The sequence below is a fragment of the Sminthopsis crassicaudata genome, chromosome 4, assembly GCF_048593235.1.
Source record: "Sminthopsis crassicaudata isolate SCR6 chromosome 4, ASM4859323v1, whole genome shotgun sequence".
Lineage (NCBI taxonomy): Eukaryota > Metazoa > Chordata > Mammalia > Dasyuromorphia > Dasyuridae > Sminthopsis > Sminthopsis crassicaudata.
The window spans coordinates 346,063,843-346,208,021 of NC_133620.1; the positions used below are offsets into that span (position 1 = coordinate 346,063,843).

General features: G+C 39.6%; 2 protein-coding genes and 1 pseudogene across 3 annotated transcripts; all 3 read left to right on the top strand.

Annotated features, from left to right (window-relative positions):
- Window positions 1-18,663: 18,663 nt before the first annotated feature.
- On the top strand, window positions 18,664-19,455 carry LOC141540804 (14-3-3 protein zeta/delta pseudogene; annotated as a pseudogene).
- A 17,859-nt stretch (window positions 19,456-37,314) lies between these two features.
- Window positions 37,315-86,667, top strand: FAM117A (family with sequence similarity 117 member A). 2 transcript variants are annotated; one of them, XM_074261193.1, is made up of 8 exons: window positions 37,315-37,528; window positions 66,203-66,372; window positions 76,981-77,076; window positions 79,121-79,231; window positions 79,773-79,907; window positions 80,629-80,830; window positions 82,226-82,376; window positions 85,443-86,667. In XM_074261193.1, the coding sequence occupies exons 1-8, from the start codon at window positions 37,330-37,332 to the stop codon at window positions 85,750-85,752; spliced, it is 1,374 nt and encodes a 457-aa protein (XP_074117294.1). In that variant the 5' UTR covers window positions 37,315-37,329; the 3' UTR covers window positions 85,753-86,667. The 2 variants fall into 2 exon arrangements, with proteins under 2 accessions (XP_074117294.1, XP_074117295.1); XM_074261194.1 differs by lacking the exon at window positions 76,981-77,076.
- Window positions 86,668-88,755: 2,088 nt separating this feature from the next.
- SLC35B1 (solute carrier family 35 member B1) lies at window positions 88,756-95,759 on the top strand. The gene is made up of 9 exons (XM_074261195.1): window positions 88,756-89,672; window positions 90,601-90,704; window positions 91,224-91,354; window positions 91,586-91,616; window positions 92,314-92,471; window positions 93,283-93,409; window positions 94,104-94,210; window positions 94,370-94,523; window positions 95,164-95,759. The coding sequence occupies exons 1-9, from the start codon at window positions 89,452-89,454 to the stop codon at window positions 95,214-95,216; spliced, it is 1,086 nt and encodes a 361-aa protein (XP_074117296.1). The 5' UTR covers window positions 88,756-89,451; the 3' UTR covers window positions 95,217-95,759.
- The last annotated feature ends 48,420 nt before the right edge of the window (window positions 95,760-144,179 follow it).

A 144,179-nucleotide genomic window follows, 5' to 3' on the forward strand; every position in this document is an offset into this window, starting at 1 on the left:
TTCATATAATTTTCACATATCAAGAAATATTACTTTTCATTTTCTACCATTTAAAAATGTAAAACACATTCTTAGTTTCTTTCTCTCCTCCTTAGAATAGTATTCTCTCAGCAACAGCTAACATGGTGATGTACACATATGAGAATGAGTCCCTATGCTTGCTGAGGTGAGCCTGAGACTGGATCTCAAATATCTTTTTTTTTTTTAATTAATTTTATAATTATATTTTTTGACAGTACATATGCATGGGTAATTTTTTTTTTACAACATTATCCCTTGTATTCACTTTTCCACATTTCCCCCTCCCTCCCTTTACTCCCTCCCCTAGATGACAGGCAATCCCATACATGTTAAATGTGTTACAGTATTGGATCTCAAATACCTAGCTGTCTTCTGCTTTGCTTCTTTTCCTGAGCATAGGTGACAGAATAGTGAGTCTGAGATGGATGTTTCTAGTCATTGAAGCTAGAATATAATGGATGGATAACAGACAGCAAAATGTGGGGGTGGTCTGAGGGGAATGAGCTCTAGCAGTTAAGAAGAAAGCTAACTGTGAGGGAGATAAAAACAAACAACTCTTAAGAGGAAATTACTCTTCACCTCTTGGGGGAAAAAAAGGATTTCTCTCTACTCCTTTCCCCTTCTCTCATATCTGTCTTTCAGCAAACATAATCACCAGTAAAAAATAGCTTTTGCTTTCAGACTGTAGATTTTCTAGGGGTTCGAGAGTAGAATCAGAAGAGGCAACAGAGTGTAAGAAAAAACTGAGCCCCTTCTTTGGTGTTAAGCTTTCCCAATACTGAATCCAATCTTCATAAGTCCAAAGGAAGAGTCCTTTCTGGGAGAAGGACCCCCCTTCAGCCATGGATGATAATAGTAAATAACTTTAGACAGAAACTGACCCCTTTTGAGTCCCCTATAATTAGTCAAACCACTGATAGGACCCTTCTTCCTTGTTATTGCTTTGGTTGGGAGTATCTCTTATCTTTCTGTCCAGTTGTTAATTTTGTTCTTTCTCAAGACATCCCTCCACATGCTAGGAAGGCATTGGACAGATCCCAACAGGATCAGGCCACAGTTCTCCAGCCTCTGCAGCTGGGGTTATAAATAACTGCCAAAACTAAACAGCCAAATAGCTGCATTTTGAAAATTGTTTTTAAAAAATCACTGTGGAATCCTGATTCAGTAACACACACACACACACATACATACACACAATTTTCCCTATTTTCCTTTCCCCAACTCCCCTAACCTATTGACCCAAAGCTCCCTAGAGAAGACAACAGTAAACTTGAACACAAAGGACATCTTATGATGAAAGAGACATTCTCTTCCACATTTAACGGGGCCAAAGCAATCCAGAACTGTAGCTACATTACATCATACCATGTTGTTATGGCAGCAGAGACCTCTCTATGATAATTGAATTTGCTATAATAGACAATTCTTCCCTGGGATCTCAGAATCCAAAATTCACTTACCAGAAAGACCAGGGAATTGTTTTTATGATCTGGCCTTCGTATTTTTTTCTGTCAATGAAGCCAAATACCTTTATTGCCACTTTCCAGGGAGAAATGTTCTGAAAGAACAGAATTAGGCTGCGGTCTCAGGAGTGGCATTAATCTCTAGTTACTGTTACCCAGAGGACAGGGATTATGCCTTCTATTTCTTTGATATTTCCCCTTCCTTTCCCATCTTTCCCCTCCTGCTCCTTACCCCAGTTAGCCTCACTGGAAACTATGTACAGAGTAGAAATGTCAGAATATCCTTGTTATTGGAAGTAAAGAGAAAAAGGGACACAGTGGAGGAAATGTCAATGGCCGTTCTGATTATGAGAACAAGTTAAATAACACTAAGGCCATGTTAGAAGCTATAGCCCCTCTGCCTATTAAATGTATTGTCTCTACAGATTGACTGATTTTCTGCTAAGCAGTCAAGGTAGTTGAGAAATCCAGGGAGAAGGGGAAGCTCATGGGGAATCTGTCTCCTGTTTTTATAGCCCCAACAAAAGCAATAGCCTCCGCGATCCTGCATCAGTAAGATGTTGCATTGTTTTCCCAGAAGAAGAGAGTACCCTTTGTGACCCACAAGATGTATTTGTGTATCAGCAAGCCAGGGCTGGAGATGCATTCGCTGACCTTGGAGCGTTTTCTCTGTCCGTTACTAACTTGACCACACTATAATTCAACCTACTATCCTGGACTTGCTAGGACTATACTCTGAGTAGCTGAGCCTACAGGCCTAGATGGAATTATGGAGGATGAGAGTTATTCTTCTATCAGTTTAAGAGTTGTTCCTAAATGGGATCCTATCCAGGTTTCTCCAGAGCGGATTCTAAAGGGAGTTTTCAATACCAAGCCTCGTCACCTTGCCATTTCTCCAAGTATCTTGACAAAAGAGAGAACAAGAACTTTCAGACTCATCTCTGTTCTCTGACAGAAGTCACATTAGCACATATCTTCCTTTCCAGGAAATGCAGAAATAATATATTCGGGCATGTGCAAGCACTTGGTATAGACCTTGGCCATCATCTTTGGTACTGGCAGCCTCATAACTCTTATCCAAGGATATCCTCTCCAGATTGGGTGGAGAACACAGCTGTGCAGAGGGACCAGATCTCTTTAAATGGGGAATAAATGATAGGGCTATCTGGGGATGAGAGCCATAGTCCTGGGTCTATTCCAAAAACTACTTGTGAAGCTGATATCCCAGACAAGACACCCCACCCACCCTCCACCCCTTCCTTGCTGCCCTACCTCACCAGGATGCAAGGATGTAGGAAATAGCAAATGAATCATCTAGGGCTTACTCCCCAAATTCAGCCAGGCACAAACCTCAAAATTCCAGAATGATTTTCCTACAATTCAGGTCAGGTCACTCTACTCAATAAACTCCAGTGGTTCTTTATTCCTTTAGGATCAAATGGAAGTTCCTTTGTTTGGCTTTTAAAGCCTTTGACTCCAACCTACCATTGCTTCTTCTTTATACATTATTCCCCTTCCTACCTTCTTCCAGTCTAGCCAACAGCCCTTTTTGTAAAATAATCTATTTCCTTTCTCTCTTCACTTTTGTATTAATTATGCCTACAATACAGCTCTTCCTCCTTGTACCTCATACATAACTTGCTTCCTGCAAGACTCAACTACCTTCTAAACTTTTCCTGAACTCCCCAATTGCTAATGTGGAACTGTCTTCTATCTATTCTGCATAATATTCACATACTGTCTTCCCTGAACGAATATAATGCACTTGAGTAAAGAGACAATAATGATAATAATAATAGCCAGTATTTATATGGTACCTATTATATGCCAGATGCTGTGCTAGTGTTTTACATATATTAACTCATTTTATCATTACAACAACTCTGGAAAATGAGTATTATTATCATCCCCGTTTTATGGATGAGAAAGCTGAAATAAACAGGTTAAATTACATGTCCAAAGACACATAGCTAGGAAGTGTCTGAGGTTAAATTCCTCACTCCGGGCCCTACACTATCCCCCATACCACCCAGCTGTCTAACTGACGAGCTTCGTTTTTTGTCCTGACATATTTAAGAACCAGGCATATAGTAAAAGCTTAATAAATATTTGTTGAATGATAGAGTGCGTTGAAAGCACTGTGAAGTTGGAATGACATCATTTGGGAAAATATTATAAATCCTAATTAAACAATTATAAAATACACTGGACTATATTGGAGGGATCTGAAGACAAATAGAATTTAAAAATAAAAAACCTTGCCTTCAAAGAGCTTACATTCTATTGTTTTGTTTAGATTGTAATTAAAACAGAATACATAGTCCTAGAATTGCTCATAATCATGTCCTAACTGCGTCTGCATATAGCATGCAACTCTGGTTCCAGCATACCAGGAAAGGTTTAACAAGAGATAGAAAAAGTCCAAAAAAGAACAACTAAACTGATTGGCATAGGAAAAGAAAAGACTGTCTTATAGGCATAAGCTAAAAAGCCTAGGATTTTCCCATGTGGCAAGATGAAAGCTGAGAGATTATCCAAGTGTATGAAATCATGAAAGTTATGGCTAGAGCAAAAATAGGCTTGTTTATCAACTCTCACAATAGGACAACTAGGAGCATTCCTTAGAACTTGAAGAAGATTGTTTTCAGGCAGTTAGTAAATACATGGAATCATTACCCTGAGGAGTAGCAAAGGCATAAAATATGTTAAATATAAGTTGGAAAAAAAGTTTAGAAGATATAAGCAGAAGGAGGCAGAACCAAGAGAAGGATTTACACCATTAATTCTAGCCATACCTTTGCAATAATGTAAAGAAAATATCAAAAAAATTCCAGACTCTGATTAAGGCAGTGAGCTGAGAACCATGCCTTCCTCTTAGAAGAAGAAAAGTCATGGATCCTAAATGTGGAATGAGAGAACAGGCCAAGATGCTAATTTGTTTTACTTAACAGTATTTCTTGGTTACAAGGGAGGGTTCTTTGAGGGTAAAGGAGAAGGAGCTATTGGGAAGGGGGTATTGTGTAAAAATGAACAAGAATTAACCCCTTTTTTTTAAGAATAGGGCAAATATCTGAGAATTCTTAGCTTTAGGTCTATGAGCCTATGAAGTCAAACTTTCTAGGTTTCAGCTTCTTTCTTTGTAAAAATACAGGGCTTGGACTTGGTTTCTGTGTCTAAATCTATGATCCAAAGGCATTTGAGTTCTCTAAGTCTGCCTTTTGTCATCAAACCTAATTCAATAAACATTAAGCATAAAAAATAAGGCAATTAAGAGATTATGGCCTCAATATATTGAAGTTAGAGAACTATGAAGCTTGCTCCCTAGCCTTTTGAAATCATTTTAATGAAAGAAAATTAATGTGCTTTTCTATGAAATGTCCCTTGGTTTTACTTTAAGAGACAGACTACTACATTCAAAAGATCCTAGGTCTGAGCTAATATGACATTTCTCTTCTTCTCCAGGATCTTAAACATATAATCCAATTCTTTATGGATGCGATTTACCTAAAAAAAGAGATTAAATCTCAGAAGTGTTGCATGTGGTTTAGAAATAAATGTAGCTGTATATCAGAAGGCAACTGTGAAGTTAAGGGTTCCCTGGCTGGGAGATTTTTATTGCTGTTTCATAGACACCCTGGTACTTAAACAATATATCGCTGGTATGTATTCCCCTGGGTCAAGGGGTGGGAGCATTTAAAAATTGTTTTCAGTTATTTAGTATTAGTTTAAAACAAAAAAGTAGGTCAGTAGAAAAGACTAGATAAGCAAAAATAAATAGAAATAATAACAATTTTTAAAAAATAGCTCAGTGTTTGATACATCCAAGAATATAAATTAAAGGGGGCAAAAATTCTCTTTTAACAAGAAAATGGATTGGCAGAATTAGTTAAGACCAACAACTTATACAGTATACCACAATAATCTAAAAATGTATATAATCTGGCTAGAAATGATCACATCAGAAAATACAATTAGAAAAGAATGAGATTGTGTATAATGTTTCATAAGTATATCTAAAAGAAGAATTCTTTTTTTTTCTTTTGTGATGCAATTGAAGTTAAGTGACTTGCCAAGGTTAACACAGCTGGTAAATGTTATATGTCTGAGGCTGAACTCAAACTCAAGTTCTCTTGATTCCAGGCCCGGTAGTCTATCTACTATACTATCTAGCTGCCCCCAGATGGAAAATCCTTAACTAAATAAGGGATAGAAAAGATAATAAAAGAGTAAATAGACAATTTTTACTAAGTAAAATTTTTAAATTTTTTGCATGAATGGAATTTAAAAGAACAGAATTTTTTAAAATGATAAAATAGGGAAAATATTTGTACCAAATATTTCTAATAATAGTCCAATATCCAACACATAGAAGGGACTGACACGGTTTAATAATATCGAGTCATTCCCTTAGAGAAAGATAGATGATTAAAGGATATGAACAAATAGCTTTCAAAAGAAGATCTGTAGAGTATTAATAGATAAAGACTAAAAATATAATTTCATTGATATAAGAAATTCTCAGGTGAAACAACTCCCTCTACCAATGTAGGTCATCAACTTGTCTGCAACTTAAAATCTCAGGCAACCTTATTGAGAGGTTTAGACACATAGCCAGTCATACAGCTAATAATATTTGAAGGAAGTGGGATTTAAATCTTAAGTTTCCTGACTTCAAGATCAGTTCTCTTTCTCTAACATACAAATGATCACATGAAAATATGCCCTAATAAAGGAGAAATGAAAGTTAAAATAGTTCTGACTTGTAGGAAGGTAGGCACACTGATGAACTGTTGGTGTTGCTAGGAAGTGTTCCAATTACTCTGGATTTTAATTCAGAATTATGGTTTTTAAAGTGTATAAATTTTCTATAGCCTCCAATCTAGAAATGTCACTACTGGACATATACCCCAAAGAATTCAAAGTCAGAAACAAAGGTTCAATAAATACCAAAATAATCATATCAGCCTTTTTTGTAGTAATCCAAAAAAAAAAACCTGGAAAAAAAGTAAGCAGTCCCAGCCAGAGGAATGGCTAAAAGAATCATGATATTATTAGATTGTAAAAAATGATGAATATGAGAAATTAAGAAAAATATGGGATGATTTGTATGAACTGATGCAGTGAAATAAGGAGTACCAAAAAAATAATATATACATTTATTACAATAATGTAAACAACAAAAAAAAGTTGAACTTTGAATTGCTAAAGTGATAAAAGTCCTGCAGAAGAAATAATAAAACATATATTCTTTCTCACAGCAGAGAGACAAGTGATTACTAGTACTGAAAATGGTATACTTTGTGAGGCTTAGTCTTTATAAATGATATTCTTGCTTAATTGTTTTCCCTGTTAGGTAAGGACTCATTTTGGGCAGTGGCCAAAATAACTATAATATGAGACAAAATACATACAGATGGGCACATGAACATTCAAAGATTCTTTCTCTGCTGCTATCACTAAGCAACCTCTCCTCTGAATTCACTCTGTCTAAATTTATCACCCAATCCAGATCCTATGGCTATTATCTATTGGCCCCCTGGTCATTCTCCCTTATTTCTCTATGAGATCAGTGCCAGCTCAAAGTCTTCCTTTCCATCCTAAATCTGCCTGATCCTATACTATCAAAAGTAAAAACCCATTATTTAGTTTGCAAGCCCTTTATAACTTGCAAGGCTCCCTTCTTATTTTCTAGTCTTCTTATACCCCACCTAAGCATATTCTGCAACACAATGGCACTGGCCTCTTAGATATTCCCTGCTTAAGACATTCTATCTCCTGGGCATTTTTCATTGGCTATGCTCCATGCCTAGAATTCTCTCATTCCTCTCCTCCACGACATGGTTTCCCTGGCTTCCTTCAAATTTCAGCTAAAATCCCATCTTTGTAAGAAACCTTTCCTGTTTCCCTGTAATGCTAACATTTTCCCTCTGAGATTATCTCCAATTTATTTAACTTGTTTGTATATAATATAGATATTTGCATATTATCTCTTTCCATTAAATTCTAAGTTCCTTGGGAGGTGAAACTGTTTTTGCCTTTCTTCATATTCCAGATCTAAGTACCTGACACATAGGATATGGTTACTATTTGTTGACTTGACTTGACAACGCAATTAGGAGCTTTTGACAAATTCTAACCACCCAGTTCATCTTCTCAAGTATCCTGACCTACTCCTCCACTTCATTTCATCTACACTCAAGAATGGTCCTCCCCTTCACCTTGCCATCATCTGTTAAGTATTCAAATAACATTACAAGAATTCTGAAATTTCTTTATTGAATTAAAACTTCCATAATTACATCTCTCTATGCCCTCCTTCATATTCACTTTAGCATTTAATCTTTGAACCCTTCAGGACCTTCCCTGGCTATCATACCTGCTCAGATTATCAAATTTCAGTTTTTGTAATCTCTTCAGCTCTACAGTTAATCAGTTAAACCCTACAATATGCTCTGTTCCTTTGTCCCATTATTGCCAAACTCCATATCTAAATTTTTCTAATTATTTCTCTCTCTTGCCCCTATTTCAGTGAGACTAGATGGAGCTTGAAGTAGTTATGAAACCTGTTAACCAATTCTACTACAAACTTAAGCTATATGATCTCGATTTGGGCCTTCACTGTAGCAAAGCAATACTTTTACTCCTTTCTAATCAGTTTCCCTTCCAATTCAGCAAAGCAGTAGAGTCAAATCTTTTTTTCCTCAACCCTCCCATAGTATCCTGTCAGGTGAAAACTTTGCTTCATATTTTAATGATAAAATTGAGACCATTCAGCATGGGACATCTTCCTTTCCCTTTTTTCTCATACCACAAACTATTAATATTAGCCCCTTTTATCTCCTTTACTCTAGTTCCAAAGCCAAATCCTCTGCATGTAACCTTAATCCCATTTCTCTGCCATTTTTTCCAGCAGATTGCTATTCCCTTTCTCCTATTATTCTCTTTCTCCTTCTAACCTTCAATCTTTTTACTTATTGGCTTATTCCCTGCTACCTACAAAAGCAACCAATCCCTTCCCCATTCTTAAAACATAACACCCTCACTACACCCTGGAAGCTATTGGTCTTTTTATCTTTTGTTTCTTTCCCCAGCCAAACTCCTTGAAAAAGCTGTCCACACTTGTTCCTCCCCTTTTATTCTAAACCCTCTACACAACATAGATCCCTGCTTCATCACTCAACTGAAACTGTTCTCTCAAAGTTCTTTCTAAATTGTCAAATCTAATGGCATTACTCAATCTTCAACCTTCTTGAAAGCAGTTGACACCAGATCATTCTCTCCATCTAGATTGTCTCTCTTCCCTGGGTTTTCATGAAACTGCGTTTTCCTGGTTCTCCTCCTACCTGTCTGACCACTTCAAGATGACTGGAGACCAGTTATCAGCTATATCATGTCCCCTAACAATGTGAAGACTCTGTACTGAGTCTTCTCTTTTTTTCCTTTACATTCTCTGAATGTAACTTCATCAGTTCCCATAGATTTAATTATCATCTCTATGCAGGTGACTCCCATATCTATATATTTAACTCTAGATATTTCTCTAAAACCAGTTCCAAATCACCAACTGTTTATTAGGCATTCGTGATGGATGTCCAGTAGGCATCTTAAATGCAATATGTCCAAAGTAGAATTCAATCGCTTTTTTCCCAGAATCCATCGCTTTTCCAAATTTCCCTATTTCTATTCTCTCAGTTACCCAGATGTGCAATTTCAGCATCATTCTAGATTCTCACTCTCAATTCCACACATATACAAGCAGTTCCAAATCTGGTCCACAACATCTCTCACCTACATCCCCTTCCCTCCACTCAGACATCTACAACTCTGGTTCAGACCCCCATCACCTCTTGCCTTGGCTGTTATAATAGCTTCTGATAAGCCATTGAAACCCATTTTGCATTACAACTGCTAAAATGATATGTCTAAATTACAGGTCTGACCATGTCACATATGGCTCATGACAATCAATTTTTATGGCTTCCTATTCCTTCTAAGATCAAATATAAACTCTTCTCTTTGGCATTTCAAGCCCTCCATAGCCTGGTCCCATCCTACCTTTCAAGTTTTATTGCACATTTCTCTTCTCTGAGAATGCACTCTCTACATCCAGCATGACTGGCCTCCTTGCTTTTTCCTCACATGTGACATCCTGCTTCCTCTCTCCATGTGTTTTCACTGGCTATCCCCCATGCTTGGAATGTACTTGCCCTCCTTACCTCTGCTTCTTGGAATCTCCAGTTTCCTTCCAGACTTTGCTCAAGTTCTGGTTTCTTTATGAGAGCTTTCCTCTTCTCCCAGCCGCTGATGTCTTTTGCTCTGAGGTTACCTGTTATAACTGACTAGATGGGTAGATCCAGGACCCCAGGACTCCCTCTTGCTCTAAAGGGCTCCATCTCTGGACTCACACGCTTAGGTTCATTCCTAAGGTACGCTGAATTCTAGAGAAATCAGGTTCTTCCTCTTGTTATTTGGCTCTTTATGTCCCTACTCCATGGCCCCAGAAAAATTTACTTAAAGATTAGTTACAGTACACTCCAAAAGGAATCAAATAAATAATGTCTGACAGCTATATTTGTTTCCTCATTCATATAGTGCTATGCACATAGGAAGCATTTAGCAAATGCTTTTTCATTATTTCATTCAGTTGTGGGCAACAAAAGAACATAAGAGATGTGTAAGAGTGAATTGACAAAGCATAACACAGGACTCACTTTTGATGTGATTGTTGAACAGGCATTTTACCTTTGTACTGAATGAATAACTCCCACAAGGCCTATGTCTTGTGTGAACCTAGGCATGGTTCCAGCTCTTCCTCATATCTGTGGACATCTTCCTCAGGACAAAAACAACAGCGTTGTCAGTCAACACTGGACCAGGACTGTCAGGGAAGACTGGTGCCTCCGCTGTAAGAGCTGCTGTCCATCTCTGGGGTCCACCTGATTCAGCCAAGTTGGAACCTGTGGCTCCAAGAAGCTGTAGCATGCACACAGGCCACACCCCAGGAAACTTCAGCAGAACCAGGAGGATGTCTGCCCTGAGCACGGGAAGCCTTCTTGGGGCAATGGGCACATGCAGACAGTCTGTTCTAACAGCAATGAAAGCACCTGAAGCAGCTGCTGTGGAACACTCAGAGCACAGCTAGATGACAAAAAGGCCAGTTATCCGCTGCATCCTGGACTTTGATGACTCTGGAAGAGAGTGAAATCAGTGGTTTTGTGCAACTCTATCTTAAATCCAAGTTACGTGTGAATCAAAGGACATCACCAAAGCCATTTTTGCTTTTTTTACCTACTTCAGTGTCTTGTGGCGAAGCAGTAGGCGTGGATATGTTCACAATGCAGCACATGAGCAACCCAGGCCATGGAGTCATGTTTTCCCTAAACTGAAGCAGCATTTGGGTTTGGAAGCCCTCTGGGTATCTGAGCAGACTTTTTGAAAGACCACCCTACCCTGCTCACCTCCTGGCATCGGAAAGGAACTAAAAAAAAAGGTGCCTCAAAAATTGTCTGTTTTACATATATATTGGATTATTTGCTGTCCAAGGGAGGGGGAGAAGTAAGGGGGAAGGAAGAGAGAAAAACTTGGAACACAGGGTTTTGCAAAGGTGAATGTTAAAAACTATCTTTGCATGAAAATTAAAAGCTATTATTAAATTTTTTTTAAAAGAAAATAACCTTTAAAAAAATTGTAATGATCTGTTTTAGGCCAGTGTTTCTGATGAAGGCCTCCATCCTCAAATATATAAAGAACTGAGTCAAATTTATAAGAATACAAGTCATTCTCTAATTGATAGTTAAAGGACATGAACAGAAAATTTCAGATGAAGAAATTGAAGTCATATAGAGTAATGTGAAAAAAATGTTCTAAATCACTATTGATTAGAGAAAAGCAAATTAAAACAATTCTGAGGTACTACATCACTAAGATGACAGGAAAAGATAATAATAAATGCTGGAGGATATGGGAAAACTGAGACACTGATGCATTGTTGATGGAGTTGTGAACTGATCCACCCATTGTGGAGAACAATTTGGAGTTATGTCCAAAGGACTCTAAGACTGTGCATACTCTTGAATCCAGCAGTGTTGCTACTGGGTCTATATCCCCAAAGAGATCATAAAAGAAGAGAAAGAGCCCACATGTGCAAAAATGTTTATAGCAGCTCTTTTTGTGGTGGCAAGGAACTGGAAAATGAAGGGATGTCCATAAATTGTGGAATGGCTGAATAAGTTATAGTATATGAATAAGTATAGTATATAGTATATGACTATAGTAATAGAATAGTATTATTCTATAAGAAATGATGAGCAGTCTGATTTCAGAAAAGTCTGAAAAGACTCACATGAACTGATGCTGAGTGAAACGAGGAGAACCAGGAGAACATTGTACACAATTACAAGAAGATATGTGTAATGATCAACTATGATAGATTTGCCTCTTCTCAGCAATACATTGATCCAAGACAATTCCTATAGATAATGGGCATTCAGAGAAAGAACTATGAAGACTGAATACAGATTGAAGCATATTATTTTCACTTTTTTTGTTTGTTTGCTTCTTCTTTCTTGTGTTTTTTCCTTTTTGTTCTGATTTTTTTTCACAAATGGACTAATATGGAAATTATGTTTAAAATGATTGTAAATGTATGACCTATATCAGATTGCTTGTTGTCTTGTGGAGGGGGAGATAAGAAAGGAAAGGAAAAAAATTGAAACTTGAAATCTTACAAAAAATGAATATTGAAAATTGTCTTTACATGTAATTGGAAAAATATAAAATACTATTGAATTCAAAAAATGTGTGAAAAGAAACTAAAGTAAGTATACTCATACAAATATATTCATGCTAAATTATAAATTATAATTATAAAGCAAATGCAAATCGAGTTCCAGATCATAGGACTTACTTTATCTCTTAGCTATAACTGTGTACATCATTTATCAAAACAATTTTAACTTCATTGCCCATCCTATCACTTCTATTTCTTTTTCCTTTTAAAGTCAAAAATAAATACATTAAAGCTTGGGGGGAAAATCATGTGTTTTATCTAAATCTGGCCTACTTATTGGGGCTGGTGGGGATTCCCACCTTGTGGTTAAAACATACACACACACAAAACTTTTGCAAAGATGATTCTACTCAGCATTGGTACATGGAACATGCACACATTTGTGCTCAACATGATATTCAGTAGACCAGAAAGATGAATGGCTCTTGTTGCAAGAGAACTCAGTAGGTTCACATCCAAATAGCAGGATTGAAAACTGGTAAATTAAGTCCAGTTTACTGAAGTTAGAGTTGGATACAAGTTTTCTGGAGTAGTTACAATGAAGGAATCAAAATTATCAAAAATAATCTAGTCTACAAGCTTGTATACCTACCAAAAGGAGTGAAGAACAGACTCGTGACAATGTGATTGTGACTTGCAGGAAAGCACCACACTACCATCAGTACCATCAGTGTGTATGATTCCACTATGACAAACCCTAATGAAGTCAAAGAAAAATTTTATGAATACCTCTAGACCCTCATTCACTAAAAGAGGACGAGCTTATAATTCTGGGTGACTTTAATGCAAGGGTAGGCACAGACTACCAGACAGAGCAGGGAGTCCTTTGAATGAATGGAATGGGAAAAAGTAGTAGAAATAGTCATTTATTACTGAAGACTTGTGAGTCTCATGACATTCTCATCAGCAGAACTATCTTCCGTTTACCTAAACCAATAAAATTTCATGTATGCCCCATCACAGCAAACATTGACAATTTAATAGTTTAATAATTTCCTTTCATTGTAAAGAGAGAGGCAGAATATGAGTGTTGAAGGTGTTGTGTGCTGCAGAGTGCAGAACTGATCAAAGACTTATCCTCTTCAAGCTGAATAGTTGCATTCAACAAAAGCAGCTGATCCCAAGACAAGATAACTATCAGAAGACTTAATGTCCATAGATTAGAGTGCTTAGAATGGGATCAGTTTGTTATTAACTTGGAGGAAAAACTGAGTCAATGCACTGTTAGCAAGTGAAGCAAAAAAAAAAAAAAAAAAAAAAAAAAAAAAAAAAAAAAAAGAGTAGGGAGCTTTCAGAGATTTGGTGTACAGTACTGGGCCAGAACAATTGCAAATATAAACATTGGTTTGAGGAAAATGATGGGGAAGCTGCTAAATGAGAAACAAGAACTCCACAGGGTTTACCAGCAGGATAGTTTATCTGAATCCATTAAAAGCAAAATGCAAAGGAAGCTTAGACAGATAACAGGATTCTTAGCTCAGTAAGAAGGCAGATGAAATTCATTTTTATGCTGACAGTAACAATCCAAAGTACTTTTATGAAACTCTGAAAGCAAGACCTGTATTGCAGTTTAACTACTCAGTGCTGATGAAATTTGAATACTGATATGATCTTGGAGAAATGGGCTGAACACTTCCATAGTGTTCTCAAACCATCATCAATCAATGAATGCTGTTAGGCTCCTCTCACCTGGCAAAGCACCTGGTGTGGATTCCACTCCAGCAGAGATCTACAAGATAGGAGGTCCACTGCTCATTCAAAAACTGTCTGGCAAAATTTTCTGGCAAAATATGTGGCAAAGGAGGTTATCCCTCAGGTATTCAAGGATGCCTCCACTCTCTGTTATAGGTAAAGGAAATAGATTGTGATAATCATGGGGGAAAGAGCTGCTCTCTTAGTCATTGTTTTCAATTCTGGCCAGAATCTTTCTTAATATGAAATGAAATCCTTCATCAAGAAAATGATCATCTACCCAAGAGCCGGTATAGTTTCAGAAAGGGCCAAGGAATGGTTGAATGTTGTTTGCTGCCTGATAGCTCCAGAAGAAATGCCAAGAGCAAAACACAAAGTTCATCAATCTGACCAAGGTCTTTGTCAGTCATGAGGGCTTGTGGAAAACTACAAATCTGGATGTCCAGAGAAATTCATCAGTCTTGTACATCAGTTCCACAAGAGCATGCTTGCACAGGTTCTGGATAATGAACAATGGTCTTATGCTTTTCTAGTGACCAGTGGAGTGAAGTAGGATTGTGTGTTTGCTCTATTAAGGACCATGCCTAAGTGAAGGGGCAGGTCAATTCTCCAAGAGCCTCCTCAGCTGTGGATCACAACATCTGAAGGAGTTGCAAAGCAGCCTTCACTGACACAGGTGTTGCATGTGGATTAGAAATGAAACAAATTAGAGGCAGAGAGAAGAGGAGAGAGGTCAGAGAACACTACAGCCTCTCAGTCTCCTCAGTATCATCCTCATCCTCTTACAGGAGACATCCATTCTATAGGTCTGAGTTAGACCTCCAGCAGCCATTGGCAGGTGGCTCCCCTATCACAACATTGTTCCCATGCTTTTTAGCATGATGCATTTCAGCAATCTTGTCAGGCACCTTCAATGAGGATGAAAATAGCATCAAGGTCAACCACTGCACTGAAGGTAAATTATTTAATTTGAAAAACCAAAACTAAAGTGGAGGGAGAGTTGGAGCTCAACTTTTTGTTTACAGATGATTGTGAGAGGTTGAGATACAACAGAGTATGGATCAATTCTCTGCCACTTGTGCTAATTTTGGCCTAACAATTAACACCAAGAAAACACATACCATCCATACATACAACCATCAATTGTGCAAATAGAAATATATTGAATACTGTGGAGAAGTCACTTTGGCAGTATACTTTCCAGGGATGTCCACATAGATAAGGAAGTGGATACACATATTGTCAGAGGTACCTCAGTGTTTCAGACACTCCAAAAGAAAGTGTGGGAGGGAAGAGGTATCAGGCTGCAAACCAAACTCAAAGTCTGCAGAGCCGCTGTGCAGACTTCATTGTTGTACACCTGTGAAACCTGGACAATCTACCAACACCGTGCCAGCAAACGGAATCTCTTCTATTCCAGTTGTCTTAGGAAGATGCTCAAGGTTACCTGGAAAGATAAGGAAGCAGACATTTAAAAGATTTCCTCAAGCTAAACTGCCCCGCACTACAATTCTACTAAAGAGAGCACAATTCTGATGAGCAGACCATGTTCAACTGGACCTTTGCCTAAAGACTATTTTATAGAGAACTCACACAGAGCAAGCAAGTGTTCACATGGAGATCCAAAGAAGTGATACCAGGGAATTCTCGGGATCTCTCTGAAGAACTTTGGAAACAACTGCCCATCATGGGAGACAATGACAAAGGACCACCCAGCATGGCATGTCCACATCAAAGAAGGCATTGTGCTTGATGAACAAAACAGAATTGCAGGAGCTCAAAAGAAGCATGAGATGTGCAAATCTAGAGACATCTCTACCCCAGATGTTCACGCGAGAGCCATCTGAGCCTCTATTGCTCCAATCACTTAAAGTCACTTTTCCTTGACTCTAACATATCATCTTGACCCTCTGTGAGCACAAAGGACAACAACCAACTAATCAGTATTGATGAAGAACCTAAGAGCTTCCAATCTCATCAGCTCATGAGGCTGGACATAGAAACACCCATCTTAGGATTGCTGTTCAGTCCTTTGTACTCAGGGAAAGAAGTACAAAGCAGAAGAGGCAGCAAAAGGGTCAACTAGGCCAGCACATGGCATATGTGGGCAGCTGTTCCTGCTGCTAGCCAGCTCTGGGTCAAATCTGGGCCACAAAAAATCCAAAAGAGAGTCCCAAGCTGCACATTCAGAAGGGGGAATCTCTGCTTTTAAGGTCTACTAAGTAGGCAGCTCTGAGCTGTTCAGTGGCCAATACCTTAGAGAGCCACCAATTCTATCCCTGAGTTGGTGATGATGGTAAGGAGATGAGAAGATGGTACCTGGGGTCCAATCAGAAACCTCTGGCTGCACCTGTAACAGTGGGCCCACCAGAAAGGGCCAGGGTTTGGAAGGGGTTCCAGGGACACACACATGTCACCAGAAGGGGCCCAATTCCAGTCATGCTCCCTACAAGGGATAGCCACTGTTATACTGGTATTTGTGTGTGTGTGTGTGTATGTGTGTATAACTCACTCATTAAAATGTAAGCTCCTTGAGAGCAGTGATTGTTTTGCTTTTGTCTTATATCCCAAACTCTAGGACAATCCCTAATACACAGTCATTTATTAAATGTCTGTTATATGAAAGGCATCAGGTTTACAAAGGCAAGGCTGAGTAAAGGATAGAGTGCTGAGCTTAGAGTTAGGGAGACAAGAGTTCACTAAAAAAATTTTTTTTTCTCAAGATATTAGTTCAAATCTCATCTCAAATATCAACTAGTGACTGGCCAAGTTGCTTAATTAATCTATGCCTACCTTAGTTTCTTCCACTGTACGATAGGAATGACAATAGCCCTACCTCCCATGGTTATTGTGAGGATAAAATGAATTAATATTTGCAAAGTCTATTGTAAACTTTAAAGCTCTATATAGCTATTATTATTATTAAAAAGTAGTAGGACCTAGGAAATTTTCATAGAGGAAGAAATACTAAAGTTAAACCTTAAAGGAAGATAAGGATTCCGGGAATCAAAGAAGTGATGAAAGAAAATTTGCCTGGCTTAGGGAATAGTCTATGCAAATGCCAGAAAAGAAAGGGACAGGTTAGTATGCCTGGAGAATCCATGCTTGGACAGAATTGGAAGGGGCCTTCAATGCCAGTCAGAGCAGTCTATCATTTTGATAGGTAAAATTGGTAAGACTTCTTTTTTCCTTACTCCAAACATCTAACCGATTGACAAGTCTTATCAGTCCCAAATGGGGTCACCAGCAGTCAGAGATGACTGAACTACAACAACCACAATATCAATTTGAAAGTCATCATCTTAGAAATGATTACTGAATCTGTGGGACTTGAAGAGATCATCAACAGAGAAAATGAGGAAAAAGAAGAGAAGAGGACCCAGAAAAGAGCCATAATTAGAAGGCAGATGAAAGGAAGTAATGAATCAATGAGGAAGTAGCAAAAGAGACTGAAAAAGAGGAGTCAGAAAGTTAGCACGAAAACCAGGAATCACAGACACATCACAGAAGTTAGGGAAGGAGAGAGGATGCAGGGGACAGTAACTAAAGCTCACAAATGAAGGAAAATGAAAACTAAGAAAAGACTGTTATATTTGGCATTGAAGAGATGGCTGGTAATCTTTGGATGAAAGCTTTCTGTGGAAATTAACTGCTAGTTATTAGATTGTCTATAAGTATCTCATCATTCCAAATCCAAACTGGAAGCACTAAACCAGCCTGAATTAGGTGCAGACTATATAAGATAGTAGAGCTCAGATTGTAAAAGGTTGAAACATTTTTTTTCTGATACTTTGGCAGTGAAAAAGAAAAAGATACGTAGGTAAACTGGAGGGAATGAAGGATAAAATCAAGATTTTTTTTTTTAAGCAGGGGAAAGACCTGGTTATATTTGCTGACAACCCTGAAGGACCATGCATGCAGATAAGGAGAGATTACATTCAATTGAGTAAATATGTATGAATTGCATGCTATGTGCAAGGTAGGAGTCAAAAGGATATATAATCACAGATTGGGAGGAACATTGGAAGGCATTTAGTCCAACTCCCACCTTTTACATGTTTTAGATAAAGAAATTGAGACGGGGGAGTTTAAATGACTTGCCTAAGATCATGTATATAAAAGTGGTAAAGCTTATCCACTTCCAGAGAAAGGACTGATAGAATCTGATTGCAGATTAAAGCATGCTATTTTTTCAATTTTCTTTTTGGTCTGTGTCTTCCTTTACAACATGACTAATTTGAAAATATGTTTTGCATAATTATATATGTACAACCTATGTAAAGTTTCTTACTCTCTCAGGAAGTGGGGAGAAAAAAAGAATTTGGAATTTAAAAAAATTTAAATGAATATTTAAAAATGTTTTTACAAGTAATTGGGAGGAAATAAAATTTCCTTTTAAAAATATATTTTCTTATGGTATTTTCCCTTTTGGTTTGATTTTTCTTGCACAACATGACAAAAATGGAAATATGTTTTAAAAAATTGTATATGTCAACTTATATCAGATTGTTTGCCGTCTTGGGGAGGGAAGTGGCAATGGAAAGAGGGAGAAAACATTTAGAACACAAAGTCTTACAACAATGAATTTTGAAAAATAAAATTTTATTGAGAAAAATAAACAAAAGTGGCAAAGCTGAGATTTGAACTCAGGTACTGTACTTCCACTGCACTAGACTGCCTGCTCTTACAAAATACAAAATGGTTTTTGTCTTAAATCAGGTAATCTGGAGTCTCATCCCTGCCACTTGCCATTGTTACTATCTGGAGACTACTAAACCCCCCCACCTCCCTCAACTCCATTTGTCTCCGATGCCACTTTCTCTAGGCACAGAGAGTCGTGGATAAAATGAGCTGGCAGAAAAGGCTGAGAGATGAGATGACATGGCAGCTAGCATGAAGTCTGTAACCGAGCAAGGAGTTAAATTATCCAATGAGAAAAGTCATCTCTCTGTTGATTACAAAAATGTTGTGGGGACCCGAAGGTCATCTTGGACGAGTGTTTCTAATATTGAGCAAAAGCTGGAAGGTGCTGAAAATAAACAGCAGATGGCCATAGAATGTAGTGAGAAAATTGAGACTGAACTAAGAAATATCTATAATGATGTATTGTCTCTTTGGGAAAAGTTCTTGATTCCTAATGCTTCACAAATAGAAAGCAAAGATTTCTATTTGAAAATGAAGGGACAACTACTGTTATTTGGCTAAAGTTGCTGCTGTTGATGACAAAAAATGGTGCATTGGTCACAAACAACTTATGAAGAGGCATTTAAAATCAGCAAAAAGGTGGAACAACCAATGCATCCTATGAGATTGAGTCTGGCCTTGAACGTCTCGGCACTCTACTATGAGATCCTGAATTCTTCAGAGAAAGCCTGCTCCCTTACAAAGACAACTTTTGATGAAATCATGGCTGAATTTAATACATTAAATGAAAAAATATACAAAGGCAGCATATTAATAATGCAATTGCTGAGAGACAACTTGACATGAGATGAAGCTGAAGCAGGAGAAGGACAGGAGAATTAACCAACTTTACAACTTTTGTCTGCCTCATTCTAAAATGTGTACAATAAACCATTTTCATCCATGCTATCCCACAAGCAGTTTTTGTTTATGATTTATGTGATTGAACAAGCATATGTTACTTCTATTTGAATATCTATATTTCCTATATACTTTTTATGTTTAATATTAGATAAGTAGAGTTAACATTTGGAGAGTATCTGTTTTCATTTGAGGTAGCCAGGGGGAACAGGTAATTTTAATACACATTTTAAGTTTGTCATAGTATGCTGTAATTTCACAAGCCAATTTTAAAATAGCTTCCATGTCTAAGCAAGGAAAACTGCCTACATATTGACCTGTCATGAGATGGGGGGAGGGCAGGGAAAGGGATAATTGGTTCCAGTCATGGGTATAGCTTTTGTGGGTACTTTAGAGTTGGAACACTCATTGCTGTGGTAGAAAGAAATGTCTCTTAGATACTATATTACATATCATGCCATATGTATCTGTGGAATACAGTCTCAACCTTTATGATTAGGGCTGCAAAAATATTCCTTAAGACAAAGTTTTAGCCCAGTCAGTCTATTCTAGAGAAGGACAGAATGGTTTACATTCTATTATTTATAAAATTGCCTGTTGTTGCCTTCATTATTTTTGCTATACTCATTTTATTTGTATTTAAATGTTTAGGCAACCTGAGAACAAATGTATTATAAGTAAAGATGCAATAAAAATGATTTTCTTGATATTCATAAAGTCACTGCATATTAAACACAGTAATAAAATCCAAACTTTTTTAAGGTTTTTGCTCTTGTGATTTAATTTTTTTTTCCTTAACATGCATGTTTTGTAATAATAGTTAACAGGGAAATAGCTTTAGATGATGGCTAGTTTTTTTTTTTTTAATGTCTTATGAAATTTTCATGAACAACCCAAGCATAAATGTTAAAAACATGTGTATTAAGTTAATGGAAATGGGGGTGGGGTATCATAAATGGCCTTTCGAATGAAAATCAATCAAGTTGCTTTCTAATGGGGATCAGGGAGAGCACGTGTACAGAGATAAGTAAATACAAGATAATTTGAGGATGAAGAGAGCATTAATAACTAGAATTTCATGAAAAGCCTCATATGGGAGGTAGATAGATTCTGAGGTAGGCCTGTAAGAATGCTGGAATTTTAAGAGAAAGGGAGAGAAGGGTATATATTCCAGTCATGGTGAACAGTTTGTGTAAAGGTATGTAAATGGGAAATAGAATACCAAGTCTAATGGAATACAAAGGAAGTAATTAGAAGATCTGTTTTGTAGCCTAGGCCTGATTTAGACTGTCTATTGCTTCACATTTGGAATTAGAATGAAATATGAAATGAGACATTTTATAGAACTTCTATAAGTTAGCAAAAAGAGCTTTACTTAGCCATGACAAGGAAATGAGATTCAACAAGGACATTGATTCAGTTAGGCATAGTTTCTCTGCTTTTATATTCACTATGATGACCAAAACTGAAGAAGCTTCTGACTCTTTATATAATGACTTTTTTAACTTAGAAAAATCAGGAAGCTTAATTGAACTTTAATTCTCTGAGCCAATAAATTCTCAAGGATAATTTCCATAACTTTTAAGAAAAATTATCCTAGAGAATTGGAAAATGATTGGATGCCCATCAATTGGGGAATGGCTGAAGAAGTAATGGCATATGAATGTAATGGAATACTATTGGTCTACAAGAAATAATGAACAAGCTAATTTCAGAAAAACCTAGAAAGACTTACATAAACCGATGCTGAGTGAAGCAAGCAGAACCAAGAAAACATTGTACACAGCAACAAAATGAGATGATAACCTTAATTCAATGATGCAAGGAAATTCCAATAACCTTTGGGTGAAAAATGCCATCACATCTAGAGAGAATTTATGGAGACTGAATGCAAAACAAAGCATACTATTTTCACCTTTTTTTCTTTTTTTTTTCTTTCTTGTGCTTTTTTCTTTTGTTCTGATTTTTCTTTGCCAGCATGATTCATTTGGAAATATGTTAAAAGTGAATGTACATGTATGACCTATATCAAATTGTTTACTAACATGAGGAGAAGAAAGGTAAGGGAGGGAGGGAGAAAAAAATTTTTGGAATTCAAAATCTTACAAAAAAATCAATTTTGAAAACCATCTTTATATGTAATGGGAAAATAATATACTGTTAAAATAAAATTTTAAAAGAAAGAAAAAGTTAACATAGTTCATGGAGTAGAATTTTTGGATAGTTCTTGGATAGGATGTTCCTACCATACCCCACTCCTTAGTGACAATACCTTAAATTCCTCCTAAAAGACCTCCAAGTCAAATTGTTTTAGGGCCATTCTTGGATAACCATGTTCTGGGATACCAAATGCCTGATAGAGAGGAAACACTGGAAGAAGACAAGGAAAAAAAAAGATAGCCCAAAAGAAAGATTTTTAAAATATGTTAATGGGGGCAGCTAGATGGTGCAATGGATAGAGTGCCAACCTTGATCTCAGACACTTAACATTTCCTGGCTATGTGACCCTGGGTAAGTCACTTAATCCCAATTGCCTCAGCCAAAAATAAATAAATAAAAATAAAGAGATCTGTTTGGGACATGTTGAGTTTGAGATATCAATAGAATACCCAGCTGGGGATATCTAGCAGGAAGATGTGATTGCATTGTAGTTACTGAATATGAGAGAGATCTCAGCAATGATGGTGAAACATGTTCACAAAGGAGGAAGGAGGGAATGACAACAAGAACATACCTAGAGAGGTTCAGCCTCAGCAAAAGATAGGTCACCTCTTTCTCAGGAAGAAGCAAAAGGAAAAGTTACAGGAAATCTTAGTTCGATGGGTTTCAAGTTTAGGGGTAGGGGAAATAAGGGAGCTCACAAAAGGCAACCTTAATTATCTCAGCAAAGTAGGAAGTAAGGGGTCATGTGGTCAGAAGCAGAGGGCAGAAGTGGTTCAGAGTTTGATTTTACCTTAGCCCAGGGTTCTGTCCACAAGTGTGAGACATCATGGGATCTAGAACTGGTCAACCAGTCCAACTCTCTCATTTTTATAGATGAGAAAATGGAGGTCCAAAGCTGTGTGCCTTAGATCCCATGGCCTCCATCTCTAAGCTTCAGGAAATGAGGGTTAGATTGTGTCTACAAGCTGAGCCTGAGAGTTCAGCGGACATTTTGCCGGTTGCCAAGTGGGTGGAGGATCCATGGGAACATAGCCAAGGAGTTCCTTCTCCCTTCACTCCCTCCACCAGCCTTACAAAAGACTGCCCGTCAAATAATAGGAAGGCTAGCCCACAACAACAGTCTTGGAAGATGCTGCAGTGATTCTCTTCCTTTAACTCTGTCCTGAGGGTCTCTGCGGGGCAGCGGGCCCAAAGCTTACAGAAGAGAAGGGAGAGAGCAGGCGGCAGGCAGGAGTGCCCAACAATTAACCAACCAAACCCAGCAGTCAATCTTTCCAGTAGGGAGCTGGCAGAGCGGGCGTGTGATGGGGCCAGCATTTCTTGGCAGTAGAGAACACAGTCCAGCTAGTCAGCTCCCTACTCCTCCCCCCATCTCCCCTACCCTCAGTCCAAGCAGGGCACAATTTTCCCCTTATCCAGTTATTCCCACCCTCCTTAGCCAGCCCACCCCCAGTCTTATCCCTACCCAGGAGACAGGGAGGAAGGAGATCTTCAGATAAGGTGAAGAGAGGGATGGTTATTCACTATATTAAACAGAATGGGGCATTAGGTTTGGAATTAAAACATAATTTCCCTTCCACATAGATCCTCACCCACCCCCTTCCACCTAATTTCTGTGTCTTCTCCCTTAGCTACTTGTGACCCTGATACATTCCTTCCAGACAGCAGACAAAATGCTCTCTTACTCTACCTGGCACAGAATGGAGGCTGCTTAAGTGGTCCCTGGCTTCCTGACCCTGGCAGGATTTTTTAAAGAACAACACTCTATATTTTTACCAATTTTCCTTCTGTCCTAGGATTCTCCTCAAAGGTATAGCTTTCCAGGGGGTAAGAGCTAAGGATGTGTGACATTGAAGAAGTCTCTTTAGCTTTCTTATCTGTAAAATGAGGGAAGTGAGCTAGCTGGTCTCTAAAGTCCGTTCTGACTTCTGAAAATTCTAAGAGTTTCTGCTTAAGATTCTACTTAAAGCCAAAAGCCATAAAGAGGGTATAATCCGTCATAGTCTAAACAGACACCCTAGAGTCAAAGTGATTCTTACACTCAGGAGTATGTATGTCATACACAATTCCAAGAATCATTATGCCCTGAGACCAGGGAGCAGACAGAAAATGGGAAGGAAGTGTCATCCAATGGTATATTGTCTGAATTTAAAATCAGAAAACCTGAGTTTGAATCAAAGTCCCTTTATATTGTCTGAATTTAAAATCAGAAAACCTGAGTTTGAATCAAAGTCCCTTTACTTATCAATCAACACATATTTACTAAGTAATTATCATATACCAGATGCTGGAGATAAAATGCAAAAAAATGGAATGAGGTAATCCCATTCTTAATTTTTTTTATTTTTAAAGCTTTTTATTTTCAGAACATATACATAGATAGTTTTCAACATTCATCCCTTCAAAATCTTGTGTTCCAATTTTTTTTCCTTTCTTTCCTCCACCCCTTCCCCTAGACAGAAAGTAATCCAATATGTTAAACATGTGCAATTCTTCTATACATATTTCCACAATTATCATGCTTCACAAGAAAAATCAGATCAAAAAGGAAAAAATGAGAAAACAAAATGCAAGCAAACAATAAAAAAGGTGAAAATTTAAAAAAAAATTTTAAGGTGAAAATACTATGTTGTAAACCACACTCAGTTCCCACAATCCCCTCTCTGAGTGTAGATAGCTCTCTTCATCATAAAATCATTGGAACTGTAACCCTATTCTTAAAGAGGTTACATTCTGAGGGAAAGGAAGTCTAGAAGTACATACGGAATAAATATAAACAAAATAAATACAAACCAATACTATGTAGTTAAATACAATGTCATTTAGTAGGAAAGATATCAGTTAAGAGGACACCAGTAAAGGCTTCATATAAAAAATAATGCTTGAATTGTGTCTTTTTTTAAACTTTTAAAAAGTTTATTTAGTTTTATTTTTAGTTTATGGAATAAAAGAAGCATTTTCATAACAGAATATGATTTTTAAAAAGATAATTGCACAAAAACTACAAAAACTATTATGTATAACTTACTATTCCTTTTAAATTATAATAAAATTATTATGTAAATTTCTTTTTTGGCTACCATTAAACACAATTAGGCATAACATGCAAAATTATTCTATACTCACTTCTATTTATCAGTTCTTTCTCTGGATTATTTTGTAAGGCAACAATTATCAAAATAATCTGGTACTGGCTAAAAAATAAAAAGGTAGATCAATGATATAGAGGAGACATATAAGTTATAGAGCAAATAAATAATCTTGTATCTGAAAAATTTAAAGACTTAAAATTTTGATATAAGAATTCATTATTATTCCTCCAGGGAGTATGGTTGTGTGACATCCAACAAATCATCTAATCTCTTCAGACCAAAGTTTCCCTATTTATTAAGAGGATTGGACTAGATGACCTATAAAGACTTTGAATCTATTATTTATGACCCCATCTTCACAGACAAAAGATTTCAACAACCAAATACAATTCGGTCTTAGACTCCAAGAAGGCAAAGAACTCTCACTGTCTAAGCTTTGGATAGCTTCCTTAGTGTCTAGAAACAGGAGTCTGAACATAGTAGGGATTTAATAAATAGCTGGTGAATGAATGTATGTGTGAAAATAAATGTTCAGGGAAAATAAAACAACAGGACACAGGCACTACAGCAACAAAGGTACCAGGAGCCATGTGACAACAGGGCTAGAGCAATAAATGACTGTCCTTCAAATTGCAATGTGACTGCCTTCTGAATTTTGACCTTCAATATTCCAATAGAGAGAATTTTAGAATGGAAAGGGCTTAGTCTAAATACCTTTGATCTGCTTCTGTACCTTTTTTATGCTGTCCTAGTATAAGCATAAGGCAATAAATGTCTGCTCCACCAGTTCCATTGCCTCCCCTTTTTTTATAAATAAGGGAAAAGATATAAATGGTGATGAGGGTTAACAGGATGCTCTAAGAAGGAATCTAGCCCTACCACAAGTCTAAAGATGCAATCAGCTCAACCTTGCTCTTAGAGGTACATGGATTTCTGACCATATGCTCACTCATTTGCCAGGATTTCTATTTAATCCTGACCCAGCACACTAATCACCATTTCTGAGATCAGGGCACTGGTTGGAGCTCTTGTAAAGGTCCAGACCACGGCTATACCCATAGCCATAGCCAATAATTCTAGTACCCAGGACAGATACTACAAAATGTGGGGATAAAGTGAGGCTGAAAGAGAACATTTTGCCCGGGATGCTAGAAGGCTTTGAAAATTCTACCTCAGCTAGCAAATACACCATCTATTTTCCATTGGAATGTAAGTTCATTATAAAATTGGCCTTTCATTCTTTTTAAGGCCTCCCTGCTTGGATTCTCTTAACATTTCAGTCCACCCTCCACTTAGTTTTCAAAATGATTTTACAAATACCAGGACTAGGTCAATTCTCATTCAATAAATTCTAGTGACTCCCTACTGCCTTAAGAATAAAAGTAAAATCTTTTATTTTGATTTTAAAGCCATTTATAAAGTGGCTTTTTCCTACTTTTCCAGTTTTTAACTCAACAGAGATTCTGTCCCTTCTTGATCTTCCTAGAATGAGATATTTCATTTGCAAATTATTTGCATTTTCTCTAGCTGGACTTTATGACTGGACTTCTTTCCTTCCTCCTCTCTGTCTCTTGACTTTCTGCAAGTCTCAGCTAAAATCTTAGCTTCTGCAAGAAGCTTTTCCATCGTGATGCCATTTTGGTCCTCTTCAAAAACAAAGGCCAACAGCCCAATAATGCTAGTGACTTCCCTTTGCTGATTATCTCCTCTTGATCTTAAATTTGTTTGTACGTTTTGCCAATCAGTTACTAAATATTTATTAATTGCCTACAATGTGCTAGGCACTGTGTTAAGCATGAGGGATACCAAAAAAACAAACACAAAACCCCCAAAAAACCCAGTCCCTTCTCTTGAGAAGGCCACAATCTACGGGGGGAAATGGCATACAAATAACTATCTTAAAAAAAAAACCATAACCTAGCTGCCTTAACTATACCCAGGTTTTCTTCTGAATAAGACTATGTGTGGATTCAGATGCCCGTCTGCTAACATTCCAATGAACTTCCTATGGAAGTCCTATCTTTTCCATTGCATTACCTAGCTCAGAAATATATGGGGAAATAACAGAAGTGGGTTTATTAACTAGCTTCAGTCCCCATAACCTTAGAAACCATCTGCTATAGAAAGATCCAAGCTCTAAATACCATAAGGTTAACAGGAGAGGAAGAGGAAGAGAGCCAGTCCTGTCCTCAGGGAACTTTTCACAGAACAGATTTATTTGGCTGTTGTAGTCATCTTGTTGACTTGAAGCCATCTTGAATGAGAGGAAGCCAAAGAACAGAAACAATCCTCTGTCCATTTGGGTGAGGGGTTAAGGGTTGAAAGAGGATCATTTATTGGGTAAATAATTTTTCCTATTTTTTTAAAATTCTTACAACACCCAGTACAAATTTTGGCTTATGCTTCTAGAATAAGACAAAAAATGTCAGTTGGGAAAAAAAGTTAAGTTTAGATAAATCACATCTATTTAATAATTACTCTGTGCAGGATCATTCACTTGAGATTTCTGGGAAACATGAAAAAATGAGGGTAGTCATCATTCTTCCTACCCTCAAAGAGTTAGGTACATTATGGCTAGAGCTTTATTTATATTATCTCAATTAATCTTCACAACAATGAGGTGGGGTAAAATATAGTGTCTAGATCAAGAGACAGGAAGACTCATCTTTCTGAGTTCAAATCTGGATTCTTGACACTTACTAGCTGTGTGACCCTAGGCAAGTCCCTTAACCCTGTTTGCTTCATTTCCTCATCTGTCAAATGAGCTGGAGAAAAACATAGCAGTCAGACACAAACAAATTGAACAAATGAACAAAAGCATCATTATCATTCCCATTTTACATATAAGGATAATAGATGAGTGATTACTTAGGTCACTCAGCTAGTTTTTGCAGAGACTGGAACTCAGAACCCTTCTGACTCCCTTGTCCAGAACCCTATGTGACATAACTTGAAAATCCAACTGAGAACAATTATTGAGGCTAAAACTAGCTTTGGAGTAAGTGCTCCTCCGATGTTGCTTTGAACTTGTACAAATCGTTCTTTAACTTTTTGGGCCTCAGTTTTGTTAATTACAAAATGATGAGGGAGGAACATAGAGGGAAGTTGAACTACATGACATCTAAAGTCTCTTCTAGCTCTAAATCTGTGAGACATCTTGTTACAAAGTAGGTATGGTAGAGTCAAGGAAAAAAAATCAGAGTTAAGTAGAGTTCATTTAAAAAAAGCTTCCAGAAACAGGGACACTGATACATTGTTGGTAGAATTTTGAATACTTCCAGCCATTCTGGAGAACGATTTGGAAGTATGCTCAAAAAGTTATCAGACTGTGCATACCCTTTGATCCGGCAGTGCTACTACTGGGCTTATATCCCAAAGATATTTTAAAGGAGGGAAAGGGACCCAGATGTGCAAGAATGTTTGTGGCAACCCTCTTTGTAGCGGCCAGAACCTGGAAACTGAGCGGATGCCCATCAATTTGGAGATTGGCTGAATAAATTGTGGTGTATGAATATTATGGAATATTATTGTTCTGTATGAAATGACCAGCAGGAAGATTTCAGAGAGGCCTGGAGAGACTTAATGAACTGATGCTGAGTGAAATGAGCAGGACTAGGAGATCATTATATACTTCAACAATAATACTATATGATGATCAATTCTGATGGACGAGGCCTCTTCAACAATGAGATGAATCAAATCAGTTCCAATAGAGCAGTAATGAACTGAACCAGCTACACCCAGCGAAAGAACTCTGGAAGATGACTATGAACCACTACATAGAATTTGCAATCCCTCTATTTTTGTCCACCTGCATTTTGGATTTCTATACAGTGAGAATATATCTCTATTATACTTAGGTGAACAAGACTTGGATATCTCCATACGTGTGACAGAAAATCTTTCCTGATTTGTTGAAGGACTTGGTTCACATTTCCCCTCACCTACCCTATAGGAACCTCTTTGGTTCACATTTCCCTTCACCTACCCTATAGGAACCTCTTTGGTTCACATTTCCCTTCACCTACCCTATAGGAACCTCTCTGGTTCACATTTCCCTTCACTTACTCTATAGGAACCTCTTTAGCTTCAAAGGATCCACAGAATCTAGACTTTTCCCTTAAGTGATCCAGCAGAATCCCTAGAATTTTCTGCATAAACAACTAATGATAGAGTGAATGTGATAAGGAAATAAATTATAAGGAACAAATTATTGGCTCTACAAAGAGCCCAGCAGAAAAGGCTATATCATACCTAAATATCGTAAGGATTCCAGTAAATGAGTTACCACTTTGCTACATGTAGTCTTTAAGTTTGAGCTCACTTCCACCTGGACTTCATATATACTTGTGGAGAAGTATATCAAAGACTTTTGGGGAGATGTTTTATATCAACTATACCAAAATCATAAATGCCTCTTTCTAAAAGCTAATCAGTTGTCTAACTGATATCACTGATAACCATGGTCAGAAGGATACTGGTGGTGATTCATAAGCATCAGAGATACCTCCAATCTTTCATGGATAACTCTAGAGCCCTGAAATAAGGTAGCCATTCCCTGGGGTCTCAGCTGGAGTACAAATAGAAGTATGAATAGGAAAGTAATCCCAAAGAACATGCAAAGATTGAATTTTTTAAAATGGGTAGAAGATATTGCAGATAGGATATATAGCATGTATAAAGGCACAGAAGAAGTAATCACAGGAGAATATGTAATGATATGTATTGACTTTAGGTCTGGATATCTTAAAGTTCATTTCGTGGCCATAGGTCTCCCCAGAGGCTCTGGGTTCACAATGACCAGGTTCAATCTGAGGAATTCATCAGAAAAAGTCCGTTTCTTTTATTTGGCTTATAGCCTCTATCTTTCCTCTCCTAAGAGGCACTAATTCTAAAAGGTCTGTCGCTTAGCAAATAAATATGACTCATTGAGAGATGATGGAAAGGAGAGAAGGGGGGGGTTGGAAGATGGAAATGAACAGAGTCCAGTGAGAAGCTGACTGAAAAATATGTCAGTGGGGGTAGACAGATATCAAAAGGAACTGGAAGTCCAAATTCAGATCTGTCCCACCTAGTGTGCGTCATCTGGTTACCTTGGGAGTAAAAGGAAACAGCGCAGGGAGCCATAACCTACCAGTCCAGAGTTGTAAGAGATGCTGTTCCCTTAACCTCATTTGTTCCATGGGTCTCTCATTCCTGTTCATTGCTCAGTTCCTTCAGCTCTGACCCCATTTCCTCATGATTTCATTCCCTGAGGAACTGAGCCTGGCACTTAAGACAGAGACTAGGTAAAGGAGGCAAGCTGGAGAAAGCTAGGAGTAGAGAAAGTCTTTCACTCTCTCCTCCTATAAATTGTATAGGATTCAAGGGTAACTGCAGAAAGCCTCATCCACTTGCTAAGTTACCAAAGACTTAGACACTTAGGGATTCACTAGGAAATGCAGAGATTATCTCTGGAACAAAGAACTAACCAACTAACTAATTCTTTGCTGAATTTAGAATTTGGGTATTGGGTTAGATATAAGCCAGGATATAAATCTATGCTTGCTGATTCCAGGAGGGAGACTGCTGACAAAGAAAGACCTAGAAGGAATATAGAGCATACCTTCAAATCAAAAAGCTGCTCTTTATGGCACTGATCACAACTTTCTTAATTCTGGGGCTGAGAAGAAACATTTAGAAAATCTTACTGTGATAGCTCCATCTTGGCCACTTCTATACATTAAGTTCCACAAATCTTCATTGGGTGCCTACTATGTGCAAGACTCTGTACTGATTCCTGGGAATAGTAAGACAAAAAACACGTTAGTCCTTGCCTTCAAGGAACTTACATTTTAATAGAATCCTAAACCCCCATCATTGTAGAGAATTTCTTGTGCCATACTCACTCTCTTTGCTGGTTATTTCTGGGCTACTCTCTAGCCTTTCAGTCTGTGAGACCAGGCCTTTCAGGGACAGGCTAAGCTGCAGCTGCACCTAATTTTTTTTTTATTTTATTTTATTTTCCTGAGGCTAGGGTTAAGCGACTTGCCCAGGGTCACACAGCTAGGAAGTGTTAAGTGTCTGAGACCAGATTTGAACTTGGATCCTCCTGAATTCAAGGCTGGTGCTCTATCCACTGCGCCCCCTAGCTGTCCCCTTGCAGCTGCATCTATTGATTCAGATTTATATGATAAAGAATTTATAGGGCAATTTGTATATACATAGAAAACAAAGTACACATTTCATCTAATTTGAGCTTTGAAACTGCTCTGTTAGATGGGTACTGTGGATGCTGCAGATATATTGATATTTCTATTTTTCAGATGAGAAAAAGGAGGCTCTGAGCACTTAAGTTATTTTCCTGTGGTTCCATGGCTAGAAAATATTAGAGATGAAATTTGTTCCTATGTCTTCATGACTCCAAGTCTAATTCTCTATTGACTATGCCATGCTGCCTGTCATTTACATTTTCTGAATACAGAGAGGTTCTTAACAAGAAGAGTGGGGGTGCAGTCAATCAAACAATAAACATTTATTAAGAGCCTTCTATGTGCCCCCCCAAGCACAGGGAATATAAAAAGAAGTAAAAGACAATCTCTTCCCTCAAAGAGCTTCCTATGTAATGGTGGAGACAACATACAAAGCAAGTATTTAAAGGATAAATAGGAAATAATTAAAAGTGGGGAAGGATTGGAATTAAGAGTCTTGGGAAGATTTCCTATGGAATTTTCCTAAGTGGAATTTTAGTTGGGACTTAATAGAAGCCAGAGAGGTCGTTAGTTGGAGCAAAGGAAAGAGAGCATTCCAGGTATGGAGGACAATCAGAGAAAATGCTCATAAGGAAGAGATGAAGTTTTTTATTCATGGAACAGCCAGGAGGCTGGTGTTACTGGATTGAAAAGTATGGAAGTGTGTGGGAAAGGGGGTAGTGGTAAGGATGTGAAACTTGAAAGGTGAGAGAGGGCTAGGCTATGAAGGACTGAGTGCTAAATAGAAGATTTTGTTATTTGCTCCTGGAGACAATAGGAGTTTATTGGGTTGGGAGTGAGTGGAAGGGGAGGGGGGAGTGTATGTAATGATTAGCCCCGAGTTGTAGGAGAACCACTTCAGTGGCTGAATGGAGAGTGGACTGGACTGGGGAAAGCTTAAGGCAGGCCCTCTCTCTTCCCAAAAGCAAACTCCTGCAGTAATCAAGGCTTGAGGAAATGAGAACCTGAACTACAGTGGTGGAAGTATGAGAGGAGAGACAGGGGGAAATATTCCTGGGATTTGGACATTTTATTATTCAGATACACAAAGTGAATGGGATACAGATCAAAATGGTATATTAGCATGTTCAAGATTTATTATTCAGCTCATTGTATTGTCTTTCCATTTTCATTCTTGTTTCTATGTCTTTCTCAGTCTTAAAAACCTTAGTTTGCAGGAATTGGGTCCCTTTCATTCATTTTGGACATCACCCAGCTTCAGACTATATGCAAATAAAAGCCTTATGACTTGTTGAAATTGACAAGGTAGATGATTGCTGTGATGATGATGGGACCATGAAAATGGGGATAACAATAGTGATAAGTGATTTTTTTCCATCAGGATGATATATGATTTGTTCTTCCATCTCCAGTATTTACTCCACAAAAGAGTCCTTCTTTACAGAGAAAAAGAATGATGGTTGGTATTCACAAAACCTTGCCATCCTCTCATCAAATTCAAACCAGGGACAAGGACCATTGATAGAGGAGAGAATAAAGAGCAGCTGGCTAGTTTGATACCCAGGAGGGAGCGGCTTCTTCTCCCCTATCCATTATGCCTTCTTCCTTGCTCCTCCAACTGGGGCAGAGTTCTGTGTCCTTTGCCAACTCCTTGGTTTATCAAAAGAAACCATGTCAATCTGGACATGATCCAATTCTTCCATGGTATCAGTCGGTCAGCCAACAATCATTTATTAAGCATTTACTATGTGTCAGGCACTGTGCTAAGCATTAATGATACAAAGAAAAGGCAGAAATACCATTCCTATGCTCAAGGAACTCACATCTTAATAGAGAAAACAATATTGTTTTATAATAAATAACTAGGTACATACAATATAGATACAGAATATACGAAAGGTAATTTTAGAAGGGAAAGGGTAGCAAATGGGGAGACCACGGGAGAAGAGAAAGCATTTTAAGTATGGCAGTTGGGGGTAGGATATGGGGTATGAAGGACAATCATTGCAAAGACACAGAAGAGAAATGGAGTATAATGTATAAGACTGATAAGTCTATTTAGTTGGATGGTAAGAGTATGTAGAAGGGATTAAAAAGAAAGAAGATTGAAAAGTCAGGAAGGGACCAGGTTGTCAAGAGTTTTAAATGATGAAAAGAGGAATTTATATTTGATCCTGGAAGTAACAGGGAACTGCTGAAGTTGAGAGGTGAGGGTCTAGGCAGGGTATGTGTAAGCTCATACCTGGATTGCAGTGGAGGGAAACTTACAGCAGAGAAACCATTTAGGAGGCTATTACAATGGTTCAAGCAAAAGGTAAAGTCCCAAATTAGCACAGTATTTGTGTTAGAGGATCAAAGGGGATACATGTTGTGAAATTGGAAATGGCAAAATAATGCAGCATATTTGCTATGTGGGATAACTGAAAGGGAAGAATGGAAAGTGATAGATTTTGGACTTAGGTGATTGGGAAGTTGGTGATTAAGTAGTAAGATTGAAGTTTAGAAAAGAATTTCATTTTGGGGATGGATTCAATTTTGGACATGTTGACTTTGAGTTGCTTAGTGGTTATATAGGTCAAAATGCCCAAAAAGTAGTTAGTGATGAGTAGTGAGTTAATGATAAGTTCTGTCACTTACAAAAGGTATGACCTTGGCTATGTCCCCTAATTTCCCTTGCTTCAGTTTGTTCATTGTTGTTCTGGGGAAGGGAGAAGCATAAGGGTGAAACTGGAAAGCAATGTCAAATTCTACCCCCCAAAACACAACTAATGACAATTTGTGGCAAATCATTTGGTGAGATGCAAAAGTAATTAGAGATGGGTACATACATCCACAAGTCATCTGCAAGGAGATACAAATTGAACCCATGGAAGCTGACAACATTTCTAAATGAGATAATATAAAAGAGAAAATTGAAGAGTATTCAAGATAGATTGGTTGTTCATTCCACTTCATAGGCCCTGGATACCCTGCATCCTTTCAGAGATATAGAGATATGAAAAATCCCAGTTGTACACAGATCTAGTTGTAGAATATTCCCAACTCAACTTTCTTCTAGGGCAGAAGGCTGGACTTCTTTTATAAGATTATTTAATGTTGCTGTTGATTTTGTAGTGCCTTGTCTCTGTTGTTGTTGTTTTTAACAAACTCTTGGAGGAGATAAAACAGAGATGAGTCTGTCACACTGAGAAATTGAGGTCCCAGGATATGATATGATGCCCAAAGTCTTATAGTAAATAAGACTTATAGTAAATAGTCTGTAAAGTCACAAATCACACTCCTGTTTCCTAATTCTAGGCCAAGGCCTACTCATAAACAATCAATATTCTCTTTATCTAGTGATTCCACTAGAGAAGACAGTTTTGGTGGAGTAGAAAAGAACACTGCATATTGGGTCAGAGAACCTGGGTTCGAGTTTCAACTCTACTATTTACTATTTAAAGCAAGTCACCTAAACCCCTCTGGCTCTGGCTCAGCACTTCCTGGGAGCCCCAAATGTAATAGTGAAAGGGAAGTTGAATTATGCAACATGTGACATCTCATTCCGGTCTAGGCTGGGAATGTATAAACTTCAATTGACCTCTCTAGGCTTGTTTCCCCATTTTTAGAATGTCCCAGAGCTGTCACAAGGATAAATAAAAGAATAGCAATGAAAGTACAGAATACTGTTTGGAATAAAGGAGCTCGTTAAGAATAAGGTAAAGAAAAATAAGTTTACGTTTTAAAGAGCTTAAGGGGAAAGGCAAGAAGAGCTAGTTTATTACCTGATGCTTTTTGTGAGACTATTCCATCTTTCTTGGGGGAAAAAAGTCTACATTTTTTTTATCAATTTAAAAACATTCCAAATGACAAACTCTGAAAGAGTTGTTTCAGATCCATTAAAAACCCTTCACAGTATCTTCCATGGGAAATGTGGGAAACCTATCTTCATGTTGTCTTATATGATCTTCCTTTGGTATATGATAGATATATGATGCAGTGGAAAGGTCACTGGATTTGTCACTGGAGGACAAAACCAAGTTCTGTCACTCACAAAAGGTGTGACCTTGGCTATGTCCCCTAACTTCCTTTGCTTCAGTTTCCTCAGTATAAATCAATATTGTTCTGGGAGAGGGAGGAGCATAAGAGTAGAACCCGAAAGCAATGTCAAATCCTACCCCAGAAGCACAACCAATGACAATTTGTGGCAAAACCATTTGGTAAGATGCAAGAGGTTGCCTGGAAATTGGAGGTTTAGGTCACCTTTCCAGGCCACTTGGGCAAGTACTCGAAGTGGGCTATGTTCTTCTGCTATAAATTTCCATTAACTATTTCTAGTGGGGGGAGGGAAGGAGAGAAGGGGAAAAGCAGGTTTCTCCACCTTCTGAAAGTGGATTGGAAATCAGAAAGGGAAAACAGGAGCCAAACTACTCTCACAATAGACTTTTATATGCAGAGGTGACTTCTCAGAGTAGAATCTCTCCTTCTGAATCCAGGTCAGCCAGTCCTCTTGAGTCCCATTCCTGCTTCTTATGAGGAAGGCACCTGTGGGCATGCCCATATTCCACAAGGAGGTGCTTCTTGGATCTTTCCCCACAAATATACATATTTTAGTCTTATCCTTTGGACTGGAGAACTCAATAAATTGTACAATGACTTCCCTTTCACACAGAAATGTGGACTGGATAACAATAAAACTAAATGAATTTGGAACTAGATGAATGGCTTGACTCAAAAAGTAGTCTTTCCAATTGATCAATCAATGATGGACAGAATCAGCTACACCCAGAGAAGGAACACTGGGAAATGAGTGTAAACTGTTTGCACTTTTGTCATTCTACCCAGGTTACTTTTACCTTCTGAATCTAATTCTTCCTGTGCAACAACAACAACAACCAAAAAAAAAAATGGTTCTGCACACATATATTGTATCTAGGATATACTATAACATTTTTAATATGTATGGGAATGCCTGCCATCTAGAGGAGGAGGTGGAGGGAAGGAGGGGAAAATTCGGAACAGAAATGAGTGCAAGGGATAATGTTGTAAAAAATTACCCATGCATATGTACTGCCAAAAAAGTTATAATTATAAAATTAGTTTTTTAAAAAAGGAGTCTTTAATGGTACGATGTTAATTTGTCAGTAGTTCCTGGTTTGGGGTACTCAGGGATCGGCCTTGTGCTGTTTAACATTTTTATCAACGACTTGAATAAAGGCCATAGATGGTGTGCTTCTCAATTTTGTTGGTGATACAAAAAGGATTATGGGAATATTTATGGCTAATGCATTGCCAGGATCCAAAAACATCCTGACAGACTGAATGGACCAAACTGAATGAAATGAAATTCAAAAGACCAACCCATTTTAGAGAAATTGATAAGCTGGCGGGCCTGATCAGTGAGTGGACTTTGAGTGCGTGATATGTGAGGATCAGTTGAAGAAACTGGGTATGTTTGGCCTGAAAAAGAAGCTTCAGAGGCAATATGATAGTTGTGTTCAAGAAGGGTTAGATGGAAGACAGATTAAACTTGTTTTGTTTGAGCAAATAGACAGAATTAGGAGAAAGGTTGCAAGTGTGAACGGGGCAAATGTAGGTTTGACTCCAGGAAAACTTTCTAATAGTTAGAGCTGTCCAAAAGTGGAGCGGGCTGCTTCTGGAGAGATTTCCATAAGTTAGACCAAATAACCACTGAATTTTCTTCTGAGCTCTAGAATTCGGATTCTTTAGTGTTTAAATGTAGGCTGCGTTATCTCGCTTGGAATATAGGGGCTGAGGAAGATTTGGGGGAAAAGACTGGTGTTTGTGTACTGGGGAGCTGGGAGGAATTAGTTGTTACCTTCATGCAAATAATATGCAAACTATGTACTAGTTTAGCATACTTCTGAGGGAGACCCAGATTCAGATGATGTCATTAGATAAAACTGAAGAAGTTCTCAACTAAGACATTTAATGTTCTAGCCTTCACTGGGATATTAAGATTCACCTGAGAAAATGTCATGATATCACTAGAACCTGGCCACTCTGCCCTCCCCCGCTCCTTTCATTTCTTGATGTCACACAACTTATTTGCATACTACCTGAGGCTGGGCGTGACGCTCCCCCTTTCTGCGTCTTTTCATTGGCGGCGGCCAAAAACCAATCCCCTCCCAGGAGCGCCAATATGAAGGGGAGGTGGAGTCTTGGGTGAGGATAGACGGACGCCCTGCCCAATCACTTCTGTCCAGAGAATATGCAAGCCGCGATTGGGCTCAGAGTTCGGGGCCTGGTGGGCACAGGCCAATGAGAGGCCGGGGCTGGAGGGGGCCGGTCCCCGCCCCGCAGGGCTGATAAGCTGTGGCGGCGGGGGCGGGGGACCGTGTGGGGCTCGCTGCGGGGCCGAGTCGGGCGGGTTGATGGCGGGGGCCGCAGCGGGCGGCAGAGGCGGAGGGGCCTGGGGCCCGGGGCGCGGAGGGGCCGGGGGGCTCCGGCGGGGCTGTTCTCCTCCAGCCCCGGTTGGCTCCCCTCGGGCCGGGCTGCAGCCGCTTAGGGCCACCGTCCCCTTCCAGCTGCAGCCGCCGCCGCACCAGCGCCGGGACGGGGGCGGCCGCGCAGGTGAGCCCGGGCGGGGGGCCGGGACCGGGGCCAAGGTCGGGGGTCTGAGGGGAGCCGTTGGGGGAGAGGCGCGTGACGGGAGTGGGGGAGGGGGTTTGTGGGAGAGGGGAGAAGACGCGCGTGTGTGGGGGGGTGACATTGGGGGCTTGATAAAGTGGAGGAGCCTGCTTAGGAGTGACTCGTTGGGATGGGTAGAGGTGCTGGATGAGGGGGGTGCAGGATGGAAGTCATGGGACTGGGGGGTTTTGGAGAAGGGGCGAAAGATGGGGAGAGTCTGGCTGCTTGGTCGGGGATCTGATGCCCGCATGGGGGAAGGACGTGTAATTAAAACACTTTGGACCCGTGTGCGTGTGGGGGGCGGGGGAGGGGGTGGGGTTCACCAGTTGGGCCCAGACTTCACTACAGTTCCCCTACTCCCCTTCTGCGCTTCCTTTTATGCACTTCCTCCCCACTCCTCACTCGGGCAGCCCCGAGTTAATTCCGTCCAAGTGACTGGATTAGGCTAATGGGACTGCTTTTCACTCCCAAGTTTTCCCTCGGACCCCCTCCTGCCAGGGCTCTGGCCCGAAGCGCCAGGGCGGCCGCCTCCCACCGTGGGTGTGTTGTGGACCGGGGACGGCATCCTGACAGGAGGGTGCGGGTTTTGTCAGTGATACACTGTGGCAAACATTGGCCCGCTGCATTTTCCTCTGAGTGCAGCGCTCAGAGCGGCGTCCCATGGACAGCACGGGCTAGGGCATGGGGGGGATCGGAGGAGCGAGGCTGGGAGGGGTATGGAGGCGAGAGAGTAATCCCGTTCACCTTTTTTTCGTACCCACAAATGCAGTCTGCGGGAAGCCTGAGAGAAACGCGCTTTCCCAAGGTGATTGGCTGCAAGTTGGAAGTGATTTGCCTTGCCTTTGATTTATACCATATGGGACTGGAGATCCTCAAGGACTGAGCATCATTAAATACCTATGGCACATCCTGGGCTGCTCAGTCCTGTCCTGTGGCGGTAACCATTTCCTGCAGGTTTTCAGAACCTCTAACTTCATACCCCAACCCTCGGCAGTGGATTCACTGACCAGACTCTCCATTGGAACTAAGCGGTTCCCTGAAGTGTAGAGGTCCCAGAAATGCTGTTATTTTGGGTCGGGTTCAGCAGTGACCATCAATGGAGAAGAAAGTTATCACATCTGCTAACAAGATGGCGACCCAGTGGTTAAAAAAATGTCTAGAATCCAGTGGGGAAGAGAAAGGCAATGCCCAAATTAACTCATGCTCATTATTATTTGTAGAATAAACCACAGGGCTAGAAACCTGTTAGTTATGTTTTGGCTCTTCCAAACTCAGAGCCCAAGGAAATGAGTGGAATAGCAGGTATTAGAACCTTAGTCATTTTAATTGGAAACCAATAAACAGGCAGCCTGTATAGGAGTTGGAACCTGCTGGCAGACATACTTTGAGAACAACTGTTCATGTAACACCCTGTGCCATATCCTTTGGAGGGGTGATCAGTAACTGGGCTGATGGAATGAAGATGGTGGCTAATGTGGAGGAAGGGTGAGGAAGCAGACTTTTGTGCCTGGGTTCTTTGCTTGGTCTGCACCAGTTAAAATTCCTGATGCTTTGTGGTCCTAGAAAGAAAACAGAATAAGAGTTTTCATAATTTGACAGATGATTTAGAACAAGTTATATACTTACCATTTTGTAATTTCCTAACTTATTGGGCTGGTCATCTCTTGATCAGAGAAATTTATCAGATTTTTAATTTTTTTTTTTTTTAAACAAAATGAAGTCAGAAGTGGAAGAGACTTCCAAAATGGCAGGGTAGGATTTTCTCAAAGAGTTTGCATACTGGCATTGTAATAACCTCCATTTAATCTTGAGAAAGGAAAAGGGAGGAGAAAGCAAAGGCCCAGGCCTCCAAAACTTGGTAGCCAGGCATTCTGAGCATGCCTTGGGATGGGAGAACACATTTCTCCTTTTCTCTGGTAGTTCCTAAACATTGTGAATTCCAGTGCCTCTCTGCTCCAGTGTCTGCTCAAACTACCACTTTCACATTGAGAAGGTGCAAAGATGGCTTAATGAAAGGCTGTAGGATTTGTGTTATAGAAGGAAACCCCCTTCGTTTGGAAACTGCCTTCCCTATGCCCTCCCCCAGCCAAGCTGAGAGCACTGTTGGCCGGAGCCCCATTGCTTTTTCAGGCTTCAAAGAGCAAACTCAGGTTGGTAGGAAACCAGTACTGCAGGTTTCAGAATTTCAGGGCCTCCCCTTGCACTCCCTTACTCCCTGTCTTTTAAATGAGCATTTTAAAACAAGGTTTTGAAACCCATCTGTTTAAAAACCAGGTGAGCCTGAGACTGGGTTTCAAAATCAATTAAGTGTCCTTAGTGTTAGTGTTTCAGTCTCCCATCTCCAAGTGATGTAACGTTAACTCTAGGCTGGGCAGTTATCTTCCAGCCCCACACCCAGTCCTGTTCTTGACAAGATAGATCAGAGCTTGTAAAAAGGAGGATTTAACTCTGGCTGCTATTCGTTTTCATGGGATGTCTTCTTTCAGTCATGTTGAAATTTTAGGGGAAAAAAATCAGTTTGTTAGCCTTAGAAGAAAAGTCTGTTATGAAGAAGGCCAAACTAGGTTGGTTAGGGAGGAAAATTAAAACAAATTCCAGGAAAGGCAAAAATTCTACTAATGGGGAATATGAATCCAAGATAGAGGATATAAGGGAGTAGATTTCCATCTATCCTCCCACCCCTTTTTTACATTTCTTCTAGTGCATTTATGCCATCTGGAAGCTCTTAACTCTTATGCTTCTCCAGGATCTTTAATGATTGGCAAAGCTAGATCAGAAGGTGAATTGACCTAGATTCTAGTCCTGATTCATTCTGGGTAAAACCACTAGATGCCTCAGTTTCCTTATTGACAAAATCAGTATAAAACTCATCTCATTTTTGTAAATGATTTTCCTCAAACCTACCAATCCTATGAATAATGAGTTGGCTCCAGACTAGCCAGTGTTTTCTGTTTACTTCTTTTGCCCACCAAAATTTACTTGGAAGATAACTGACCATTATTCTGGCATGAAGACCAGTGATTAATATGCTTAATAAACTACCCAACTTGACTGTAGAGGTTAGTGAAAGTCAACCTTTTATACTCACTCAACCAAGTTGGGGGCATCTGTTTTCAGTTAGCTCTCTATCTACTTGGGGATGATCCACGGTAAAAAGTCTTAAGCCCAGTCTGTCTCCCTACTCCCTCATAGCATTTTGGGGTTACCTTTATTATATCTCTAGGTGTCCATTGCTGTATGTGTTTATATATCTTGTCTGTCAGTCAACTGAAACAACATTAATAAACTGGTTCCCTTCTCATTCTACTTCTCTTTTCCGAATTCTCTCCCCTTCATTCTACAATAAAGTGTATTTCAAAGAAATTGGTTTTAGTTCTTCTGCTGTCAAATTAGACAAATTAGCATTTGTCTTTATGTGCATATAACTCAGTTGACTATATTGATAGCTCCTCTATAGACCTATCTCCCTCATAGGGAGAATTATTTGTGTATGAAGTTGGTTGGACTACTGGGTTAGCCATCTGAGAATGGGGTAGCATGGTTATTATCAGTAGCAATAATTATTACTTTGCCATCCTCTATGCATTGTTTTCAAAACTCCCATCCTAGAGGTTGGAGAACTGCATAAAGAAAATTGCTTATTGAAATGTATTAATCATAGGTCTGAAGAAAAGGAACTATTAGTGTATAATCCTTCTAGCTACTGGTACTGTTCATGGAGAAATAGCATTTTTGGAGTCGAAAATGGCTCTTCTATTCTGGGGAACTGCCCAGTTGTAATCTAAAAGTACCCACTTGGGGGTACTTTTAAATTTCCCCTTCAGAACAGCTACAATTGTTACTTCCAAAACCTGGGATTGAGGCAGCTTCTATAGGGGGAGTATTTAAAAACAAGGCATTCCCAGCCAGGCTCAATTAATTTGTTGTTCCAAATGGTATTAGTAACACAGAGCACTCTGTAGTCTGAAATTATACTACTGAAATGTCAAATCCTTTAAATATTAAATATCAGTCAGAACACCTTTGGAATTTGGGACTATGTTGCATAATCACTTTGTCCTCCTAAAATGGAGGGGAGGGGCGTGTATATATGTGTGTGTGTGTGTGTGTGTGTGTGTGTGTGTGTGTGTGTGTGTGTGTGTATTATAGCTTCATATTTGGACAGCAGAAAGAATGTAGGCTATGAAATTCTTAAATAGAAATCCAAGCCAACAAGCATTAAGCACCTAGTATATGCAAGGCCCTTTGCTTTCAAGGTACCAGCTATACAAAAACCAAAAAAACAAGAGTCCTGGATCCCATATGCACTTACAGAAATATATACATGATAAATTGAGGAGGCACTAACAACTAGAGGTTCACATGGGGAAAGGCTTCTTGTAGTGGTTGGTACACAAAGTAAGCCCTGAAGGAAGCTAGAGTTTCCAAGAGGCTAAATGTGAGAAGGCATTACAGACAGCCGGCCAGGAAATTTTGATTTTAAAACAACTTGGGTAACATATTAGGGTAAAGATGTGTGGTGATAGAATGTGGAGAGAGGGGATATTACCAATTCTGGCCTCCAGGTATACGAAGGAATTGCAAAACTCCCATGTTTAAATGGCAAGTTGGGTTTTCCCAAGATGTGCTCAAGGCATCACTGGTTTGTGCTGTTTTGGTGCATAGAGGTGTTATTCTGTTATTTCTACCTTTGATCCAAGTGGCACCACTGAGAATGGAGTGAATTTTTGAGAATCTTAATTTCTCTTTAAGTACAATTTGGCAAAAGGGTCCAGCAGATTTTTTTTTGCTTAAAATGGGACAGGACAGCTCTTCATTCTCCCTCCTGCCCCATTATGGATAAGGTCTTGCTTTCAGGGTTTTGTGTGCATTTTCATCTGTGTATAATTCTGTACTTTGGCTCCATTCTGTAAAGCAATAAAGAGCTAGATCTTTCCATTCCCCTTCTAACCCTTATTATAGTAGCTATGAGCCAGACAAGTGATAAACTTAAAGTAGGCTACATAGGTATCCGAAAGATGACATTCTTTCTGTAGTGTGGAGGACAGACAGATGTTAAAGCCAAGGACAAAGTGAGAAAGGCAATCTGCTTTAAACCCTCTGATTTGAATTCTCAGTCTGACGTCATTATTTAGTTAGAATTTGTGTTTCCTAGAATACTAACTACATCCTGTTCACCTGTAAGGTGGAAAACATTCCAAAGTCAAATTGAAAGATATTGGATTAGCCACAATTTGTGGATTATCTATACCACAATTCCTTCGAAGGAATTGAACCAACAATTGCTATTGCCATGACTTGTGGCACTGGGGCCTTTAGCCCTTGTTACTTATGCCACTGTTGCTTAACACTTCCTAGTACTTTGCCTTCTCTTTCCATTTTTGTATCCTTTCCTTTTTGAATTATTGAATGTTCAACTTTGAAGTCATTAAAAATTGGTATTTCCTGACCTATGATAAGCCTCTGTTTACTTTCTGTGTTTGTGGGAACACTATTGCAAATTATGGTGACTTTAATTAAGAAAACTTGATTCAATCCCCTAAAGACCCTGGAACTAAAATCTAGGCCTTGTAGAGACTCTTTCCCCCTCCCTCAGGCAAGCAAACAGGTTTGCTATTTACTCATGAGCAGCAGAGATCTGACAGCTGTGAAGTGAGGATGGGGTTGGGATGGAGGCAGGGAGAGATGGATGGAACTCTTTCAACTGTCCCTACTTATGGATTAGCTATTCATGCTTTCACCTGCCTAATAAAAAGGGTAGAGGAAGACCTAAGAAAACATCTTCAGAAGAGTGTTTGTTGATCCCTAGTAGACGATCCAGCAAGCCTTTTCTAAGGAGAATGGGAATTTTCTTCTATTGGCTGCCTAGAAGTCATCACCTATTTTTAGATATGGCTTATTAGCTGATGGACAACATTTGGCAGGCAGCTGGGATGGTTTGGGATGCCTCTTTGCTGTCACTCATCTCTCCATCATACTTTTCCCACATATCTATTCTAGGGAAAATTTGCTTGTTAGGGGGAGACTTTTGAGTTCTAATAGCCCCAGATTATTTGGCCTGCCAGCTGAATAATCTGGTGTCTGAATATAAATAAAGAAGTGGCAGGTGGATATTGTAACATCTCCAATTAAATAGCAAAGATAAAACTAGGGAGACAGACCATAAGCTTTTAGAAGAATCAACAAATTAACATTTAATGCACAAATAAAGTACATACTGAGCATTTGAGTGCTGAGGGACATAGTAAAGAATAATAGCTAGTATTCATAGACCACTTTTAAGGTTTGCAAAGAAAAAAAAGTTTTATATGATCTCATTTAATTTTATGAGTGAGACGCCATTTTTAGCACCATTTTACAGATGAAGAAACAGAGGATGGGAGGTTAAATGCCTTCAGTAGGGTCACAGAGCTAGTAAGTGCCTGAGGCAGGGTTCTATTTCAAGTCTTCCCCATCTTGCCCACTCTGCAGTATCCCTTCTTGGTCACCTTAATTCTTTTTTTTTTTCACCTTAATTCTTAATCAAGTGATCTTAGGTACAGAGTGAATTAAGCAGGTTTTGTTTTGCTAGTACTCAGTAACACTTAGCTAAAGTTAAAATGGTTTTCCTACCAACACCCTCCCCTAGACCAGTCATGATTGCTCTGGCCTTGTCTGACCAACTGTTGTCCCTGGTTGTCTTAAACTTTAGGTCCTCCTTTCTTGTCTGCTCTGCTTTTAGATTATGCACACTGAGGACAGCAGGCAGCCTGCCCATTTCTGAAGGAGGCCCAGCACTCTTCTGAAGAAGAGTAGAGGAGCTTACTCTGCAATTTAAACAGATTTTTAGTATTTTTGTCACAAGTAGGCTAGGGCAGCATGCTTATTACTGTTCAATGGATAGTAGTTAAGTTGAATGGGAGGAGAAGAGGGAAGAGCATGGTATCCAGTCATCCTGGGTGCTGATCTCTTTTTCCAATCATACTCAAACTTCCTAGGCCCTCCCACATCTTTCTCTACTTCCCCAAGTGCTAGATTTATTTTTATCATCTAGATTACTGGCATGATATTCTATTCATTCTTGTTTCTGGGTTTGAAATTTAGCTAGTTCTAAGACATGGCATTTCCATGGGTCTCATGATGGACCAGAGGTTCTCTTTCCTACATGTTTGGAGCTTATAGAGGGAGGAGTGGGAGCTTGGGCAGTAATCAGGTCAATCCATGGAAACCACAAATGTTTCAGATTTAGTTGCTCTTGTAAAACAAGAAAGCTACCTGACTATTAAACCTCGGTAAGGATACAAATGAGAAACTGATATTTCTTCTAGTTGTTAAGTTTGTACTGAATTCTTAGTAGGAGCTATGTGGTTGAGGGAAGAAAAGGAAGTAGAATTAAACTAGTGACTTTTCTAAGACAGACCTTGATCAGGAATCAGACTTCATCTTAATTGTTTAGGTTATCATTTTTGTGATCAGGGTGGGATAACCACCCCAAAGCCAGACAGGCATAGTCAGGGGATGCCAGGTCGCTGGGTAAAGTATCCAGAGGCAAAGGATGTTGCTGTTCTGTTGCCATTCTAATTTAGTTCTTCCCTCCCCCCTTCCTCCCCTCTCTCTTTGTTTCTGTCTCTGTGTGTCTCTCTCTCCTCCCCCCTCACAAATATAAAAAGTGGAGATCTTTCCCTGTCTCTGATCTGCTTTATTGGCCTCTGGTGTTGCCCTGCCTTCAGTTGTCTCAATTAGAGGTGAAGGCAGAAGCCAAGCCTATGGTGGCAGGACTGAAGTGGTTTTATAAGCCTGCCAGGCTGGGTGTAGCATTTGACAAGAATGAAAATATGATTGGAAGAGAAGCCACTTCTCCCAACCACCTCCTCCCTTCCCACCCCTACCACATACTCCCTTTCTCTTAAGAGCCTTTCTTCACTTTGTGCATATTTGATCGCCTACACAATATTGATAGAACCACCGCTGATAACACACATGTGCCCTTCCCCACAGCTGCATGCTGCCTGAAACACTGTCTCATAGCTTCCATCTAGGCTCAGACCTGAGCCAAAAAGCCAATCCCAATCAGATCTGGCAAGTGTTTAGGGGTGGGGGATGTTTAGCATTTGGGGAGTGGAAGAAAAGCAGCTTGAGTGATCTCAAAATAGCACATGGTCTGGGTTTAGAGATTGGGGTGTATGTCGTTTGTCTGGGATGTAGAGGGTAGCACCTGGAACCTTTCTCACTACAACCATAATTTTGTAGTTCAGTGTTCCTGAAATAGCTGCTTCTACAGCAAAACTCCATAAACCAACCCTCTAGAAGATCTACATACTTAACCATATTACAGCAAAGTTGAAAATAACGACCAATTTTGGACTATATCTTATGTTTCTATAGTGCTTTGTAGTTCTTAAAGCATTTTCACATACATGTTCTCTTTTGATTCTCACAACAATTTTAAGACATATGTAGGGTAGGTGTTGGTTTCCTTATCTGCAAAATTGTACTTATGAGGTGTAAAAAGACATTATAACATTAATAAATGTTATAATCAACACTAGAACTTAGCTCTTGGTGCCTACTCTAGTAGTATAGTGTTTTAAGTTGGCTTTCCTCTGGCACTTCAAGTCTAAGTATTCCCAGTCATCTTGTGTGATTGGCAAATAAAGATGCATTTGAATAGCTAAAGCAAAACACTTAGAAGAAATTCACTTTTGTGTGTGTGTGTGTGTGTGTGTGTGTGTGTGTGTGTGTTTATACATTATCCCTGCAACTAGATTGTAAGCTTTTTGAGGACAGATGTATCTATTGGTTGTTTAATAAAGCTTTGAGGCCTAATATAAGTGACTTTGAGATCAATGCCAAGAATCTCTCTGAATATAATAAATAAGCAAGAATTGACTATTTAATGAATATGAGTGACATGAGACTATATCAGAGCTGTTTTCCTATATTTTATTTAGACATACATTCCCCATTGTAGAGTAATTCACTAGCCAGACTTGATGGAGGGGAGAGCAAGGATTCAGATCCTGTAATGTATCTGCCTTGAGATTTATTAAAGGGAGAAGGAGTCTAAAATGTAGAGAGTCAAAAGTGCTGAATGTCCATGGGAGATGCTGAGGGAGAACTCTAGAGGAAAAACATTAAAACAAAATTTGGTATTAAATGGGAATAGCTCCTTTACTTTTCAGGTATAAAGGAACAGTGAAACAGAATGGCATATTTGCCATTTTGGCCAAGACTTCATTCCTGCAAAACACTGGTACTTACCTCCTTGCTTCCACAGGGCCCTATACTGCCTTCCCCACCCCCAACTTCTCTATATATGCTTGTGGTAAACTGGTCAGACAGATTATCTACTCTAACATTACATTTTCTCTCCCCCACTCACAGACAATACTCCCTTTGCTAGTTTTAAGTTACAAAGATAGAGTTGGGTTATTGGGCTACAAATGACTTGAGATCATTCAGGCATTTGCCTACGAAGGGGGTGCAATGACTTGAGCCCCTGGGAAATTTCATCTGTGTATTTGCTTTGTTTATTTCACAGAGGTTTCTAATCTTCCCATGATAGGTATTATAATGGAGACAGCTCATACTATCAATGTAAGATGAATATAGAATTAATTCTTCAGTTGTATTTATGTAGCTACTTTTTTCAGCACTTTTTTTCATACCTGTTTTAAGTCACACATCTATTAAACACCTGTGTGTGCCAAGGTTTGTGCTGGGTTCTGTGAAAGATAAAACTATGAAAAGCAAAATTATGTTATATTTATCCATTACAAAGAAATCTCTGTATAATAAAACTATTTTTTTGTGGCTCATGGAAACAGTGATTTGTTTTTGTTATTTCAGTTCTTCTAAGGTCCTGTGATTTAAAGTTTTTTATTGGTATCTTTTATTTTTAAACCACCTTCAAAATGCTCCTTCCCCTTTGCCCAGCCAGAGAACCATACATTATAATCAAGAAAAAAAAAGGCAAATAAATAAAGCTAAGCATAACAGCAATTAAGTCTGACTATATATACAGTATTCCATAACTAAGGTCCTCCTTCAAAGAACTGAAAGAAATCCAGTTTTTTATGTGTGTGCTTTCCTTTCTACTTCTGTGGACCAAAACCTCTTTAAGTTTTAGGAAATTTTCTGCATGAGTTACTATAGACAAAAAAAAAAAATTATCTGGTAGCTTATTGTTAATGAACCCTGGCTCTAGGCTGACAGATGTGCAGCTCATCACTGAGCCTGCACGAAAACAATCCCTCTAGCTTAGAACTGACAAGATCTACAGTAAAGTATTGAAGAACTTTTTTTTTTTTTAATTCCAAAAAGTGAACGAGCTTATCTTAACAAATACTTTCCTAATCTCTGTCTGTAGATGAGATTTTCTTTAACCAAGAGTCCTGATGATATTGTGTGTTGGGGTGTGTGTGTGTATCTGATAGAGAGAAGAAAATTTTGTACTGAACTCCAGAGGACAGTGGCCCATGGGCTCCATATCCTTCCTTCACTCTTAAGTGTCCCACCCATCTATAGATGTGGGTGTCCACATTCCCACCAGAAAAGATCAGGAGGAGGAGAAATGGATATGAAATAAGCGGGTGTTCGTGTGTGCACAGGACAATTCTTGCCTTTCCATATTATGGAACACTTCTTTTTCCCTTGCTAACTCACTTCAGGAAGACTGAATTTCAGCTTTGATTCATCTTCAAGTCCAGCAAACCGGGAAGGTTATTTCTGCAATTAATTATAACCAAATCATGTTACAACAAAACAAATTTGATGGCTCATGAAGTTCAGTTTTATGGGATTTTGTTAATATGTATTATCACAATACCTCTTAAATCTCTCCATTTGACAGATCGGGCAAATGGGGGGGAAAAAAAGAACTGCCACAACAATACTCCAGAAACAGACATTGTGTTTCATCTGAATTCACGTAAGCCAAAGAGGGTGGGGCTAAGACTTGAACCCAGATCTCTTGCCACTCAACCTAGCAGGCCACCTTCCAACCTCTTGTCTTTGCTCCTTGACATGGACAGAATTTGCCTCAGATCCTGGCAATGGATTTTACCATGTATTTGAACCTTCTTGGTCTAGCTTTGGAAGCAGCTCAGTCAAGGGAAGATTTGCAGCAGTCAGCTGAAGTTCAGGGAATGTTGTCAGAATGTCCAGATAGCTTCTTGGAAAATCAGAGTCTTCTGTTCCAAGAATCATTCTGTATTATTCTATTTTCTCTCTTGAGATGCATTGTAGATTTTTTAATGTGGAAGATGTTTGAATGATCTTCTGTGACCATTACTCTGCAATTTAAACTCCGGTTATGCCTTCTAGACAGGCAGATCACAGCCTCTCCGTGCCATCCCATGTATTCTCACCCATGCCTTTTCCCAAGTTCACCAAGGGACCTTTGTGTGCAACTATGAAATAATGTCATTTTGCATTTAATTATGATGAGATCTGAGAAATAGCCATTGCAGATGTGTTGCTCACAGAAGTCCCTGGAGATCATTTGGTTAAGAACATGCGGTAATTGAGGCCAAATGTATAGGTCTGATACTAGTCTCACAGGTGACTCAGGTTTACGCAGAGAAACTACATACTCTGGTTGTAGACCCAAGCCAAATATCTTACAAATGTACATCTTTGGACGTAAGGGAGACCAGGTTAGGGATTATGGATAGCACAGCTCTTTCTCTACTACTAGAAAAATAACTGTCAAATCAAATCAAAAGGACACTGTGTTATCCTAGAAAGATCTTCATAGTTCAAGTGTGAAAACCTGAGTTCAGGTTCTGACACTACCATTTAGGCACAACATCTATCTCGGAGTCTTAGTTTCCTAATCTGTGAAACAGGGTTAATAATACCTGGCCTACCTCAGAGATATTGGAAAGATCAAATAAGTTAATTTGCATAATGCACTTTGTTAACAAGAAAATGTTTTATAAATGCACCTTATGGGTCAAGGGAGTCCTTTCCATATAGAAAGATTAGCACATTTTAGTGAGAATCTAATGGATTTCTTTCTTGTAACTATTACTAGACATTTGTACACAGTAGTATTGCTATTGCAACCCAGTTCCCAAAACAGCATGTCAGGCACCATATTGTATTTCTCAAAGGTGCTTGCTTGGGTTGGCTCAAAAAGAAGTAGTTTTATTATTTTCCCCTTCTTCCTCTTCTTCTCCCTCTCTTCCCTGCCCTGCTTTTTCTCATGTTCACAGCAGTTATCCTTCAAACTCCATCTGTGCATCGCATTTTTGGGAAATTCTATCATAGGCTCACCTAGATGAAGATAGATTCCTGCCCCTTTGGTCTTAGGGGTGTTTTCCTGTTGACTACAATAAGGAAGGCCACAAACTATTTTTTAATTTATATTGACCCATAGAGGAGATACACTGTTTCTGATTTAGTTTTTTGTTTGTTTGTTTTTGTTTTTTTAACTTAAATGTTATTACTGCTTCATTCTTTGATCCTTATCAGAAGTAACAAAACTATTGCCTAGTATCCCAAGTCCCTGCTGGGCCTCTGGTGATTTCAACTTGAAGGCCTATGTTGGAGCAGCTGTGTAAACGGCGGCTGGGATCTGCTTGAAGTATGCCATGGGAACTGAGCGGTTGCCCTCAAGTGGATCTCAGAGACTAGGCCCTGGAAACTTGGCCAGGGGAAGGGTAGGAGGTCTTAGAAATGGACATCTCAAACGATTTTCCTAGATCAGATTAATTCCCTGGTGCTCTTAGAAGTATAAACTTTTTCTTTTCTAGGTGTGTGAAAGATGGCAAAGTTTTAGTCAGGGCTTCTAACTTAAGGAAGGGCAAGTCCACAGCTTGTCTTATGCAACAGGAGATGGTGGAATGTCTTCCATTAATGTTGAGCTGCCACACCTTCCTTTCCTCTGGATGCAGGTGTCAAGCATCTTCTCGGATACCACTGATGATCTGGAAGCACAAACTGTAAGAAAAATTTCCCTCAGTGACATGCTTTATCAAAGATTCTTTCTTGGGCTGATCAGGCTTGTTTCTTAGACTGGACTTGACCTGGAGGATCCACATGACTTTTGGACCTCCTTTAAGATATCTGAATAACAGGCAAAACCAGGATGTCAGGATGTATGGGAGCTACTCTGGGATATTTTCCAGAAAAAACTTACAAATTGTAAAGGCTGTATTAATGTTGTTTTATTTTTGATATTGTTATTATTTTATATTCCTATAACTCACCAGTGACTCTTATAGAGTCACTCCCTTATAGGACCCTCCACCCTTAACAAATACCATCAAGCAAAACAAATCAATTCCATTGGTCTCCTTCAACACCGTTCTGTAAAGAGGGAGAAAAACTGCCCCTTTAGTCTTCTGAAGTCCCAATTGGCCATTGCTTGATCAGCGTTCTGAAGTCTTTCAGTATTGCTTTTCTTTTATTATTATGGTCTTTGTGCAATTTGTTCTGATTCTGCTACCACAATAGTTCATATGTCTTTCCAGGTTTCTCTGAATCCTTTGTTTTCAACATTTCTTAAGGCATAATTGATAACAATCCATTATATACTAGTTTGCCCCTCTATTTCCCATACATGGAAACCTACTTTCCCTCCAGTTCTTTTTTACTTCAGAAAATGCTGCTATAAACTTTCCTTTTGTCTCTGACCTCCTTAGGGTATAAACTAATAATGAAACTGCTAGGGCTAAAGGGTTCTACAGTGACTTTAGTGACTTCTTTAGTATCTTTCCAATTTATTTTCCAGAATGGTTGGAACAGTTAGCCTTTCTTTCCGTAGTCATCCAACATGTACTATTTTAGTGTTTTGTCTTTTGGGTCTAGTTGGATCTAATGTTTTAGATTGCATTTCCCTTATAGTGATCTGGAGCATTCATTTATATTATTCCTATTAACTTTTTGAATTTTTTTCCCTAAAAACTGATTCTTTGATCACTTACCTATTGAGGAATGGCTCTTATTCTTCTATATGTTCAAGTCAACTAAAATTTGGTCATTTTGTATAGGTGAAGCAGAGCATAAGAATTTATGATTACTGTGAGGTCATGCTGGGCCAATTCCACAATATTGGGGATAAGGGACTGGGACCTCAGGAATTTAGAATGGAATATAGGAGGTACAGGTAGAACAAAATGAGCACTGACCAGTCAGTAAACAATATTGATTGAATACCTTCTACGAATAGCCCCATCTTCTGGGAGCTGTGTGTGTAAAGGTGTAATATAAAGTGTCCTTAAAGAGCTCCCAATTGAATGGGGAAGAAAGAAAAGAGTACAGAAATTGAAACAATTGTAAATGGATATAACAGCATAAACATATATCGTGAGGAAACAAAAGGACAACAGGTGGTGGTGATCAGAGATGACAACTTCCTTTAAAGGAAGGGAGAGCTTTAAATAGAGCCTTAAAGGAAATGAAGCAGTCTCAACTCATACAATGTTAGAGTGAGGATGGACCCTGATGATACTGGACTCTAAGCCCTTCATTCTAGCTAAGAAAATGAGGCTGGGAAAAAGCAGATCTATGGAAACAACAGATTATGCACATGCCCTGAGGTGGAACAGAAAATTATGAGACATGCTTCTCTCCCCGCCCTACCTTCTCCCTAGGTAAATGAATCAGAATCCTTGTTCAGAGGCTGGAGTTTTGATAGTCACAGCCTTATTGGGGTGTTAGGAAGGAATAAAACATTGTACTTGGGGCTGTGATGCCTGTGCAGTATTTAATCCTGGCCTGACCATCGCCTTCTGGTCACGTGACATGACCCCTGCTGATCCCTGCTTGTGGTGAGCCACAGGTAAATTGAGCTCTATTTATGCTTCTGGCCTGGTGGGGGTGGGCGTGTATCATTGACAAGCTGGTGGCACATCTGTCTGATAAACCCCAGTAGGCAAATTCTCTGTGACCTTGTATGTTTTTTTGTTTGTTTTTCATTTTTAAAAAATCTTTTTCTTGGCCTTCTTTTTAACCCCATTTCTCAAAGGAAAAGCTGTTTAGTGTTTTGAATTTGTCGGTGGCTATTTCTTATCCACCATCCCTCTTCAGTTTTAAGTACTATGTTAGAATTACAGAGCTAGAAAGAGTTATAGAGGCAATTCAGCAGGTGAATGTTTAACCATCTAGGACACAAAGTTGTCCATTTCTCTTGATTATCTCCAGGGTCTGATTCTCCCTATTCTAATATGAAATCTTTATAGCCAGAAAGTTCTCAGAGCCAACTCACTTCTTTCTTTCCTGCTTTAATTGAAATTCCTTTCTATTGCTTAGTCCTATAAAAGTAAGGGACATAGCAGTCACTTTAAACCCCTTTTTTTCAGATCCCAAGAAAAAACATTAAGGTTACATTATAGCTGATTCCTCCATTTCCCCGTCTAATCAGCACAACTCTTTTAGCTTTTCCCCATGGGAGTAATTTACTAATTTTTAATGCATTTTTGACTCTCTAATCAATCTCCTTTAAGAGATGAACTAATTTAGAGTATAGCAACATCTATAATAAGCATTTAAAATTTCTGTCTAGAGATACACCCTCTCTTAGACTTAGTATTTTGCTATTGTCCTTGCAATAAGGATAAATAGGAGATCAAGAACTTTTGCCTTAATTTAATTTATATTACCAACCTTTTCATTTAAATTCAGTCACTAACTCTCACGTGGGCTGCTGTTCTTTGTATATTTAAGACAGTCTAAGGGAAGTTCATTCACTCTGTGCGGTTCTCTTATTCTCCTTTTCTGCATTAGACATCATAGTCTGATAATAAGAATATTGAATTTATCAAGGACCGAGGTCCAAATTCCAGCTCTACATGCTATTTATATGGCCTTGATCAAATCAGTTTCTCTTTCTGTGTCTCTGTTTCCTCATTTGTAAAATGAAGGAGTTGTATTACATGACTTCTAAAGTACTTTTAAAAATTTCTCCTTCTATGAGCTTACTTTCTTCTACTCACTCAAAATTAGCAAGCGTTTTTGAAGGTAGAAAATATCCAAAGATCCTTACTGGTTTGAACATGTGCCTTCTGAAATGCAATTATGCATTATCCACATTAATGAGAGTGGGCAGTGGTATGAACAATACCATATGATGCATAATCTAAAAATAGTTTCTGTTGGGTTGGTTTTGTGACTTTTATTTTTAAGAGTAGGGGGAAAGCAGTGGCATCATTCTAACAAAAGTTTTATTTTAATTAATAATACATGTTTGCATATCTAAGCATATACTAAACTCATTACAGCCAAGAAGTTTCTTTTGGGAGTGGAGGGAAAGACACAGTGGGGAAGCCAGCCTGGGCCACAAAGCCAGTAATGTGGTTGAGTTGACTACAATCCTAAAGGAATATTTGTTTTCTTTTCCTTTATTCCACATTCTTCTTGATCAGAAGAGGAAGCCAGCCCTGTGGCCTAATTTGTTTGGTGACTTCTCCTGAGATGGACCTGAGTAATTTAGAATTCTTGGAGTCCTGGGCATTTTCCATCTGATCCTCAGGATATAGTGTACACCTCTTTTTTCTCTAGGGGGACAGGCTGAAGAGGACCAGGACTGCTTCCAAAGACAATCTAGGGGAAATTCATTGGCTCTGTGCAGTTCTTTTTCACTCTCCTTTTCTTCATTAGACATCATAGTCTGATAATAATGTTGAATTTATCAAGGACAGTTCAGAAGAGAGACATCTAAATTTCAGTTATTGTATGATCTTTTGGAACTTTCTCTCCCTGAGTCATGTCTGTAACTTATGGCTCATTTAGACCTAAAAGGGCCTAGAAGTCATGTAGTCCAATTCTGTCTTTTTACATGAGGAAACTGTGACCTAAATAGATCAAGTGACATGCCTGAGATCATACAGTAAGTGGCAGAACTAGGATTCAGACCCAGGTCCTGTAACTCTAAATCAAGTATTCTTTTATATATTGCCCTGGGTCACACAGCAATCTCTGTCTTCTCTATTACATGAGAATAGATGAAAATTGTAGGATAATGCTTTAATCTACAAAATAGAAATCCAAGATGGTAGTATAATCACTTTGTCCTAATCTCACAGCATTTATTGATTCATAAATTGACTTAAACTTATTTTTGATGTCAATGATAGCAAGTAGTTAGTGACAGGCAGTGACACATTTGTGTCCATTAGTTCTAGGGGTCCATGGACCACCTCAAATCTCTTATTTTCAAATACCTTTGGGATAGAGTATTAGAAAGCCATTCTGTTATGCTATTTGTGGTAGTGCAAAGGTTCAGCAATTTCCAAAAGAAAACATACTTCAGTCAGGGACAGAGGGAGAGAAGGCGAAAAATACAGAGACTGAGGTGAGGAGGAGAGAAAGGAAGAAAGAAAGAGAGAGAGAGAGGATGTTGAAATCCTGCAGAGAATTTAGATTAAAGGTGAAAAGTTCACACTACTTCATTTTCTCCTAACTTCAACTTCTTGAAAATTGAGCAAATGTCAGTTTGAATATGCATGGAGTTGATGCTGTCCTCCCTGTAGGATTGAAATGCTCTAGTGTTCCTCATGTTGAGTGATTTCCCACAATGACATTTCCAGATGGGTCTCTCCTTGGGCCCCTTTTCCAGCTGCCTGCAGAGGCAAGTTTTATTCAGGGGGAATGACTGTGAAGCCAGGAATTCTTTCACTTGGCTCCCCTGTCCTAAGCTATAAACTACAATATGGCATTAGTAATGAGTTCAGGCCCTTCAGAGAAGTTTTTCATGTGAGTATACAACAAATGTGAATTCTCTTTCTCTGTAACTTTTCTTGGTAAAGGGAACAGTCTCCTTATTTAAATTATTTTCTCTCTATGAAGTTTGAATTCAGTAACTACTGGTTGCTGAAGAAAATGTCTGAAGCCCCTCTTAGCATTCTCATCTGAAACACAAGGAGTCCTTGTGTTGTTTCCAAGGAGCACTTAAGTATAGTTAGATGGTCAAATTGGAGACTTTAGTTTAAACATAACTTCCCTAGAGTACACTTTCTTTCCCATTCTCATGCCATAAGCATCCCAAGTTGGACTGTGAGGGCTTTGAAACCCCACTGTTTTGTTTATCCCGGTATTTGTATAAAGTAGAACAAAAGACAGTTGCTGATAGTGTTCTTTGCTTGATGCAAATCCCTAGTTATCACTCCTTGCACTTTTTCCAAATTGCTGTTTGCCAGAACCAAGTGGGGCAGGATAACAGGAGATTTATTCCAAGCACCAACATTTTTAAGTCATATTACATTCTGAAGACCATTGTTCCTGCACCTTCCACCTCAGGGTAATTACAACACCAGTTTGCAGATCTTGTGAGATAATTGGAGGTATCAGGGAAAAAAGAAGAAATGTGTATAGAGAGACCTGTTCCTGGACACCTCCCCCCAATTACATTTTTTTTTTTTGCTCTGAATATTTCTTCCAATGCCTTCTGAAGGAAACAAAGGTAACTCTTGAGGAGTAAAGTTCTTTCTCCTCCCATACAGATTTTGTCCCAGATACTAAAATTTCTAGTTAGGACCCTGTGGCTTGACATTGAGCAAACCCCCATCCCCTGGCATGCTCTTACTCCTGCATATCCATCTAGCTGCTTGGATCTTAGGGTAGGGGAACGAGTGTTCTCCAGGAGAGTTGTAACTACCCTAGCGCTCCCCTCCCCATGAGCTTTTGTTTATGTGTGCTATATCTACCAATATTGCCATTTTGGAAATTAAAACATCCTAGTATTATTGTGAACTTCCTGAAAGGATCTTGGGTACCTCAGAGATCTCCAGAGCACATTTTGAGAACTACTGATCTAGTCCAATTCTTTTATTTAAAAATGAGAAAATCTCTGAGGCTCAGAGATAAGTGTCTTATTCAGATTGTTCAGGATTGTTAGTCTACTCTACAAGTACTAAGTACCTGCTGTGTCCCAGGCATTGAAGATACAAAGACAATGAATAAAAAAGTCCATACTTGTAGTGATCATAGTGTGGAATAAAAGCTTGTAAGGCAGGCAAAGTGCCTGTCATAAGAAATCTGAGGAATTGCTTCTGCCTGGAGATCAGGGAAGAAAGGCTTCTTATGGCGATGGAGCATTTGAGCCTGAGCATGGTAGGATTTTAACAGCTACACATGGAGAAGAAGAGACATAAACAGGCATCTAAGGTAGAAGGGACAATGTGAGGAGTGTCAGGGAAGCAGAAGAGCATGGATTTCCCCCCACTTTTTGCCTTGATCTTTCTTCCAGCAAAGCTATGATTCTGAAAATAGGTGTCTGGGCCATGTGCCCAAAGCTTAGGAGACATCAGGTACTGAAGCCAGAGGAGGAAAGATCTTTTTGGCTTTTCCTTTATCATCTTCTTTGACTTGGATTTCTATTTTTAAATTTATGCCTTTTGTTTTATATCTCACTATATTACAGTCATTTCCAAATATATCCTCCCCCCACCTTACTTTTGTTCCCTTATAACAATGATTAAAAAAGAAAAAGGAGAAAAAACAGTTGAACTAAATCAACCTACACTTCAACCAGATCTGACAAAAATGCAGTATTGCCCTCCCCCACTAAGGGGGAGGCATGCATATTTCTCAGCTCATCTCCAGTGTCAAACCTGATCATTACAAATGCACCTTTGCATTTAGTTTCATTTTTTTCTTGCCTCTTTCTTTTACATTAATTGTATTCATTGTATAGATTTTCTTACTGATTATGCTTACTTTGCTCAGTTTGATGAATTCATACCAGGTTTCCCATGTTTCTCAGAATTCTTCACATTTGTCATGTTTTCTAGAGTGCAATTAGCCAATTTCCAGTCAGTGAGCACCCACTTTCTTTTCATTTCTTTGCTGTTACAAATGTGCTATGTGTGTGTGTGTATATATATGCACATAGTGACACATGTGCATATATATCCATGTGCATGTATACATGGGTCTAAACAGTTTCTTTTTCTTTGATGTCCTTAAGGTATATACCTAACAGTGAGATCTTTGAATCAAAGAGTATAGACATTTTAAACACAATTTTCCTATTTGATTTGTATGGATGATAATCATGATTAGGGTAGGAGGATATAAGAGGAGAGCCCCACTTTGTGATTTTTATAAATTGATATTTGTGTTCTAAGTTGAGTGTGAAGGGGCCTGGACAAAAGAATTGAAAAAAATATCATCACTTGTTGTGAGAAAGGATAATGGGGTTTTAAAACAAAAGTACAAAAGTAATTTGTAATAGATTTTTTTCATTCCACTGATAATTATTAAGCATCTCCTATTTGCAAATTTCTATGGAATAAAGATTCTTAGCCTTTTTGTGTATTCCTCTGGCTATTTGGTAAAGTTGAGAGTTTCAGAATAATTTTTTTAGTATATTAAAGCATAGGATTCCAATTTTTTTAAAAACCACATATTTATAGATGGCTAGAGCCACTCTTCTAAAGTGTTTGATCATTTTATATTCCATTCTGCTCAGTCTTGCCCATAGCAGAGTTTCCTAGACTGATATACACTATGGAGAATAACCTCATTCTCTTTTCTGGACTCATTCTCCCTCACTAAGTGCTGAAATGAAAGTGAAATTCACCTTTTTATTGCCTAGGCTCAAATTGTTGTGGTATGTAAGATCATAAACTTATAAATTTGTGATTTAGAATGGATCTTATAAGTTATCTAGTTGAAACCTCTGCAATGAACTTGAAGAATTCAGAAAAACATAGACTTTTAAAAATTAATGTATAATGAAGTGAGCATTCTAGTAAAATACAAAAATGTATCCCTTTATAAATGGAAAGAATAAAAAAATCAAAATCATACCTCCAAAAAACCAACCCCACAATTTAATCCTAATATTTTAGGTGCATTTTTTGTTTTTTTCTCCAGTACTATCATCCTTCTTTACAAAGGTGGGGAAATAGGAGTATAGAACATTGCATATACTATCAACTTCAATTAATGTGTTCTATTTGCTGAACTGCTTGGTTTTTTTTTCCTATCTTTTTTTTAGTTAAAAGGATGGGGGGAGAGGGGAGGATATGTTCAGAAATATGGACAGAATATATGAAAGTGATATAAAAAATTTTTCATTGTTATAGCACAAATTTAAGTTAGCCAGGACTCCTGCTTCAGCGTCAATGAGTCATTAGTCTAGATGAAAACAGCAGTCATAGAACTCTTTTTTTCTGTATTTTCTGTATCCTTCTCCCTTTCCCAACACTGTTCATCCCTTGTCTTCTTGCCTCTTTCCCCTTCCCGTGGGCAGGAATAGGTAAAAGAAGAGGAAGAATTAGCTATAAAATATAAAGGCTGAAATCATGTAGGCCTTGACTGAATTTCTAGAAGGAAGACAGGGGGCTCCTGAGAAGGATTTGTCCCTATAAGTCATGATGTTTTGTTGTGGCAGAAAGAGGCAAGAGCTGCCCTGAATCCCCTTTGAGACCTACCTTTACCACTTGGGTTTGCTAGATTGGCTTAGAGATTGAGCTTTCTTTGGCTGAATCTGACCCCAGTGTCCTCATTATCTCAAAATGGAACAAAGTGTTGACCTTCTGTACATCAACTGGCTTTGGCCTATCTATGTCTTTCTGTGTGATTCTTTGTATTCCCTTCCTTATATTACTTCTCTGAGACAGCAAGACACTTGACCTATTCTTTGCCCCAGCAAGAAAGTTGTGTTAAGGGGGAACAGTTGGGATTCAGAGCCAAGTGGCCCTGGAAGATAGCACCTGAGGCCTCTTATCTTTGGTGCCTTTTTCTTTACCATTGCCCAAGAGCTGAAAGCCCCTGCACTGCTCTGCTAAAGGGTACAGTGGCCTGGCCTCCTGCCAGGGTTCTCAGCCAGGTGCTAGGGCCTCGGAGGCTGGTGCCTGCGATGGTCTGATAACACTGCCAGGCTGCTGTAAACAGGACACTCCACCCTCACTCAGTGGCCCAACCTGAGGCTCTGCAGGCTGTCCTAACTGTCCTGGCCTCCAGCTCTGCTCCTGCACCAGGTGGTTCCAGGATTCCATTTCTGGGGGTGCAAGCCTCTTTGCCTAAATGGTGATTCTCCTCCTCCCCCACCCCAAATCTGAAAGGAGGTACTCAATCCCTTCCCTAAATGAATCTAGTAGCTCTCTTAACCACAGACAGCTGTGGTGACTTCCTCTTGTGGCTTTTCTTCCTCTTGCTATCACCAGAAACTTTTCTGGGTGGTGTCCAATGCCCAGCTCTGTCTAGTTCTTCTTTGGGAAGTCTGACAAACCTATGGAGAATAGAAATGGGTTAATGGACCCCCAAGTTTATAGTGTGTCCACTCAAGTTAAATAGCTGGGGCCAAGCTCTGCTTGCCTGAGCATGCTTAAGTTAGCTCTGTAGCTAGCTACTGATGTCTTTTCAATCTAAAGGTTGTCCTGGTTCCCTTTTAATAATAATAATAGTCATAATACATATCGCTACTATACTATAAATAGGACAGTCTATCTCACTGCACTCTTTCCTCAGTTCATGGTCTTGCTAACAGAACAATAACTCCAGCACATTATAGTACATGGCCAATGGCCTGAATTATAAATTGCCATTTCCCCTTTTTGCAGGGGGACATATGGACAATTGTAATTCCCATGCAGCATTTTAAAGCTTCCAAAATACTTTACAAACATACTTTGATTTGCTTATTTTAACCCTATGAATTTTTCCAAAGTCCAGTCTTCTCCAGGCCCAAAGGAACGTTTTGCATTAAGATGAGAAGGGCCTAGCTGGACCAAGAATCTTAGAATTTGAAGGGCAGGGAGAGACTGGCAAAAGGACATATGACAAAGAAAGATAATTTTTCAATCTTGTGCTTGACTATGGCTGTACCAAGAGAGGATAGGGATTGTTGTAGCGGTCAGGGACTAGGGCTCTCTTTCTCTGTTTCTGGGTAGAAGACTCTAAGTTAGACCTATCAGATCTACTTGGTAACAAAGAAGTCAGTATTTAGACCTGATTTTTCAGGGCAGAACTCTTTCTCCAGATGTGTTCAATCAACTTTTTGTGGCTACTGTGATATATAGTATAAATGATATGTAGCAGTGATTCTAACTAGGATTCTGGTTTATTTCTTTCTTCTCTGCCTTTTGACTGTTAGTGCTGTTCTCTAATGGTAAGAGCAAAGGAAGGGTTAGGGAAAAGTTGACCAATCAGTTGTTGTTTAGAGCTCTAGGGAAGGACCAGAAAGTAATTGTATTCTTCGTATATTCTAGAATTGTAAATACTTCTAATCTTTAATGAGTGTAGTGAATAATGTATAGAAATATGGCTGTTATAGAGAATAAGTAGTGAATTTTATTGAGAAGAGTGGTATAGAAGTGATATGTGACTGGTATAAAATCCAGATAGATGAAGCATTTTAGTCCCTTAGACAGCAAATAGCTAAAATCATTCAATACTTTTAGAAATGAATGCAGGCAATTCACAGGCCATATACAGAAATCTGAAGCTTAATTACTTTGGACACATAATGAGAATGTGGAACTCATCAGAAAAGACCCTGATATTGAGAAAGATTGAAAGCAAAAGGGAAAGGGAGTATTAGAGGATGTGGCGAATAGATAGTGTTATGAAAACAATGAACTTGGACAGACTGAAATATAGTTGAAGATAGAAAGGACTGGCATGCTGTGGTCCCAGGATCCTAAACACAACTGAATGAACAACAACAAAGCATAGCCCACCCTTCTTTCTCTCTGTTGAGAACTGTTTCCTTCCAGATTGTGCTGAAATAGACTTGAGAATTGTGACTATCAGAATTATGCCTGCCCTGTTATGTCTTGCCTTTCTGTCTACCTTTTTGCTTCTTGACATATGGTTTATACAAATTTGCCTTTCCAGAGCCTGTGCCTTATCTGTGGGTTTGATCTGTATGATCTTAGGAGATCTGTATGATTTTAGGAGAATGAGGTGACAATATTTTGTTTAGAAGCTGCTCTTGGTGAGAGGATAGTGGTGGTAAAAGCTCCTAATAGCACCAGATCTACCCTTCTGTCCTATACTCAAAATGAAAGTAATAAGGCAGTGTGGAGAGATACTTTTTCAATGATATACTTTGTAACTTGAGGCAAACTAATGATATCCTTAACTTAAAATAAAATGGGATGAATTCCTGCCTCTTCCTGTTTTCATAGAGTAAGAAAAAAATTAATCGTCTTAAATTATCTTTACCACAGGAGGAGGCCATTGGTTCTGATAAAATCAAGTAGCCACTAATTTTTTTTCTTGTTTAAAATTATTTTTATTTTAATATACATTCCTTTATGAATCATGCTGGGAGAGAAAAATCAGAACAAGAGGAAAAAGTCATGGTAGAGGAAAAAAAGCCAAAAAAAATAAATAAATAAAAAAGAAGAAGTGAATATAGCATGTGTTGATTTACATTCAATCTCCATCATTTTTTTTTTTTGGATGCAGATGGTGTTTTCCATCCAAAGTTTTTTTTTTTGTTAATTTTTATTTTATTTTATAATTATAACATTTTTTTGACAGTACATATGCATGGGTAATTTTTTACAACATTATCCCTTGCACTTACTTCTATTCAGATTTTTTCCCTTCCTCCCCCAACCCCCTCCTCCAGATGGCAAGCAGTCTTATATATGTTAAATATATTACAGTATATTCTAGAAGTAGCCACTAATTTTAAAAAATATTACCTTTGGAATAAATAAATTTTGAATAATAACAGATTTGCTTTCCTAATGAATTTGTGTTGCTTGTGTAATTATAATTTGTCTTTTTTTTTGGAATCTGATGCCTAGTACATTTTGTTGTAACTTCCTCTTTTTGTTCTGTACATGTTTATTTTCATGTGTATCTCTTGTTTGCAGTACATTGTTAGATTTTGTTTTCATATCCATAATGCCATTCTCTTTCATTTTATTGGATTATTTAATCCATTTACACTTAAGATGTGGTGGTTAAATTTGGGTTTTCCTCTGTTTCTTTTATATTGACTTGTTCATACCCTTCTTTTTTTATGTTAGTACTTTGTCTCCCCAGTTATTTTTTGCTATTAATAAATCACTTTGATTCTGGTCTATTCCTACATATGTACTAAGTTACTTAAATTTACTTAAGTTGTTAATTTCTCTTTCTTCCTATTTATGTATATATTTAATTATTTACTTTTCCTTTCCCACCTACATAACTCTGTGGTTTAAGATCTTTCTACTCCCTCTCTCTGCCCTAAACCACTTAGCTTAAGTAATGTTCTTTTGTGGTACACCCTTTAAAAAAAAAAAAGTCACCGAGAATCTTCCTATTTCTGTCACTTCTAGTCTAATGTGTGCTCTATTCTCTGATCCATAGGCTATTTTCTTTTTTCCCCCTCTATTCTTCATGAGAAGTTAACATTTACCTGCCAGGATATATAGAATAGATGAAAGGTAACCTTAGAGGGGAAAGGCCAAGTAGCTTGGGGGGACCAGGAAAGGATTATTACATTTAATCTGAGTTTGAAGGAAGGCAGAAATTCTGAGAGGTGGGAGTTATTAGGGGACCAACCAGTAAAAAGGATGGGCGGGGGAAGAGGAGGTAAGGTATTATGTGTGAGGAACAGCAAATATACCAGTGTGGATAGATTAAGTGGGAAGGAGGAATGTAAAATGTCAGAAGACTGGAAAGGTAGAAAGGATTCAGGTTGTGAGGAGCTTTAAATGCCAAATAAAAAAGTTTACATTTGATCCTAGAAGTAATAGGGAGCTCTTGGAATTTATTGATTGCTTGAGTATGGGAAAGGAGTCTTGGGGAATGGGGAAAGGTGGTGACCTGCAGACCTGTATTTTAGGAAAAATACTTAGGAAGATAGATTGGATGGGGAAGGAGACTTGAGGTGAGGAAATCACTTAGAAGATAACTACAGTTATTTGAGACAAGATGATGAGGGCCTGAATGATGATGGTGCATATCAGTGAAGATAATGGAACATGGGCAAGAGATATTGTTTAGTTTGAGGAGGAGTAAAAATTTGACTTTTATAACTCAGATGAGCTTTGTAACTCAGAGGTTACAAATCTGGATTACTAGAAGAATCCTGGAGCCCTTAGTAATAGGGAAGTTTATAAAACGGGTGGGTTTTGGGAAAAGACAATGAATTCTGTGACCAGTAGGATGAATAATTATATACTTCAACAACCATACTGTATGAGGATGTGTTCTGATGAAGTGGCTATCTTCAACAAAGAGAAGATCTAATTCAGTTCCAATTGATCAATGATGGACAGAATCAGCTACACCCAGAGAAGGAACACTGGGAAATGAGTGTGGACTGTTTGCATTTTTGTTTTTTTTTCCCAGGTTATTTTTATCTTCTGAATCCAATTCTTCTTGTGCAACAAGAAATTTGGTTTTACACACATATATTGTATCTAGGATATACTATAACACATTTAACATGTATGGGACTGCCTGCCATCTGGGGAGAAGGTGGCGGGAAGGGGGGGAAATTCGGAATAAGAAGTGAGTGCAAGGGATAATGTTGTAAAAAATTACCCATGCATATGTACTGTCAAAAAAAAGTTATAATTATATTTTTTAAAAAAGACAATGAATTCTGTTTTGAACATGTTCCATTTGATATGTCTGTAGGATATCCCAGTTTGAAATGTCCCATAGACTATTAGTGATACAGGACCAGATAAAATTGAGAAGAGAGGCTAGGGCTGGGATAGAACTAGGATTTATAATTGGAGATTATAATTGAATCTATGGGAGCAATGAGATCACCAACGGAGAGATTATAAAAATAAAAGAGAGTCAAGTGAAGAGTCTTAGGGGACATGCATAGTTAATGGGAATGACATGGATGGAAATCCAGGAAAAGAGACTAAAAAGAGCCAGTCAGACTAGGAGGGAGTGAGGTTGAAAACCCATAAAGGAGATAATATACAAAAGTATATATTAGTTGTATCAGAGATTGCAGAGTAGTCAAGGATGAGGACTGAGAAAAGGCCATTAGATTTGGCAATTAAGAGATCATGGGTAATTTTGGAGAGGGCATTTGAAGGTAATGATGAAGTTAGAAGTCAGATTACAGGAAATTTCGAAGAAAGTAAGAGGAAGGGAACTAGAGGTCTTAATGTAGTAGTTCTTTTGTTTGTTTTTAGGAATTTGAAAGAAGAGAGAGAGCTGAGATGGTAGCATAAACAAAGGGTTTTTTTTTAAGGATGGGAAAACATAGGTATGTTTGTAGTCAGTAGAGAAAGAAACATTAGATAGGGTGCTATTGAAGATTTGACAGAATAGAGAATTCAAGAGCAGAGAATAATGTAAATTGAACAGATTCATCACCAAGGGGTCCAGATTGGGAAGTGATAAGACTATCATCAGAGCAAGGGAGAAGAGATTTAGAAGTCATGCTAAGAATGAAAAATAGGGTTAACGTTGAAAGGCATAGAGAGAGCTAGCACAATAAAAGATTAAGATTGGATAAAGGAATTTTGAAACCATGAACATCAGAGTAGAATGCACCTGTGTATACCTATGTAACCTTTTTGTTGTAACTTTGCCATTTTATCCATCTAAAGGGCAGGTGTATGTCCATCTAGGATTAAATATTGCCTTAGAGTGTGGAAATTTTAATTGTTTGTAAATGTGAAAGCATTTTGTTCTATTTTAGAAGAAATATATTTTAATGAATATATTATGGCTAAGATTAAATTATTGATTACAATTGCTTTAATTGAAATTTAGATATTTAGGTAATTAAAAATTTACCATTAGTTTCAATCTCTGCATTCAGTAATATATATTTGCCTTTGGAACATACTATATTATATGTACTATGTTTGGCTTTGTTTCCCTCTGTTTCAGTTTCACTGCCCAATATGTCTGTCTGAAAGGACTGAAAGAAATCAATCTAAAGTCATGCATTATCCAATTTGTATTCTTTATCCCTAGATAGTTGAAGTAGGTATTATTATTTTCATCTTGATTGTCTTGTTTCCCTGGAAGTGAATTCTGAGAGAAGTATGAGTTGTCAATAACAGATTGACTACTTATTCTATTCAAGTCCTTGTCCTGGACTCTGAAAGATCTAAAGAGTAGGAAAGGCCTAGTCCCTTTTCTTATAGAAACATAAGTCTAGGGAAAACCTGAAGATGTTCTTTCATCTAAACAAACTGTATTTGATGTGATATCAGTAATACTTGCATGTATAATTATGTTATTGGAATGATTTGTCCTTTCTCGATAGAATTTTTTTGTACTAAGGCCTGAGGAATCAATGCAAGCAAGCAATATGGCTTCTTCCCTTTAAAAACTTACATCCTATGGGGGGGGGGTGGAAATAGAAAATTAAAGGATTTTGGAAAGAAGCTGACTAGGAGGTTTTGCCTATCAGAACTAGAGAAACCAGAGCCCCCACATCCAAGGTTCTGGAGGGAGGGAGATGAAAATTGGGAACAAAAGGCATGCTATGGTATCTAATGACAAAAAGGTCTCCACCCTTGCTCAAATGTCTCTTTCTCACTTCCTCTTCCCTCTACTTTTAAAGCAATGTAATTCAAAATAGTAAAAAATAAAATAAAAATAACAAGGTCATTATAGAAGAAAAAGCAATAAGGGACTAAGTTTGGGGAGCTAATTTACTGAGAACAGAATTAGCAAAGCTGATTGACTGAAGGTGAAAACTACATTTGATTTCCTCTGTACTGACATCAATTCGTGGGCTGTGCTTTCTTCCAGCCAGTGTCCCGTGTTCAGTGGCTCCAGAAAAGTCTGTATGTAGGCACCGACCACCCCGAGTCCGACGCACATTCTCCTTGGACACAATCCTTGGTTCCTACCTACTGGGCCAATGGCCGAGAGATGCTGATGGCACTTTCACCTGCTACACCAATGACAAAGCTACCCAGGTATCAGAGCTTTCCCTTATTTTCCTCAGAAAATATGGGACTCGATGATCCAGCTAGGGGGCACGTGATCAATAACACAGGTCATCCAAGCTAATAGTAAAGAACAATGGCTCATATAATAAATATGCACTAAGATAATTTTCAAATACAATGTTTTTCTTGCTTAGATTAATAGTAAAAATGATTTGCATTTTCTGAATACTCACCCAAATGGAAGAAGATAAAAATCATCTTGGGATTTTAAGTTTTGCTGTGGATAATTCCTATTCGGATATCCGCAATGAGTTTGCTTTGCCTTTGGAATTAGTTCTTTTTTTTTTTTTTTTAAGCAAATTTACCTTTCTAATCATATGTTTAGGATAGTAATAAATTGTTTGCATTCCTTGAGTATGCCTCAATTGACAAAAGAGTATGGTGAATGTTAAAAAGGGAGAAATCAGACTGGAATTGAAAATTTGCATGTGTAAGTAATAAAGAATTGACTTCTAGTTATAGAAAAGGTGGTAGATTTTATATCTGTTTTATCAAAGGTCCCACTTACTGGAATGTTGTTAACTTTCACTTGGTATTCGCCTATAATGTTATGTTTAAAATTTTATTAAACATTTTCAATAACATGTAAAAAAAATTTTAACAATCATTTTTTAAACTTTGAATTCCAAATTCTCTCCCTTCTCTTTATTTCTTCTTTATTGATTAATAAACCTAGAAGTGTCTTCCAGAGAGCATCATCTATGCCTCTGTTTGGGGTACTCACTACACTTTCAAAGTTCTCCACCTTCTGGAAGGAAAAGAAAACCAGGATCAGTCAGAAGATCCAATTTCTAATCTCAGATTCTCTTCTTGATACACATGTTATCTTGGGCAAAACTTGACCTGCTGGCCCTCAATTTTCTCATCTGCAAAATGAGCATGTTAAACTCAATGACTTCTAGTCCATGTCAACTCTAGAGTCCTATGATCACATGACACTTTCACATCTTCCTGTCTCTTTAAGGAACGTTTCCCAAGGTCATCTCTCCTCTTCTCATTCCCACTTTGGCAACTTCATTGATGTGCAAAAATTCTAACTATGACTTCTAAGTAAATGAGTCCCACATTTGTATCTTTAGCACTGATCTCTCTCCTGAGCTCCAGACTCTTTCTCAAAATATCAAGCAAACAGATAGCCAGTCCCATCAGCATGTCAAAACAGATCTTCTCACAAAGACTTTTCCTATTCAACTACTCTGTTTCTATCTGTGTATGAAACCTTGTTTTTTCTTCCTCCTTTTTCATAAGTCAGTTACTAAGTCCTTCCTGTGACTCTGTTATCTCTCTTGAATATATCCTTTCTTATCTAATTCTAGTGCCCATCCTTGTTCAGATCCTATCACATCTGGGCTATTGAAGGTCTTTTAACAGATCTTCCTGCCTCTATTTTCCTTCCTTCTATTCCTTGCCTTTCCCTTTGCTGCCAGAATTATCTTCTTTATTCATAGATATGTCCTGTACCTCCAAGTTCTTGAAAGTTTCTTAGTCTTTAGAACACAGTTTCAACCCCTTAATACCCTTAATATATAGCCTGCTGGACTAGACCTCTACCTCCTTTCATTTCTGGCCTTATCTGATCCTACTTATCCTCCATATACTCTGTGGTCTCAATTAGACTAGATTCCCTTTTTTCCTATATGTTTCTATGTAGGTTACACAAAGTCAGGTATTTTGTGTTTCTGACAAGGTATCTTAATTTTCCCTGTTCTGTGCCTAGCACAATGATCTGCTTACTGTAAGCACTTAATGTTTGTTGAGTTTAATTGATAGTATAGATGGGGTAGAGAAGGTGGTGACTTGCTCCTACTCTATTTCAAGGACAGAAAGGAGATGGGTATAATTTCAGCAGGAAAAATTTGAGAGTGGCTATTAAGGGGAAAAATCATTCCAGGAAACCCTTGATAAGTTGTATATAAGCATATCTTATTTTATTGTGGTTTGCATTAATGTATATTGCATATATTGTCCTTTTTTAAAAATTGAGAGAGTTATCTGTCAACTAAAACTTATCAATACATTCCACAGACATACTTCAGAATATTGCAAGTTTGGTTCCAAACCACTGCAATAAAAAGAATATTGCAGTAAAGTGAATCATAGGAATTTCTTGGTTTCCCAGTGCATATCAAAGTTATCTTATTAAGTGTACAATAGTATTATGTATAAAAAATGTACATATCTTAATTTTAAAATATTTTATTGCTAAAAAAAAATGCTAGCCATTATCTGAGCTTTCAGCAAGTCTTTTTTTTTTTTTTTTTTTTTTTTTTCCTGATGGATGGTCTTGCCTCTATGGCTGCTGACTGATCAGGGTGATGGTTGATGAAGATTGGTGGTTGTGGGAATTTCTTAAAATAAGACAATGAAATTTGCCGCATAGATTGATGCTTCTTTTCATGTAGACATTCAGAGGCCATTATAGAACAATTAATTGGCCTAATTTCAATATTGTATCTCAAGGAAGAGGGAGGCCTGAAGAAAAAGGCCTAGGGGTGAAGAAAGGCTGGTCAGTGGAGCAGTCAGAACACATAATGACATTTATTAAGTTCACTATCTTATATAGGTGTAGTTCGTGATTCTCCAAAGCAAATAGTAACTCAAAAATCACTAATTGTAATTCATTGTAACATCTAGAAATAATGAAAAGATTTGAAATATTTCAAGTTACCAAAATGAGACACAGAAACAAAGTTTGAACATGTGCTTTTGAGGAAATAGTGCTGATAGGCTTGCTCAACACAGGGTTGCCATAAACCTTCAACTTTTTTTTTTTAAAGGCACTATCTGCAATGTACATTAATGTAAAGCACAATAAAACAAGGTATGCCTATATGCATCTAATCTAAGGCTTTTGGGGGCCATTTTTTTCCCTAATAGCCATTCCTCAATTTTTCCTGCTGAAATTATACCCATCTCCTTTCTATCCTTGGAACAGAGTAGGAATTGGTCACTACCTTCTCTACCCAATTCCTCATAGGTTTAAATCCCTCCTTCATACCTCTCCAAAGCTTTTTTTGTTTGTTTGTTTCCCGATAGGGCACAAAATGCCATTTTTAATTTTTTTATTATAAGGCATCTTTCTAATAGTCATTTGAATGTCCAGCACTGCCTTTCACACATTGGATTGAAGGAAATAAGGTTGGGCTCATTCTTGTACAGAGTTGAGGGAGCATATATCCACTGTAGTCAGAAGTCAGGCAGCAGATGAGGTAAAGAAATCAGGCTCTAATTGTCAAGAAAAGTTAGCTGTAAAGTGACTATGGTAGGAGGCCAGTGATGGTGAACCAGGATGGTAAGACCCTGAAGACAAATCTCTATACTGCCTGGTTGGAGGGCCTTGTCCAGAGATTCAATCCACTGACATTCCTCAATCCTTTAAAAGGGTACCTTCTGTTGCCCCAGATCCATGAGCATTTTCTCCATTATTCAGAAAGAAATCGAGATGCTGCATTTTCTTTTGCGCAAGGAGGTCTTTCAAGAAGTAAAAGGATTTTAGGTTGCTTAGGAGGCTGTTAGCTCTTAACAGTATCTTAGTCTATATCCCTTCAGCCTTTGCTCCTAACTTTTGAGGAAACCCTTATCCCTTTCCTCAGCTGCAGCTTTCTTCTCTAACTGGAGGCTGAGTTAGATTTTCCTTGGCTAGGTCTGAAGGCCTAGGCTGCAGCCTCTCTGTGTTTTTGGTCAAGCTGCAGCTGTAGCCCAGATCTTTTATGTAACAGGCTCAGGCTCACTGCCACAGTGAGGCAGAGGTCGGGGATGCTCCCTCCTCAGGCTTGTCTGATCCAGGGCCACACGGTTCTCTTCTTTCTCATGGATGAGCTCCAGACCTCTAGGAACTCATAGCAACCTGTAAATATTGTGTGGCAGCAGGGAAGGAGAATTCAGGAACTTTGGGCATCCATTTCCTGCCTTTCTGTCTCTAAACCAAAAGATCTGCTCTACCCATGGAGCATTCTGGTCTCTTCAGGATTTCTTTGTGTTAAAGGCTCTCATCCCATTCAGAGTAAGAATGTGGCTCTCCCTTCAACTTAAGGGCCCCAGCTTGCTTGAGTTTGGCATTGGAATATGAGTGCCTATCAGAGGTGACAGCAGTGCCTATTAGCACTGATTCCCCTCAAAATATATGTGCAATCACGTCATTGTTGAATGACATGGTTCCCAAAAGAAACCATTTGGAGGAGGTTGGAGTAGGGGAAGCAAGACCCATGAAGCTTTGGAAGCTGTGAAAGCCAAAGACTTAAAATTCAGTGATGATGCCGGGGTATATTGCTTAAAACACCCTAACGGCTGTTCCCATCTACCCCAAACCTTTCTCTCACCCTCCACCTTGTCACTTCAATCCGTTATACTCTCTGTAACTGGGATAGGGCCTTACCTCTACCACCCAAGAGGAAGCAGCTGTACCCTGTATCTTGGAGCACATCTGCCTCTGCTTTCCTGGCTGCTACATGTATTTGCAGCAGGGCCCAAAGCAGTGGCTGAGGGCTGGGTTGCCCAGCCCTCGTCACATTTCTAATCATGTAGATATTTTCTGAAGTAACTGCTGCCTAACCCAACCTTGATGGCAGCAAGCATTGATTGAGCCCCTACTGTATGCATAGCTGCCAACATATGGCTGAGACTTGCTTTCAGCTGAAGTCAGGGTTAAAAACTTTCAGCTGACTTTGACTACAGTAAAACAGTGAGCAGGTATTTCCTGCTTGATCCCATAGGAGCAAAGTTCTATATTATTAGACATTTGGGGCACAGTGAATTCATCACTCTTTCCATTACCACACTGCCTTTAATGTAAATAGGTTCCATCTCTCCTATCAGACTTTAAACAGCTAAAAGCAAAGACTATGTCTATCTTTAGAATTAGGATACCTGGATTCACATCCCAAGGGTGACTCTTGCAAGCTATATGATCTTGGGCAATTAATTTATGTATAAAAAGAGGATAATACTTTTACTACTTAGGTCCCAGGATGATTATGAATAAAGTACTTTGTAAATAGTAGCATATCATATATGGATGAAATGATTGTTAATAATTATATGATAATTATGACACCAGGATGGATGGATTCATGGGAATAAGTGTGTTAACTAGGGGAATGGATACGTTTAAATTGTGCACCTAGAAGAGTAGCTTAGGTTAGAATAAGAGATGAAGAAGAGGAATTGTTCCAGATGTGTGGAACAACTTGGGCAAAGATTTTTGGAAGAAAAAGAAGACTAAGGATTCTAAGAAATCTACTTATATGGAGCAGGCAGACTAAGTCAGAATGAAACAGAAGCTGAAAGCAGATGGGAAAAGACTGCCTAGTTGTTAAAATCTTAGAAGGCTGTTTTCAGATATGGCTATGATGCAGTGAGATCAGTAGAAATCAGAAAAAGTTCCTAGACCCTGAAAAAGACGTTTGATTTTTTTTTTGAGATTGTCAACAGGTAAGCTCTGAGCAAGGAGCAGACATTTAATAAAAGGATTTTTATAACTGAAAAGGTATATACTTGGATGATGTGAATCTGCACTTAAATCCCCCTCTTCCCCATGTACCTTGGCTAAATAAATAGTAAAAGTGGAGAATCTCTGGCTGGGCATCATTATTTCCATCCTGGTCTGTAAGGGTTTCTGTGAGCATATATGAAGTGTCTGTCAAGGATTTCTCTTTTGGAGCAAGCATGTAGTCTCTTTTCCCTCCTTTGCTTCTCCTTCTTCTCAACAGTTTATTAGCTAGGGAGAAGTTGCCCAGTTATTATGGATTACTCCTGCCTGGTGAAGGGGCAGGATTGGTAGTAGCCCACATATTGTTTCTGGGACTACCCCCTCTGTCTCCTTGTTGCACAAAGCATTTTGTCTTGTACAAGAGATAAAGAGGAAGTGGTCTCACCACAGCTGAAACAACTATTTCAGAAAGTTCCTTTGGTGGCCACCTTCTTTTGTAGATAGGACATCAGGGTACCTGCCCTTCCTCAGCCCACACAGGTTTGCTCCCCTTCCCAGTTGTTTCTAGAGGGTGTGGATGTGTCCTCCACTGGTAGGGCTGCTTCTGGACTGACTCAGCCCTTCTGAATAGATCAATCTGGCATTTCTCAAACATGAGGGAAGGGGAAGGCCAGAGGTACGAAGTTGACTATGGATTGCTTGAGGAAATGTTTCTTTCCTTGTTCATCTTTTTACCTTGTTTTCTGCTCAGCTGCAACCCTAATAGCACTTCTTTCCCCCAAACCAGTGTTGCTATGATCTTTTTTGGGGGGGAGGAGGGTGTTTGAAACCAAGAGAAGAAATTACAAGGTCCTCCCTTTCATACTGTGGCAGCATTTACAACTTACTCTGTGGGTTTGACACTTTTGATAATAGGATGATAAAGGCAATGGAGCCAAATGAAAAAAATTCAGAGGACTGTTGCACAAATTTGTCTTTTGACTTTTTTTTTTTTTGCAGTTTTGAGTTTTTCTCTCCCTTATAAAAACATGTATAGGTGTGTATATATGTGTGCATGTGCGAGTAAGTGCCCCCCCTCACACACACACAGAGGCATCTAGAAATGTGACATACTGGACTTAAGAGTCCTGGGTACCTTAATAATTTCAAGCAGACTCCTGGTCCATGGATTTCTCAGACTATCCACTTTCATTGGATGAATGCTGGCTCTGCATCAAACTGTATTAGCCCTATATTAACCCAACTATTATTTTATTCCTAGGTCATACTACAGTACCATAATTAATCATAAACAGAATGGAGAATGGGGCCCTGACCTTGGAGAAGGCACTAGAACCTTTCTGGAACTTTCTTTTTCTCTGTCAAAAAAAAGTGGTTTGGACTGTTATCTCTTAAGTTCTTTCTAACTCTAAATATGCTCAGTGACCCTGGTGTTTGTAATAGGGAAAAAGATCTTGCAGAAATCTACACATTCCAAACTGGATATCCCCATGACATCTAAAACCTAATATTTCCAGAATTTAGTATATATGTCCTCGTTGTCTCTCTGGTTAAAATATAAGTTTCTTAAGAGTGGGGATTCCTTTGTTCTTTGTATTTGTGTCTTCAGCACTTAGTACTATGCCTAACACATTATAGACACTTAATGAATATTGATTTATTGACTTGGTTGATATCCCTACCCCAATCTCTTTGTGTCTCTTCTGGGTTATTTCTAGAGCAGCTCTTCTTCCTTCCCCACTTCTCCCAATTAAACTCCTGCAGACAATTATTGAGCTTCTGCAGCTCTGGGATTTCTTAACCTGCAAGTAAGTCTTCTAACGTCTGATCCATGTCTTGCTTTGCAAAATCTAAGTATCATCTGCACTTGGTGACGACACCACCAGACTGTCACATTTGTGATCAGACTGAATTCTCCCCTGTGCCCTGGTGATAAAAATAAGTCTGCTCTGGTGCATTGGTCCCCTTAATGAGGAATATCTTTTTAGCCAGGCTGTACTATTCCTCAACCCCAGCAGATTTAGGACTGTTTAGAAACAACCTCTTCAAAGTGCTCTGAAGCTGAGAATTGCAAGCCTGGTGATCTCTTGGTTATGGCCAGAAGGTCATTGCTTCAAATTGGATCTCTTCAGTAGCTTTGACTGTTGTCCTTTTAACAATCAATTCATTACTTCCTGGTCCATATCCCATTGTTGGGCACTAGCATGAGACCCAGATGAAATAGGCAAATATCATTCCCATCCAAGAGAGACAACTTCTACCCTTAAAGCTTTGAAGAATAAAATACATAAAATGGACTTAAGAACACTTACACAGTGGCATATAAACAAACATTGGGAAATAATGACCTAATTGAGTCTGTTGGTACAAAATGGAGATGGAATAAACTAGCCATCAGAGCCAAGTAAGATGTGCTAGGGCAGGTTTCCTAAAGGAGGCAAATGGAGAAAGGAAGAATAAGACTAGATAAAAAGCAGCAAATGAAGGAATCTCAAGTGGGAAAAACAGAGAGTCTGATCTGTAGGGGGGAATACAGGGCAGGTTTGCTCAGCTGGGGAAGAAGTTGGGGAATTAGCTGGAAAATTAGGAAAGGAGCAGAACTATGAAGATTGGGCTGAAGAGCAGAGATTTTGCCTATGTAATTAGCATTAGGAACCTTCATCAGTTCCTAAGTAGAGAATATATAGGTGTCCAAAAAAGTGTTTAAGAAAAAAGATGAATCTGTATTTTAGATTCTTCTAGAGTTCTTACTAATAACCCATATCTGCTTCTTTTCTCACATAACACACCAAGAAAGAAAGCAGATGAAGAAGGATAGATTGTAGAAGACATTGAATAAAATAGGCTACTATTGGAAAAGCTACCTGGAGAAGAGGGAAGCTAGACTATAGCTTTGGTGTTCAGCAACTTACCCTTAGAAGCCATTGCCACCTTCCCAAATGTAACAGAATTGGGTAAGCTTCAAGGTTCCTTCTGACCCTCTCTATAGTCAGGATGGGATAAATTTCTAGATTTCAGGAAGGAACAGTCACATTAAGTGTCATTTGTAGACACCTTAAAGGAACCTCCTAGTTTAGAGAAGCATTGGGAAGCCTAGTGAGTTTCAAGATTTTAGTTTACAAAAAAATTTAGCTAGCAAGGCCATTAAGTGATCAGAAGTGTCAGAATAAATATGTCCTCTGTCTCTTATTTTTGTTTCTAAATGTTTAGGTCTAACCTCAACCACAGGATTCCACATCTTCTCTAGAATGTCCCACTGACTTCTTACGCTCTCTATCTTCTCTAATCCACACACCTGCCAATGTCTTTCCTAAGGCACTGTTCTGATTATGTCACTGTCCTTCTTGAAAAGTATCAATATTGTGTATCAAGATAAAATATAAGTTCCATAGTCCAGCAGGGCTTTACAAACTTGGCTGGGCCAGACTTACTTTTTCAGCTTTTTTTAGACAGTATTATTTCCCCTTAACACATTCTTTATTTTACCAAACTAGATTTTTGGCTACTCTCCAAACTCTCCAAAATATCTGCCACCTCTTCATTCAAGACCCCACTCAGGTGCCATGTCTTCCATGATACTTGACCTGTCTTCTCTCCCCAGCCCTAAACCTTTCCCTTTCCTAGACACTGAAGGTGTTAATTCTACTCCTCAGATTTTTACAGAATTCTTTTACTAGTATTTTTTTTGCCTCATAGTATCTTGTAATACATACATCTGTCAGTGCTTTGCCCTTCACACACACACATATATAGCCACATAGAATATAAACTTCTTGAGGACAAATGCTCTCATTTTAAAATCTTTGCATACCAGCACTGGTGTCTTTTATATAGTGGGTACTTCCATAAATGTTTGTTGCACTAAATTAATTTTAGGTTAGGGGGTATGGAAAGCATCCTTAGCTCCTAGATATTGACCAGTGAGGGGATGCCTGTATGTTTTAGGGAAGGTGTCTCCTCTGAAACAAGTTTGAGTGAGATCCTGCTAGATGAGTATCTGGGAAGTGAAGGGGAGAGGAGACAAGATCCTCCTTTATAAAGTGGTAGTCCATCTTTGTTATCTTGGTCAGCCTCAAAAGACCAACTGCTGGAGTAGCTAGATGGCACTCATGTCTTTAGCAGTTTATCCATAGAAGTTAGAGAGAAAATAGGACTGCACTGGAACCCTCCTTTTAGTTGGGAAGTGGAGGGACTAGAGGACATGCATATAGCCAAAAACCTTGTCAACAGATACTTGAAGATAGAAAGCCTAGGCATGAGGCTCTGCCCAGCACTGCCAGTAAATTGTCCTTTGTTACCTGCATCAAGCCCTCAACTAAGAGGGAATTTGCCTCCTGAGGAAACCCTTTCTATTTGGATAGTGCTTCAGGGAAGCTTTCCTTTATAAGAAACTGAAATCTGTTTCTTTCAAATTTTCACCTATGGCTCCTGTTCTGCCTTTCTGGAGCCAATTAAAACAAGTCTGACCTCTCTTTCAGATGGTGGGCCTATGGATCACAATTCTCATGTCCTCTCCCTTTTCTTCATCCTATATATATATATATTTTCTACATTACCCCACCCAGTTCCTTCAAAAGATCCTTATATGAAATGTCTTGAGGCTCTCCAGCTATTCTGATTGCTTCTCTCTGGATGTGTGGTTCCCGAAACTCATTAGCAAAACCTGACAAAATAGCTGACAAGCATTTTGTGCGTTCTGGGAGGTAATAGACACTAGTAGTAATGGAACCAAGACTTTATATGCTCCCCTTCTATTAGGGAATCACTCCCAGTCTAATTGTCTTACCATCAGGAATTCTTAGACTAGTTGGGGAATGGAAACACATAAAAATGTCTGCTTAGCAAGTCCAGATGTATTAAGTACAATCTGAAGCTTCTGATGTAGGAGAGGATTTAGAATCTCAAAGATGTGAGGGGACTGAAATGGAAACAGATTATAAAAGGTTTCTCCAAAGAGGTCTGGGAAGGAGGTGGGGAAGGTTCCAAGGATAGGATGGAGGACTTGAAGTGGGACCATACTCAGTGGATCCTGAAGCCAGCTTCAAGGACCTGCCTGATGCCCAAGGCTGAAGAGCTTTCTGCCTCTTCTTGCTTCCCCCAGCCTGCCATAGGAGCTGGTCCACCTCACTACATTTCTCTCCCTCCAGACACCCCTGTCCTGGCATGAGCTGGAAGGTGAGCAAACCGGCTCCTGCACCCACAAGCGCTCTGCCTCCTGGGGTAGCACAGACCACCGAAAAGAGGTAATGATCACCTTTCCTCTCTGGTCAGGGGATCTGCCCCTTCTCTCCCACCACCCTTGCCCCATGGAACCGTGCCTTCATCACAAGTCTTCAGAGTGTTCCCTGTTCTGGTTAGCTTGCTTCAGGCCACCTACTGACTTCTGCAAGCCGACTCCTATCCCATTGGCAGGATAGGAGTTCAGACCTTCCTGCCAAGCACAGGCTAGGCCCAAAGCAGCTAATGCTTTCCAGGAGCCAAGTACAGAGTTTGAGTCCCAGTTGGTCTCCTCTTTATGACTCTGCAGCTGGAGCCAGAAAGCAGTTCACAAAGAATTAAGCACTGGAGAAAGACTGGAATAAGGGCCCTGGGAACTGACTAACCCCCATAGTGTTTATTACTTAACTGTGTATCTAGTCTTTTAAAAAAATAGCCAAAAGCAGTTACCAGCTCTGTTTTCCCTAGCCCACCCTCTTCTCTGGTTGCTAAAAGCAGTGAATTTAAATAAAGAGCCTTAGGCTAAGATTCTAGGGTCCTAGGGCCAGCTCCATTCTCTCCAACAAAGCACTTGCAAACTCCTTTTTACTGAGATGGAAGATATAGTATAATGGAGATAGATGAAAAAGTACTTTAAAAATCCAAGAAACATGGAAATGCATGGTATTATTAACATTATTTAATTTTCAGGTTAGGTGAGGGACTTGTCAACATTCAAAAGAACCAATCACAATAAAATCTCTTTAGTCACCTATACAAAGGAAGGAAAGGAAGTCATGGTATAGAGATCTCAAGATACTGAATGATCTATAATCATTTTGGAAAAACTTGGGAATGCATTCTATGCCTTTGGGGTATCATTTACCTTCTGGATTCTGTTTAATTAGGGCTAATATGAAAATGAATACTCATTTTCTGAATATATACAATTTGAGAACTTTACAGTATGCAGCTGGGTATTTGCTGTGCAGAAGGGGGGGGGGGTAAGTGAAAGGAGAACAGTCTGAGTACAAGACATTTGTGACTGATAATTACAAGCCATGACTATCTAGGGATAATGGAAGCCAAACACATCCCCTGAATTCTTTTCTCAATAAAGAAAACTTGTCCCTTTCTCAGCATGATTTAATGAAAAAGCCTTGCACTGAAACTTTGGAAAACCTGAGTTCTAGCCCAGCCTTTGCTATAGGACTCTAGATTTGTAATTGGAAGGAATTGCAGCCTCCTCCTCTTATAGAAGAGGGGACTGAAGGCCAAACAGGTTGAAGTGATTTGCCATGGCAGTAAATGTCAGAGGCAGAAAGGTTTGAACCCATCTTTCCTAATCTGTCCACTGTGCCAGCTACCTCTGTGAGCCCTCTCTCCTCCTGTTGGACACAGAGCAATTTTACCCTCTTTAACTCCAGGACAGGGCTGCATTAAAGACCAAATGACCTGAGTGTGATCGTGCTCTGAGGAGTGAAGAATGCTCCATGACTGCAGAAGAACTGTTTATCATCCTTAGGGGTAGAAGGACTCTGTGCCCTGTAGTCTATTGGATGAAGATGTCAGCCTGCACTCTTGGGTCTCTTTAGTAATTGATAATTGATGTTCAGAATGACAGTGACCCTAAACTGCCTTCTTAGTCAAAGAGCACTTCAATATGACATGAGAGCCAGGTATTTTTGTTGGTGTTCTCATTCATTGAAAGCTGGTGATCTGGATGCTACATAAAGCAACTATGGAGTTAATTTTTATATTTTGGTTAGTAGATTTCCCAATCATGTGGGAGAATAGATAGTTTACTATTTTATTATCATTTGTTAGTAATACTCCCCTTTGTGAGAGCTGATTTAGTTGAGATTGAAGGACCTTCAATCTATCTCTTAGTCTATTTGACTAACATGTTAGAAGAATTCTGAAATACAAAACTAGCATCTTAGCTTTAAAGGGTTCCCAGGGCAGTGATGGGAATCAATTCCAGTCCTCATGGGCCTCTTCTAGGGGTCACTGCATGGCTGGGAGGGATACTTTGGTTCTTCTTTCTATGTCTGACCTATTTTTCTTCTCTGGTCTACTTTGGGCTGTCAGATCACCAAACTGAAGCAACAGCTGCAGAGAACAAAACTTAGCCGGAATGGGAAGGAGAAAGAGCGGGCCTCCCCAATCCAAGGAGACCATGCTGTTCGAGGAGCACTGAGGGTATGTGTCAATACTAACTTATTAAGGTCCCTTCCTGGCTCATTCTTCTTTCTCTCTATGGGCATGGTGCTAGTCCTAGCTGTGGGTTTGGTCCAGATCCTTTTCCCATTATATTGCATGTCTTTGTTGAGGACCAATGGTCAAATAATTGATCAAGATGGAGATTTAAGTTCTGTCCCTGATTCAGTGGGTGATTTTGGAAAGTTTCTTTGTTTTGGCAGGATAGGAGTTCAGTCTTCAGTAAAGTGGTAGTAATGGTACTGCCCTTTCTACAAGGCTCTAGCTTCTCTGGGCCCTTGACATTGGGGAGCATTTCTTCAGTTGGACACAGGGTCTTCAGCATCCTCCATATCACCTTAAAAGTTCTTCTGCAACCCAGATGTTGACAGCTCTACTACTGGCTCTTCTCAGAACTTTCGGTGCCCAAGCAGACAGAGGAATTAGAAACTCCAGATTCTGAAGATATATTCTAACTAGAGCCCCCTTTTATTCAACTCATTGGATTCATTTGTTTTTCTCTTCACCCCCCCCCAACTCCCAGGGTTCCCCTCCCAGTTTTCCCTCAGGTTCCCCAGTCCTTCGACTTAGCCCCTGTCTGCACCGAAGCCTGGAGGGACTCAATCAAGAACTGGAGGAAGTGTTTGTAAAGGAACAGGGTGAAGAGGAGCTGCTGAGAGTGAGTAGTGTTTCTATTCTTTTCAGCATTTCCCTTAGTCCCACAATTTTGAGCTCAGGGTTGTGAAAAAAGCTGGAGCATCTGAATTCAAAGAGCAATGAACTGATCCTTGAGATGCAGGAGCTATTAACTGTCAGTCTAAAAGTTGGATTGATTTTCTCCAACTAAAACTCAAGTTAATTTGTAAAATAACAAGAAGAAATCAGGTCAGGGTGTGGAGGAAGGTATAAGGCAGAGTTTTTGTCCTCTACTGCCTAGTTGGGATGTACTGCATTGGAAATAAGGGAGGAAGAATGGTTACAAAGCAACGTACAAAAACAATTGCAAAATTTTCTAACCATGTCAGAATCAGGATGGCTGTAATGAGAGAGAGCTTTTGAGTGGCAAGCTGAAATTTTTAGAGGTGAGAAAAAAGATGCAAGTTATCAGCTGAGCCAGGAAGAATTTGACTGGTTTAGGGTTATAGAAGAGATTTGTTTTTTTGGAGATGAGAGTATATGGTGTGCAATAGTGAGAAAATAAGGTTGAGATCTTAGAGAAAGAAGATAGTAGAGTGAAAAGAGGTTTGAACAGAAATGACACGATCCAAATCATATTTGAGATAGGAGCTGTGAGGAAGGAATATCAGTTAGGAAGTAAACATTACCCAGACTTTGAGGCCAAGAGTGTCTGTAATAAATTTGATGAACTGATCATTTCTCATAACTTTTCCCTCTTCCAGATCCTGGATGTCCCTGATGGTCACCGTGCCCCTGCCCCTGCTCAGGGTGTCAACAGTGATTCCTCCCTTCTTCCCCTTGAACCGGGCAACCTTTCCCTCTCCCCTTCTTTGCCTCTGGCATCTCCTCAACCCACTGGCCAAGCCAGCCGTTTTGAACCCCAAGCTGTAACTGAGGAACTGACACCTAACCCCAAGGAAAAGGGTGAGTAAACAGGATAACAAATAGCAAAGCTGGCATGGAGATTGGAGGGACATCTCTTTCATTGCCCACCAGTTAGCCTAAAACCTTGCCTCTCTGCCTTATCAACCAATCATAAGCTATTTATGACTCATCTATTTATTCTGATTATTATGTAAACCAAATTGGTATCTATCTTTTAAGAATATACAGTTCAACATGTCACAAGGACAGACAAACAGAGAAGACAGGCAGCAAGCAACCATAAAACAAATATATGTGTTTGCATTCTGAATAAGGAGAGAATCTTTGCCCCAACTCCTTCTCCCTTCCAAACTTCCCTGTTACTATCCAGGACACCACTGTCCATCTAGTCACCCAGACTCAAAACAGGAGTCCTTCTGTATTCTTCATTATTTCTTAGCTCCCATATCCAATTGGTAACCAAACCCCATCACTTTCAACTTTGTAATGTCTCTTGAATATCTCTCCTTCTCTGCTGTCATCATGACACCCCACTGGTGCAGGCCACTGCTTGGCCCCCTGCTGCAAGTCTCACCCCACACTAATCCCTCTTTCCACTCAGCTGCCAACTGATTTTCCCAAAGCTCAGGTTTGACTCTCCCAGTCCCCTACTCAGTAAATTTTACTGCTGCTTTGTTACTTCCAGGATGTCATATCAAATCTCCTGCTTGAGAGTCCAAAGCCCTTTAATACATTATCCACGTATGCTGTCCTCCCTTCATATTTATCAAACAAAACACTCCATCTCCAGGCCTCAGGCTTTTCCACAGCCTGTCCTCAGTGATTGGAATGCTCAGCCTCTTCATCTCTGCCTCCTGGTTTCCTCAGCTTCCTTAAAGTCTCAGCTAAACCTTCTCCCCATCCCAAGAAGCATTCCCAATCTCCCTTAATACTCGTGCCTTCCTTTTGGGAACTCTTTCCCAATGATGCTGTGTCACTTGTTTGCATGTGGTCTCCCCATTACCCTGAGTTCCCTAAGGACAAGGCCTTTACCTCCCCAGACACAGCCTGGCACATAATAGGTGCCTAACCCATGTTAGTTGACTAGGGGGAGTGAATATTTTTTGTTTAAAGTTAGATCATGGGCTTTATGTTTAAAGTTGCTTCTGAGAAGTTTAGGAATACTTTCTAGAAGAGGGGGTGGATTTCAGAGGCCATTAAAAGGGAAAAAAGATGTCAAACTGGCAGTCAAGGCAGTACAAGCTTGGGCAGTAACAAGAAAGCAAAGGCTTGCCAGTGCTGATTCCCCTTGGGCTGGGCAAAATTGGCATTCCTATGGATGTAGATTTGCCATCTTTCCCTCTATAATCCCCTTCTATCTTCTGAAGCATTAGAAGAGAATTTGTGCCATTTCCCTCAATGCTTGACTGACCATCCTGGCTCTTCTCATTTTAGCATCTTCTCCACCCCGTGCAGTCCAGCTTGAGGATGACGGCCCATCTCCAGTGCTGGCCTTTGCCTCATCCCCTCGGCCCAACCACAGTTATGTTTTCAAACGGGAGCCCCCGGAGGGCTGTGAGAAAGTCCGGGCCTTTGAAGAAGCTCCGTAAGTTATTCAAAGGGAAATGGAAGGAGGGAGGACTATTGATGGTAAAAGGGGGATGAAAGTGGAGGAGGATCCTACTTAGCCTCCTCTTGGCAACCTCATGTTGAACCCTCAGTTCTTCCAAGTTGTCATTTTTTCTGTGGCCAGTTTTTTTTTTATGCCTGAATTATAAAAATCTTTGTCATCTTTTTCTGAATACTTCTTCCCCTGTACAGGGCTGTTAGGCCAGCAGATACTGAAAGGGGAAAAGATTCTTGTTTCTTCTAGCCTTCTATCCCCAGTGAAGATGTCATATGGGGCACAGAGACTTGCCAAAAAAAATGGAGCCTTTCATTCCTAGCAGGGAGGAGTCAAGGCAGAATTAGACTGCTTTCCAGTTCTTCCTGGATGCTTCCCCACCTACTTATGCTATTTGAAATCTCATAACCAGCCAACTTAATCACAAATAAACACAGCCATTTCCAAAGTTGAGTTAGGAATTTCTGGATGATCTGTATTATAGCACTCCTTTCTCAGCCAGGAGAATTGAGAGATAGGCTTGCCCTGTCCTACCAAGCAAAATCCCTAGCACTGACCCTTGATTACCAGAATCTTCCATCTAAAGCTTAAAGTGTCCTCTAGCATAAAGCTGTCATCTTACAAATGAGAAAACTGAGGCTTCAAAAGGTAAACTTCATTTGCCCACCTTCACAAAGACAGTAAGAGGCAGCAGATTAGGCTGGCTCCAAATCCACTCCTATTTACAGAAACCTTGTCCACTACACCAGGATGAGTCTCCATTGTTCCTTTATGGTTCAGCAGCTAATGAAGAATTAACCCCTGACAGGGAGGGATGGGACAGGTAAGGAATATTAGGCCTTAGAGTTTTTGTGAAAGACTAGTAAAGGCCCTCAAGGTGGCCCCTGTGGTGTGGAAGGAAAGAGAGTTCTCCAGTATAGGACTTTAGGAGTAGATACTCTCTCTTTGCTAAAAAGGTTTTACTTCCTCCTAAGAAGAGTTCTTAATATTATTCCTATGTGGTAATTAACAGCTGGAGGAACAGTCATAATGAAGGGAATAGATACAGTTGATCCAGGGAGCAGAAGCAAAAGCCACTAACCCTCCCTAAGACCTAGCTGTCCCTTGTATCTCAGAAATCTCCTGGAGATTGATGGGATTGAATGATTGATTATTCCTCTAGCATTGACTGCCCTTGGTGTCTGAAGGGGTTTTAGCCCCTGCAGGTCTGAAAATTGTTTTTCTCTTGGGTCCTTTTTTGGGTTAATTTTTTTTAAATTTTAATTGATATATTTTGTTTCAATATAGCACAGAAATTCTCAGTTGAATTTTTTTCAATCCATATTTCCTGAAAACAGTTCAGTAAAACATAAGAGTGTATGATATATCTTCTGTTAGTGTCTACACAGTTCTAGATCTACCCCTAGAATATTGGGTTGTTGATTCTCTTAGTCCTTTCATTAATTAGCTCATAGAATTAGAAGACACCTTGGGGTTATCTGGCTTGACCCTATGTGTCTAGGGTCCCCATTTCAACCATGGGTCAAGATCTCTGAAGGCGAAGATTCTACACTTTCCTTTGGCTATTTCATCCTTCTTTCCTTGAGGAAGTTCCACATTGTATCTTCCTCTCCTATTTAGTTATAATTTCTAATTCCTTGATTCTTTTCCTCTTGAAAAATCTGGCCATATATTCCAGAGAAATATTTGAGCTTGTAATAACTGGCATCTTGGCATTGAGTTCCATAAGTCTAACTGTCCTCTCGCCCCTAACTACAATATATACAGCTGTTCCTTTTTTCTCTCCCCATCCTCACCCAATCAGTAGACTTTTCCCAACTCCTTTTATGTGGAGAAAATCCCTGTGTAGGTTATCATCTAAATGGTGCAGGAATCATGGCATGGCAAAATTATAGTGGAGTTCCCTCTACCATAGAGTCCCTGTTTGTTCTTCCAACCTATAGAATATATAGATATAGATATAGATATAGATATAGATATAGATATAGATATATTTTAGATAGATAGATAGATATAGATATATATAGATATAGATATAGATTTTAGATAGATAGATATAGATATATATAGATATAGGACCTTCTGGTTTCTGCTCATTTCTTCCTTACCTCAGAGAATACTTTGGAAAGCATAGAGATGTGAGTTGGTATTCATTAATAAAAGTAATTCTGGAATCAGAATAATAGCCAATTATGGAAGGTGTTAGAACTTCACTCTTCCTTTCCTGCTAGATTTTATTTTCTTAAACAAGTCTTTTCAGCTCTCTCAGCTGTTTCATGTTCAGGATTTCAAAGGACCTTTAAGTGCAAAGCTCATGATTATCATAATCATCCCTTCAGTTAATATTTTCTCATCTGAGGTCATCATTTCACAGTAAGCCAAGAGAGTAGAGCTGATTCTCCCCTTACAGGGGAGTAGGGAAGCTACAGTTCAAATGAGGAAACTTGTCCAAGATGACACTGCCAGGTTTAGGCCTCATCACTCCCTGACCCATCTGATGTCCTAGGGTTGCCTCTTCTACCTTTCTCACCCTTCTTCATCAGGGGACTTGACCAGAGCACAGAGGTTGTCAGTGGGATGGCTCCGAATTGGGTGTTTGGTACAGAGAGCCTTCCCACTGCCCCAAGACAAGTCTACTGTGTTCCTTTTTGGGAATTTAAAAATATTCAGATGGGGCCGTGTGTGAACCTCACCCTTTTCAGATGATCTCTAGAATGAACAAACCTCAATGAGGACATTTGTCCCTATCTCTGATTTTGGGCCACCTGAACCTGGGGAGATCACTTATGGACCCCACTTTTCATTGTCTCAGGAAGTTCTTCCTGTCCAATTTTAATCCCTCTTGATCCTACTCAGACTCTATTTCCTGTTTTTCAGTCATGCCTATGGGAAGATGAAAAACAGAAGGGCCTAAAGTCTCTGTATGCTTACCAAGGCACCATGAGCTCAGAGAGAAGGATAAGCTTCCCTTCTTCTCTAGCTCTGTATTGGTTGCTGCTTTCCTCAGGTCACCCATGATTTTCTCTCTTTCTCATTCTCTCTCTCTAGGTCCCTCAGTCCTGATCTGACCTTCCTGCCTTCCTGCCCTGACAAGAACAAAGTCCACTTCAACCCGACCGGTTCTGCCTTCTGTCCTGTCAGCTTGGTGAAGCCCCTCTTCCCCAGTATGGGCTTCCTCTTCCGAAACTGCCCCACGACTCCAGGGTCCCCTTGCCCTGCAACAGCGCCGAGTCCTTTCTTGACCTCTCCTCGAAAGGACCCTGATGCTCCCAAAGCCTCACCACTACCCTTTGAACCCTGGCAGCGCACCCCACCCTCTGAGGAGGCTGTGCTTTTCCAGAGTTCCCTGGTAGTCTGAGAGGCTTTCCTCTCACCCCTCCCACCTTACCGTGCAGACCAGTGCCTTTGTGGCTGGCTCCCCCTCCCTGGATGGAGACCCCAATCCCATCCTCTTTTGGCCTTTGAGCATCTTCTTTTGTCACAGCTTAATACCCAGGTCCCTGTTTGTGTTGGGGACTGGCTCCCGGGAGGGGGAGGGGCCTGTCTTCTCCCTTGGGCCCTCTCTATCCCAAGCATGTGAGTACCAGACAGCCCCAGAGGGAACACTTGTCCCTCTCAGCAACCAAGGAAGCTGGCTTTGGCTCAAGGGAGGGGGACGAAGGGGACTTGAAAAGATCCCTTCCCTTTCCCCTGCAGAGAAGAAAAGCATCAAGAGAAAGCTCCACTGCCCCCCCTTCCTTGCACCTTGTCCCTTGTGTGTCCTCCCTCTTCCACACCCTTCTCCTCGGAGGAGTGGATTGAAGCGACCCCAAAGCCTCGACCAGCCCAGCTGCGGGCAGAGGGGAATGGAGAGTGTTCCTGGTGACCTTGTCATCTCTCCTTCGTCCTGACGAAGATTTTTGGGGGCCCCGGCTGGCCCGCCCCTGGAGCCTGGGGGAGGCCTGGGAGGGAGAGCTGGTGCCTCCCCTGGGGGGCGAGGCATGATGACTGAATGTACGCTGCTGCCTGCCCTCTTGCCTCTCCCAGGCTCAGGTTGGATTTGAAAAATGCCTATTTTTCTTGTATTGATGTAGAAACTCTATTTTCTCCCAAAGACACTATTTTTGCAGCTGTTTGAAGTTTGTATATTTTCCGTACCACAGAGCTTACACAGAAATTGAAGAGGAATGTTAATGTTGGAATTTCCTTGTCCTGTGTTTAAAGGTGGTTTTTTTGTTTTTGTTTTTTGCAGATCTTGGTGTTCATAGTCCAAATAAATAAATATTCCCAGCCACCATGGACCCTGTAGATTCTTCTGGAGGGTTGGGGGATTCAAGGGAAAGATCTTTTGTTATTCTCACCAAGCATCACGTTCAAATTCAGGAATTGGGTACAAATTAACAGACCCAGTAGGTGGAGACCCACAGAAGTCTACCTCTGCTGAAAATTATCCTTTCATATCCATAAAACTGGGGAACAAAGCATGAAATGAATTCACCAACCTCTTAATCTACACTACAAATAATGGAGGGAGGCAGCATTCTTTTAAGGCATGAACAGCTGGATAATTTCAAGTTGGAGAGAATTTACTTAGTGCACTTGAGAGATTTGCTCATTCATAATTTTGGTCAAAAAGTTATGATGGATCTTATCGGTTAGTAGAAGGAGCTGCAATTCAGTGGAAGAAAGATAACACGCTGGAGCCAGTTCATCTCCTCTTTCTGATGTTTACCCCTTTGGAACCTTGTAAAAGGAGACTTAGACTAACTAGGCCCTGAGGTCCCTTGTATCTTGCTCTTTGCATCTCACTTCTCTATTGTCTTCCTCTTAGCTAGAACATAAGGCCCCTGAGAGTAAGAGACTGTCTTACTTTGTAGAATATATTCCCTACACCAGGGGTCCTCAAACTACCGCTGCTGAGGACGTTTATGCGGCCAGCCTGGTTATGGCAAAGTCAGACGGGAAGTTCGGCCTAAACTCGGGTTAGCAACGCACACTTCCAGTACTGGGCTGAGGGGCGGAGACAGTGTGAGGCGCCCCAACAGTCTGAGGGACAGTGAAGTGGCCCCTATTTAAAAAGTTTGAGGACCTCTGCCCTCCTTAACACAGAACCTGGCACTTAGGAAATGTGCTGAGGGACTAGAGTCAGATAATACAGCGCTCCCTATCCTCAGGGAGTGTCGTGGGGAAGGGCACAACACCCCAGGTAACCAGGATGCAGAGATACTGAACAAAGAGCTATCTGTAAAAAAGGGAGGGGAAGTTCGGAGAGGATGGTCATGGGAAGTTTTCTGAGGCTGTAAAAGGTGGGCACGGAGCAAGTACAGAGAGGGAGGACCTTCCAGGCACAGAGAAGCCGCCAGGGCAGAGGCTGGGAAGGCCGGGCCATAATCGGGGACTGGCCAGCTAAGCTTTGAGCTGAAGCCTAGTGCCTGGCCCTGAATATCTGGAATTTCGGAGAAAACAACTGAACACACACATAAAAGCAGTTACAGAAAGAGGCGGCCTGGGCCCAGCCGGGAAGGCTCCTCAGAACAGCAGACTTGGGCGCCAGCGGGCTTACACGATGGAGTAAATGCTGAATGGAGGATGCAGGGACACCGCACAGGACTGGAGTCTGTACCGGTTTACAAATAGGAGGCCAAGCTGTACCCAGGGGCTTCTCGGCGAGACTGACCAGTACTGCCCTCCTCCGACTGGAGGGAGAAGGGGGACCTCTCTGCACCCAGGGCTCTCCCACGGCCAGTGGGCTGGAGCGAGGAGAGCCCTTGTTCCAGTCATTTGTGTTCGGTCTGGAAGAGTGTTTGGGAGCCATGTCTGTTGGATTGAAGCAGCACATAGCAAATGGCTGCAGAGAGGTGCTGTGGGGGCTGAGGCGGGCGGAGCAGGAAGGAGGGGCCGCCTCCCGAGGCTCTAGAATAATAAAATGACGGCGCACTAAATCTTCGGGGCAAGCGGGCCGAAGTCAGGGTGTGGTGCTGCCCGGCGCTTCCTTCCTTCGGCTGAGAGGGTGCCAGAGGAGGAGGCGGCCACGAGCGGAGAACCGAGCTGCAGCAGCGCTCAGCCCAACCCGCCGTCTGAGGTTCAGAGCAACTGAACATGCCTGTGGTGGGGGTGGGGGCGCCCTGCAGGAACACGGAGGCCCGAAGCCTGCGCACTCTGACCCCTGACCTCGGCGCCCGCATATGGAAGCTCATGGGGGAGGTGTACAAGGAGGCGGGCACCGGGCTTTGCGGGCCCGGTCAGTTTCATCAGCCTAAAGGTCATTTAACCCTTCCTTCGAACCTTCTGCGCCCTCCCAGGGGCTGTGGGGAAATAGGCGAGCACGTGCTGTGAGATGGGAGGAATAATGACATCCGCCAACCGCGGGCCGTTTGTCTGTAACCCAAGTGCGTCCGGTGTCTGACACCGGCAGGAAGGGCAGGCTCTCCGAACCCCCACGGCTTACATCTGGGGCTCTGAGGCCCGGAGTTGCGCAGCTCGTGGAGTCTTATCCGGTTTTCTTAGTCTCCCAGCTCGGCCCCTCCAGCAACCTACTGCTAAACTAGGCTGAGGAGAGGGCGCACTCTACATCTCCACACTCGCCTCGCCCAGGGACAAGGAATGCAAAGCTATTGAGGGATAAGGCCGTGGGCACCAGAGGGCGCCACAGGGTGCCAAAGCCCAAACACTAAGGCTGGGTTGCTCTAGGACCTAGGGGAAATCTGGAAGAAGGCTATTTTGATCGGCTTTATCTCCGCCCCCTAACTCCGGCAGTCTTTCTACAATGTAGCCAATCAGCGGTCTCCACATCCAGTTACGTCACCTTAGGACGCCCCCGCTCCCCAAAGTCCCCCACAGGGTTCTTGTTGGGGCTGCCCACAACACCGCCTTGTTGGAAACACTCAGAATTGGGCCTTTTCCCGTGAAAGCCTGAGGTTCTCCGGCCTTCCAGAAAGACTTTGAGGCCTGGAGGTACGCCTTCCCCGAGGAAGTATGGCGCGAGACCCCGCAGGCACTTCCGCCGCCGCCTCCCGGATCCGGCATCTGAGAAGATAGCCGCGGGGCCTTGCGGCGCCGGCGGTCGCAGGCAGCCCCTATGAGGGCCCCGTCGCCGGTGTGCGATGTCCGGCTGGAGCTGCCGCTGCCAGCGCCTTCTCCGCCGTCTTCTCTGGGGACTCTGAGTGAGGCTCGCGCCGGTCCGGCCCCGCGCCTCATGGCCGCCAGCGGCGCCCTGGTGCCCGATCGGCTGCGCTTACCGCTCTGCTTTTTCGGCGTCTTCATCTGCTATTTCTATTACGGGATCCTGCAGGAGAAGATGTGAGCGCCCCCGACCCCCGGGCCCGGCCCGGTGCATGGCTCCAGCCTTCTCTGGGGCTCTGCCCCAATCAACCTCCCAGCGCCCGGGGACGTTGCCGCCCCTGCTCCCCGGGCCCGGGCTCCCGCGACCGCTTCATCCCATATCTTGCCCTTCCCGGGATTCGGGGCCACGTGCGTGACGCGGCTCGTGCCAGCCCCTCAGTCCAGTGACGGGGGGAGTGTCCGCGGGACCCCCTGCTGGGAGGGGACCAGGTGGGGAAGTCGCTGCAAGGCAGCTGCGGACAGCAACCGCAATAGCTAGCTAACGGTCTGAGGTCTGCAGAGTGCTACACATACTGTCACTGACGCCGCCTCCAAAATCCCAGGGGTATTGCTCCCATTTTGCAGACTGGAAAACTTAAGGCTGGGAGTGGTTAAAGGGCTTGCCCAGGATCACGAAGCTAGTAAGTGGTCGAAGCTGGATTCGAACTGTTGGCTTAACGATTCTAGCTTCAGGTGGGTAGGGAGGTAGGGCAGCATTTACCGGATTCGCCCCCGACACGCCCCCTCCCCCCTTTGTTTTAAGGTTATTCTTGAGGAATTGCCAAAATCAGACTCGGATTCAGATACTGCGAGATAAGACTCTTTCCAAGGCAGCTGCACTGTCCGAGACCAGAGGTCATCCCGGGATAGTTATAGTTTTCTCCAGAAAGATGCCTTATGGGAATGAGAACCGAAGGCCCAGGCTGAACTTCAGTGCAGGCCTGCTAGTGCGGAACCATAAACATGTGTTTGGTTTCCTCACCTGTGAATTGAGAACAATAATTCCGCCAGCGTCCCTGGTTACGGGGGCGGGCGTAGGGGCCCACGAGGTGTCTGTCAGTGCACACATCCTGTTAACTAAAGCCGTTCTTGTAACTATCCTTATTTCCTCCTGTTTCCTTTTCAGCACCAGGGGAAAATATGGGGAGGGTGCCAAACAAGAGAAGTTCACGTTTGCCTTAACCCTGGTCTTCATCCAGTGTGTGATCAATGCAGTGTTTGCCAAGATCTGTGAGTACTCGGTCAGGGACCCCGCCGGGAGCCGCTGGCTCCTCCTGGCCGCAGGATTGCCCAGCCGCCTCCTCTCCTTCCTGACTTCCCGCCCAAAGGATCTAAGGGATCTCAGCGGGCTCCAAAGCGGACAGGCAGGAGGGCACCCTCTGGCACGTTTCCTTTGTTCTAACTCTTCTTTCTCTGTCAGTTTGAGGGTTGTCGGCCCACTTAGTTTCAATGATTTTTCCTCATGGAGCCCATCTTCTCTCTCTTCTCTCCCACGCCCTTCCCCTCAACTAGTAGTGCAGGATTTAATCGGGACAGAATGTCCTCTGAGCAATAACTCGCCCCCAGCTGGACCCTGAGAGCGGACTTAGGGAAAAGAGAACACATTGTCCCTTAGAAAGTGTCTTTGAGTGTGTCCAGTTCAATGGGAATAGAGCCTATTCCTGCCTTTGGGAGCTTTCCTGCCTCTCTGCCCTGTGGTCAGTCCTAGCCCTCCCAGGCTTCTCGTGTATGTTTTTTGTCTTCTCCTAGTGATCCAGTTTTTTGACACTGCCAGGGTGGATCGGACCCGGAGCTGGCTCTACGCAGCCTGCTCGCTCTCTTATCTGGGTGCCATGGTCTCCAGCAACTCCGCATTACAGTTTGTCAACTACCCGACTCAGGTGAAGCTCCAGAATCGGTGCATGGGTGGGCGGGTGCTTCTCTGTTAAAAGAGAATAGCCCTGAATTGAGGCTACAGGGGTCGGATTCAGTAAAAGGGGAAGATTTTGTTGGAAAGTCATAATTGAAAAGTGAACAAAAAACTAAAATGTTGTCAGAATCTGAGTCATACAGTGACAGAATTTGATCACTTGTATCTTCCTTCCTTCCTTTTTTTTCCCTACCGAAAAAAGGTCCTTGGCAAATCCTGTAAACCTATTCCAGGTAAGGAGTGTTGGATTTCCCAGTTCTTATTTCTTCCCTGGCTTGAAGCTTCATCTCAAGTCTTTTATAATACACCTCTCCATCTCTCTCCTGTCCTGTCCTCTGACTCCACTCCACCCCATGACTGCTGCTATCCCACTCATCATTGTATTCAGGCTTGAGATTCTGCCAAAAAGTAAAAAATGTTTAAATAAGCTAAAAAAGAGATTCTCTTTAGATTATATTAAACATAATTTCTTATAATAAAATTCAAGGCATTCGGTCTTCCAGCCTTGAATACACACATCATTTATATTTCCGTTGCTCAAATAGCCATGAATTGATATTGAAGGTTCATTCCTCATGGGGGCTGGAGGCTGGAGGTTGGAGGCTTACTTCTTTCAGATAACCAGTTGCATTAGAATTACATATCTGTGCAATGCCAGCAGACAATACAATCCTTTGCTTTTCCTTTCCCTCCAGGCCCTATGCTGTATCCCCTTCGTCACTTCATCTTTGCTCTTTCCCTCCAACCTGTTATGCCCTTTGCTCTGCTGAACCCTGTTACCTAATTAGCCCTCTCTCCTTGCCAGCCCTAAGCCCTTCTCATTTCCCTGGTGCCCTTCCCTCTAGATAACATCTCTGTACAATAAGACCTTCAGCTCCTTCCTGCTCCTGGGAAGGTGGCTGAATCTCTGGCTCTGATTCCTCTTGGCAGTTATGCTCCTTGGAGTGACCCTCCTGAAGAAGAAATACCCAGTGGCTAAATACCTCTGTGTGCTCTTGATAGTGGCTGGAGTGGCCCTCTTCATGTACAAGCCCAAAAAGGGGGTTGGAGCTGATGAGCATTTGGTTGGCTATGGAGAGCTGCTTCTGGTATGAACTTACTGATGGGGGAGTCGTAACACTGTTCTGAAACACTCCATGTCTTTTCCCCTAGCAAGGATCCTTACCCTGCTGACGCAGATGGGGAAGGCCGGGGCCTTCTCTCCTTCCCCAGAGGGTGCATGTTGTAGCCAAGGACTGTCAGCTTTGTGTCAAGAAGCTTCCTACTAACTCCTGGACCCTAGAGCAGGACATAACTAGAGATTGTGGTGCAAATTCCCCAAGTCCAAGGACTTAGGGAGAGAAGTAATTTTTCTTTCAGTTCTTCCACACCTGGGTTCTGAGAACCCTAAAAACAGGAAGACGTCTGTGGTGTTGTGAGTCAGGGTTGGAGTGCTTTACCCTGATCCCTAGCCATCATCCTCAGCAATAGTATGTTAGTGGAGAGGGGGAAGTTAACTGTTTCTCTGGAAAGTGCTAAATCACCCATCCTGCAGAGTACCCCACTGCCCTGGAGATTGACTAAAAAAGAAGCATGATTTGCATGAGCTGAGATGGGGCATCAATTGAAGCAGCATGGCAAAGTGAACAGGGCCCTGGATTTGGAGCCAGGAAGAAATGGATTCAGATCCTGCCTCCTGGGCAGGTCATTTAACTGCCCTGGGCCTCAGTTTCCTTATTGTCAAATGAGGGGGTTGGACTCAGTGACATCATGGGTTCTGCTCTAACTCTGAAGCTGTGAACTGTGGCATCTGCCTTAAGACAACTGTTCTCAGAAGTCCTGAGGGGGAGAGCCATGCCTTCCCTGGGGCTCAGAGCTTTGCTGACCCTTTCCCCTCATGCTGCTCCCTCCATTTCTCAGCTGCTGTCTCTGACACTGGATGGACTGACAGGTGTCTCCCAGGATCACATGCGAGCTCATTACCAAACAGGCTCTAACCACATGATGCTGAACATAAACCTCTGGTCCACATTGCTCTTGGGAGCTGGTAAGAAGCCAGTTCCGCTGTTTCCACCATTTACCCCTGGATGGCAGGCTTTCCTGATCTAGGTCAGCAGCAGACTCACTTTCTTAATGCCAACCTTTCAGGGTGCCCACCTGCCAGCCTTGGCTTCAAGATGGCCCTGAATTATGGAGAAACCCCTTTACACTCCCATCACATTTTCACTGCTTATTATCTGTGTTCATCATTTTGAGTTAGTGGGCATTGATTGGGGACCTGCTGTGTGCAAAGCCCTAGGCAAGGTATCAAGAGAAGACAGAAGGTTGAGAGGAAGTTACAATCTTGAGTGGGGAGAAGCCTGCCTTCAAGAAACATATAGTCTACTTGGGGAAGCAAGAAGCAAATGTAAATTTAACCTAATTCTACAAACTGGTTTCTACTATTTGATCGATTGAACAGAATTGACTAGTTAACTGCCAAAATTTGAGATTCTAATTTATCCAATCAAGAAAAGTCAAGAAACAGAACAGGGAAAGTTGCATGGTGGGACAGGAATAATTTCCAAGCCCCGAGTTGTTCTTTGCTCCATGTGTTTTCTTTCCCAATCCTAACTCTCCAGAGATTCAAGTGACCCCATAGGGGTTCGGGCTTCCTGGTACATGTGTGAAGGGAACCTTTGTGGGGGAGGATCCCAGCTCCTTCCTCACATCACCTTTGGTGTCTTGTTGCTTCTCCTCAGGAATCCTGTTCACTGGGGAATTCTGGGATTTCCTTGGCTTTGCTGAGCGATATCCCAGTGTCCTTTACAACATCCTTCTGTTTGGTCTAACCAGTGCCCTGGGCCAGGTGAGTCCCCCAGAATGAAGCTTGTCTAGGGGAGTTTGCGTTGACCATAAATCTCCATGCTGCCCTTCCCCCCCTCCCCTTTTTTTTTTTGGAAGCCTTAAGTCTTGGAATCAAATACCTGTCCTCAGCCTGAATTTAGGTCTCTGTTTCTCTCTGCAGAGCTTCATCTTCATGACGGTTGTGTACTTCGGCCCTCTGACCTGCTCCATCATTACCACAACTCGCAAGTTCTTCACTATCCTGGCGTCTGTGATCCTCTTTGCCAACCCTATCAGCTCCATGCAATGGGTGGGCACTGTGCTGGTGTTCATGGGTGAGTTTCCTTGACATGTCAGTGCCTTAAGCTTTAAAGCATGTTGGGTTCTATTTTGAAGGCTTCTCTTACAGAAGAAAGAAAGGGAGGAATTTTTTTATTTTGGGGGGGAGACTAGATTTCCCTGTCTTGCTCAGGTTGGAAATGCATTAGCCCCATTAATAGCCTGACCCTAATACTAATTGACACAGAAGCTTGAACCTGTTCTGTTTTTTTCTAGCCTGGGCTGTTCATGTCTCCTCAAGTACTCCCATTTGACAAGGGAATACATTTAATTACTGATTTTATTCCTATGTCTGATTCATTATTAATATAGTCTAAGTCAAAGCAGCTTAAAGCAGCTGCCATGTAGCTTTCGACCCTTCTGCATTGTGCCAATATTTTCCATGCTTTTCTGTATTTGGGTATTATTTTAAGTTGTTGCTTGAGCATGGCCTGTGCTCCAAGGGAGGGATGATACCAGTGAAGTGCATTCCATTTAATTTAAAAACTCTGGTTTCTTTTGAGCTTCACCTATCATATTTTACATCCTGGCCATGTGTAGATTTATGGGGCTGGTCTTGAGCTCTATCTCCTCTGACATTTCATCTTCCTTTGGAGAAGCTAAGTTAATCTCTCTCTCTCTCTCTTACCCCCATAGGTCTTGGCCTAGATGCCAAGTTTGGCAAAGGTTCCAAGAAGACATCCCTCTAGAAAAATCCAAGGATTCACTCCAAGGCCATTTAACTTATTTTCTCGAATCTTTCTCTCCCTGAGAACTGGACTCAACAAGGGGAGATGAGTGGGTTCTTTTGTTGGGAGTTTTTTTGTTTGTTTGTTTTTTAAGAAAGAAATCATAGGTTCTAAAAAAGTGATATTGTTAGTTGGGTTTCATTTTCATTTTGGTATTTTCTTACAGGAATGAATAATGACTTGTTTGTGATAAGATGAAGGGCGGGGCAGTAACATGGCCTACCTCAATAAAAAGAAGAGGGAGAGTTTAATCATTTCCCCAGGTTTCTTCCTCTAACTTGATCTGATTGGGTCAGGCTAGTGATTTGCTGGCAGTGTGCAAATGGGGGTGGGGGTGGGGGGTTTGAAAGCTCACTGGATCTAGTCCCATCCCTACTTTTTAGGTCAGGGATTGTCTCCTATCAGTCTCAAAATAACCACTTCTGATGGTTCATTCTCCAACAATTTATCTTTCTAGTGTCCAAGAAGTTCTTAGCAAAAGTAAAAGCAACTGTTTTCTCCTCATGAATTTTCTCTTGTTGTGGTTGGGTGAATTGCGTCTATAGCTGCAGAACTTGGTATGAATTTAATACTTCTGACACCTCTGTCCCCCAAGAGAGAAGAAAAACTTTCCAAAATGGAAACCCAGCCTGTGTGGGAAGGGAATTGGGAAGGTGTGTGAATGTACTTTTTCCTGCTTTCAGTCTACCTACTTCTCCCACCCCGGAGGTATAGGAGATAGGGAGAACAGCAGGATTCATTCTTCCTCTTCCTCTGTTCTCCATAGCTGTTAAAGATTCACAGCCCTCTGTCACACAGTCCCCTGCCAAGGTGCCACAGTGCCAGCTTCTTCCTGCCGAAGGGGGCACTCGCAGAAAGCCCTGGCATGGCGCCCCAATTGAAGTTTTGTTGTGAGTGTGTGTGTAGGAGAGCTTCCCGCCCAATGCTGTCTTCAAAGTTGGAGAGTGCAATTCTCCAAAGAGCAAACTTTACACATGAAAGTGCATTTTCACCAGCTGCCTTTCTGCCTCCATCTGTTCAGCAGCCCCAGCCCCTTGGCTCTCCAGATGGGAGCCCAGCCTCCTTCCTGAGCGGTGGCTTCACCTCCCTCTAGCCAACCTTTCAAGCCCTGGTTCAGATTTCATTAATCTCCCTCCCTGGGCAGGGAAGGGGTGTTTCTGTAGTTTTGTCCCAAAGGACTCCTTTCCCTTTAAACTCCACCTCCTTGCAAGAAGAGTTGTAGAGTACATCTGCTCCCATCTTGCTCTTTCCCACCTTCCCCCTTTTTCCTCCTTCCTCATTTCTCTTCATTCAGAAAGCTAGCATCAATTAGCTCTCTTCCTGCTGGTGAAGATCCTTTCCAAACCTAGCTTCTCCAATGGGTTATCCTAGATGGGGAAAGCATGTTAACAAGGCTCCAGGCTTTGATTTGGACCCCACCTAGACAAGTTAGCTCATCATCAAGAAAAAAACTGGCTGCTCAAAAATAAAACATGCTTACCTGTTGGTCACCGGGGTACCAGGCAAGAATGTGGATGGCTCAGCATGACCTCTTCCTGCTACAAGAAGACAGCTCATAGCATGCATCTGATTAATATGGAGGAGGAACACCAGCTATATTCTATGAGACAGAAAAACATTGTGCCCTGAGCTGGTCCAAAATGATGGGAGGACAAGGGTGTTTTGGGTTCCATAAATTTAAAAAAAATTGATCTGAATTCTCTATCAGACTGCTCTAGAAAACTAGAGCAGTCTAGCACTGGACTTAGGAGTCAGGGGGACCTGGGTTCAAACACTAGCTGCATGATCCCTAGGTAACTAATTTAACTTGTCTGACTTTCCCTGTCCTTTTTTGAAATGAGGCTTCAGTGACTTCTAAGATCCCTTCTAACTAAATCTATGATCTAATTTGGGGACTGAGTTTTGTGGGCTTGCTCGGTGTAATCATAGAACACATTTATTATCTGACCTATTTTACTACAGGAAAGCAGAATGACCCACAGGTCACTAGCAAGATTTTATTTTGCTACCAGAAAATCATGCCCTTGATTTATCAAAGTCTGTTTATTCTTCATGGAACAGGCCTCAAATGCTAAGCAGTATGGGTCAGAGATCTCTTTGCTCAGCCAACTCCTAGAGGTATCCAGACTTAATGCCTCAGGTTTGCAAATTGAAAACATTTTCACCTGTAGCCCTCTCCAGGCTGGGAGAACCCAAGGCACCATAGTAAATGTTTAATCAGGTTTGTTGTGGGAACGTTGTATGGATTCATCCATCCTCTCTCCCCAGCTTTTTGATTGTGATTAGTATTGAAGTATGTGAGTTTCTTGAGTATTGTTTTAATATATATTTAGGAATATTGGCAGGGAAACAAGACCTAGAAAAACCAGCCAGGAACTATATAGCTATTGATAACATAGAAGGGTGATCATTGAAAACTGCTTAATAGGTAGGGTAGAGTTGGCTTTGTTGTACCTCTTTTTCGGATGAAGAAAATGAAAGCCCCAAAATTTAATTTTCTTAAGATCAGTGGAAAAGCGGGAATTAGAATTTAGGACTTCTGACTCCTGGTTCAGCATTCAGTCAGAGTCTTTGTTCTATGATGGTCAGACACCCAGAATGACTTTGTATGCCCTTCACTATCTTCCCTGGTGTTCTGCCTTCCCACTTCCTTTGGTCTTGATTATTCAGCTTTTTACATTTTATGAGGTACAATTGGTCACTTGCCTCAAATGCCCTGGCAGGAAAACTGTCCTGGGCCTCTGTAAGATCATCCAACCCTCCCTACTGGGAGAATACCATCTGTCTCTAGGAGTAATAATTGCATTTTAGACTTCTCTCCCTTTGAAAGCACATTAGTATTTAGCATCTTGTTTTATCTTGTCCATAAAAACAATGTTTTAGTGGAAGGAATTTCCACAGAAGGAAATGCCCACAGTAACCAAATCAGACCTGTGACTTTTCCACACTCTTCCTTCCCCTAAAAAAAAGATGCTAATGAGAAATAGAAGAACTGAATAATTCTCCCTGTATGACATGGGAAAATAAAGCCAAAAAAAGAAAGTAAGATGCCAAGATCCCACAGTTGAATCAATTGCAGAGCAGAGACTAGTAGCTGCTTCTTCTAAAGAAAAGGTAATTTTCCCTATACAAAGAGTTAGCAACCTCTTCAGCTCTGAGTAGGAGCTCTTAGTGCTCCTGGGTGATGTTGTGATCTCAGATGTGTAGTCTCAAGAGGAGGGGGAAAGGGAAATCAAAGAAAGGATGAAAAGGAAAGGCAGTGGGATGGGTGTATGTGCTATGTGGGTGAATAGCTTCTCTAAGCCAGCTCAGCACGAGGAGATCCCACTAAGCCAGAAAGGCTTCAAGTATATCTTGGCCGAGAACCAGCCTGGCTAAATTTAGGGATGCTCTAATCACCAGGTTGGTTGCAAATGATGAATTTGGGGACCACAATCACTCAGACCATTTACATTTACAGACCACTTACGTCCAAGAGAACTTGAAATCAACAAGGATTCATACTATGTGGTTATCAAATAGGGGAAACACAAAGGTAAAAAGGAGATGGCCTACACTGTCATTTTGCTTATATTTTAGGAGGGCAGGGACCTGACCTTTTCATGTTCCCCTAGGGTTCCCCTTTCTCAGAATAATGCTTTCAAACATGCAAAATACATAAGATTACCAAAGAAACTGATAATATTATTAGCTAGATTTAAATGGTTATTAAATATTTTAAAATATATCGCACATGTTTTAAACATACAGCTATAGTTCAATATGATTCAAAAATAATAAAGTACATATACCCCAAGTTTAGTTATATAAGTAAATTCAACACATAAATACAGAATGATGGGGAAGAGGGGTAGAATACCAATAACTAGGGCAATTCAGACAGGCTCTTTGAAGGTGAAGCCATGAAAGGAGGTTAAAGAGATGAAGAGGAACAGCTCTCCAGATACAGAGGGAAGGCCATAGCAAAGGCATGAAGGCAAAGGATGGAAAATATACGCATGTATGTATATATATATATATATATATATATACATATATGCAGGCATGCATTGTGGAGCTGTGTGGCATATGTGCATGCATCATATACATGGAGCCGTGCATATAACTGCATGCATATTTACATGTGTGGGTTGCTGCTTGTGTGCCATGTGTATGGACTGTGAATGATCACAGGTATACCTGTTGTGGATATGCATCACCTGTGTGTACACAGATAGATGCATGGAAATAATAAACATAAAACCACACATATGCTTGTAGCAAACTGGTTTGGCTGAAGTATCAGCCTGGAATGTTGGGCCAGAACTTTAAATTCCAAACAGGAGTTTGTACTTGGTCCTATAGGCAAGGGGAGCCGCTGACACTTCCTCGGCAGTGACACGATCACAACTGTGCTTCAGGAATATCAATTTGCCAGCTTTATGGAGGATGGATTTGAGAAGGGAGAAACAATGCAGGGAGACCAATTAGGGAGGCTAATCAATCAATAGATGAAACGTGTCTGCCCAGCTGTGGGCAAGTCCATAACCATACAAAGACAAAATACGAAAATCTCAATAGCTTCTAAGGTCCTTTCTAGCTCTAAAATTATAATCCTGTCCTTAAGGATCTTATACTTCTTTGGGGGAAAATATGTGTATAAGAATAAGCAAAGGTAAGTTTTGGGGACTGGAAAGGTGTTAAGAGATGAGAGAAGGGGTCAGGAAACGTATTGATGGGACAAAATGAATGAAAGAAGCTGGAGATTCTGTTGAAAGAGAGAGTATTCTAGGCATAAATGGTGCAGTGGATAGAACACTGGGCTTAGGAATCAGAAAGACTCATCTTCCTAAATTCATCTGGCCTCAGACACTCACTAGCAGCGTGACCCTGAGCAAGTCACTTTATTTTGTTTGCCTCAGTTTCCTCACCTGTAAAATGAGCTGTAGAAGGAAATGGCCAACTACTACTCCAGTATCTTTGCCAGGAAAACCCCAAAAGGGGTCACAAAAAGTCAGACATGACTGAAAATGACAACATTTAGGAACAAGAAAACAATCCTGAGGAATGGACAGATTGGGGTGCATGAATGTGTAATAAGCCTAGAAAGGTATTTGGAGCCAGGTTGTAAAGGTTTTTAAATATCCAACAAAACAGTTGGCATCTTATCCTAGGGAACCAATGAACTTTTCTTAAGTAGGAGGGTGTCATGATCAGACCTTGGCTTTAAGAATATCACTTTCACTGCTGTGTGGAGGATTAACTAATTGGAGAAGAAAGAGACCTATTGTAAGAGAGGATGAGGGTCTAGAAACAAAGGTGGTGGCCATGTGAGTTGAGAAAAATGAGGGCATGTGAAAGGCTATGGAGGTAGAATCACTAAGACTTGTCAACTGAATGGATAATATATGAAGTGAGGAATCAAGATTGATTCCAAAGAATCTAACCTCCCAGGCAATCCTAGGAGACTGAAAGAATGATGGTTCCCTTGATAGAAAAAGCAAAGTTCAAAAGAGGGATGGGTTTTGCAGGGAAAGATAATGAATTCTGATTTGGACATGTTGAATTTAATATGCCTACAGGGCATATAACTTGAAATATCCAATTGGCAGTTGGTTATATAAGAAAGGAGAATTCTGGAAAGAGACTGGGCTGGGGATATAGATCTGGGAGTCATTTTCAGAGAGATGATAATTGAACTCATGGTAGTTGATGAGGTCACTCAGGGAGAATATATCATACTAAGAGAAAAAAACAAAACCAGTACACTCACAAAGAACAAGCAGGACATGAAAAATCATATAGTGAAAGGAGAGAGAGAAAGAGTGGTCAGTCACACAAAAAGAACCAAGAGGAGAAGTAATCTGTAGTCGAAGGGAGAGGTAATGAGGGTCTGAACTAGTATGATGGTAGTGTTAGGTTAAAGAAGGAAACAGAAGAAGTAAATGCAACATGTAAATAAGGGGGAAGGGAATAGAACAGTAATAACTGGAACAATTCAAAAAGATCTTTCGAAAGAGATGGAACCTTAGAGGGAGGTGAAGAGGGAAAGTATTCCAGGTACAGGAGATGGCTCTTTACCAAGGTGTGGAGGCAGAAGATGTGAGATGTTGAGGAGGTGGATTCAACATGACTTGGCAACTGATCCTGTATGGGGAGGTGTGAGTTGAGAGCAAAGAATTAAGAAATGACTGGGAAATCAGTTTGGTGATGGGAAAAAATCCTGGTGCATGGTGGGAAAAGATAAAATGTCACCAACAATTGTCAAGTACCAATCTTCTATATTTAACTAACAAAGAATATTCTAAGATAGGAAAGATGAGAAAAGGTGCATTATTTTGTAGTAGAAAGGACTGGATTAGGATTCATGGATCTCAGGTTCAAATTCTAGCTTTTCTTCTTGCCTACCTGTGTGACTTTGAAATAATCATAACCTCTCTGCCTCAGTGTCTCTATCTGTTAAATTGGAATTGGACTTGATGTGCTCTGAGGAACCTTTTAATTCTGATTTTATGCTTCAATCAATACCAGAATACCCTACATGAATGCATAGAACTCCCTCTGGTAAATTTTCTGTCCACCTCCACAGCCTTCCTCTACAGAACTCCTGCTGATTGGGCCAGGGGAGGATGGGCTCAGTGCCTTTGCTGAGTGGAGGGATTGTTTGTGACTTCCTGCCCCCTGCCTGGTGCTATATGCTTTGATAGCATCTGGGTAGCTAGAGTTGGCACTGTGGCTGTGTCTCTGCTTGGCGCCTGACCAGGCTCTCCCTTTATTTCCTCTTGCTCAAAGCCTTAGAACAGTGATAATACTCAGAATGTAGCTCTTGTATCACATTCACCCTGTTCACTGCAAACCTGAAGCTTTTTAGGACTAGAAAAGGGATGAGGGGGTCATGTGTCTCTTTTGGTTACCGATGATACAAATGTCACTCCAAAGACAGAGACCCATAGAGAGTCAGAAATGAAAGAGAGCTTAGAGACCATCTTGGCAAGATCACAGCGGTGCTGGAGCCAGAAAAAGTTGATTGTTAAATTATCAGCATGAACCTTTCCACCTTGAAAATGGAAGGAAAATGCTACAAACTGAGTTGATTTATTATTTTGTCAATTGTCTAGATTTTTTAAAATGATGGGGAAATATTAATAAAGCGGGCGAAACTTAAGAGCTAATAATTAAATAGCAGTACACTAAGCTCCTCATTATATAGAGGAGAAAATAGGCACAGAGAGGGAAGGTGAGTTAGCTCATATCATACAGTGACTTAGTGATGGAGCTAGAACTAAAACCAAGGTATCTAGAATTCTTCCCACTCTAGCCAACTGGCTTTCTTGTGGCAAAGTTTCTTTCTAATACACCTTCTTTTTTCTCATCTGGAGTTTTCCTATCCTAGAATAGATCTCTAATTAATCAAATTCAGGAGATTGTTACTGGACAATTGCTGTTGACATTTTGTCTTTTCCTGCCATGCTCCAGGATTTTTTCCCTTCATCAAACTAATTTCCTAGTTGTTCTTAATTCCCTGCTCTCACTCACACCTCCCCATCCAGGATAGTTTACCAAGTCTTGTGGAATCCACTTCAACATCTGACATTCCCTGTCTCCCAATCAATTCCAGTGACTCCTTAGTACTCCTAGAATCACATATGAACTTCTTTGTTTGGTATTTATGGCTCTTTACAACACACTCCTGACCTCCCTTTCTAGCTTTATTATAGCTTTGTTATTCAGTCGGGCCTGACTCTTTGTGACTCTATGGACCATACTGTTCACGTGGTTTCTCGGCAAAGATACCAGAGTGGTTTGCCATTTCCTTCTCCAGTGGATAAAGGCAGAGGTTAAATGGCTTGTCCAGGGTTACACAGCTAGTGTATGAAGCTAAATTAAACTCAGGTTTTCCTGACCCCAGGTCCAGTGTTCTAATCCCTAAGCCTCTTAGCTGCCTACTTTATTATAGCTAGGTTCCAATGAATGAAAATAATGAATCTCCTGAAATGGTTATGTGTTCAAATTTGTACTATTTGAAGTTATAATTATGTTAAAAGTGGTCACTAGTTCGATCTCAATGGAAATATTCAATGCAAATGTATAGGTACACCTTTTCTGTTCCTTATACCTCAGTCAAACTGACCTTCTTAATGTTACTCCTATACAGTTAGGATACAGAGGCAAATGTTTAACAATCAGATCTGGGGGTAGGTGAAATCTATTAAAAAATATGTCCATGACACATTTTTAAGTTGAGCAAGCATTAACGTTTCATCTTTTCTAAGTTTAGACTATCAACAAAACAGTTAAACTCTGAGTTTTATTCTTTACACATTTTCAAGGTGTAAAGATTCACACTGAAAATTTAACAACTGGCTCCAGCATACCCCTCCATTTCCAATCTGGATATTTTTGAGTTGGCTACCTTCATGCCTAGCATTTTTTCCCTTCTCTCTTTCTTAGAATTCCTAGTTTTCTTCAAGAATCCTTAGGTCAAGTATCACCTTTTTTTCTTTACAATTATCAAATATTTATTTTGCTCCTTTCTACTCATTAAAAATAAAGACAAAACTCTTGTAACAAATATGCAGAGTCAAGCAAACTGCGTTCCCCTAATTGGCTATGTTCAAATATGCATATCTCATTTTGGTTGGTTGGTTGTTGACTGACTTTCATTCTCAAAAAGGCCAAAATGATATCACTATGTTGGGGTCAAGATCAATGTGTCTGACTATAGCAGATCAGATCCAATACAAACTCAGAAGGAGCTACCCCTGGTTGGGCACAAATAGACCATATGAATATCTGGAGTGGAGATGTATTTAAAATTGTACATCTTATGTTTTCTTCTTCATCATCATCAGAGCTAGTATTTACATGGCATTACTCTGCATCTAGTTTATATATTCCTGGATAAGGTATCCCAAAAGTTTCAGGCTTTTGGAACACTGTATAGGTATGTATTGTCTTCCCAATAGAATAGAAGTGCTTTAAACTTTAAACTTTTAACTTTTAACTTTTATGGACCATACTGTCCACGTGGTTTCGCAGCAAAGTTTTTTACTTTTTTGTCTCTATGGGTGCCTAACTACATGATAGAACCTCAGTGATGCAGTGGAGAGAGATTGCCAGGTCTGAAGTTAGGAAGAGTCATCTTCCTGAGTTCAAATCTCAGACCCTTACTAGCTAGCCAAGTCACTGAATATTGTTTGCCTCAGTTTCCTCATCTGTAAAATGAGCTGGAGAAAGAAATGGCAAACCACTCCAATAATCTCTCCCAAATGGAGTTATGCAGAATTGGACAAGACTGAACCGCAATAAAGGCTTGTTGGTTTGATTGAGAGAGAAAAATGGTAATCATCTTAAAGGGTTCTGTGATTAAAAGATTGCTGACTGTCCAAGGGAAAGAGGGAAGGAGCTTAATTCCACTCAGACTTTGAACGAAATAAATCAGAATTCTGTGACAATCCATGTAGACTTTAGGGAAGGAACATACTCTGCAAGAGAAAGAAGGTTGAACTTAGAGTCAGGAAAATGAGTTAGAATTTTACTCATTACTAATGCAGTCATGGGCAGGTCACTTAACTACTCTGAGCCTCAGTTTCTTAATCTATAAAATAGGAACAGTAATACTTGTGCTATCTACCTCATGGGATTAAAATTAGGAAAACATTCTTTAAGTATATTGTGATTTCTTCCTTTTCTAAACATCACTTAAACAAGCATTTGTTAAGTACTTGCTATGTAATAAGTGGCGCCACAGTGCACAGAGTGCCAGGTCTGGAGGGAGGAAGATTCAAGTTCAAATCTGACCTCAGACACTTACTATGTGACTCTGGACAAGTCATTTAACCCTGTTTGCCTCGTTTCCTATATGTCAAATGAGTCAGAGAAGGAAATGGCAAATCACTCCCATATCTCTGCCAAGAAAACCCCAAATAGGGTTGTGTATAACAGACACAATTGAAAAATGATTGAACAAGTATCAGGCACTATGCTAGGCACTAAAGATATAAAACATATTTTTTGTTTCGAAAATAAGATCCCCATTTTTGTGCAACATTATATTTGTGGAAATATGTATAGAAGAATTACACATGTTTAACATATTGTGTCACTTGCTGTCTAAGGGAGAGAGTGGGAGGAAAAGAGGGGAAAAAATTAAAACAAGGTTTTGTAAAGGTGAATGTTGAAAATTATGCTTGTATATATTTTGAAAATAAAAAGCTTTAATTAAAAAAAAAGAAAAAAGACCCCCATCAAGTAGCTTACATTCTACTGGGGAAAACAAAAGGTACACAGAAAAATATATATAAAATACCAAAATAATAGTGATGGGGAGAGCCTTAACAAGTAGGGAGAATAAAGAAAGAAAGGAGGTTTGAGAGGTAAATACATGAATGAATAAAGCATTTGTTAGGTATTTACTATGTGTCAGGCGTTGTGCTAAGCACTGGGATACAAATAGAATAATAGGAGAAGTGGAGACAATAAGGTGGCCTTTGAGCATTTTAAGTGAATGATATCCTTTGTTGCGATGCAAAGATTTTAGGTGTTCAGATCTCCAGCTGGAAAGGACCTCACAGCCCATCAGTCTTATTCTGGAGATATTCCTGATATACAATAGGCACTTAAGAATAGAGATTGAAAGGTTGCTGTCATCTCTAATTACCTTCGTGTCAGTCAGAGAGACTGAGGGTGTTGCTCAGTCCCTCTGACATCAGATCTGGTGCCCTCCTACTGCAGGATGCTACCCGGAAAGAAGGATGGCTTGATTGTGTAAGGAGGAAGGAGACTAGGAATAATGAGGTGGTTAAGTCTCAGATTATATGGCAAGAGGTTATGCCCCGGGAGTTCAAGGATGCCTCCATTGTCCATCTTGTCCATTGTCCAACTTTCTGAAGTGATGTATCCCATGGGTTTCCTTGGATTAGGCTCCTTGGACAGAGGAATGCAGTAAAAGGAATCCCAATGGATATTGGACTACTGGCCATCTAGGGGAGGACGTGGGGGAGGGGGAATTGGAACCCAAGGTTTTGCAAAGGCGAATGTTGAAGAATTGTCCATGCATATGTTTTGAAAAATAAAAAGCTTTAATAAAATAAAAATAAAAATAAAGGAATCCCAGGCGAGAAGTGCTTACGCCTCGAATCCCATCCTCGCTCAGGCTGGGGAGCTCAGGAGGACCATTGTATAGTTTTTTGTTTGTTTGTTTGTTTACCACTCTGCCTTGGTGGTACTACCACTTGCAGCAAAAGCTGGAACATGGAAGGAATGAACCAGACCATTATGAGGATTATAGGATATAGAGCTGGAAGGGGCCATTTAATCTCATATTTTATACAAGTCAAACAACTCATCCAAAATCATACAGGTAGGACTGAGATTTGAAGCTTTGCTCTGCCTCTGAAACACCCTCCTGTCAACAATTCTTCCCGGGTATAAAAAAGGTCCCAGGAGCAAAGTGAATTAACCAGAACCTCTACGTCCCTTTCGGTTTTGTTCTGGATATGGAATGCAAACCAATTTGCTATCAGCAGGGGGCATTGTTTCCTTAAAAGTGCATCTGATACCTAGTTTTTCTGAAAAGCTTTAGGTCAATCAGTCAGTCCAAAAGTAGAGTTTCTGCTGCTTGCCATCCCTTCTCCTGTGGGCCCTCCTGTTCCTAACCACCTCCACAAATAAAACATTGGAATGCCCTGCTCTTTGTTCCCTTGTTCTCTTTGCAAAAGAGTGATGGCGTGTGGGAGTCTGGATCCCAGAGGGCTTCCTGAAACCAGCCAGTCTGCTGATGGTTAGTGCATGAACTATCCTTGAAATACATATACACCGGATCCCTCAACCGTGTGGGTGTGACAGTTGGAGAAGCATCTGTATCTAAAAATCGCCACCAGTCCCTGTCTTGGGGGACTCCTTCATCACCCTTCTTGTGACGGGAAGATGGAGGAAAGGTGAAAAAGGAGAAAGGAGGAGGAAGAGGATGCAGAGAGATCTGTCAACTATCTGATGTCCTCACGGGGAGGGACACTCTAATTATTAGCCCTAGTGGGGAAAGAAAGAATCTCAACATCAGTGAAAACATATAGCAAAACTGCATGATATCTTCTTCCATCTTTTTCCCTTCTCTCTTTAAACTCCCATCTCCTTCTGTCTCCAATCTGCTGGCAGCTTCTGCTGCAAGGAACAGCAGTTCCTTGGGCCAAAGGACTTGTCCCAGCCCTGAAGTGGAAACTTGAGAGAATTCAGATGTCCTGTTCTTTTTGTTTTTCTGTTTTTGTCATCGTGGTAAGGAGATTTAGCCTAGAGCACATCAGAGGCAGAGATGAATAAGAGAAATTTTCCTTCCCATAGCAGTACATGAGATAAAATCAATAATTCTGCCCATTGTGTACCAAGAAGTTGCTGCCACCAAACCATCAGCAGAATATAGGTTTCGGTTTTTCAGTTTTTTCTCTCCACCCACCCCCGGTTTCCCAGCACTGAGGCAGTCAATTATCTCTCCCAGTCCCCACTTGAGATGGATGGTCAAGGCTAGGGGCCTAATGTAAGAGTGAGTAAAAGTGGGTTTTTTTGTGTCAAACAAACCAATAATAACTCACATTTATATTCAGCAACATCGTCTCCTTTGAAGTTTACTCCATTAACATTTTTCACCCTACCCATCTCAAGGCTTGATGGCAGTTATCTATTATTCCCAAGGTCATTCTCCTTCCTTTCCTAAAGATCCAGTGTCTGGCTCCCTGTTTTCTTTTATTTACCATCTCCTACTTCATACTGGGGATTTTAACATTCCTGTTGATATTCCCTCAAAACAAATACCTCAACTTCCCAGGCACTCAATAATCTCAAATCCATGACTTCCTCTTTACTCTTGATCACTCCTCCATTCTACTTCAGTTAGGGATGGTCATACCCAGGTGCTTACCATTACCCATCTATTATTCCATTTCCATGATCAAAAACTGATGTTCCTCCATTTGACCATCATTTCCACCATTACAGCTTTTCCTAGTTTTTAATCCCATACAGATCTTCAATCTTTCCATCCCTCAGTACTTTGCCATTATTCCTGCTTTGATTTGGCTTTCCTCCCAGTCTCTACATTAAGGTTAATCAATTCAGCTCCATACTGTCCTTTATCCTTGAATCCCTTATCCCTTTGTCCTATTGCTGCCTGTTCCTTGTATAACGGAGATAATCAGCAGAGTCTCCTTCACCTTCTCTTCCCATATATAGGGCTCAGTACAGAAGGATTTGCATGACATCATTTAGGATGACACAGCAGTCCCCTGGTCCCCTGATGGTGGCAAGGCATACCTAAGTCAAAGAGGATTGGCTGCTGAGCCAGGATGAAATGCCTGTTTGGTGGATTTTATGGAGAGAGAAAACTAACTTTTCTCTCCCTCTTCTTTCCCAAGAGAATGGTATGAACCTCTCCATGAGGTGAGAGCAGGAGCACCTCCTCAAAATCTGCTCCTCTGAACCCCACATGGGAATTTCTTGGCAAAGACCCTGGTTTGCTATTTCCTACTCCAGCTCATTTTACAGATGAGAAAATTGGGGCAAACAGAGTTATGTGACTTGTTCAAGATCACACAATTAGTGAGTGTCTAAGACCAAGTTATCTTATTGTAGATGTTTCCAACTAGAGAGATGAATTCATGAGAAAGAGGTTGGGAGCCCCTGAACTCCCAGGTTTTTTACATGGGCCTTTACCTAGCATTGAAGAGGCCATTGAGAACTGTGTCATGTGGATATTGAGACTCAGTGTGAAACATTGAGATAAAGTACTGGAAAGAACAATGTTTGAGCCCTGTAAGGCCTCAGAGTGTTTTCCAGAATTGGGAGCTTGGACAAATGTGACAAACAGATCCCTACTGATTGGCAGATAAGAGCAAAGGATTTGGGGAAAGAAAGTAAAGGATTTATCAGCTCAGTTCCCTGATTTCAGTGAATCACAAACAGAGATCAGAAATAAAAGACCTGGAGCTTTGGGATGATGCAATCATTCTCAAAGGGTCTGAGGAGGGAGAGCAGAGAAGATGGACTATCAAAGTGAATTGGCCACTGAGCCAGAAAGAACCATCTTTTCAGTAGATTTTAAGGTAAGAGATGATTTCCATTCTTGCCATTGTTGCTTCTTCTCTCTGAAACTTAAGGCACAAAACTCTCTGTGATTCTTTAAGAGGGAGGGAAGGAAGTATAACTTCCAAACATACAGGAGAGTGAGAGACAGATGGATGGACAGAGGGACAGACAGAGACAAAGAGACAGAGAAAGAGAGTGCACTTGTCCCTGGGCTGCCTCTGCTGTTTTATATCTCTTTCTCTGAGTATAGATGACTAAAAAGAGATCTTTAGATGGATATTTCCAGTTTGTGAGATGACCTCATGAATTCCAATGGTTGGGCGCTCCTGGATCTCTCAGCCGGCATTGTATAAACTATGGCTTTTACAGTACTTTTCAGAAAAGATGATGGTCAATAATAGGAAGAGGAGACGCCCAAGCTCTGCCCTGGCATGTTTTAATATTTTAAGGAGAACCTAATGGAAGTTTTAGGTTACTGTGTTGTGTTTAAATCTTTGTTAAGGTGCTCTTTTTAGCATTTCTTTCTGTGTATACAGGAAATAGTTAGCTGTCCTCTACCTGAGAACAATTTATCATTGTAGATTGAACATAGTTCTATTCCCTCTTGGAGATATTCTAAGACATGAGCCAGGCCTAACTGATTTCCCTTGGAATGGATCTCTGAGGCTCTGAAAGATCCAAGTTCCCCTAAAACTGAACCCATTGTACCTAAATCTAGGACCTAGGGGCCCTGAGACAGACAGGACATCCTCAGTCCTTTCATAAAGAAGTGGGATCTATGGGTTACATTTGTCAAATCCACTCCCACCTTTTGCCTTCTCCATGTCCACTTCTGAGGCTACTGAATGAAGCTGGAGGAAATCATATGATCATGTCAATTTATTATATTACAAACTGATATTATCTAACCTCAACTAGTCCTTCATTGAATAAAGACAATATTCTCCCACCCACCCCCAACTGATTCTCTATCTCATTTGTCATAGAAGTTATTCCAAAATATCTCTTCTTTCTTCAAGCCTCCCATCTCTCTCCTTATCCTCTCAGTAAAAAACAAAAACAAAAACAAAAAACCTCATTTCTTACTTTACTCAAAAGCATTTGGGCAATGCAGTGGATAGATAGTTGGTCCTGAATTCAGAAATACCTGAGTTCAAATTCAGACTCAGACACTTACTAGCTATATGATCACAAGGTCAACAGCTAGTTAGTGTCCAAGGCCAGATTTGAACGTGGGTTATGTCACTTAACTTCTACCTGCCTCAGTTTCCTCAACTGTAAAATTCAGATAATAATAGCACCTATCTCCCAAGGTTATTATGATCTCAGAAACTAGATATTCGAGCCTGGGCAAATCACTTAAATTCTGTTTACTTAATTTTCTTTATCTATAAAGTGGGGATAAGAATTATTGTGAGGATCAACTGAGATAATATTTGTAAACTCCTTAGTACAGTTCCTGACACATATCAAGTATAAAATGCTGGATATAATATTATTATTTTGAGAATGGAATGATATATTTCTCAATTATTTAACATATGTAAAAGGTGCTTAATAAATGATTATTTCCCTTCTTTCCATCTTTTACTAAGAAAATTGCTAATAGAATCCATTCTCCTTGAGTTCCCACTTCTCTGCTCTCTTACCTTTGACATCATCCCCTACTCCTCCTTTCTTCCAATCTCTAAAAAGGAAGTAGACTTTCGGTAGTCAAGATTAAACCCTTGAAATCATTCCTTCCCTTCTCTATTAGATTGCCCCTTCTCTCATTCCCTTCGCCTCCCATCATCTCTAATCTCCCACCTCTGCTAGTTCCTTCCCTATTGCCTTCAAACACACCCATTTCCTTTCTTTGAGCTGGTGACCTTATTACTCAGACAGTTCTAGAAGCTTTTGGCTGCTGCAGTAAAATAGTCTCTTGGTATGACAGTGGCAACGGTGTTCACTGAAACTACTGACTGAAGATAGAGGAAATAATCTGTTTAAAAGCAAGGCTACCAGAAAGAAGACAAGCCAAGTTGGCCTTTTGCCCAGTGGATTTTACAGGGACCCAGGCAAATCAAGGTGAAAAATGAATTGATGAATCAGCAGCTTGAAACTATTTTACTGAAGCTTAACTATCAGCTTCCCAAAAGATTGCAATTATAGTTATGTTACTTAATCCCGTTTAAATTATTCTGTTAATATATACTACAATTTACCATCATAAGAATAAGCATCCTAATATCCAATTCATATTGCCAATTGGGTTTCCCTTTAGGGGAAACCCAAACATAAACCATTACTATAATTAACATCTGTCTTGTAGTCAGGGTTTATTAATGAATCAAGGAATATGGAAAACTTACTACCCCTAATTAGCAGATTTCCCCTGTTACTTAAGACAAACCACAATATTTGGACATAGGACATATAGTAGTTCAGCCAGCAGCTCTCATGAACTCTATATAAGCAATGCCCTGTGTTTAATTGAAAGAAACCTCTAGACCTCAACACTTTGGGCTATCGTGCTCTACTTCTCTCTCTCTCTTTTTTTTTAACCCAACTCTTCAAAATATATATATTGCCTCTGTTCTCATGTGCTCCTTAATCCTTTACAACCCGGTTTTGGATCTCATCAATATATTGAAACTGCTCTCTCAACAAAACTCTCAATTGTCAAATATGATAGGTTTCCCTTAGTCCTCCTCTTCTTCTTGACCTCTCTCCATCAGTGTCTGACCAAATTCTTCCTTGGTATTCTCTCTCTTTTCGGTTTTAATTACAAGTCTCCTCCTAACTCATAGATGGCCTTTCACATTCTCCTTCACTGTTTTCTCATCCATATTCCAGCTTCTTAAACTTAAATGAGTCTCCATATAGAATTTTATAACTGAATGTGGGGAGGTCACAAAATTTTAATTTATTATCAGTAAATGTTTGATTTGCATGCCTATTTTATATACCTATTCATCTGGGGTCACGAAAAAATTTCTCCAAAAGAGGTCTCAAGGTGCAGTGGATAGAGGACTTGAATTCAAATCTGACCTCAGATACTTAACACTTCCTAGCTGTGTGATCCTGGGCAAGTCACTTAACCCCAATTGCCTCAACAAAAGAAGAAAAGGGGGGGAGGGTCTCAAGTGGAAAAAGTTTAAGCCCTGATCTATATAACCCATCTCTTAACTGTTTCTCAAGGCTCTGTCCTGGGCCTCCCCTCTGTACAATTTCTCTTCTTGATCTCAACAGTTAACTATAGATTTAATCATCATCTCTATGCAAATCACTCTCAAGATATTTAGCTCTGGTCTTTCTCTTGAGTTTCAGTCCCACATTTGTTGTTGTTGTTGTTTAGGTGCGTCCTATTCTTAGTGATCTCATTTGAGATTTTCTTGGCAAATATATTGGAGTGGTTTGCCATTTTCTTCTCTAGTTCATTTTACAGATGAGGAAACTGAGGCAAACAGGGTTAAATATCTTGGCCAGGATTACACAGCTAATAAGTGTTTGAGACCAGATTTGAACAAAGGAAGATGAATTTTCCTGAATCCAAGCTGGACATGCTATCCATTGCACTACCTTGCTGTTCCATGTTTCCAACTCCTAATTGATGTTTCAAACTACACATCCCAGAGATATTTTGTCCAATATTAAAAAAAAAAAAGTTGTTACCTTTCCCCTAAAGCTTCCTCTTTTTCCTAATGTCTTGATTTCTGTGGAAGGTACTATCATTATTCCAGTTTCTCCAGTTTGCAGCCTCAGCATTATCCTAACCTCTTCACTCTCACCCCACATATCCAATCTTTACCCCTATTAAGACTCTCAAAGCTGCTTCCTTCTCTTCATTCACATAGCCATCATTCTAAGTTGGGCCCACACCATCTTTCACCTAGACTATTTCAGTGACCTTTCTCATTTCTCTACTGACTCAAATCATCCTCACAACTACTAAAGTGATTTTCCTTAAGTGCAGATCTGACTGGGTTTCTCCCCTATTCAATAAACTCAAACGCCTCTCTATTGCCACTAGAATAAAATTAAAACTCTTCTGTTTGCCTTTTAAAGCATTTTATATCTGCTTCAGCCTATATTTCCAACCCCTTTATATGCAATTCCCCTTTCTGAACTCTATAATCAATAACAACCTGGCCCCTTCTTTCTGGTTCCCGAATACAACTCCTAGTCCCATCTCCTTGACTTTTCTGGCCATCCTGCTTGAAAGGCACTCTTTTCTTTCTTCACCTCTCCTCATAGAATCTCTGGCTTCCTTCAAGACAATACTGAAACTCCACCTTCTATGGGAATCCTCTCTGGATGCCCCCCACTACTCATAGTCACAATCCCTTAAATTTAATTACTTATGATTTATTTTCTATTTATTTTATGCATAGGTTATCTCTGCCATAGAAAATAAACTCTCTGGGAGTGGCAGTTATGTCATTTTGATTTTTTTTTTAGCTCCAACCTAGTCCAGAGCCCAGAGCTGTAGTAAACATTTGTTGCTTGCTTGCTTGATTTATATAGTACTTCAAGCACTTCTCTGTAAGGTAAGGAGTGTGTTTTGTTTGTTCCAAGCCTGTGAGTACTTTTTCAATAATGTAAATGTTTATTGATAACTTTTGGCTTAAAGTCACCTTCACGTCCCAGGATAACCTCCCATGTTCCTTCTAAAAAGCAAATCCTTATAACAAAGAAGAAAAAAGAAGAGGTGGGGGAAGCATTTCTGAAAAACCAACCAGAACACTGATTAAATCCTACATTATATGTAATCTGGCACAGTGGATAGAATGTTGAGTGCAGAGAAGGAAAACCTGAGTTCAAATCTAGTCTCAGATACTTTTAGCTGTGTAACCTCTGTCTGCTTCAGTTTTTTCCACTATAAAACCAGGATAATAATAGCCCCTACCTTCCAGGATTGTTGTGAAAATAGAATGAAAATATCTGTAAAGCACTTAGCAGAGTTCCTGGCACTTTGTGGTTAATCTTAATGACATCAGTAGCATGATGTCTAGACTTGCAAGTGAACTGGATTTAAGTGAAGCAGAGTGCAGTCATCAGCCTCACTCTCTCCTACAATCATCAGTCCAGTGACAAGACATATAGGTTGGGATGACAGGTGATGGCCTGGATGCTGTTGGAGAGTCTTGTCTTTGTTTTTTTTTTTTTTTTTTTTTTTTTCCCTGAGGCAATTGGGGTTAAGTGACTTGCTCAGGGTCACACAGCTAGGCAGTGCTAAGTGTCTGAGACTAGATTTGAACTCAGGTCCTCCTGATTTCAGGGCTGGCGCTGACCTTGGTTCTAGAGGATTAATGATAATGTGTGCTACTACCTCCTGTCAGAGTTTAGATTGACTTTTTTTTTTTTTTGGAGATGGTCAGTGAAGGACTTTTTCTCCCTTAACTATCCATATTTGTTGCAAGAGCTCTTATATTTCTTCCTTTTTCAATGGTGGGGAAAAAGAAAACAGATTGTTGTTCATTGAAAAAATAAAGATTGCTGATTCTGTTTATTTCATTTTGCATTAGTTCATAAAAAAATCTTCTCATGTTTCCTTGAATTTTTCATAATCACTGTGGTAAGTCAGGAGGACCTGAGTTCAAATCTAGTGGTTTGTCCTTCATTCTTATCAGGTAGGTGATGCCATGACATGTAAGTGAATTTGATTTAAGTGTGAAAGAGCTGTTCAAGGTCTCCTGCCTTATTTTCCCCTCCAGAGTCATCTGGGTCCTGAGGCAAGATATAAATCAAGACAACTGGAGATGGCCTTGGATGAAATGGGAGAACTTGGCCTTATGAAGCTAAAATCTTCAACAGGTCTCAGTTAAACTGAGATGACACCCATTCAGTGATTAAGTTTAGATAGCAACTAAGGCAAAGAATCTCCTCTTTCATCTATCTGGTCAAAAATAAATGAATGAATGAATATGGAAGAGAAAGACCCTCAGGGTTTCTGGTCAAAGTAGAAATGATTGCTATGTAAATAGTAATCATAATCATTAGTTCTTAACACACAGCAATATTTTATTATATTCATCTACCACAATTTGGTTAACTGTTTCTTAAGAGTCTTGCAAAGTTTCCTGGGAGCAATCAAAAGTTAAACAGTTTACCTAAAGTTTCACAATATGTCAAAAGTGGCACTTGAACCCAAGTCTTCCTTATTATCTTCTCTCTTCACTATTCTACATGCTTCTTATGCAAGTAATATTATCTCCATTTTATAGATGAGGAAAGTGAAGTCCAGAGAGTAAAGATAGTTACCCAAACTTATGTAACTAACAAGTATCATGATTTGGTATTTGTGTTTTATGTTTGAATTACATTTTATTTTATTTTTATTATCAAGCATTTGTTTCTTCTCCCTCCCATCCTTACTAGAAAAAAAGAAAAACAAAAATTTAGACAAGTAAACAATAGATCTATGTTGGTTGTGTCCCAAAAATGGGCCTTATTCTGCATAGTTAGTCTATCATTTCTCTGTCTACGATGGGTATCATTCTTTTTCACAAGTCTTCCAGAATCATGGCTGATCATTGCAATTCATTAAAGTCCCTACCTACATCTTCCAACTTTTTTTTTTTTTTTTTTTACCATAAAACTTATTGCATAAACTGTTTTGGTTCTCTTCACTTCTTTCTGCACCAATTCATACAAGTCTTCTTAGAATTCTCTGAAGCCATCTCCACTAATTTTACAAGCACAAAAATATTCCATTACATTCATATACCTATAGCTCAGCATTTGAACCTGTCAACTGGATCGAACTAGCTTCTAACCTGTGGATGGCTAGAGCTGAATAGAGAAGATTAGGAATAGAAGTAAGGAATCAAACAAAAGTTTAATTTCAAAGTGAGGAAAACTACTTGTGAGCAAGGAAGCAAATTAAATACATTTGTTGGGACTCTGCCTTTAATAGGGAAACCCTTAGTTGGTGAAAGGCTGCAAGGCAGAGACCCTGGGTACAAATCAGGAGGGTGCATAGGAGAGGAGATTAATTCTTGCACATCATCTGGTAATTCCCAATATAATCTAACAAGCATTTACCTATGTCTGCTATATGCAACACACGTCTAGTGAGCAGGACTACAAAGATAAAATTAGGGCTTCTGGCTGGTGTTGTAAGGTGTCTCCAAAAAATTTGTAGGTTTAGACCATCTCCAAACCAAGAGTCAAAGATTTTGTTATGATATTAGCAGAAGACTAAGTTTTAAAAGGGAATTTAGCAATTAATAAGGGGAAAGACTTGAGGTAAATTACCTAGTGAAAGTTGACATTAACTAGGGGGAAAACACCATAAGGCAGGCAGAATTCCTAGAGAACTTGCTGCCATAAGATAGGCAGTTTTTAAAGAGTTAGTGAAAGAAGAGGTTCTTTTATAGGAGGAAAAATAACCTTGTGGGTTGACATTTATAGCTTGACCTTCTGATTGGATACTGTAAGTGTGGGTTCACAATAATTTTTTTTAATGCAAGGAATTGACAAGAAATTCAACAAGAACCCACTGCAACAAGGCTCACTCAAGGACAACAAAAGGACCCACTTAAGGACTAGATAGTCAGGTCAAAGCTCCTTCCTACTTGCCTCGGGGAGTAACTTGGTCTCCCTGATTACACACTGTAGTTCAGACCCTCTCCAGTTAATGCCCCTTGGGGTAGGCCCACCTAGCTACCAAGGATTCAGTTTTTGTTCGGGTCTTATTCACCCCATCAGAAGGTAATGTCGTATAGAAGTATTTCTAGGTCTACAGTATTTTCTGAGTCTACAGTTTCCGCTTTGCCCTACACTTAAAAAAAAAAAAAAAAAAAGCCACACAAACCAAACACAAAAATAGCAGGTCTCTTTTTCTTCTCTTCTTCGGGGATATAATAAAGATGGGGTTATTGGGGGTGTTACACAGAGTGTTGAATTCTGAAAGCACTTGCCAACCTTCAGCAAAGTAAAACCACCAGAACTTAGCGTTTAGTTAGCTAGAGTAATAGCTTAAAAATGAAGCTGCCAGAAAATGAGCTGGGCTTAGCTCCTTCTCCATTTTGCTTTCCTCCTCCTGACCTCCATTCTGTCTCAACTTGAAGATATGTATACTTCATGCCATTTACCCTGGGTGCAGCTGCAGATATTCTCCCTGGATGCAAAAATTCCTACTTATAATTCTGTCTTTCTCCTGAAGTGAAGACATATATTTCAATTTAATCTAGTCAGACAGTTAGGTGACAGAGCTCTGAGCTTGAAATCTGGGAGAACTCAGTCAAGCATTTATTAGCTGTCGACCCCAGCAAGTCACATCATCTCTCTGTTTCATTTTCTGCATCTGTAAAATGGGGGTAGTTATAACACCGCCCACTGTGGTGGTGTGGATTAGATGAAATAATTTATAAAAAGTGTACTTCAGGCCTGAGAGGATATGTAAATGTTAGCTATTGTTTTCTTTGTCTCTCTTTGAGTGTGTCTCCCTCCCTTCCTCCCCAACCCCTACTCTCTTCCTCTCCGCCTCCCCCGGTCTTCCTTTCTCCCTCCCCCCTCTCTACTTTCTATTCCTCCCCCCTCCCCTCCTTTTCTCCTCCTCTCCTGCCCTCAATCGATTTCTGATTCCTTTCTCTTTCCTCCTCTCCACAGCTTCACTTCTGGTTGCAAGCCCTTTCCTTGGCATTGGATTTCCAGGTTTCTTGCCAGCCATGCAGAACCAGCTTTGAATGCTGTGGTCAATTATCCCTGTCACTGCTAACACAAGTCCCAGTACTCCCTTCCCCTCCCCCTGCCCCCTCCCAGAATCCGTCCGTCCTCGCTTCCTTCCCCAACACTGATAGCGAAGGTAAAGCAAAGGATTAATTTCTATTTGTGGAAGAAGAGCCGACTTAAACAAGCCGGAGGACCCAGGCGGCTCGGAGAGCTCCCTTGCTCAGTGAGCCCCAGCAGAGTTAAGAGAATCTTAGGAAAGGGGAAATCATTTCTCCGACCATTAGGGCTGGGAGGAAGCAGCAGGCTCAGGTTTTAATGAATATGGGATCAAAAGCATCTTAGAGTAAATCAGCCCTTAAAAACAAGTGCCCGGTGACTCTGGAGGGAGCAGCGAGGCGCTTCCGAGGGAAAACAAAGCTGTGAGTCAAAGGCTTCGCAAACCCACTTCCTCGCTCGTCCACGTTCCCGAGGATAACGTCTGGCTCTGAAATTAACTTTGCTGCTGTCCCAATGGGGTAAAAATAGAATCCATGAGCACAGCTACCAGGTCTTTTCGGGGAGGGCCGGCTCCCCACCGAGGGCTCGGAGGAATCGCTGAAGGGCACTGGGGGCAGAGCCCTCCTCTGTCCGCGGAGAAGGCAGCGGGAGCCCGAGTCCCGGCGGGGAGCGGTGTCCAGTTTGGTTTGTTTACATTTTACCCCTCCGCCTCCGTCTACTTTATTTTGCTCACCGAATCTCACCCTGGTCTCTCTAACTCCAAGTTACCATTGACCTCCGTCGAGTACCTTACCTATTAACCCTCCCCTCACTCCTTCACAGTCTGCTTTTTGCTGGGATGCGGCTGACGGGAGCATGGTGCTTTCCCCAGCGACTTCCATCCCCCGTGACTACAGGACCCCCCTGGGCTCAAGCCCCACCAAACACCTGCTAGCCTCGACGACCTGGACACATTCCTTACTCTCCTCAGCATTCCTCGTTCTAAAATGAACGTGAGAGAACCCAGGGGGAGGCTGATAATAAAAGTTTAACGACTGACTCTCTGGGGTAAAAAAAAATCCCATGCCAGCTTTTGAATCTAATCTGCATTATTCATATTTTCTCCATTCCTTTCTTAAGTCTGGTCAATCCACGAACTCACACCCTCATTTGTAGCACTTGCAGTGGGACCTGTTACTGTATCAAATGAGACAATATATTCGTCTGTGAAAAAGGGGATGGGATATAACCTATGTTAAATGGCTTGCCTTCTCAATTGGGAGGAAGGGGGGAAAGGGAGAAATCTCAAAATTTGGGAAAAAAAGTTAAAATTGTTTTTATATATAATTGGGAGAAAAGAAAAATTAAATGTCTTTAAAAGAACCCAAAAAAATCCCCCAAACACATACATACAAAAAAAAGGAATGTGTAACTTATTTATATTATTGTTATTATCAAAGCTTGTATAATAATAATTATTATTGTCTCACAAAAACATTGGAAAGTAGATCAAAGAAAGTATTACTACCCTCATTTTGTAAATAAGGAAACTAAGGATTCAGAAAAGTTAAGTAGTTTGATTGATTGTAGATCCTGTGATAAGTAGAAGCAGGAGTTGAATTCAGATCTTTTGGGTACAGATCTCATACAGGCATATAGTAAATCTACCTATCATTTGTCTGTCTCTACCATACCTATCTTCATTTTTTTTTTATTAAAGTTTCTCATTTTCAAAGCATATGCGTGGATAATTTCTCAACATTGACCCTTGCAAAACCCTTGTGTTCCAATTTTCTGCCCCCCCTCTCTCCACCCCCTTCCCTAGATGGCAAGTAATCCAATATATCCTACCTATCTTTCTATTCCACTACCTGCATCGATGAATAAGTATATACAATTTTTTTCACATGTGGGATTTTTGGTCTCCACACCTAATGATGTAATATAATGAAAACAGCTCTGGACTAGGAGTAGGAGCTCTGTGATCAGAGGAAGATGATTTCACTCCTCTGGGACTTTTTTTCCCTAAATTTATAAAACAAGGGAATTGTACTAGATTGTACTAGAGGAAGGTAATCTTAGATGTATACTAGATGTGTGACCCTGGGCAAGTCACTTAACTGCTCTCTGAGTCAGTTTTCCCATCTGTAAAATGGAAATAATAATAGCACTTCTTTCCCAGGGTTGTTATGCGGATCAAATGAAATTATATTTGTAAACATTTTGTAAACCTTCAGATTCTATGTAAATGCTAGATGTTATTAAATCATCTTCTGTTCTAGCTCTAATTCCAGATCAAAAATTTTCTTAGGCAAGGGACAGTGTTTTCTGTTTCTTTTGCTTCTTCCCATGGTAACTTGTATAGAGCTCTGCACATTGTAGAGCACAAAAATAAACCTAATTTTCCACCATGATAAAGATAAGCTATGGCATCAGTTATCCACGACAGTGAGTAATACAAAATACATTTCTCTATGACCACAATCTCCTGTCCAGCCTTTCAAACTCCCTTCTCTAGATGCTAAACTTGTTTTCTTTTTGTCTCCAAAATGGCCTCCAGTCCCTCAACCCTCCCTATTCTTTCTAGGTATTAGCCTCATTTTGGCTTATCTCTTTACCAAGCTTTGATCCCAGGTTAACCATTTCAATAATATGACAATAATTTGTTTTATTATCCTTTGCTCCCATGGCTCCAGTTTATTTTTAAGCATGAAAATGGTAGGAAATTTAGTGATCATTAACCCAACTCCCTTATTTTATAGATGGGAGTAACTTGAGGCCCATAGAGTTAAAGTGATTGTCTAGGGCACTCAGATCCTTTGATTCCTAATATGCATTCTTTCAACTACTTTGGCCACTGCCTATTTTCTCCAGCCCCATCCTTAAGTCATCATGTGTTATTTAAGAATTTCAACAATGGAAGGAGTCACAAAACCATAATTAAAAGCCAAACACAGAGTCATTTCTAATTTCTGTATCTTCCTTTGTACCTAGCACAGAGCTCTGTACACAAAAGATGTTAAACATTGGATGATTGATGAACGAACTATGCTAAATTCATATTAGCTTAACTATCTTATGTCTCTGACAGCTCAGAATTCAATAATCCTATGAACTCTAACAGGGCCCTCATGTTACAACCTTAATAATACAAAATTACTCTAAATGACTTCAGAGAAAACTGAGAAGACTCAAGTGAATGGATGCAGAGTGGACTGGACAGAATTAGGAGAACAGTTTATATAATAACAAAATTGTCAAGACAAACAACTTTGAAAGACATAGGAACTCTGATCAACACAATAAACCATCACAGTTCCAGAGGACTCAGGATACCTACCTCCTGATAGAGAAGTACAATGAAGATTGAGAAATATTGGAAGAGCAAGGGTAGAAATATGACCAATACAAGAACTTGTTTTTCTTGACTATGTGTATGTGTAAGTTTTGTTTTTTCATGTTTTCTCAATTTCCTAGGAAAGAGAAGAATAGTATGAGGGAGAGAATGCAGGTTTGAAAATAAAATTAATTTAAAAAACAAAGTATCAAAGTAACTCTATAAAGAATAAATTAATCAATCAATAAGTATTTTTTTTTCTTTATTTGTTTTGACTGTTTTATCCCCAGCAGTTAGCACAAAGTCTGGCACATAATTGGTGCTTAATAAATTTTTGGTAATTTGAACTGACTTAAACTATTAGTTATTAGGCCCTGAGCTAAGCTTTGGAAATAGCATGATAAAAATAGCTCCTACCTTCAAGGAGTTTGCATTCTGTTGTGAGGAAACTTGCATAAAATTAGATACAAAATGAGGATGAAGTAAATCCAAAACCTTTTGGATTATGGAGGAGGTACTAACAGCTGAAGGCAAGACATGGATCATGGAGGAGAAATGAGGGAATCTAGAGAGATTGTTGTTCAGTAGATTTCAGTCATTTCCAACTCTTTGTGACCCCATTTGGGATTTTCTTTGCAAAGATACTATAGTGTTTTGCCATTTCCTTCTCTAGTTTATTTTACAAGACAAGGTAACTGAGGCAAATGGGGTTAAGTAACTTGCCTAGGTTCTCATAGCTAGTAAGAGTCTGAAGCCAAAGTAGAATTCAGGAAGATGAGTCATCTTGACTCCAGACCTGGCACTCTATCCATTATACTACCTAGCTGCCCAAAAAGGGATTAGGAAGTAACATTTAAGTTGCACCCTGAAGGAAGGTGTGAATTCTATGGAGAGGCAGACTCTCCTAGGGAAGATGAGGAAGAAATGCATTCCAGTCATGGGAGGATAGGCTGTGCAATGAGACAGAGCCAGGAGATGGGATGCCATGCGTGAGAGACAACAAATGGGTTACTTTGGCTGGGCCATAAAGTGTGCAAAGAGAAGTAGTGTGTGGTAAATTTAGAAAGGTCAGCAGGATCAAGAATATGAAGAGCTTTAAATGCCAAACAGAAGAGTTTGCATTTGATTGCAGAGGCAATAGAGAATCACTAGAGCTTTTTGAGAAGGATAGCCATAGGGTCGTATTTACAGTGTGGGAATACACAATTGGAAGTAGTATGGGAATGAATTGAAGAGTGGAAAAAGACACCTGAGGCAGGGCATCCCCATACAAGAACATTGGATAGTGCAGCTGACAAGTGATGAGAATCTGAATTATGATGTTAACTGTGAATGGAGAGAAGGGGATAGAGGTGACAGATATCGTAGGGATAGAATTAACAACACTTGTCATGACAATGCTAAGCCCAGTTCATATGAGTTTGCTGTGATTGGAGGCTCTGGGAGATAATACCTTTTACCTCCTGACTTGCCTCTAAGACACCCCGATGTACTTCTGAACACCCTTCAAGACATACCAGCACCACTTACTTTGAATTTAAGTAATGGCAAGGTTTTGAGGACCCAGGCCTGGGCCTGGACCTGGAAGAAACCTTGAATCTTCTAATCACTTGCTTTCTTCAACAGACCTCTGCCCAGGTTCTGCCTTCATTCTTTCCTCAGTAGCTAGCACATTCCCCTCATCTCTTAAATTCTGAACCCCATTCTGACAAAGAACAAGCTCCTTTTCACAATCCCTGATTTCCATTCACTTCATTTTCTCTCCTCCCTTCCATCCTCCAATGTCCCACATTAGATCCTTCTACTTCTTCCACTTGACTCTCTGGATATCCCTGTCCATAACTAGCAATCCTCCTTTCATTTAAAACTCTTCTCTTACTTTTTTCCAATTTCTGGTGTACAGTAAGACCTGAATCCCTCTGAATAATACATCCTTTCCATCCCTCATTACACCTTACAAGTTCACTGACTCCTTGGCCTCACTGAGAAGGTTGGAATACTCCTAATCCCTTCAATCCCTCTATTTCTTTGTGGTTCATTCTATCCAAATGTATTACCTTATCCAGATTTTGGATTGGTTCTTCTCTACCAAACCCCAAGACATTTACCTTTTTTTTTTTTTTCAATGAGTTCTATGCCTGGCTCTCTACATACATTTTATCTTCCCTCAAATATCTTAATTTCCCATTCTTTCACTCTATTCAGTTCTTACAATCTACTCTTCCATTTTAGAGATGGTTATAATCTTGATCTGGCCATTATCCATAAGTGTTTCACTTTATGCTCAAGAATTTTATCTGATCATAATTCTTTCACAGTCCATCTCTCCTTATGCATTACTATTTTAAAATTTATTCTTCTTCTTTAGTGTGAATTCTTAACCTTCCACTTCTCAGTATATTGCCAGGCTATCCACCTTGCTTTGAGTATAAGTGAACGAGTTCTAAGTATCCAAGACTTAAGTTTTCTTTCAAATATTTTGCTTCTTTGATATATCACCATTTCCAAAACCCCAACCTGAGATTGCTTCCATGAATCACCTTTCCCCCCCAATTCACATGCATCTGAACAGAACAACAAAAAAAAGTCACAAAACCACAATGATCTATTATAATTTATATTGTTTAATTTCAACTAAGCCTCTACTACGCAAGGTAATTTTACTTCTCTTTTATGATTTTTTTATTCCATTCACCTCAACAGCTGTTTCAAAGTTTCTCTTCTATTCTCAACCATCCCTTAGATTTTACTGAAAGAAATGAATCAATTTTCTGAAAGGTCCTTCTCATCTTATGTCCCTCCAACATCATCTCCAACTATCTCCTCCATTTCAATCTTTGAATCAGAGATGGCCTTTCTTTTTATCATGGTCAATCCTTCTATAAGTATCCTTGAGCTCACCCTCTCCAATTAGGAGATTAATTCTTTTATTATTTCTATTCTCTCTCTCATCTTCATTTTCTCTTATTAGTTTAATCCCTGTAGCCTATAAACCTGATCAAGGCTTACCTGGCCTGAAAAGACCCTCTTCTCCACATGCTATTGTCTTATAGCTCTCCTCTTTTTAGTTATTGTTGCTATTTTCATCCTTCATTTTTGAAGCAAATAATATCATGGGATGATGTCTTGACTTGTTCATGGATTGGGATTAAGTGAGGCATAGTTGCACATAAAATTGTCACACTCACTCTCTTTTAATCACTGAAGTCCAGTGCCAAGACAAAAATCAAGATGATCAGCAGTGGCCCAGGATGCAGAGTATATTCTCCCTCTCTGACCACCCTCTAAATGTTCTACAGCACTTGTTTCAGCCACCTTTGTGGATACTAGAACAGATTGTTCTCATCCATCCATCCTGGTAGGGAAGTTATCCACATGCTTGGGGCACACAACCCCCTACCTTACCAATAGGTTGAGTCTTATTAGTTATCTTCAACTTGGTTTAACTTTACTAAGATGGGTTACTGATTTGGAACTACTGCCCATACTATGACTTCTTGGAACCATATCTAAGAATTGGGTAAAGGTGAACACCAAAAGTGGATGAGCAGTCCTGAAGAGAGCTCAGCAAGGGCTCACACCAGAAGTGCTAGTCCTCCCTGAATATCTAATAGACTTCTTCTTAGCCAAACTCTTTGGAAAAGCAATCAATACTTTGCGACTCCAATTTCTTTCCTATCACTCTCTATAAACCCTTTGCAATCCAGCTCATCATTCAACCGAAACTAAGGCCCCCCAAATTATTAATAGTCTCTTAGGCCTTTTCTTAATACTTCATCCTTTTGAATTTATCTGTATCATTTGATGGCGTTGACTTCTTTCTCCTGGAGACTTTATCATCTCTGAAACTTCATGACATTACTTTTAATTCTCCTACATATCTTATTGTTCCCTCTCATTTTCCTTTGCTAAATCTTCAGCCATATCATACTGTAATGCTGGAGAAACTGAGGCAAGATAGAGATGAGAGAATATTTAATAATTTATTTAAAAGGGAGAGATTTACTGGGACCAAATGGATCCATGGTTTGGTCTCAGCGCTAAATGAGACTATTGACTCCAAAGAATTCAGCAAACAATGTGAGTTCTCAATGACCTATATACACATGGCTCAGACTCAGGGGGTAGACAGATGCAGGGGCAGAGTCTGGGTGCTGAGAGCAGAAATGGGACTCCAACATCGTGGGGTGAGCTATCAGAGATAGGGAGAGGCACCCAGAGATGGGAGAAACATCTTAATAAGATGGTATCTCACATTCCAATAACTTGGAATATCTTTTATAATAAGATCTTTTATCCTTATCAAATATTCTGATAAAAAGGGAAGGGAGGTTTTGCAGGACTGAGCTTTGAGCTAACAATTATAAACTGAAGCACAACAATTAGAGAAATTGAGTCAGGACTGGGTCAAGATAATTAGGGAAAATAAAAGAGAACTGTGGCATAATAATACCTATTAGCTGTTCCCATAATACTTTCTTGGGATCTCTTCTCCCCTTTACACTATTTCACTTGGTTGCCTCAATCAGCTCCTGTGTTTTAATTATCTCCAGACAGATGATTCCCAGATCTATATATTCAGCCTCGTCTGTCTCCTGAGCTCCTGTCCCATATCACCAAATACCTTTTAGACATTTTTAACTGAATATCCTGTAGGTGTATTATTCTCAACATCTCCAAAACAGAATTCATGATCTTTCCCAAAATTCACTTCCCTCTCCCCAAATTCCCTATTATTATTGATAACATCATCATCCTCCCAATCATCCAAGATTATTTTCTCAGTGTTATATGATCATCTATTCAGAGCCAAAAAGGATCTTGGAAGCAATGAATTCAATCTCTTCATTTTACAGATGAGGACAATGAATACCAGAGGGATTGAATGATTTATCCAGGGTTACACAATTAGTAAGTATCTAAGACAGAATTTGAACCCAGATATTGCTGAAGCAAAGTTCATTATAACATTCTGCCTTGTAATCCTCATGTTCATTCACCCTAATTGTCAAAAACATTTATTAAATCATGCCATTTCATGTTCTGTTCCAGCCTCCTTGGTTACCTTCTCCAGAACCTTATCAACTCTTTGCCACCTACACTAGAAACCATGTCTTGGAGACAGATCTTTTCATCTTCAGGTTTCAATCTTGGGGTCCTGTTGTCCTGATTGATGAGTGCCTCTCTGGGCCTACTATTTTAGGAAAACTTCAGTCATTCTTCAATTTGCTCTCAAATTTCTGGCTATCTCCTCCTCAATCTTGACAATCACCTTGCAGTTGAACTCATGGTATACTAATCAATCTACTCCCCTGTGGCCCAACTCATCATCCCTATAACCTTTAGAATTAAAATATCTTTTCCTGATCATTATTAGTGCTTCACATGTTCTTTCTTCTCTATTAGAATATAGGCTCCTTGAAGACAGGGAACTGTCTTGATTATATGTATTTATTTCTCCAGTACTTAGAACAATGCCTGACATATTTATTAGATATGCACTTAATTAATGCTTTTTAATTAGTTAATTAATTCTTTTTTTTAAAAGGTATATCAAAGACTTTGTCAGTGAAAGTTGAAAACAAGGTTCTTCCATTAATTTATTGAATAATTCTTCCTTTAAGGTATGATGTTTGTAAATAACATTAAGAAAGTGATTAAATTTCTTGCAAAAAAAATTTAGTGATTATAACTTTTCAAGGAGGGAAATCATCAATAACATTATGGAATAATCTAGTGGGATTTCTCAAATGAGAGCATGATCTTGTTATTGACATGCCAATCAGAAAATAAAATACACATAAAGTGGGATAGACATTATATAAAGTATCTTTTGTCTTTGGTTGAGTGTCTTATCTAGATTAGATTCAGATGCAGTTACAAGAAAGAAGTAATTCTGGGAGTTGACTAGATATGGTGGCTATGCTGGATCATAAAATAAACCCTTAGAAGAATCTCTCAGATTCCAGAGGCATGTAATGGCCAGCTTATCTGAATTGTTACATTATCTGTCTAATAAAAATTATATATAATTTCATTTTAAGCAAAAGGAGGTCATTTTGTGACAGACTTCCCAGCATAGTTTTCATATTGAGTGTGCCAGACCTTTTCTGCTCTCCTACATTTTGGGATAATCTATTTCAAAGGATTTGGAGAAAGAATAGTGTGGTTCAAAATTCTTTAAGACAAATCAGATCAAGAGGGATAAGACAACTTCAAAGAAAAAAATTTTTTTCCAACAACTCAAGCACAAAGGATTCCATTGAGTTAAAAGTAGAAAACTGTATAAAGAGAACAATGTGAATATACAGAGAACTCACTGGACAACACAGGTTTTCAAAAGAGATGTATAGAAGATAAAAGCGAATTAAAATAACTGAGAATGGATACAAAAAAATTAGCATGTTTTTATAAGAATGATATCAAACACAATACCTCAAAGAGAATTGAATTTTTCAATGAATGTTATAGATTCAAAATAAAAAGCTTTTTATAGCTATGTTGAAATCACTGCTTTGTTCCTTATGATTTATATATGATAGAAAGAAAGCAATCCTACTCAATTCTCTTTTGATTTCTGTTTTCTCTAGCAAATAACATGATATTAAAATCAGGAAGAACAGAATAAAAATTCCCAAGGTAATCAGAGAAAAAAGGAAAAGAACCCATAAGGTCTACAATATTTATAGTAGCTCTCTTAGTGGTGGAAAAGAAGTAGAAATAAAGGGGATGCCCATCTATCAGGGCGTGGTTAAACAAAATGTGTTATATAATTGTGATGGAATTATGTGTTATAAGAAATAATGAGCTGGTTGATTTTAGAAAAATACAGAAAGATTTGTATGAAAAAATGAATAGAGAAATGAGCAGAACCAAGACAACACTGCGTGCAGTAAAAGTAATATTGTTTGAAGAACAACTGTGAACAACCAAATTATTCTGAGTTTTATAAATACTCAGATTAACTACAAAGGACTATGAAAGAACATTTTATCCACCTCTAGAATAAGAACTGATAAGCAGAAGTATGTATAGTTTGGTTTTACATATGTTTGTATATCTGTGTCAAATGGTGATCTTCTCTAGTGTGGGTGGGAAGGGAGGAGGAAATGAGACAGTTTGAAACCTAAAGTATAACCCAAAAAATTTAATTGAATTTTTAAAAAATAAATTAAATTTTATTTTTTATGAAGGCCTTTTATTTTCAAAACATATGCATGGATAATTTTTCAACATTAACTCTTGCAAAACCTTGTGTTCCAATCTCCTCCCACACCTGTTTCCTGCAACCCTTACCCCTAGATGGCAAATAATCCAAAATATGTTAAACATGGTAAAAAAATATATGTTAAATCCAATATATGCATACATATTTATACAATTATCTTGCAATACAAGAAAAATCAAATCAAAAAGGAAAAAAGTGAAAAAGAAAATAAAATGCAAGCAAACAACAAAAAGAGTGAAAATGCTATGTTGTGTTCCTCTCTATGTTGTGTAGAGGGTTCTCCTCATTATGGGATCATTGCATTGGAACTGGCCTGAATCATCTCATTGTTGAGAAGAGCCTCATCTCTTCTCCTCTCATCTCATCTCATTAATGGTTTTTCAAGGATCAATTTTGAAAAATTATCCTTGCATATGTTTTGAAAATAAAAACTTCAATAAAAAATATAAAAAAGAAAAATAAAAGAGCCACATCCATCAGAATTGATCATTGCATAATCTTGTTGCTGCTATGTACAATGATCTCCTACTTCTGCTCATTTCACTTAGCATCAGTTTGTACATGTCTCTCCAGGCTTCTCTGAAATCATCCTACTGATTGTTTCTTATAGAACAATAATATTCCATAACATTCATATACCATAACTTACTTAGCCATTCTCCACCTAATGGATATCCATTCAGTCTCCAGTTTCTTGCCACTACAAAAAGGGCTGCCACAAACATTTTTGCAAATGTGGGTCTCTCTCCCTTCCTTAAGATCTCTCTGGGATATAAGCCCAGTAGAAAAACTACTGGATCAAAGGGTATGCACATTTTGATAGCCTTTTGGGCATAGTTCCAAATTACTCTCCAGAATGGGTAGATCAGTTCACAACTCCACCAACAATGAATCAGTGTCCCAGTTTTCCCACATCCCTTCTAACATTCATCATTATCTTTTCCTATCATCTTAGCTAATCTGAGTGATGTATATGTATCTCAGAGAAGAAATTAAATTTTAAAAAACAGAATAAAGATGGATTGCAAAAAATCAAAACCAAAGATAAGCAAGATGATGACAGAAAAACAAGTAGATGTCTTCAATAACATCTTAGGGTACTGAAAGAACTTGTGATTGTTAAGTCACTATTGATTAAACAAAATCCTAAAGATAGAATGCCTCAGTATTTAAGCAAGTATTCCAATTTTCAAAAAGAACTTGACTTTGATTTTGAAATTCTAGAATTTATAATTAAAAGAACTGTTTATAAACATGTAGAGAAATAATTATCATTGTGAACCAGCATGGATTCACTTGACAGTCATGTCAAACTAAATTAATTTCCTTTTCTGAAAGACCAGGTATCCTTGAATAAATATTTTACCAAGCATTGTTATTTTGACTTATATTGAGACCAGCAAAATATATGGTATAAATGCAAGTAGATGGTATAAATGCAATCATGTAGAGAGCCATGAAATTTGTGATTGTTAAAAATGCATCTTTATACTTCAAAAGTTTAATCTCATATCCAAAAAGGGTGACCTATTGCCACATAATATAATTGGCTTTTGGTAAGGAGCTTGAGAATATCTCTCACAATATCATTGTGAATAAGATGGAAAAAAATGGATTGAATAATAGTAAAATAAATTATCACTTGTACTTCCCCTTCCCCATCTTGGCTTTGAATCTTCTTTTCACTCAGATGAACGTCCCTAGTTGCTTCAAGTGATCCCCAGATGGCATAGACTTAAAGACTTTCATCTTGTTTACCTTATTCTTGATACTTCCTCCAGCTTATCAATATACTTCTTAAACTGTGACATGCAGAGCTCACCACAATACTCCAAATGAAAACTGATGAGAACAGAGTTCAGGGAGGGCTATCCCCTCCTGACTTCTGCAACCACTGCCTGGCCAGTGGCCTAAGGTTGCATTGACATTTTTTGGCAGCCCCATCACACTGCTGACTCATATTGACCTTGAAGCCCATTAAAAACCCCAAGTCATTTTCAGACCAACTGCCCTCTACCTGTGGTTCCCCTATCTTTACTTGTGAAATTAATTTTTTGTATTGTATTCAAGCATAAGACTTTCTATTTCTCCTTATTTGGATTATTAAATTCAGTCCAATGCTTTTGCCTGTCAAAATCTTTTTTGGATCCTGACTCTGTAATTCAGCATATTAGCTTTCCTTCCCAGACTTGAAACATTTGCAAATTTGATGAGCATGCCATCTATGCTTTTATATAAGTCCTTGATAAAAACGTTAAACAGACTTCCAGTTAAGATGGTACTATGAAAGGTCACAGAGGAGCCCAACTATCCCACATAGACTCCATCAAAGATCCAAAAATAGTACCAGACCAAATAATGATTAAGAAATCCAAAGAGAAACTACTCTAAGTGGTTTCATCTAGCCCAGGGACAGCACAAAATGACAGCCAGAAGGCTGAAGGATCCTTCCAGTAGGGAAGCTAGTGATGTAGGTAAACAGCTTGAAATCTAACATTTCTCAGGCCAGAGATGTTCCAAGATATCTAAAACCTTCAGCCCCCTATGCCTAGTGGGCAGGAAACTACGACAGAACAAAGACACCCCAGAGTTCTAGGAACCCTGCAGCACTTTGACTGTGGATGCAGAGAAAGGAACAGGTACAGGAACAGAAACACAATTATGCTCTGACTGCAATGCTTCCAAAGGGACTGGAGGTCCACAATAATGTGACCTGAGACACTACAGAAGTATTGAAAATCACAATGCTCTAGCTATGGATGATCCAGGGGATCTGGAATCTGTCAGCATTTGAGTGCAGGCACATCAGGGGAGATGAAGTCAGTGGCAGGAACCCAGGTAATTGGGGTTAGAAACAAAAAGAAATTCCCAGCCAGGAGTTTGGAAATGAGCAGAGCCTGGCTTTGGCACAAAATCCCAAGTTAGTAACTGAAGGTAGAGATATAAGAAAATATAAGGCTCCAAACATGGTTCAATCAAGAGGTGCTTAAGAGATATACCCAGAAGAGAATAATTCCAACTTTAAGCAGAGACTTAGGACAGAAATGGTTTGATTATAAGGGATATTAAAGTACCTGAAAGAAATAAAGCAAGAGATAAAAATTAAAATATAAGTTAATAAGAGAAATAGAGGAAATAATTGAAAATAGAATAAATGGCTTAGAAAAAATTTGCTTAAGAACCCTAAAAATTAGAATGGAACAAACAACTCAATGATTCCACCAGACAATAAGAAATATTAGAACAAATTTTTAAAAAATCTAAATAGAAAATCAAAAACAACTAATAAATTAAAAAAAAAAAACAGTTCAAGGAAAAAGAATTTAAGAATCATGGTAAAATCCATGACTCGTTACAAAACAGAGACCCTGGATAATATATTTTAAGAAATCATACATGAAAATTGCCCATATCTATTGGATCTAGTAGGCAAGGTTAAGAAAGAACCCATTGGCTTCTATTTCCTGGAAGAAATGCCAAAACAAAAACTCCTAGAAATGTCATAACCAAAATCTAGAGCTTCCAGGTAGAAGAAAAATTACTGTTTGCAATAATTCACATTCAAGTAGTAAAGAACTATAGTCAGGATCACACAAGACTTATCAGCAACTACCTAAAGGAGAGAAAATCCTAAAGGCAAAAAATAAAGACTTATAAATAAGTATATAACTTTAGTGCCATCTCATAGGAGAAGAAATAGATTTTTAATAAGGTAGAGGACTTTTTAGCATTCCTACTTAAAAAAAGGTAAGTACTTTGAAACACAAAAGAAACCTAAAAAGATAAAAATATTTGAACAAATGGAAAGGGTTAAATCTGGGATGAGCAAAATACATTCAGTGGGATGGTCCACTGTCAATTTTTATAGGACCAGTGAGTTAAGAATCCCATACAAAAATTAGTAGCAAATGAATTTGGGTCATATTCTTACTTTGTTAAAGCTCCCTTACTTTGCTAAATCATGTTAAAGTGACTACATTCTGAAAGGAAGAAGAGGACAGGCAAGTGTTTCTTCAGAGGGAATTAAAGAAGACAAATAGAGAGCCTAAGGGTGGTTATAAAAAATAGGAAGGTAATAAAGTACCGCTGGAGTTTATTAAACAGGAGAGTATCCAATCTTCCATAGATAGTGTGTGTGTGCTTGTGGATGAGTAAACTCAAAACCATATTAGGAGAATGTTCTGTTGTTATTTCATTACTATGATATTTCATTAAATGTTGTTTCTTTGAAAAAACAAACAAAACAAAACAAAAATTAAACAGGAGAGTGACAAAGTCAGACCTGTGCTTTAGAATATCACTTTCTGCTTGGGTAGGGTCTCAGAAAAAAATTTGAGAAGGGAGACTAATTAGGAATCTTTTGAAATAGTCCAGGCAGCTACTAGAATGGCCCTTCTCCAAAATCATAATAATGATAGGTAACATAAATATAGTACTTATTTTGTGCCAGGCACTGTGCTAATAGCTCTATTGTCTCATTTAATGCCATCTCCTCCATCAGAATATAAGTTCTTTGATGGCAGAGATAGATATTCTACTTTTATATTTTTATTCCTAGCATTATGAGCAGCTAAGTGGCTCAATGGATAGATTGCCAGGCCCAAAGTTAGGAAGACTCATCTTCCTCAGTTCAAATCTGACTTCAGACACTGGCTTTGTGATACTGAACAAGTCATTTTCCTTGTTTGCTTCAGTTTCCTCATTGGTCAAATGAAGTAGAGATGGAAATAGCAAATCACTATGATATTTCAGCTAAGAAATCCCCAAAAGGAGTCACAGAAAGTCAGACATGATTGGAAAAAAGAACAAAAATGAAACACAATGGCACATAGCAAGCACTTAATAAATTCTCTATCCATCCTTAGAATTGTGTGGAGTATCCCGTGTTCTATCTTAACCTCATGCTCTAAAACACTGACATGTCCAATTCTCCTCAGGCACTGGGGGCATCTGTGGAATATAATACCTTCTGTTTCTGCCTGCTGCCTGGGTCCACCACAGAATTCAAGAAAGCCAAATTCTCTTCTCTGGTTAGGAACCCTGGACCTTGGCATGTTACTACTCCAATATAAGGGATTCCAAGAGACATATATGTGATGTTTTACAAATGTGACCCAACCTCCACTACTCTTCTCACAGAAACTTGGATACTGTTATTGGGTCATTAAAAAAGAATGTAACCTTTGAAAAAGTTACAGTTTAACTGTCAACCTGGTGACTATTAACTGCTATGGACAGAGGAAACTAAGGTACAAAGAGAAAAGAATGAGACTTTTTTTAAAGAGAACTTTTTTCTTGAGAGAATTATTTTCGAGAAAAACTAAACAGACATTTCCTGATAAATCTGGTTTAATATTTATCTTATGAAAAAATATTATGAAGAGAATTCTAGAGAGATTTTTAACAGTCATTTTGAGAGATCTGAATGGTGGGACTATATTCCCAGAGTTTAGGAGAAATCAGAAATTACAGCTGATGATCAGAGGTAATGCTGACTATCATTTTAATTACAGAGATAAATCTTTGAAATATTTAAATATAGATTGGAAAAGCAAGTGCTTATTATGCATTAAGCCATGTGAATACAAACTGGGAATTCAAATATTTTCAACTCATATTCTAATTGAGAGAGAATAGTCTTATAGGAAAGATCAGCTGCAGAGCAGATGGGAAAACTTGGTAGTCCTTAGGGTTCATCTAAAAAGTAGATAGCAAAATTTACAGGGTTCTTAGGGTGCAGGGGTAGAATAGAAGGCAATAGGTACGAACAGCCATATTTACCTGATATCTAAGGACTTAGAGAAGTTCAGGTACACAACTTTGGAAAGGTGAAATTTTGATAAGATCTAAAAAGGCAGGGTAAAATATTGGAGAAAGCTGTCCTTCACTTTTGAGCACCTACTGAAAATTTGTGTGGATAGGGGTTGAACCACTGGGAAAAAGAGGTCCTACGCCAATCTACCTGCATTGCCAACAAACAGGATTGTATAGCCTCTGAAACTGTTTGAGAAATAGAGAATGCTTATAGAAAAGAGGATTATCTGATTTATTTTATAAACCAATGTAGAGTCAGGGCAGCTAGGTAGTGCAATGGATAAGAGCACTAGATTTGGAGTCAGGGGAACTTGAATTCAAATGTGGCCTCAAATAGTTGACACTGTGTGATCTTGGACAACTCACTTAACAAACTCTGATTTCCTTGCCAAAAAATTTAAGTAAAATAAGCTGATATAGGGTCTCAGAACTAATCTGATTAATTAATAAATGAGCTTATACATTTTTATTAATTTTTGAAGAAAGATTAGAACATATATTCCTTGCCTACTTAAGGACCTGAGATGACACTTAATAGGGTAGTGAATTATGAAAGGAATGAGAGCTGATGGCTTGTTCTATTTGTTGATTAGAGTATTATAATCACGTTCTTGACTTGATCCCACTTAGGCTATAAATTCTAAAATTATTTCATATGATCCTTAAAATAGCTCTACGTGGTAAATAAATACTGCTAGGTATTATTCTCCTTATTTTATTTGCTGAGTGAGCAAATCTCTGAAACCCAGTTTCTTCACCTGTAAAATGGGTGAAAATTATTGTGAGAAGTTCAGAGAAATTAAGTGACTTGCCAAGGTCACACAGTCTCTGAGATGGGATTCAACCCACGTCTCCCTGATTCCAAATCCTTATACTCAATACACTGGCATTATATGTCCACTGAATTTTCTTTTTTCTTTTTTTTTTATTATTGCTTTTTATTTAAAGTTATATGTATGGGTAATTTTACAGCATTACAATTGCCAAACCTTTTGTTCCAATTTTTCCCCTCCTTCCCCTCACTCCCTCCCCCAGATGGCAGGTTGACCAATACATGTTAAATATATTAGAGTATAAATTAAACACAATATATCTATACCTGTCCAAACAGTTATTTTGCTGTTCAAAAAGAATGGGACTTTGAAATAGTGTACAATTAGCCTGGGAAGGAAATCCAAAATGCAGGTGGACAAAGGTAGAGGGATTGGGATTTCTATGTAGTGGTTCTTAGACATCTCCCAGAGTTCTTTCCCTGGGTGTAGCTGGTTCAGTTTAGTTCTATTGGAACTGATTTAGTTTGTCTCATTGTTAAAGAGGGCCAAAATTGATTATCATACAGTATAGTTGTTGCCCTGTATAATGATTTCCTGGCCCTGCTCATTTCACTCAGCATCAGTTCATGTAAGTCTCTCCAGGCCTTTCTGAAATCATCCTGCTGGTCATTTCTTACAGAACAATAATATTCCATAACATTCATATGCCACATTTTATTCAGCCATTCTCCAATTGATGGGCATCTATTCAGTTTCCAGTTTCTGGCCACTCAAAAAGGGCTGCCACAAACCTTCTTGCACATACAGGTCTCTTTCCCTTCTTTAAAATCTCTTTGGGACATAAGCCCAGTAGTTCCACTGCTGGGTCAAAGCGTATGCACAGTTTGATAACTTTTTGAGAATAGTTCCAAATTGCTCTCCTGAATAGCTGGATGTATTCATAATTCCACCAACAATGTATCTCCACTGAGTTTTCTTGAAGGAAATTATGCCCTACACTGAGGGGAAGTAGAGTGGAATCAGGCAACCTGTCTTTCAGTACCCAGTTTGCCTCTTGGTAATAAGCTACTGACTTCAAAAGTTACCCTTGAAAATTTAGACCACACCTGGAGATAATTGGCAAGACCTATAAAATGTTGGCTGAAAAATAGGGAAATACTGGTTAAATGGACTAGGGACAGAGGAAAAATAAATGCCACTACTTTCATAGAAGGAGTCTGTGGTGGGAAATTGGAGAGGATCTTTCCTCTCCCCTTTTTTCTTTCTTGGTCAGTCAGTCAAATAACATAGATGGTACAGTAGATAGAGTGCTGAGCCTACAGTCAAGAAGATTCACCTTCCTGTCTTCAAATCTGGTCTCAGATGCTGGCTGTGATCTTGGACAAGTCAAAACTTTGTTTGCCTCAGTTTTCTCATCTGTAAAATGGGCTGGAGAAGGAAATGGCAATATATTTCAAGAACTTTACCGAGAAAATCCCAAATGGTGTCACAAAAAGTTGGATATGATAGAAAAATGATTTATTTTTTCCTTTTTTCTTTTTTTTTCTTTTTAAAGCTCTTTTCTCTTTTTTAAAATGCCTTTTATTTTCAAAACATATTTACAGATAATTTTTCAACATTGACCCTTGCATAGCGTATGTTTCAGATTTTCCTCTCTGCCCCACCTCCTCCCTAGAGGGCAAGCAATCCAATATATGTTATACATGTTAAAATGTGTTAAATCCAATATGTGTAAACATATTTATACATTTCTTTTGCTGCACAAGAAAAATCAGATTAAAAAGGAAAGTAAATGTGTAAAAAAACAAAATGCAAACAAACAATAACAAAAAAAGTGAGAATGTTATGTTATGATCCACATTCAGTTCTCACAGTCCTCTCTCTGATTGTAGAAGGCTCTCTTCCTCACAAGATCATTGGAACTGGCATCAGTCATCTCAGAATTGATCATCCTATAATCTTGATGTTGCCATGTGCAATGATCTCCTGGTTCTGCTCATTTCATTTAGCATCAACTCATTGAAGTCTTTCAAGTCCTCTCTAAAATCACCCTTCTGATGGTTTCTTATAGAACAATAATATTTCATAACATTCATATACCATAACGTATTCAGCCATTCTCCAACTGATGGGTATCCACTCCATTTCTAATTTCTTGACACTACAAAAAGGTCAGTCACAAACATTTTTGCACCTACAGGTCCCTTCCCCATCTTTAGTATTTCTTTGGGATATAAGCCCAATAGAAACACTGCTGGATCAAAGGGTATGTACAGTTTGATAACTTTTTGAGCATAGTTCCAAATTGCTCTCCAGAATGGCTGGATCAATTCACAATTCCACCAACAATGTATTAGTGTTCCAGTTTTCCTACATCCCCTCCAACATTCATAGTTATCTTTTCCTGTCATTTTAGCCAGCCTGAGAGGTGTGTAGTGGTATCTTGGAGTTGTCTTAATTTGCAAGAAAAATTACTTAATGCAAATGCTGAGTATACAAAGAAGGAAAGAAGATAGTCCCTGAACTTTAGGAGCTCACAATCAAATCTGGGAGAGAAAAAGCAAATAACTATGTACAAAAAAGCTATGAGAAAATAATTTTCAGAGGAAGACACTATAATTAAGGAGATCTGTAAAGATTTCCCATAGACATTGAGATTTTGATTGACACTTGAATCATGCCAGGAGGTAGAGATGAAGAGGAAGAAAATTCAAGGTATGGGGGATAGCAGAGAAAATGCCCAGTGGTGAGAGATGGAATTCAGAAGTTCCAAAGTCAATAGCAGAAATGCCCTTTTATCCTTCCTTTCTCCTTCTTTGTACTTCCTAAACTCTCTATCCCATATTTTGTAAGAAGCCAAGTTACAAGTATATGCTGAGCAGGCTAGAATGTAGAGGATAGCAGTAGATTATCAAACTTTCACTACGTCTTAAAGTTTGACTCTGGGGTATTTATTTCAGGACTGATTCAATAGCTATGAATGTGGCAGTCAATGGCTTCGTGTCTTGAGTTCTATTTTTCATACTCCCTTTTTGGAAAATATCCATGAAAAAATAAATCAAGAAGTGATCATATTGTAGAGTAGATTAAAAAGTTATTTTTCACACAACCATGGACCACAGTTGGGTTATAGGGATCAAGAGGAATATCACTTAACTGGATTATGGTTCTGAACAATCTCTGACTACATCAAATCCCAATACATGCCCCAGAATTGGAAATCCTGGGGTCTAGGATGGCTGTTTCCTGGTCCTATGTATTTTTATTATAAATGTCATATAAAACTACAATCATGGGATAACTCTAGACTAGATAAGAATCTATGACTAAGTAGACTTGTATAATCTTTATTATGTTATTTTATATATTATTAAACATCCTAATTTTATATTGCCTATAAAATGTTTTCTTTCAAATAGCTTGTAAAAATTCTCAATAGAAAAGGATCTACGTATCAGTTACTAGAGTAAGAACTTATCATTTTACAAAAACTGCTATAAAAATTGGACTGCAGTCTGGCAGAAATTAGGTTTAGATCAACACCTCACACCATATACCAAATAAGTTCCAAATGGATATATGACTTAAGTATAAAAGGTTATGTCATAAATAAATGAAAAGAATAAGGAAGAAATCACCTTTTGAATTTATAAATAAGGACAAATTTGTGACTAAACAAATGATAAAGAAGATCATACAAGACAAAATGAAAAATTTTGGTTATATAAACTTTAAAGTGTTTTTAAAAAATAGAAGAGATACAAGTAATTGGGGTGGGGGAGGTGGAATCTGACACACATTTCTCAGATAAAGGTCTCATTTCCAAGTTATATAAAGAACTGATTCAAATTCACAAAATAAAGGTTATATTACCCAATAGATAAATAGTCAAAGAATATTAAAAGGTAGTTTTCAGAAGAAGAAATCTGTTATATCAACAATTATTTGGAAAATGCTCTATATTTCTAGTAATTAAGAAGTACAAATTAAGCAATTCATGCCCATCATAATTGCAAAGATGTCATTAGCTGTCCTATTTGTGGGAAATGGCCACAATAATACATTATTGATGGAGCTGTGAACTGGCCCAGCTTTTTGGAAAGCAGTTTGAAACTGTGACCAAAAAGTTACCAACCTGTGCATATCCTTTGACCTAGTTATAGTATTACTAAGCCTATATTCCAAAGAAATCAAAGAAAGATGTAAAAGATCTTCATGTACAAAAATATTTATAGTGGTTCTTTTCATAGTAGCCAAAAACCAGACACTTAAGGGAAATGTCCATCAATTGGGGAATGGCTAAAGAAATTGTCTTATCCTGGACTTAGATCTTGGCTTTGCAATTTACTACTTCTTCAATCACAAGCAAATTATTTCATCTCTTTGAATCTCAGTTTCTTCATCTGTAAAATGAAAGAATAGGAAAAAAAATTATTTCCAAGATCCCTTATAGCTCCTGATCCTATGATCAAGACTTCAGTGCCACATCCTGACCATCTGCACACCATTCTGTCTGCACTCTAGCCATCATCCTCATTTTCTCTCTCTCCCATCTATCATGCATATACCCACTGGAACCTTAGATTCCATCTGGAGGATGTCAGACTCTAGCAAGTAAGCTTTTTACCTTTACTTGCCTAGAAATAAACTTCTACACCATTTCTTGGCCATGCACACTATGGTTCCATTTGGCCATAAACCACATTCTAGCTATCCTTTAAGCATTGTCTTCTCCCATTAGAATATAACTTCTTTGAGGGCAGGGATTGTATTGCTTACTTAAGTAGCATATAATCTGATCATACTCTCCCTACTCCAAGTTGGACCCATTGTGTGCATGGCCAGGAAATGGTATAGAAGTTTATTTATTTCACAAGTCAGGGTTCAGATATGGCTAATGGGTCCCCTTAAGACTCTAGGGCTACGTAGCCCTGAAGGGTTGAGGAGTTGCCTTTTTCCAATAAATTTTATTATTCATTTTCACTGTCGTTATTTAACTGATGTTAAACTGGCCAGACCTAATTACATTTTAGTTATAACAATTCAGTTATTACATTTTATTTCAAAGGTGGTATAGTTGACATAGTTGATATTAAACATCCCCCAAAAGTCTATAACACATTGTCCTCACCAACACATACAAAGTCCAGGAGGAAGTGGATTCAAGCTCAGAGAACATATGTGACAAAGGGTTAACTCAGAGTTCTTGGAAGACATGTTTGTAGACTCAAGATGTTCCCCTTCTGTCATATAATGTTAGCTTTTCTGCTAGGCTCTTTGTAGAGGTTATAATCTGCTTTCCTTATCAGATTCAATCTGTCCTTGGCTTTTCATATAGGCAGGCTCTGCTCTTCAGAGATGCTGCTGGAACACCAAGGAAGAGGTCCAAATCCATGAGTACCAGTGGGCTTTGTAGATTGTTGTCAGATTGTTGCTAGGAGGGAAATGGGAAATCCTGTAGATGATTTCCAAAGTTCATGAAAGCCTTCTTAGTTTCAGGGTAGAGAGATGAGGGAGGGAAGAGACAAGTTTTTTGTTGTTTTATATGGAGAAATGATTTTAATTCTCTTCTTCATTTCTGCCTCTTACGTTCCCTTGCTTTCTTTCAAAATTCACTTTCTACATGGTCTTTCATAATCATATTTTTGTTGCTACATAGTTATATGCATGTTGTTTCCTTAATTAGAATCTGACTTCCTTGAGATCAAGGATTGCCTTTTGTTTTTCTTTGCCAATGCTAAACTTAGCACAGTGCCTGATGGTTAATAAATACTTAATAAATGCTTGTTGATTTGATTCCCTGTCCTGCATTTCCATCAACTCATACCCCATCACTAAAGTAAAATAATTTATGCCGTATAAGTAAATTAATGTGTTCTTGATCCAGGACATGGTACACTCTAAATCTAAGATAATACCCTGCCCCTCTCATAATTCTCAAATATTTATGATAAATAACCTATATTCCCTTTCTTCTCCCACTGTGCCTTTTTTGATGCCAAACTAAACTACTACAGAATTCCAACCTCTCCCCTAACAAAATGTCTCAAACAAACAGTTCAGTGAAATCAAGGGGTGGGATATGAAAATGAAAAAATGAAAAACCATTCAAAACTGTGGCTCAGGTGGGAGTCCAGGGGATTGAGCATGATAGGAGTGAAATTTTATAGAAACTCTTGTGTCAGAAAACTCTTCACAGGCAAGTAGAATTGTAAAGTGTTAGATGTACTTGAGTTCAGAGAGGTGATGCTTCTTGATGCCTCCAGGACACTCCAACAGCCAGATTTAATTCATGATCAAGGCACCAATGATTTCCAGAAGCATTCACCCACCACCAAAAGCAGGCCATAGGTACCATCTGAGTCCTTTCAGTTCATTTCCAACAAATAATGCAATAAAATATATAGGATTATTAAAAAACAAAACAAACAAAAAAAAAAAAAAACCCTACAACAACCTATTATCTTGGGAGTTACTTTTTTCCCAAGGAAAGGGTAGAAATCAGAGACAGACGCTTCTTCCATGAACTAGGCTCCCAGGCAGGTGTTAAAGTCTAAAAGTTAGCCTTGGCAAAGAAGTACAAGGGGGTCACCCTCCAGCAGGGCATTTTGACTGGAAATGAGAGGATGTTTAAGGCAAGAATTTGTATAATTTGGATGGGGAAAAAAAATTACATCTTTTTCTTTTTTTTAATGCAACTGGTTTCTTTTGTATTCTCATGTAGTTTCTTTTATGCATCTAAAACATTCTGAAGAGAGGCTCATAGGCTTCACCAAACTATTAAATGGGTACATGACACAAAAAAGATTAAGGATATCTGGTTTAAGGGGATTGCTATGAAATCAGGCTGGAAAAGTAGATGGAAGCCAGATTGTGAAGACAGGCTTTAAATGTCAGGCTCAAGAGTTTGTATTGTATTCTAAAAGCTTTAGCTGACCTTTGAAGATTTTTGAGGAGGCTAGGAAACTGGAGATGGCACAGTTACAAAATCAAATCTGTTATTTTAGGGAGAATCCATAAGAGGTACCCTGACATGGTAAGTAGAAGGGTCCTAGAAGGTGCAGAACTACATCGTTAAGTTTCCCATTGCATGAAAATAATAGTTTGAGACCCTATTCCTATTATCAATTAGTAGTTATGATAGAGGATAAATTAGAGATAGATTAGATTGTAGATAAGAAGACTTAGTATCATTATTTTAATGGTCAAGGCAAGAGATGATGGAGTGAAAAAGAGGATATTTATGACCATTCACTCTTAACATATATTCCATTATCTGTTCAATCTTCATTTCTACCCTTACCAACACTAATGTAATTTGTTTGTTTGTTTACAGCATTCCTTTCCTTGAACTGCTTAAGATTTAAAACTGACTAAAATGATTGTTCATCTATAACTTACATTAGATTGTTTGCTGTCTTGGGGTGGGGAGGGAGACAGAAAAAAAATTGAAACTCATAATCTTACAAAAACAAATGTTGAAAACTATCTTTATATGTAATTGGAGAAATAAAATACTATTGAAAATTCTTTTTAAAAAATTTAAAACTGGAAGACACTTTCTAGATCATTAAATCCAAGGGCTTGATTTGAAAAAAAAATTAGCGTGTATAACTGAGATTTCACTTGAGACTTGCCTGAGATCACAACAATGTTATTTTATTGTTCAGTCCTTTCAGTCATGTCTGTTTCTTCATGACCTCATATGGGGTTTTCTTGGCAAACTGGATTATTTGCTATTTCTGTCTCCAGATCATTTGACAGATAAGAAAACTAAGACAAAGATAAGTAACTTGTCCAGGATCATCCAGTAAGTTTTTGAGACCAGATCTGAATTCAGTTTCTCCTGGTACTAGGTCTTACTACCTATCCATTGCATTGTCACCTGGAAGAACTAAAACCCATCCTCTGGAGTTGTCAATGTTCTTTCAACTTTATGCTGCTGTTTCCAGGTTCTGAGATAAACATGATAATGTAATACTGGAGAAACTGAGGCATGCTGCCCCCAGGGCATCTAGCAACAATTGTCCAAAGCATCTAGCAACAATTGTGTGCTTCCCATGAAGTATATATACACTGTGACTCAGCTACAAGGGGTGGACCAAGTCAGGATGGAGTCAGCACTGAGAGCAGGAATGGACTATCAATCTAGTTCTGACAGGGTGAGGAGAGGCACCCGACATTCTGATAAGTTGGGATAAAGAAGACCAATGACAGAATGGAGAGTAGGACCATAAATTCTTTATGACTTAGGAGGAGTTAGGAAGTCTGAACTTATCTTGAGTTTACACATTGACAATTTATAACCTTAGAGTAAGTAACTCTGAGCTATATCAGTCTTAATGAACCTGGGGGGTGAGGGTTGCAACTAAGGGGATTGAGGCAGAACAATTCAGGGAAACTGAGGCAGGACAATTAGGGAAACTGAATCAGGAAAATAAAGAGAACTGTGGCACAACAATAACATCCAATGTTCAAGGTCACACAAATGATGCAAAGACAGAATTGGGACCCAAGTCTCCTGACATTTTTCAGTGCTCTTTCTGGGACTCTCATCAGTGTGCATGTGTTCTGTCCTTCCTTGTAGAGAGATTTTCTAAGTCTGTCCTAGATATGTAAATCTTTTTTCTTTTCCATCTGACTACTACCTCCAAGAGGAGGTAATTGTATTTCTTTCCATTATAATACTGGCTCATTCCACAAGCTCATTCTCCTTTCTTTCCCCCCCAACCTTTTCCTCTTCCTCCCTATCTCCATAACTGGTTGATTGACTACTCAATAATGCCACCTGAATTGGGAGGGATTAAAGAATTAATCTTCTGTGCACTGCCTGTCATATTACTGAAGTTTAGCATGAAACTGAGTAAATGTTTAACAATCAACTCTCTGGGGAAAAAAAATTCAGATTTTTACCGTGGAATCCACACTTTTTACATTTTAACCTTTACTTTCTTTTTTCTTTTTCTGAGGCTTTACTTTCTTTAGCCTCAACAATTAACAATAAATCAAGTCCTAATTTGTACTGTTTGCTGATTTTAGAGGTGCAAATGCTAACAAAAAAATTACCAGTCTTCTCTTAATAG

Excerpts from the sequence above, each read along its gene's own strand:
- FAM117A (XM_074261193.1), top strand. The coding sequence starts at position 37,330 with ATGGCGGGGGCCGCAGCGGGCGGCAGAGGCGGAGGGGCCTGGGGCCCG. Across the intron at positions 37,529-66,202 it reads GGACGGGGGCGGCCGCGCAG|CCAGTGTCCCGTGTTCAGTG; the intron begins GTGAGCCCGGGC and ends GCTTTCTTCCAG. Across the intron at positions 79,232-79,772 it reads CTGTTCGAGGAGCACTGAGG|GGTTCCCCTCCCAGTTTTCC; the intron begins GTATGTGTCAAT and ends CCCAACTCCCAG.
- SLC35B1 (XM_074261195.1), top strand. The coding sequence starts at position 89,452 with ATGAGGGCCCCGTCGCCGGTGTGCGATGTCCGGCTGGAGCTGCCGCTG. Across the intron at positions 89,673-90,600 it reads GGGATCCTGCAGGAGAAGAT|CACCAGGGGAAAATATGGGG; the intron begins GTGAGCGCCCCC and ends TTTCCTTTTCAG. Across the intron at positions 93,410-94,103 it reads CACATTGCTCTTGGGAGCTG|GAATCCTGTTCACTGGGGAA; the intron begins GTAAGAAGCCAG and ends GCTTCTCCTCAG.